The sequence below is a fragment of the Ursus americanus genome, chromosome 10 (genome assembly GCF_024610735.1).
Source record: "Ursus americanus isolate L20-20 chromosome 10, mUrsAme1.1.p, whole genome shotgun sequence".
Classification (NCBI taxonomy): Eukaryota; Metazoa; Chordata; class Mammalia; order Carnivora; family Ursidae; genus Ursus; species Ursus americanus.
In genome coordinates, this window is record NC_142136.1 from 69,297,464 (window position 1) to 69,441,642 (window position 144,179).

A 144,179-nucleotide genomic window follows, 5' to 3' on the forward strand; every position below is an offset into this window, starting at 1 on the left:
TTGGGATGCGAGGAAAGGAAGGAAAGAGAAACACTCCCACCAAAAAGCTATTAGAGGAAAGTCAGTGAAAATGAAATGAGGTTTTAATCTTACTTCTAAGCCCTAATATGCATATATAATGTTTCATTCTAATCTTTTTGTGAATGAGTGATAATTTGGATGCACTAAAGTCAATATTTAATTACCCGGGGGTTCAACCTAATTTGTCCCTTTGCAAATGTAAAATTCTTGCCATTAGAAAGAAAAATCCAGTCTAAAGCAAGATTTTATTCTGATTCTAGATTTAAATAACGGTTTCCTTTAAATATGGTTTAAATTATTGAATTAATCAGTTTATGACTTTGTGTTAAATGAGATAGAGAAAAAATGCCTAGCACGCTGGCCGACCCTGGTGTGTAGTGCTCAATAAACGTTAAATGTATTATTTTATAACAAAACGGTATAAACTATAATCTGCAATAATACAGATTTATTGAGCATTCCAAATTTCTCATTAACTCACCTTGTGTTTTTCCATTTAGATGAGTTTAAAGTGCACAGTGGAAAATGTTTCACAATGTTCATAGTTTTAGATTATACTGGACCCCTGAAACTATTAGCTGGAGAGTCTGCATTAGAACTAATTATTCTTTGTATACTTTTGTAAACAGACTCTCTCAGCCAAGACCTCAAAGTTGCAACTTACAAGTATCTCACCATGTCAAACAGGTCTTCACTGACTGACAAAACTATTCGGCTTCTCCAAAGTGGGGACGTTTTTGTGCAGCTCTATGCGGTGGATGTCTGCGGGCCATTCATATTTGGAGAAACTCCTGCGGATGTGTGTAGTGTGTAGGTTTCATTAAAACCTTTCAGACTTTCTTTAGTGAGTGGTTAGCATTTTTGGGCCATTTTTGGGACATTGCTGGCTCTACCCAACAGTAGGACTCTTGGTATAAATTAAATGTAGGTAAACCAAACTTCTTTAAATGCAAAAGAGCTTTCAAACAAATCCTCTGGTTGCGCCTTTGCAAAGTGAAGGATTCTTTTACAAAGCCAATAATCGCTTCCTAATGCATGGGTTTTGCAAATCTGAAATTTAATCCATCAGATTACAGGTAGACCCTTCTTTATTTGCTACTCTGAGAGTTGGTCTTTTGGCTTAATTGTAATTTTTTTTTAAGATTATTTATTTATTTGACAGAGAGAGATAGCCAGCGAGAGAGGGAACACAAGCAGGGGGAGTGGGAGAGGGAGAAGCAGGCTCCCAGCAGAGCAGGGAGCCTGATGCGGGGCTCGATCCCAGGACCCTGGGATCAGGCCCTGAGCTGAAGGCAGACACTTAACGACTGAGCCACCCAAGCGCCCTTGGCTTAATTGTAATTTAAAGAATAAAAGAACCAAGACCAGATAGCTCCAGTCATGCTGGGGTTTTGGCAGGGTTGGTTATTCCTGTGCAAAGAGTAGTCATTTGGTGTCAATGGTAGGGACATAAGGTATACAGGTGGGCTGGTGGAGCAAAGGGGGGACTATGCCGCAGAACCATAAGGTCAAGGTCCTGGCATAGCCAAAGTTTGAGTATCTCTGATTTTCTTTTTAAATTTACCGGACTGTTTGGAAAAATTACATCCTACAAAAACAAACAGATGAATGCAAAACCCAAAATTCCACGTAGCTGAAAAAGTAGAAATAAACCTATAGCTGATTCTGTTCATGGAGTGGTAGCAACAAGAGTGGATGAATCCAGTACAAAAAGATGTGTGGGCAGAGCAAGGAAACATCTAAGTTGATGTTGTAAAACGAAACCAGGGAGATGGAAAAGGACAAAATGAGTTGCAGAAGCATGTTTTTCTAACGTGGAGAATAAAAAACCCAAGAGCCAGACCTTCCGCCTATCAAGAAAGGCTGAACTGTGTCCTTTACATTTCTCCTTTGTGCCCCTCACTCACATGCTTCTGTCTTCTGTTACCGCCCTGCAATCCTCCGGGGAGAAAAAGAATCTTGCTTTGTCCCTGCCAGACCTTCAAAGCAAACGTAGCCCTTTGTTTCAGAGCTCTTTCACCTTCACAAAATGCTGATACGGTTTCTACAAATCAGAGGAAATCTGATGGTGGGAGTGGGGGCAGGTTTTGCAGAAACAGAATTTTCCTTCCTGCAACCAAGACAGGATACATTTAAAGTCATCTCCTCTGGGATAAACACTGATGTGTTGGTGGTCTAGACCCTCGATGCTTTAAGAATTCCTTTCTGGGACTCTAGGCCAAGCAATGTAGGAATTAGGGGGGGGAAATCTTTTCCACCTAAATGCTGCCTCTCTCTCTAGCTTTCTAAATGTTTCTCAAGATTTTTAGCTGAATGTTCTTCAAGGTGATGCATTTCCAAAAAGAAACCTCTAATTCTGACTGCTCAGCTCAATCAACCTCTTTGAACTTCTCTTTCGGGTTCTCAAAATCCTCTGTGTGTTTTACTGCTTGAAATTGAGCGAGAGGGCATTTCAGGGGATCAATCAGAGATAATAGGAGGGTTCTGAGCTTTTATAGTTGAAAAGAATGCTGTTTTCAGAAATCGAGAACAAGAGCACTATTATGAACTTTTAATTATTTCTATGAATATATTACAAACTCCTCCATCACTGGAATGTAATAACTAAAAACTGCCTTATAATGAAATTTAAATGAATTTCATTCCATGAAATGAGACTTTAAAATCAGCCAGGCAAACAATGGCATTTTTTTTTCCTTTTGGCTCCTCAAAACTGTTGCTCCATCAACACACAAGAGGAATGTTGTTCCTGTCATGTAAGCGTGCTATTAACATAACTTTCGTCAGAGCTCTGAGACCGTGGTTATGTAATATTTCCAGGGCAACTCCAACTACTGCAAGGTTATTGTGAAATCCCAAAAAAGGAAAAGGAAAGGAAAGGAAAGGAAAGGAAAGGAAAGGAAAGGAAAGGAAAGGAAAGGAAAGGAAAGGAAAGGAAAGGAAAGAAAAGAAAAGAAAAGAAAAGAAAAGAAAAGAAAAGAAAAGAAAAGAAAGAGCTAAATACAGTTTAACACACATTGAAAAGATAGACAGGTGGCATGAAAAAGGATTTTTGGAGGTAAGAGCATTGATTACCCATGACATGAATGTATCTATTCTACTGTGTACATAGTCAAAATATAAATCTGCCAGTTGCCAAGAGCTCAAAGGCCTGGCATTTAAGGATGTTAGATTGAGCTTGAAATGTCAAAAAGTAAGAAAATTAATGAACGTTTGAAATACAGTCAAATTGACTATTTAAGAGTTTATGCAGGGGCGCCTGGGTGGTTCAGTCGTTAAGCGTCTGCCTTCAGCTCAGGGCATGATCCTGGCGTTCTGGGATCGAGCCCCACATCAGGCTTCTCCGCTGGGAGCCTGCTTCTTCCTCTCCCACTCCCCCTGCTTGTGTTCCCTCTCTCGCTGGCTGTCTCTTTCTCTGTCAAATAAATAAATAAAATCTTTAAAAAAAAAGAGTTTATGCAATTTCTGGACCTTTTATTTTTCTTCCTGATTATGCCTGGACCTTAGGCCTTTGTTCCTTAGGATCTCCCCAAGATGCTGGGTTTGGCAAGAGAGAGGATATGAAAGTTCATATGCAGGTGACTGTTCCAGCTCAAATAAAAATGTTAAAGGGAAATATAAATATAAAAACATACATATGTGGCCTTAGGATGAAACAACATGCAGTCTTTCACTATAGTATTTACAAAGAGTTATGATACTGACAAAGTGTTTATGGGAGTGAAAACAGAGGCAAGAGTCCAAATATCATGAGTACAAGTCCAAACATTTAAAAGAAATGGAGAAAACAAAACTGATGAAGAGGGAGCAGGGGTAGAGGTTAGGCTTAGGGTGGTGGTGGAATTTGTTTTTCTGGCTTTATGTCTTTTCAAATGTTTCTAATAAGGATATATCACATTTATGGGATACTTAACAAAGTTGTGTGTGTGCCTTTTCTGGACTCAGTCATTCTTAACTAATCCTTTTGTCATTTTTGCAAAGGTTGGAGTTAAAGAAGGCCTTTAGTTACTGATACAAATAGAGATTCCAAAGGATCATTATAGGTATGACCCAGTTTCACAGACAGTGTGGATCAGGAGGCTAACTTAGGCAGGTCCATCTAGATGGAGTACATGGTGCCATGTATATAACTGTTAAATGGCTAAATGTCATGATTATTAAGGATTACCTTTTAATGGGTGAACAAAAGATACTCTTTTTATTCCTCTAGGAAAAACCAGAGGGCTTAGAGTCTAGTGAGCAACAGCTTCCAAGGGAATACAGGCAGAGAACAGAGGACGTTTCCGAAAGGAAGACTTGGTGTTTATTTCAATGGAAGCTGAGAATCAAAAGAGAGACCCCTTTTTTTTCGGGTCGGAGAAGTTTAAGTGGGAGCTTAGCCAAAACTGGGACTGGGACCCGAGGGCCCAGCAGAAATCCTGCTTTGGCATTCAGGAAGAACAGCTTGGCTTAGTGTAGGATTGGACAAAGATCAGGACTTCGCTGGAGTCAGGCGGAAATCAGGATGATGGTGGATGAAGACGGACCTGACTTATGAGGCTGGACAGAGCTCTCTACATCATGGTTTCTGAGTCACCTGAACCAAACTAGGCTCTATATTATTACCTAGAACCACCCACCCTTGGACAGATTGCACTCTTGTCAATGACCATCTGGAGGAAAGTTGTTTTCATCACCATGCTCACAAAGAGTGGCCTGCGTGTGTGGTGCTAGCATGAGGGTGACCTCCCCAGGAGAAAAGTGAAGGCAGGCTGGTAGACTCAAGCCAGAGGGAGAAGGAAGAACTTCAAGCTCTTTGGGAGATAAAAGCAAGGACACAGAGCTCTTTGTTGTTGCACGATGCTCCTGGATATTCCTGCCACAAGCAGCAACGCTAATTAAATTGGCATTCCTTAGAGCCACTGCTGCAGTTTCCTGGGAACATTTATATTTTGACATATGAGTTTGTCTCTGTAATACTATCACTGTCTTTTAAAATAATCCTTTTCCTTATATGACCACCAGCCATGGCCCTAAAGGGGAGCAGTTTGGCGGGTCCTAAAGACTCTACCTTAAAACATATCCAGAATCCAACCACTTGTCCTCCTCTGCTCCCTCCCACCTAGACAGTTCAAGTCATTTTCTTTTCTTACCCAGAGGATGGTTAAAAAAAAAAAAAATCTCCAGATGGATGTCCCTGCTTCTTCTCATGCCCCTCTATAATCCTTTCTCTATATAGTAGTCAGAGCAATTTATATAAAACCTAAGCCAAGCATTGACTCTGTTCTGCTGAAATCCTCTGTGGTTTCCTTGTGCATTAACCTCAAGCCACCCTCTTTGTTGGGTCTCTGAAAACCTGCATGAACTACTTGTGATGTCGTTCTCTGCCATCTCTCCCACCTTCTGTTTAGCCCCACCTGTCTCGCTATTTCTTGGACTCACCAAGCCTGTCCCCATCCCAAGGTCTTGCCACTTCCTGATGCCTTTGCTTGGAAAACTCTTACTTCTACTCTCTCTCTCTCTCTCTTTAGTTTGATTTTATCACAGATATATTTTTTAAAGATTTTATTTAAAGTAATTTCTATACCCAATGTGAGGCTCAAATTCATATCCCAAGATCAGGAGTCCTACTCTATCAACTGAGCCAGCGAGGCACTGCTATCACAGACGTTTTTTTTAAACTATGTTTTCAAATACAATTATCATTCAGAAATACTGTGTAAAATCATAATATTTTGCTATGTGACCACAGTACTTTGCAACCATGTCCAAGTTGGCCAGAGTGCACAGTGAGGTGGGTGGGAAGGGGGGCTCAGGGCTCTTCACACCTGGCGGGCCCCCCAAGAGGCCTCTGTGGTGACATCTCCTTGGTAACTTTACCAAAATTCTGGTTCTGGACTTCAGTTTTCCCTCTGCTTTTCTTCTCGCCCTCACAGATGTCCCTCCTCAGAGACAGAGAGGCCTTCTCAGCCACCCAGTCTAAGTTAACCTCTTCCCATCACTTCCTATCTCTCCATGTCATTTTATTCATAGCACTTAATGCCTTCCGAAGTGGCCGTACTTACTTAGTCACCGTATTCATTTTCAAGGGATGCCATAATAAACTACCATAGACAGTGAACTACCACATTACGCAACAGAAATGTTTGTCCAGTTTTATTGAGATATCACTGACATAGAGCTCTGTATAAGGTTAAGGATACGGCATAATGAGTTGACTTACATATACCACAGACTTAAGTCTATCTCCTTGGCTTGGAGAAGGCTGCCTTCCTCACGTGGTCACCACACCATGCAGGAATCCCTTCCATCTTTCTGTGTGCTCTAACCTTCTCGTCTCACAAGGTCACCAGTCAGATCGCAGTAGGCCCCCACGCTAATGGCCTCCTTTTAACGTAATCACCTCTTTAAAGGCCCTATCAGGAACCATATGATCCTCTCAATTGATGCAGAAAAAGCATTTGACAAAATACAGCATCCTTTCCTGATTAAAACCCTTCAGAGTGTAGGAATAGAGGGTACATTTCTCAATCTCATAAAAGCCATCTACGAAAAGCCTACAGCAAATATTATTCTCAATGGGGAAAAGCTAGAAGCCTTTCCCTTAAGATCAGGAACAGGACAAGGATGCCCACTCTTGCCACTATTATTCAACATAGTACTAGAAGTCCTTGCAACAGCAATCAGACAACAGAAAGGGATAAAAGGTATCCAAATCTGCAAGGAAGAAGCCAAAATGTCTCTCTTCGCAGATGACATGATACTGTATATGGAAAACCCAAAAGAATCCACTCCCAAACTATTAGAAGTTATAGAGCAATTCAGTAATGTGGTGGGATACAAAATCAATGCTCAGAAATCAGTTGCATTTCTATACACGAATAATGAGACTGAAGAAAGAGAAATTAGGGAATCCATCCCATTTACAATAGCACCAAAAACCATACATTACCTTGGAATTAACTTAACCAGAGACGTAAAGGACCTATATTCTAGAAACTATAAATCACTCTTGAAAGACAGTGAGGAAGACATAAAAAGATGGAAAAATATTCCATGCTCATGGATCGGAAGAATTAACATAGTTAAAATGTCCATGCTACCCAGAGCAATCTACACTTTCAATGCTATCCCGATCCAAATACCGAGGACATTTTTCAAAGAACTGGAACAAATAGTCCTTAAATTTGTATGGAACCAGAAAAGGCCCCGAATCGCCAAGGAACTGTTGAAAAGGAAAAACAAAGCTGGGGGCATCACAATGCCAGATTTCGAGCTGTACTCCAAAGCTGTGATCACAAAGACAGCATGGTACTGGCACAAAAACAGACACATAGACCAATGGAACAGAATAGAGAACCCAGAAATGGACCCTCGGCTCTTTGGGCAACTAATCTTTGATAAAGCAGGAAAAAACATCCGGTGGGAAAAAGACAGTCTCTTCAATAAATGGTGCTGGGAAAATTGGACAGCTACAGGCAAAAGAATGAAACTTGACCAATCTCTCACACCACACACAAAAATAAACTCCAAATGGATGAAAGACCTCGATGTGAGACAGGAATCCATCAAAATTCTAGAGGAGAACATAGGCAGCAACCTCTACGATATCTGCCAAAGCAACCTTTTTCATGACACATCTCCAAAGGCAAGAGAAACAAAAGATAAAATGAACTTATGGGACTTCATCAAGATAAAAATCTTCTGCACAGCCAAGGAAACAGTCAAAAAAACTAAGAGGCAGCCCACGGAATGGGAGAATATATTTGCAAATGACACTACAGATAAAAGACTGGTATCCAAGATCTACAAAGAACTTCTCAAACTCAATACACGAGAAACAAATAAACAAATCATAAAATGGGCAGAAGATATGAACAGACACTTTTCCAATGAAGACATACAAATGGCTAACAGATATATGAAAAAATGTTCAAAATCATTAGCCATCAGTGAAATTCAAATCAAAACCACACTGAGATACCACCTTATGCCAGTTAGAATGGCAAAAATAGACAAGGCAAGAAACAACAATTGTTGGAGAGGATGTGGAGAAAGGGGATCCCTCCTACATTGCTGGTGGAAATGCAAGTTGGTACAGCCACTGTGGAAAACAGTGTGGAGGTCCCTTAAAAAGTTAAAAATTGAGCTACCCTATGACCCAGCCATTGCACTACTGGGTGTTTACCCCAAAGATACAAATGTAGTGAAGAGAAGGGCCATATGCACCCCAATGTTCATAGCAGCATTGTCCACAATAGCTAAATCGTGGAAGGAGCCGAGATGCCCTTCAACAGATGACTGGATTAAGAAGTTGTGGTCCATATATACAATGGAATATTACTCAGCTATCAGAAAGAACAAATTCTCAACATTTGCTGCAACATGGACGGCACTGGAGGAGATAATGCTAAGTGAAATAAGTCAAGCAGAGAAATACAAATATCATATGATTTCTCTCATCTATGGAACGTAAGAAATAGGATGATCGGTAAGGGAAGAAAGGGATAAAGAAAGGGGGGGTAATCAGAAGGGGGAATGAAGCATGAGAGACTATGGACTATGAGAAACAAACTGAGGGCCTCAGAGGGGAGGGGGTGGGGGAATGGGATAGACCGGTGATGGATAGTAAGGAGGGCACGTATTGCATGGTGCACTGGGTGTTATACGCAACTAATGAATCATCGAAATTTACATCGGAAACCGGGGATGTACTGTATGGTGAGTAACATAATATAATAAAAAACCATTAAAAAAAAAAAGAAATTCTGTAGAAAAAAAATAAATAAAAATAAAAATAATAAAAAAAAACATTCAGTATTTCATAACCAAAATATATAAATAAATAAAAATAAAGGCCCTATCGCCAAGTCCAGTCACATTCTGAGGTACGGGTTAGGACTCCAACATAGGAATTTTGAGAGGAACATGATTCAGCCTTTCACAATTATTTATTTGCTTTTTCGCTTACCTGTTTACTTTTACCTCCCATACTAGAGTTTCCACATCGCAAGGGCAGTTATCTATCTTTCCGTCATAGCTGCAACCATGATGCTAACACCATGTCATTTCATGGGAAGTGCTAAGCATTTGTATTAAAGCAGTGAATAGTCAGTGGTTTTGCATAATTTTTTATTACCTTTCCCCCATGTATCCCATTTTTTGAAAGCTTTTTATCTTCTAAAACGCATTCATTAAGTTTTTATTAATACATTTTCCCATGAGATAATCAGCGCCATCACGTTCCAGCCCCGAACCAAGAAGTCTGACATTTGAGTCCCCTGAGAGGCCTTTATCAGTCATAAATATACAATTTCTATGAACCTTTTTAAAGTGTTGAAAGTATATCAAGGATTCCTCCCTCCTCTCTTCCTCATCACCATCTTTTCAGATCCCTGGCATGAAGAAATCCAAGCTGGAAACCCAGTGAATTAACCCTTCTGGGTTTTGCCGCTCTCAGTTTCTCCGACTATGGGACAGTAGATTGCATCGACTGACCAAAACCTGAAAATGTTCCCCTCTATCAGAACCATGTTTTCCTGTGTCAATGGTGGCTAAAGTGAATTCCAGACCCTCAGCCAGTCAGCTTAGCTGAGCTAAAAACAGAGGCTGAGAGGAGATCATCCACTTGGCTTAAGAATCCGTGGGGAATCATCCTCTAAAATATGATCCATTCAAAAACAGTAGGTCCCTCTTCTTTGAATGCTTTGTCATATCTCGCAGTCAGCAAAAAGTTTTACAAGAATGAAAATAAACACACCCATGGTGCTATAAATAAAGGGTGAATCGGGAGCCAACTCAAAGGCATGCCAACTCGCGAAAGCACAGGGGATCACCAGGCGGCTGTTCCCAGAACCACCGCACACCCCTGACGATGAAGGTACCGATGGTTTATAATTAAAGATTGTAATGTTACACTCAGTCTCACAAGAATCATCGCTACTGCAATTTGTTTGTAAACTTAAGCCTTCACACATTGGATTGCCACAGGAACTAGGACAAAAAAGCACACACCCACGTAAAAAGAACATTCATATACTCTCATATAATTGGAATTTACATTTTTGGAAAAAAAAAAAAAAGAAACCCTCCAGCAACAAAACTGTCTGAACTGCAACAACAAAAATGTATTATTGTAACTGTGACTTGGCATATTCCAAAGGAATAGCTTTATTCAGAGTAAACTGGTCTCTTAATTTAGTGACCATATAGTATAAGCCCCAAAGAGCCACCTTCCAGCCTGGAAGTGAACTTGAATTTGAAATTTGACAAAGGCTTCTTTAGAATACGCGAAAAAAATGAGCTGTGGGCCACTTGCTTACGCATCCTAGCGGGATAAGGCTTACCAGAAAAAAGAGGGGCAAAAAGTCACGAGATCTGTCCGGGCCTTCAAGCATTTTACAGTGTCAGCAGATGTGCTTAAGCTTGCCATCATTTTACTCTAATAAATGCTAGTGGTGTGATTCGGTTTTAAATAAATGGTGAATTTTTATTCTGATCCTTTTTACTGCTTAATAATGCGGAGCTATCTGTAATCCTATTTGTAGAAACACCCTTCCAGGAATAAGAGAAACCCAAGAGTAGATGTGATGGATAAATTATATCCTTACAAGAAAGGAAACTCAAAGTCCAGCATTTTATTGAGCCAGTAACTTATTTCTGGGTCCCTAAATCTACTTTACCTGTTTTTACTGCTTACGGAAGAAAAGTGTATATTATGCATGAACTAAGGAGAGTGAAGCTTATGTTCTTCTAAGACTTTAGCTCCACTGGGCATTAGTGAGTGAGTGCAGACTGTCACACAGGACTTTTCTAATTGTTACCTACTCTTCTCCTTAAACCTGTTCAGAATTGGACAGACCTCCGTATGAATCCCAGTGACCTTGACAAAGTTATCTAACTTCTGAGCTCTTTTCTTCATCTGTAAAAAATGGGCAGAGGGATGTGACTTCACAGGGTTGTCATAAAGATTACAAAAACTAAGATTCTTAAAGTCCTAAATGATACCTGACACACACAGGTCATGTGGGGAGGGCTGGTGCCGTCCAGCTGCCCTTCCGCCACTGCTCCCTTTCCTCTCTGTTCTCCTCTTGTCTTTTCCTTCTCCTGTCCTTGCCTTCTGTATGCTTAAGACAGGCAGATAAGTGGTAGAATCCAGGAGAGTTTATGAGGGGTTTTATTCCTTTTCCTTTGGCCATTCTGCTACCTGATTAAAGCCTCATGCAGTATGAAAAGTCACAAGTAAAAGAGCTTCACAAATTCATTCACATCAGTGACTTTGTAATTGGTGAGAATCCCCTTGGGCACGTTAAGGAACACCTGGGGGGGGGCATAATTTACAAATGTAAGTGTTAAGAGCTAGGAGGAGACAGAGAGGGTCAAGGACACTTGGCCTGCCTCCACAGGGGAGAAGCAGAACCACTAAAGGGGGTTGTTGGATCCTTTGCCTCCTGCCCAGGGCATCCTGTGTTTCTGTTAACCCACTCTTTTGCAAACTTGACATCTGGGTGCACAGTACTGTTTCTTCTATTTCTCTTCTGTTTGTATTTGACTTTTTAAAAAAGATTTATTTATTTATTTTAGAGAGAAAGAAGGAGAGAGCATGAGCAGGGGGAGGGGCAGAGAGAGGGAGACAAGCAGACTCCCTGCTGAGCGCTGACTCCACCTCCCCCCCCCACCCTCCCCCCACCCCCGCCTGCCGCCCCGGGCCCGGGATCCTAGGACCCTGAGTTGAAATCAAGAGTCGGCCACTTAACAGACAGAGCCATCGAGGTGCCCCTACATCTGACTTTTTTATGTAGCACATAGAAGTATTTGGGGCGAAGTGTGCTCTGAGCTCCTTAGGATTGAGGGAAAAGACGACTTTGTTAAAAGATAATGACTCATGGAGATTCTCATTAATGAAAACTGCTGGGGTTCACTCTTCAGATCTTCAGACTATCATTGTGTACAGCGTGAGCGGCACCAAGTACATCTTTGTTCCAATTGCAGCAGTGGTTTGAAGTACTCAGAAAATAAAGTATTGTAGGGAAATCCCATGTTAGATTTTCTATCAGTAGGATGTAACCTTCTTCCTCAAGCTTGAAGGTGATTTAAAACCCATGCACGTTTTAATTTTCAAGCTCAATCGGAGTGTTTATGATTTCACTTCTGTTTAAAGATGGCAAGACACAAATTCCACTAAGTAGATTTTTGAAATGCTCTTCTGGATCTCTAACAAATGGACAAAATTACTGTGTTTCTCTTCCATGTGATCCGGATCTCGTGGAAGTACTTATATTCCTACTTTCATATTACCTGGGTATAAGATCAGGGATGAAAAAGTGACAAAGGAGAAAATAACGGTGGGAAACATACAGAGAAACAGCTCATGAAAAACCTGCCCACAAAGACAAAATAGAGAACTCGTCTCCAAATCCCCATAGAACTTTGAAACTGTCAGAACTGGCCATACCCAAGAGCCAGAGGCAGCTTGGCTTACGAGTCAGAAACATACTAATTCCCCACTGACTCCATTTTCTTTGCCTACCCAAGACGATCCAACGAATCTTGTAAAGCAGTATTTTCCCAACAGGGGGATGCTGGAAGAATCCTAAGAGATGCAGAGCCCAGTTACTGAGACTTCCTACTCATAATCCCACTCAGAGTTTACTGAGCAACTACTATGCGCCAGATTGTGAGAGCACATCAGGTGAAGTTAGGAATTTAGATGTTTCTAATGTTTCCTTTAAGTGAGGAATACCTGCCACCTTCTGCCCCCCAGATCTTCACCTGGCTGGTCCCTTCTTTTCATTTAGTTGTCAGATCTTTTCTGAGAAGGTCATCTTTTCTAAGGCCTCTGACCATCTACCCTAGAGCTGCCCCGGCCCCCTGTACATTTCATTACCTGATTTTGTTTTTATTTTCTTTAAACATGTATGGCCACCTAAAATTATCTTGTATACTCCTGTGTTTTACTTTTGGGATCTATTAGCTGTCTCCCTAACTAAAATACAAGCTACGTAAGAGCTGGGCCGTTTCTGTCCTGTCCATGTTCTCAACAGGGGCCTGACACCAGTAGGCAAATGAGGGCAAAAGCAGAGTACATACCTACTGAGGCATTATCATTCAAGGGATGCCACTCGGACAAGGTGGTCCCCAGTGTCTTCCCCTTGCTCCTTCTGGGGCTGAAACTTTGATTGAGGTTTGGGAAGTGTCATGGGCTACTTCTGGTAAGACACTGAGTTTCAGAGGTTGCGCAGGAGTTAGCCAGGTGATGACAGGGGAAAGATACCCCAAAGGAACAGCTTACACAAGGATAGGGACCCTGAAAGAACTTTACAGATTCTCAGATTTGTAAGTTTTTTGTGCAACTGTAGCAGGCATTGAAGGGTCTTCGAAGACAAGTAAAACAATAATTGGGGGAGAGGAAGGAAAATCAAGAAAGCAGAAGCCAGAGATGGAGGGAGACAAGCTAGGGAATTTGGGATATGATTGAAATAATTTTAAGCAAGGAAGCAAAAAATAGAGTGGTAAAGACAAATCAGTGGCTTTTGAGTGAGTCAAACCCGGGTCTGAGCCCCAGTTGCCCTGCTTATGAGCCATGTGACCTACTGTCTGTGCCATCTCTAACACGGAATAAGACTAGAACCCACCTCACACACTTGCTTTGAAGGTTAATGCATGCAAAGTTACTTTGCCTTGTGCTAGGCATGTAGCAGTGTGCAATCACTTTACGCTTGGATGGTGATTATTGGGGACAACAAAATTGGTTATACATTTTACAAGGAGCCCTCTGGAATCAGTGCAGACTGGATGTGATAAGCTTTCAGATCTCATGACCTGAAAACCAGTTCATTTGTTTGTTTCTTTAAAACTTTATTGAAGTAGAGTTGGTGCGCAATGAACTGCCTATTTTACGTATATTATTTGACAAAACATTTTAAGAGTATTTGGAGACCAAATAGGAAAGTCAATTTATTAAAAAAAAAAAAACAAAAACAAAAAACACCCAAAAAGGTAACAATGATGACTTACTATCGGCCATTTCAAAAGAAATTGTTAAAAGTTGGTAGAATAGGGGCGCCTGGGTGGCTCAGTCGTTAAGCGTCTGCCTTCGGCTCAGGGCGTGATCCTGGCGTTATGGGATTGAGCCCCACATCAGTCTCCTCCGCTGTGAGCCTGCTTCTTCCTCTCCCACCCCCCCTGCTTGTGTTCCCTCTCTCGCTGGCTGTCTCTATCTCTGTCAAATAAATAAATAAAATCTTAAAAGTTGGTAGAATAGTCTCTACAGACAAAGGGCAAATGTTTAAATTGGAATATATTACTTTATGGAAAAACTTACAGCATTATTTTCAACATTTTCCCATAGATCAATGAAAACTCTATCCTGCATTGGTGTTTGCAGCCTCTGCCATTCAGACTTTATTAGAGGGTGTGAGCCTGGATGCAGGAAGGCAATCTGGGGAGCAGTCGGTCCCAGGAAGAACGTGTGAAGAAATGGACCAAGATTATGACAATGGGCATGGAGATGGGGGTGACAGATTTAAGAAATACTAAGAGGACAGAACCAGTAGGAGTTGGATGTTGGAGGTGAATGATGGAAAAAGTCAAGGATGGACTATGGGAAGAAGGAGGAGGAGGAGGTTTGGTGGAGAAGCATGTGATGCTTTGGTTTGTAACGTGTCAACTTTTGGGTTTTTGTGGGCCATCCTAGTAGCGAGGTCTAATGGGCAGTTGGGATGCATGGTTCTGGAGCCCAGGAGAGCAGTCTATACTTGAGAAACAAAACTGGACCCCATCAGGTTCAGCGAGGTATTTGAAACCACTGCAGTAGAGGGTGTGCAGAAGGGGGAGGGAAGAGCAGGGGTAGAAGAGCCAGTGGTATTTTCTTAAGCTCCCCCAACCCAGGGAATTTTACTAAGCAGTCAGGAGAGAAAAGCACCATAAAAAGAAGGAGGTGAGATATTAAACTTTGATAGGAACACCTCATATTTGTAGAGGGATTTAAAGTTTATAAAATTCTTTTGCATATATTGTCTTATTGAATTTTTACAATCATACTCTGAGGTGAGAAGTACACTCAGGTAAGGAAACAAAGACCAAAATCAATATTTAAGGATAAGATATAGCAGAGAAATTGGGGAAGAAGATAGAGAAGGAGCAAAGTAGTAGCTGGAAAACCTGGAAAGGGTGGTATTGTAGCAAACCGTGTGTCAATTTTTAAAAGATAATGATAGTGAACGTTTCTAGAGCGCCTTTTATCTTCCAGACATTGTGCTAAGTGCTTTACAAACGATTTCATTTGGCCCTGAGAACAACCCTCTGAAGAAGATACTATTATTAACCATATTTTACAGTTGAGATGTTCATATTTGGCTCAGATTAAGTAAACTTGTGAGTGGTAGAGTTGGAATCCTGTCCCGCCAGGTCTGACACCAGACCCATCCAAGAGCAAGGGAGCAGTCAGTTATGTCAAGGACTCAGAGAACTGGTCAAGGATGACCAGGCCTGAAATGTGTCCACGGTATTTGGCAGTTCAATATCTTAGCTTGAGAGTCTGGGCAAAGTGGGAGGGAAAGCAAAAAGGGCGAATGCCACACTGACGTGGATAGGGCTGCCATGTGTGGTCTTGAAAAACGTGTATCACCTCCATTACAAGAGGCGTCCCTCCTCCTGGGGTTGTGACAGCCCCATGCAGCAACCCTGAGTGAGGGTTAGATGGAGTACACGGGACATGCTCCCATATACTTTAAAGATGTTAAGGGAGAAACAAGATAGGGTAGGAGTTAGAAAGAGTACTGAGAAACAAGAGAGCCTCTTTTTTTTTTTTTTTTTAAAGGGGAGAGATGTAAGCATATTACCATGGTAAAGAAGAGTTTGCCTGGGATAGTCCCAGCATCCCTGTAAAATTGTCAACAATGTCCCTTTCCTCTAGCTTTTCCTGGTTAGGACAACATATTACGTGGTCATCCTAGGTAGAAGAACCTTGGGAGAGGGAGAAGCAGAAGACAGAAGGGTTGTTTGTTGCAACAAGGTTCTGGAGACCGAGGAAATGGCTCTGGGCAGGTGGAAGGCTGTTTTGGAAGGAGGGCCATAGGGCTTCCTCAGCAGCAGGAGAGAGGGGAGGTAAGAGTAAGTGCGGATGCTAATGGGTCAGGGGCTAGATATAAGTTTGTGAGATTTCTTGCTTGACCCTTTACTCTGTGAAGTGAATGGCCACGGGGTCATGGTTTAGCATTCACATTCATGTTCAATTCGCTTTTCAGTCTGTTAGCTATGAGGCCAATCTTTTCCCACAGGTATTTCCATTGGTCTCCATAACAAAAGGCAGACAGTGTGGATAGATCCGAGCTGAACATGAACAACTAGCTGAAAACATGTGCCCTAAGAGAAGGCTATTTAATTGTGTTACTATCGTCTATGAAAAGGTTAGCACAGCAGCATAATAGCGTGAGACAAATCTACACCACGAATGTGTGAAAGCGTCTATCCTATCTCATTGTCATTACAATAGCAGCTTATATTGAGAGCTTATTATGTGCTAGGAAGAGTTCTATTTTAAATCTATATTTTAATGTAATGTTATAAATGTGTGCACTTTTCTATTTTTATGATTCCCCTTTAATTGATGAGAAAATCCAGTAACTCACCCAAGTTCATACACCTAGTAAATGGCAGAACCAATATTTAAATTCAGGGCTCACACTCAAAACCAATACGTTATCTTCCCCCCTGCTCTCTCTCATTATTATCTGTTGATTTAGATTCATTTCAGGTCTTCTCATTCTCAGGTCTTATCTGTGGCATTAACCAAAGGTTGTCATCATGATGTAAATGACCACTGAGTTCCCCCAAAACAGATAAAACTGTAATCTGATGTGAAGGCTGCTGGCACTCGGGACTAGACCCCCTGTTAAATAGGGAGTCTGTTCCTTGATGGTTGCTAACCCTTTGAGACAGTCAGGCCCTGGCTTCTCTGCGAAGTCTCAGATCGGCATGCTGGAAGAGGCGTGCGCTAACTGGATTATTCAGTTTAGGAAACACGGTCATGAAATCCAGCCATGTGGGCAGTTGCCCAATAAGGCCTGACTCAAGAACTGAATCAGCGATGACAGAGGCCACTCTCTGGCTCCAGTCGTTCTCCAGCTATGGTGAGCTCCCTGGCAATGTGACGCACTGGAAGCATTCAAGAGCAAACACAAAGCTTTGGCAAAATCTCTTTGATTTGTTATTTTGCTCTCTTAAATATTAATATAATATGCAATATGTTTATTGATAGACAGTGCCACTGTCTCCTTTGGTGAATAGGAAAACAATGTGAACAGTGTAGGATAATTATGGATCAATCACTCAAAAAAACTAGTGTCAAGAAATGACTAATGGTAGAAGTTATCAGTGTAAAAAAGAAATGGAAATTTACAGTTCATGCCACAATCTTGGTGGTAGGGAGAGTTCTCTTGTCTACTAGACTGATGGGAATATAATGCTAATTTAGGATTTTAGGGTTTTTTTTTAAATTTTATTTATTTATTTGAGAGAGAGCATGAGAGGGAGAGGGAGAGGAAGAAGCCAACTCATCACTGAACAGGGACCCCAACACTGGACTCGATCCCAGGACCCTGGGATCATGACCTGAGCCAAAGGCCGATGCTTAACCAACTGAGCCCCCCAGGAGCCCTAGGATTTTTTTTAATTGGATAGAGTTTTACTACTTTTGGCATTAAAAATATTTTTTTCATTGAATACCCCTATGATGGTGCGCTGATTTGTATAACAATGAAAACCAAGAATAATGTTGTATTTTGTGATACCAATTCAATAATACATCTTATACTTATTTGGTGTGTTTATCATAACCTAACTCAAAATTATAAAATAATTCAACAATTACATAATGTCACTAGGAACTATTTCATCTCTTTGTTTCTTGGAACATCTTGGAGGAAACTCATTCTTATGCATATTTGAAAATTATAGAGAAAATGTGGCTGCTTCTCAAGAAGATTCTATTTCTTCATTTGTTAAAAAAGATGGAGATGATATCATCTCTTGGTCCTTTCCAGCTTTAGCACTGGATGCTTCAATAGCGTGAGCCAAAGTAGGGTCAGGTCAGGAAGGAAGGCATTGTGCAACATGGTAGGAGGCAAAACACAAGTACTACTTTTCTGGTGGCTTATGAGTTCTTAGACTTCCCAATTCATATTGTTGTATGTTTGAAAAAAAAAAAAGAAAGAACAGAAAAAAGAAAAGAAAAGAAAAGAAAAGAAATAGCTAAAAAAGTGTTACTGTTAAAAAATACAACTTTTGTTTTTTTTCAAAAGTGAACTCCAGCCTTCACACAGAAATTGTCCTCTTTTCTATTGGCGTATCCTCTTAGTCATGGAAGAGCAACTGAGCTAAGCCTCGAGTATCATTTCTGCATGAATGAGACACACTTCTAGGTCTAAAGATAATACGATAAGGTCATCCCTGATTTTACAGAAATCACAGAAGTAGGAAAGGAATTCTGAAAGTTCATCTCTTCAATGTACGCATGGACAAGTTTCTTGGGGTGCTATAATTCACTGTTAGGCTCTGGAGATACAAAGATGAGCACAGCCCAGCTCTGGCCCTTCAGGAGTTAGTAGCTGGCGTAGGCAGAGACCCATAGAACAAACAGATGGAAAGGTGGATGTAGCCTGTGAAATAAGTAACAAAGCTGCCGGTCTGTAGCAAAGCTTGGTGCAGAGTCTGTGTTAGTTCCGTACATTTTTGTAAATAAGAACATAACTTGAGAATTTTATCAAATTGGTATTTGTCCTACAATGACCCCTCTGGGTTGAGACAGTGAGTCTACAGTCCAAAAGCAAGCTCCCAAATGAGTGGTCTTCTGGGGAACTAGCAGGTGAACCGGAAGTCCTGCTACTGTCCTCGTGCTGCACCCTGCGTCTCTGCCCCAGGTCCCACGGGATGGAGGGGGCACCCATCTCACCCCATGGCTGGGGGGAGCGGGGGATCCCCCCCTGCTGTGGGCCAGGCCTTCCAGGCTTAGTCCCCCACCTGCCCCAGACATTGCTGCACTTGCTGCATTGTGTCTGCTTTCTCTAGGTCGTTCTTTTAAAAATGTTTATTTCTTAGGCACAGAAAAAAGATTGAAATCCTCGAAATGCAAAATGAACAACCTCAAAGCACAGGGGTGTTTTGTTTTGTTTTGTGTTGTTTACCTTAATAAATTAGCATACAAAGGCAGGGACAGCTCCCCAATGTCTAAATATGAGGGGTTTTCTATCTGGTTGGAGTGTGTGTGGGTATGGATGAGGGTGTGGGTGTGAAGCTGTGTTTGCTATTCAACTTGTAGTATTTCTTGTTGTTTTTTTGTTTTTTGTTTTTGTTTTTTGTTTTGTTTTTTACTTAGAGTATATCTTTCCTTGGAGTGGGGAGGAACTGATGAGATTAGCCAAGAGGGGCTCACACCTCTCCCTGCCACCACTGTGCACTGCCCCTATGTCAAAGGAATATGTATGTATCGGAAACACGGAGATACAGCTATAGATACACGAAAGGGCCGGAGGTGCTAACGTGATCTGTATTCTCATTCATAGGTCGGGTTCTAAGCAGGAAAATAACTTGGCTCTGCAGTTCAAGAGCCACAGGAATGCTCACAGACTTTGACTCAGTGGTAACAGTTTCTGGACTCTCGCCTGAACAAGCAATTCAAAATGCAGAAAGATTTATATGCACAGAAACCAAACAATTGGGAGCAAATCTTTATGTCTTCCAAAAAGAAAATGATTTCCTAAATAGTAGCACATTAATGCAACAGAATAGCACGCAGCATTGAAAAGTGAGGAATAGGGGCACCTGGGTGGCACAGCGGGGGGCTCCTGGGTGGCACAGTGGTTAAGCGTCTGCCTTCGGCTCAGGGCGTGATCCCGGCGTTATGGGATCGAGCCCCACGTCAGGCTCCTCCGCTATGAGCCTGCTTCTTCCTCTCCCACTCCCCCTGCTTGTGTTCCCTCTCTCGCTGGCTGTCTCTATCTCTGTCGAATAAATAAATAAAATCTTTGAAAAAAAAAAAGTGAGGAATAGGAAGGTTAGGTAGCCATTTGTAAACATGTACATTTTTTCAATGTTTAAAAAATGAATTTTCATTTAATATTTACGAGAAAAAATTATATATACCATAAGTATATGAGGTCACGCACACACAAAACCTGGAAGGAAATACATTCAAAGTGAAAATAGTTTTTCTCATTTCCTAAATTTCTGTAATATTGATATTACTCTTTATTTTAGAAATAGCAGACAACCTGATGGCTTATGTAGACAGTCCTAAGGAATTAAAACAAACACGACTAGAACTAGAACATAAGTTTAGCAAGGTCTCAGAATACAAGGTCAACATATAAAAAACCAATTGCATTTCTATATGCTGGCAGTAAAAAATTGGGAAATCTTTTTTTTTAAAGATTTTATTTATTTATTTGACAGAGATAGAGACAGCCAGCGAGAGAGGGAACACAAGCAGGGGGAGTGGGAGAGGAAGAAGCAGGCTCCTAGCGGAGGAGCCTGATGTGGGGCTCGATCCCAGAACGCCGGGATCACGCCCTGAGCCGAAGGCAGACGCTTAACCGCTGTGCCACCCAGGAGTCCCCCGCTGTGCCACCCAGGCGCCCTGGGAAAATTTTTAATTCATTTCCAATAGTGTCAACAATAAATAAAATTCTCAAGAATAAGTTTCATAGAAGACATGTAGAATGTCTATGTTGAGAGCTATCAAACATGACTGAGAGGGATTAAAGAAGACCTAAACAAATGGAGAAACATACCACATTCACGGAGCAGAAACTCAATAGTGTTAAAAGAGCAGGCCGCATATGCAGTGTGTGTGTGCGGTGGGGGGGGCTCCTGGGAGTAAACTGAAGTCAGCCAGAGTGTCCCATCTATTTCCTTGATTTACACAATTTAATTCTGTTCTTCAGATCCCAAACTCCTTCAGATCACAATTCTCAAACCAGAGGAACACATACATTCATTCTGTTCTAGCAAAAGTAAAGAGTAAAGGGGGAAAGCCCATTACTAAATCAGTAAGCAAATTATCTCTACTTTCGGAGAAAAGACCTTGGCCAGTTGTGTCAGGGAAGTAACATTTCTTGAGCCCCCTTCTATGTTAGGGGTCTTTATATCGGTATTAGGGGGCTTCCTGTAGATTTTCTCAAGAGAAAGAAGTGTCTGATCTTACAAAATGAACCTTGAAATGCTTCTTTCCCTGGAACTAAAGAGGACCAGGCCAGCCTTGGGCAAAGTTGGACAGAGGTGGCAAAGGTTGTCTTCAGCGCTCCTGTTTCCACCTTGGCATTGCTGCTGTGTCTGTGCCTCCCCTGATCCCCCCTCCGCCCCCCCTCTGCCCCCAGGCATTGTTACAGACCTTTCTTTGCCTCTTGTGGCATTTTCCTAGTCCCAGATTTTTAATAACTGAGACTGGACGGAATAATGAGATAATCAACCAAAGTAATACTTGATTAAAGGTTACTGGTCTCACAGAAAGTAATACTTCTGTCTAGTTAAAATTCATGAGTTTCCTTGAGAAGGCCTTTAAGGAATGATCCTAAGATGGGAATCATTTCAGACCCCTTACATGGCAGATGGGGAAGAAATAGTTCTAACAGCTTCATTGAGATACAATTTCCATATCATAAAATTCAGCCATTTTGCAATAGCCAAAAGGTGGAAACGACTCACATGCCCATCAATGGATGGATGGATGAACAAAATGTATGTATGTACGATGGAATATTTATTCAGTTTTAAAAAGGAAGGAAATTCTCACACATGCTCTAACACGGATGAACCTTGAAGACATTGTGTCAAGAGAAATAAGCCAGTCACAAAAGGACATTACTATATGATTCTGCTTATATAAGGTACCAAGAGTAGCCAAATTAATAGAGACAAAAAGTAGAATGGCAGTTGCCAGGGGCTGGAGGGAGGAGGGAATGGGGAATTCAGTTTTAAAAAAGAAGGAAATTCTGAATTAGGATGCAGAGAGTAAAAAGAGCACAGTGGAAAAATTCGAAATTGTGTTCAATAATGCTCCCTGATGGCTTAATTCTGTTAGGGAAGAGTTATAATGAGTTTTATTGAGAATCATGTCTCAGCCTCTCTTAGAAGAATGATTGGAAACACAGCTAAGTGCAATGATTTTACTTTTGTAGGATGTGGCCTTTTGGAGTGGTGGCAGGGGTAACTGGCAACAAACAGCAACATCATGTGTCAGAAATGCCAGGGTCTGGGGCTGGCAGTGGTGGTCTCGATGCCCCTTGCTGCCTAGCTGTTGGAGAGCTGCAGAGGAAGTGGGAGCTGGAACTTCTGTAAGTCCTGCAGTCTTCTGCTTCCAGCAGCATTTAGGCCCAGCACAGACTTGGCCAGGGCAGTCATTGGATAAAAGTTGGGGTTGGGGGAGTGGTAGATAACTAACTTTGTGAGTGAAAGCCTTCCACATGTGTTCCAGTATTCCTTCTGAACTCATTGGTCAGTTGAAGCGTTTTCAACTGCCCTTATTTCCAGGAGGGCTGGTGCGGAGGGCTCTGTGGTTTCTAACAATGGAGAATGAGCAACCAAGTACCAGAGGCCATGGAAAATCATGTAGCAGTAGATTCAGAAATTTCTAGACCAGGTTCTGAAGCCTAATTGTGAGGTCCCCCCCCCTTTTTTTCCTTCCTGTCCTCTGGTTTCTCTGTGAATTTGAGCTATCCTCCTCCTTTCTGGTTACCACCCTAACTCACCACAGGCTGATGTAGGTCGCTAGGAGGGCCTGGAATGTCTCCATCCAAGGCTACTCAAGAGGCAAATACTCTAAACGTCCTGTGAGTTTCCAACCTAATGAGACAAACCTGACTGGAGAGACTGCTATGGTGAATGACATAGGTTTCTAGACAATGAGTTTCCTGAGGACAGTGTCTGGATTATTAATTTTTAAACTCCTGGTGCCTAGCAGAGTGTCTGGATCATGTGTTTGCTGAATGAATGAGTAGTAACATTTCCTATCAAATGATGCATTATTATTTGCAAAGCGATTTACTTCCCATGCATTAACTCATCCTTGCAACTGCTCCTACCTTACCCCTGGAAGGTAGGCAAGACTGTTTTACAGATGAGGTCACATAGCTGTAGGTTGACTTTCAGACTCTAAATCTCTTGGCATTCTCATACAGGTGTCTTATTGAGACTACCCTTGCTGAAATATTCTGCCAAAGCCCTGAGAGATCTGAATTTGGATTCAGATAGATATTGGTGGTTTCTGAATTTTGTTCCTAAATTTGGAATGCACATATTCTTCATCAAAGTCTAGTCTCACTAAGGGTATGATTTTGTGCTATTTGCTTATCACTGTGGGTGTGTAGGTTTTTTATTACATTTTGAGTTAAACAGAATTTAGGGCCTAGCCTGGTAAACTGGTGAATCCCCATGTAGTTTGTAGCAGCTATTTCCTGATATAGATTTGGCATGATATACTATTGTACCTAATACAGTTTTTGGTAATTTCAATTAACTAGATTGTAGCTTTATGGCCCTAGGTCTTCAAGAAACACATGTTCAAACATTCTCCCTGCTTAATGAGATCCTTGTTCCTGTTGAACTTCTACGACCTTATTGGAAATCAATGATTGCTTCTGATCTTCCAAATGTAGTGTTGAAAAGACCTAGATGAAATCACTATACAAAATGCTTTGAGATTGCAGGATGTGGAGAGCATGCTGTCATTAAAATGAATGATTCTGCTTGGAGGTAAACCGTATTTTCAGTCTGTATGTATATTGTGCATGAGGGAATTTCTCTGTGCAGAATTATTTTCTCCAAATAATTCGCACGCTTACAGCACTCCTGGTAGCAGGTATCACCTAACTCCTGGGCAGCAGCTTGGCTAAAGCGCTTTCCTTTCCTAGCAACTGTTGCTAAGAGGGGCGTGGCTAGGGAGTCCAGCGAGGACGCGTTAGGCCGCCCCCCCCCCACCACGGCGTAGACTACACTTCCCATGATGCTCGAAGGTGGTCTCCGTAGTGACGCACTGGGTGTCCGCGGAGCGGGGAGGGGAGGGGAGGGGAGGAGAGGGGAGGCGGGGGCGGTGGCGGCGGCTGCGAGGAGGGGCCGTGCTCTGCCCGTGTCCCCGACTTGCGCTCAGGCAGCTGCCGCCGCCGCCGCCGCCATGTTGGCTTGAGAGGCGATGACAGGAGGCGGCTGCGGCGTTTGGGACTGAAAAGTGGAGGAGGAGGAGAGACAAAGCTCCGAGAGGAAACCATTCCCGGGCGGAGGAGAGGGAGGACCCGGCCTCTTCCGGGGACCAGCCGAAGTCGGCGTCGGAGGGGAGGGGAAGGTGGCGACGGGGGGAGGCGGAGGCAGGAGAGGAGCACCGAGGAGCCGCAGACGATGCGCCCCGAGACCCGCCACTGCCCGGAGGCGCCCGCGGCCTGAGCCCCGAGGGGCCGTGGGGGTCTCCCGCCCGGCCCGAGCGCCCCGCTCCCCCTGCTTGCTGCCCCGGGCTTTCGCTTCGGCTCCCAACTAGTTAAATGCCCTTGAGCGCGGGTTTCCGCGGCCCGGCTCCCAGCCCCGGCAGCGCGAGTTGAGCTGTTAACCCGCGCCGTCCGCCCGCGCCGGCTCCAGCGCGGCCGCCACTCACTGCTCACGCGTCCATGTGTAGCCACATAGTTATCTATGTACATCCACGCCGGGGCATTTTCCTCCTGCTTAATGAGGACTTGACTCGGGAGCAAGTGTGAATCACTGCCGGGCTGGGAAAGGAGGAAGGCGGATTTAACCCCCTCCCACCCCGCTCCATGTCCGTGTGTCACTCGGCTCGGTCTACCTGGTGCGGCCGGTCCTGGGGCTGCTGCTGCCGCTGACGAAGACCGGGGCAGCTGCTGCCGCTGCTGCCATCCCGGGAGTTCTCTCCGGCTCCGGCCATACAGCTCCTGGGGATTGTTCTCTTCGCTCGGAACCTTGGCCAGGCCGGCACTTTGGCTCCGAAGTAACTTATTTTTTGGGAAGCACATCACGAACCAATCAAGCTCGTTAAGGTTGATTGCTGTACCTTGAAGACTTCTGCTCTTTTTTGTTTGTTGTTGTTTTTTTTCCCGGTAAACATCTGGGTGTATTTCAAACGGCAAGATGTCCAGTAATGTCCCGGCAGATATGGTAAGTGAAGGATAAGTTACGACATTCTTTGATTTAATTGTGGTTTCCAATCTTATTTAATCAGAAAGGATGCAGGCGTGGGGTGAAGGTTTGCAGGGGACTGTTGAAAAGCCACGGTGCTGGGAGATTTGGAGAAGTTGGAGGTTCTGGTTCCCCCTCTTAGGAAGTACCGCTTTTAATATGGCTTTTCTCATTTGGTTGTGTTTTCTAATTCATTAAAAACCATGGAGAAGTAGGGGAAATGTGGCAGTGTAGCTCGAAGTGGAGAAAATATCTCCCTCTTTGCCAGAAACCTTTGAACATTTGTGTCTTAAAGCTTCTGAAAACGTCAGTGACAGCAGGCAGAGCTGAGGACGGGTGTCCCTACTACACGCAGAGGTAGATAGGGAAACCGGAATCCTGTTCTTTGACACTGACGAGATCATTAATGCAGTAGATAAAACTTGATATTTTCAAGAGAAGGGACATGTTATGTCTTAAAAAGTCTATTAGAATTTGCTGTGAGCTTTTTGAAATGTCTAGGTGAACAACTATGGCAACAGAAATATTAAGATGTCTTGGAATTTTCACAAATCTTGACTGACCGTGTATTGGTACTTCTTACGAATTTCCAGGACTTTTAGTACCAGATATTTATTAGTATTACATCATTGGACTTTTTTAAAAGCTAATAAAACACAGTATTGAGCCTTGATCTTTGAATGTTGAGAACTTGAAGCAGAAAGTACTCTTGTTTATTGATGCTTTTCTTTCTTTTTCTAAAGGTTAATGTTTGTTAATGTTGTGAGTCTGTTGACTAACAGGAACCCTGTAGGCTTACAGTGCTGGGAGGTGGGGGTTTGTGTGATTTGAAATTGCACTTTGCAGTCCTAGGGACAAACATAATGCAATTAACAGGAAGATTAAAGATTTTGTTTATGAAAGATAGGAAGTTAACATAACATTAGCATTTGAGTGTTCGTGTATTCCAGTGAAAAAACAAAATTGAACTTTGCTGATTAAATTTTAAAACGTCAGATGTCTCTATAGGCACGAACCTCATTTACAGACTTAAAAACAAACCTAAATGGCTGTCAGTAGCATATTTTGACCTTGGTTTAAAGCCATTTTGCTTATGTTTGATTTGCCATTTGATGTACTATTTTAACGTATAGGAACCACAATGTTCTGTCTGTTGTGTGGCACACAGACACTCTCCTTTCTGAGTCTTAAAACTCTTGGATTGTCCCTTTAGTTTTCCCTTCCTTCCTGGTATGCACACGGGAGAATAGACCCCTGCCCGATTAAGGATAAGCTGGACATGGTTTCCTTTACCCCGCTCTTGAAGTTGCCTGGAAAGGTGTTTGGACTGAGTTGAAAAATGCTATTTCCCCTGTCTGATGAGTATTTTTTGGGCTCATCGCTTCCAGCAAAGATTTGTTCTCTGAAGTCACCATTTTATATCGTCATGCATGGTGCAAGATATGTTCACTCTATTCTGTCATAGAAATTGTAATGAAATAGATTTGTGTCATTAAAACAGTGCCACTACTTTCTTCAGGCCCAGTGCTGAAGAAAAGCTGGAATGTGCGTAGCATCAGTTACAAATTGAAATGATTTGGGGGATACCATTTCCAAGTCAGAAGAAGGTTCGGAAGCTAATGTTCGGATCAGGGGAACGGGAAGTAGTGGCAAGGTTTTATTAGTAGGTGCAATTATAAAATATAACTATTTCTGTTTTAGACTGTATTTTAAGGCCTTCATTCGGTGGTGCTTTGAGATCCCTTGATTAAAGGTGATATGCAAGGGCAAAGCAGTATTATGTAATAAACATATAATGCCCTGATGATGCTGTTTCAGAGTATGTGTAATCTACAGCTCAGATTAGATTGTTCTGAGTATTTTTTATGTATCATTTTCTAACTGCTCAACTTGTTGGAAGTCTTGAGGTTTTTTTTTTTTTTTTTTTGTATGTCTCAACCTCTTAAACCTTCGTTGGCTATTACTTATATTGCATTTTTGCTTAAAAAGTGCCTTTATTTGATAAGTGCCTATTAATTCTCAACTTTTTGAAATATAACATGATAAATATGATTAGAAGTTGATTAAGTGCTTTGTATTTGTTAAACTGTTCATATCAATAATTGACAGTTTGCGTTTACATTCATGACTTAAAAGTGAGAACAGTTTCACCACTTTGAATCTTAACAGCCTTAGCCTCCCTACCCCCACCTCCTTGCACAAGCTGACATTTCTTTTGCAACATAACTCCTAATTGATCAGGATATGTTCTCTTGGAAGTATGAATACATATATTTTTGCAAGGTGCAGTAAAATGTTCAAGTTTCTGAGTGGTGACAGCTAGTCTGTGCAACATAGAAACAAATGTTATGCTCTTTTACACGTTAATGGTGCTTGTCCTTGTATAGGAAAATCCTAGTTGGGAGATGAGGTGGGGCAGTGAAATTACCACCTCTGTCATTTTTTCATTAGAGATAATTCATTGTTGAGCTACAGTAATTGCTAAATCAATTGATGTTTTTTGTAAAGTCTTCATAGGGCAATGATTATGACTGACCTTAAAACAAATTTTTTAGCATCTTCTTTTGTTCTGTAAGTATAACTCACATATCAAATTTATTTCTGAACATTCAGTAAATTTTTGTGTTTACGATAAGGAGTCTCTCTGATCCGAATCTAGCAAGTTGATCTTTTTGGAGGGGGAGTGGCACCCCTACTGAGTGAATTTGCTATACTCTTTAAAAAAAATTTACAGTTGGTACTTTCGCAATTAACATTCTGTAAATATTTCCTATATATAAGTGTATTTACATAAAATATTGGTTTTTCTTTTGCTAAAAGTGATTGAGTTTGAACTAAGAGATTTAATAACATTACAGTGTAATAACTTACCTGTGAAAAAAACCCTAAAAATATCTGAACAGAATATCATTGTAATACATTGTATTTAAATGATTCATTTCCTTTATTTTTTTTCCCCAGCCCAAATCATAATTCATGATGGGGCAGTATTCATTGTTAATAATTGTAGGATGAATTAGGTTAATGACTGTAGGTTTTCTGAAAGAAAATGTTTACTCTTTCTGTTAATTGTAAGGCCTAAGGCTGGATAGATAAGGTGGTAATTTTGTTTTCTGGACTGGGAAAATTATCAAGAAATAAATTATTTATAATAGTATTATAGAAAACATTTGAGCTACCGCTTAGAGCTTTGGACTAAAATTATATTTTATGATATCTATAAAATGGAAAGCCCTACCTAAGAAAGAAATTGACAGTGTGAGAATAATAGCAGAGCAATTTTGGTATTTGAAACATTTTAGTTCATAAAACAAAGAAGAGCCCTGTATCTTTTTAAGCTGTTAATGTAGACATTTTAATAGATAAAACAATTTTTAGTCTGGGGTTTAATAAGATAATGATAATTTGAGCTTTTTCAGTGCTTAATGATTATTTTTATTGTAATGTTATATCTCTTTTATTTGTGGAGAAATATGGGAGCCCTCTGGTGGACAGGAAATTACTAAAATGAATTTCCTTTCAAAGTGAACTTTTATCACTTTCCCAAGTTAAAGTGAAATGACAGATGTAGAGTATTCCAGGGGAAGATGTCATGCTAGAAAAACATCCAGAGAAAAGAAAATTTTTAACTTTGAAGAAAGAGTATATTAAGATCTAGTGCCCCAAATGTTCTCTTTACTTACAGCTTCTTTTAATTTTTCTTTCTCTTGCTGGAGCTCTTATTTCAAGTATAAGTGGGGAAGTTTTATGAAGCTAAAGGGTAGATAAGTACGTTTACATATGTAAGTATGTGACGATGAACAGTTTAATAAATAATATATCTCAAATGGCATTTTCTTCTAAATTGTTTTACTTGAATATATCTTACATTTGGTGTTTTGAATTAGACATTTTTAATTAAGAAAACAAAAGACAATTTACCTTAGCTTTGAATGCCTTTTCCTTTCTGGCTCTAAATCCTACTCCAGCTCATGTCCCTCTCCTATGAAAACCACTTTTAGTTAATTTCTAGCCCTCAAGTGTGAACCGTTTTCTGTCAGTTTGTTTGAGATTCTTCTCAGGCAGTGTCAAATTTATATGGATATATGTCTTACATTACATCTCCCATGATTTTTAAAATAGACATTTAAAAGCCAATGAGTGATTTTCTTGACTCATGGAGCATTATTCTCTTTATTACTTATAAAAAAGTAAATATTGTTCCATGCTACCACTACTGATTATGGTGTTAAATATGAAGTGTAGGATGTCTGCTTCTGTTACTACTTTGAATATGAAAAATATATTTTTAATATTAAGGCTTGAAATTCTTTTAAATTAGTGTTTGGTTAATGATGGTTCTCATTTTCTTACTATGGAACAGTAAATATATTGTAGGAGACTTAAGTATATACTTCTTAAATATATTCTTTAAGAATTCCTCTCATTCTGGGGGGAAAAGCTGAAAGTGACTGTAGAATTCATGGTAACTGGAATCCCTGAATGTCATTCTGAAACAGTAAATTTTCTGAATGCATGAAGGTTGTTTTGGAAATATCCCAATCTAACATGTTGGACTACTGTCCTGTTTATTTGAGCGTGTTAGACTGCACGTAATTTAACTTATTTTTGATGACCTAGAGCCATCATTTAAATAATATTGATTCAGTCCAATGTATGTTCTTTGTTGAGTACTTCTCTGTGTAACATGCCATTCATTATTCTGTAAGCTGCAACTTCAAACCCTGAGCACCCAATATAGATTGTGAAGTTTTATGTCCCTTCACTAGGTCAGTAATTTACAAAGTGACATGAGGCAAGTGAATTGAGATGTGAGAATAAAAATATTAGAATTTCTATTTATTTATTTTATGCTCCAAAAAGTGAGAGGAATTAAGCTTTTGTATTAATATATGGATTGGCTCTGAGGCTTTTCTAGGTCCACATTCAGATGGTTACAGTGAGTGTGGTTTGCTGAGGGAACTTGTGCGAGTTCTGTAATGTGGAGGCCAACAGCAGCACCGTGACTTTCTCAAAGTTTTTGTGGCTTTTCTGTTACAGTCTATTATATAGTTACTTTAAAAAAAGCTTTTTAAAAGAATCTATGATACTTTGAATTGAGATGGGGAGCAGAGGTTCACTGTCAGTATTTAAAAGAGTTGTAAAAAAAAGGAGTTGTAGAACTCAAAGCTGAATTACACATTTTTATTTCACAAAAGGGGAATATTATAGAAGCTGATATTTTCCATATGACAAGAAGCTATCAATATTATGCTACCTAGCAGATATTTTTGGGAAAACAAACACTAAGTTGTCTCTACAAGGCAAAATTGACATGTTAATCAATAAGTGCGAAAGTATCTGCTTTTCGGAGAAACTAACAGTATAGAGAGAACATTTTGAAAACATGTTTAGACATTTCCAGTCTGTTGAAAAATCTTACAGAGAATTTCAGTGGACTTTGGACCCATCTGTTAGAAACCTAAAAACAACACATTCTACTGAGCTTGCAAAAATATCTGACTAACATCAGGAAAAATAAAATTTTCATAACACTGACATCTGGTAACTGACTTTTAACAAAAACTCGTGCATATTTGGTGATAGGATAAAAAGTGATAAGATTTAGTAAACCAGTAAGTGACATACTCTTCTATAAAGATGTGTGCATCTTTGTGAACTGAGTTTTTCAGTTATGACTTACAACAGTTCTTAAAATGTCAGAATACATTGCACTTCACAAATTAGGAAAGCAAGATTTTAAAAAATAAAGAGACATTAAATAACAGTGGTCTCACTTAAAATGTTATAGCATTTTTAGTGATTGCAAGATTAAAACAAATTAATATTTAACATAGTTAATAGTGAAAATTAAAACTATATTGTAATCTTTTAATTTCTGTTTTAGTATTTGTTTTACAATATACATAAAATATGATTTACAAATGAATATACATATATTGGAGGGCTATGTGCAAGTATTTTATAGCTGGGATGTTCAGTCAAAAAAATTTTGGAGTGCCTGGGTGGCTCAGTCAGTTAAGCGTCCGATCTTGGTTTCAGCTTAGGTCATGACCTCAGGGTCCTGAGATCAAAACCTGGGTGGAGCTCCCCACTCAGCCAGGTGTCTGCTTGAGATTCTCTTTCTCCCTCTGCCCCCCGCCCCCACATGTGCACTCCTCTCTCTCTAAAATAAACAATTAAATCTTAAAAAAAAATAATTAAAATTTAGAATCCATTGTGTAAGATGACTTCAGACTTCTGAGCATTTTAAGTTCTTGTGTTTGATACTTAGTTTTAATATTTCCTGCCTTGTTGAACAGTTATATTTTTCTGTGGTCAGTATGCCTACCTATCCCTCTCTAGCTGTTTACAGTTGCTAATTCTAATTTGCTATGGGTGTGGAAACCAGATTTTCAAAGTTTATTAAAGTATGTTAAAAATATCAAATGGTGTTCAAGTAGGATTTTCAGGAGTTGCCCTATAGTAAAGCACATAAGCTTTGTTTCATAGCTTAATCATGTCTGTTTTGGCTGCTTAGAATTCTCTTAACTTGAAGGGCTTATTTTCTGGTTCTTAACCGTGTTTTGCAGAAATGTAGATTTTTGATGGTGAAGAACTAAGTAGATGATTTAAAAAATAAAATTACATGTATAGCTTTATTTTGAGCACATAGGAGAGAGAAGGTAGTATTTGTCGTGCACTTGCTATACCAGGCAGCTGCTCAGCTGCTTGGCATTTTACATGATAACATTTTATTTAATACTCACAGTGACCCTGCATAAATATACTTGGTGAATAGGTAAAGAAGCTGCTACTACTGCCAGGAGAAGACCGCCAGAAATGCATCTGTAGTAAAACAAATTAGGTTAATGACTTGCTGTAGCAAGGGAGAGCACATGCCTCAGGAACCTTGCCTAGCCTCAGTAACAGGAAACTCAGGAAGTTTGGGGTAGGGTTTGGGTTGTGCTGGATGATTCTAACGAGAAACCAGGGGAAGTGGAGACCAGCTCTAGATTGTATACTAGAGGCTGTGAAGTGGAGGTGGGTTTAGTAATTGAATCTGTCAGCAGCATTTGTTTAGGAGGCAGGAGAAATGAAGGGGACTGGGGCAGATGTTAGTCATTTTGGAGCGCTAGTCTGGCTGTGGGAGAAATTTTGTTGCCTGTTGGCCCTCTCTTGGTCTTGTCTGTGTCTTTTAGAGACATCACAGTGTGATTATCAGCAGAGCTGAGTTTTACTTTCTCACAGCCTAGGTTCAGAAAGGATAAGGAGGTTTTAGAGCTCATAAAAAGTAGAGCCAGGGTAAGAATTTGGGTCCGATGGCAGTAGAGATAAACATGCTAAGCCCTTTCTCCCTACCATACCCGGGCAAACATTGTTAAATCCCTGAGGCCGAATACCTTAGATTCCTCACCAACACCTTGCTTTAGGCATTCACCACTGATTGGGCTAAGCTAGCATGGTAGAGTAGACACCTGTTTTATGTATCTTCGCAAAATACTATGTAACCTCTGGGTTGGAATGATTTGAATGAGCATGGATTGTCTTATTAATTGCTAGAATTAAAGGGAGTTTTCTTTAAACTTGTTGGAACTTGGAGTCTTCTTATGTATATACAATATATAATACAGTACAATAGAAATTTTTCCTATAAACTTACCGCTTTGAACGTAGAAACTATTATTGCTTTATATATCTAACACGGATTTTTAATAGTTTCAGTGCTTTCAGAGTATTTTGTTTTTGTTTTTGTACTGTGGCTACTTATGAATGATACAGATTTTCTATTGACTGATTCAAATCCAGTAGCATTTTTTAATGGTCTAAATAAATATATATGTGGGCAATTTTCTATGACTAGATTTTGAGAAGAAAATGTTCTTTCTGCTGATGAAAATTGTCTAAGGGACTATATCTTTTGTTTATGAACTTAAGATGGCAATTCATTGTGTCTAGACAAAATGTTCTCATGATATATGTTCAATTTTCTTTACTTTCATATAAAATTCGTGTTTTTGCCTTAGAAATATTCCTACTTTTGTATGCTGCTTTTTTCATTTAGTTGTATATTCATGCACAGCTATCCATACAAGTAAGTGTAGAACCATATTACAATTTTGAACTGATTCTGATAGATGTACATAAATTGTTTAGCTAATTCCATACCCATGGGCATTTAAAAGCTATTATAAGCAATGGTATAATGCATATTTTAAAACCTATTTCTATACCTTGCCTGATTCTTTTTTTTTTTAAGATATATTTATTTGAGAGGGGGAGAGAGAGAATGCGTGAGTGTGTGCTAGCTTGTGCCCAGCGAGGAGGGGAGGGGGTAGAGATAGAGGGAGAGGGAGATAATCCCAAGCAGACTCCCTGCTGAGCATGGAGCTGGCAGTTCTGCCGGATCTTACAACCCTAAGATCATGACCAGACCCAAAATCAAGGGTCCGTCGCTTAACCAACTTAGCAACCCAAGCACCCCGTCTGATTATTTTCTTAGGATAAAATTCTTAGAAATGTAGTTGCTCTATGTTAGATATGTGTTAAAATTTGGGGAGGAAGAGAGATACCTATTAACTAAGTTTGAAACATCCTTGGATTTCTGGATAACCTTTTTTTTTTATGCATTATCCTGTTAGTAAGCTATATTATATTTCATTTACAATGTTTGCATTTTTGTTCATGAAAAAGATTGACTAGTAAAGATTTAGTTATCAAGCTTATATCTTCATAAAATGGGCTGGGAAGTATTTTTTTATTCTTTGTAATAAAATATTGTGAAGATTTATTTCATCCATAAGTGTTTGGAAGAATTCACTGGTATAGCCCTCTGAAGTTTTCTTGTGGGGATTGTTGAATCTGTTTCTTACATACATATATACAGGACTATTCACATTTTTTATTACTTTTGTGTCAATTTTGACAAGTTTCGCTTTTCAAGAGATTTGTCCATTTTATCTAAATTTTCCAATTTGGTTTATAATTTTATACACTTTTTATTTATTTATTATGATGTTCATAGTATCTAGTGATACCTGCTTTTTAAATCTGCTTATTGGTAATTTGTGCTTCCTCTTTATCTTGATCAGTTTCCAGAGAGCCAATTTTCATATTTAAAATATTCTTTATTTTCTAATTGGTTCTGCCTTTTTTTTTTTTTTTAAGATTTTATTTATTTATTTTGACAGAGAGAGACAGCCAGCGAGAGAGGGAACACAAGCAGGGGGAGTGGGAGAGGAAGAAGCAGGCTCCAAGCGGAGGAGCCTGATGTGGGGCTCGATCCCGTAATGCTGGGATCACGCCCTGAGCCAAAGGCAGACTTAAGGACTGCGCCACCCAGGCGCCCCTAATTGGTTCTGCTTTTAGCTTCATTTCTTTCCTTCTAGTTTTTTTAAATATTTAATTGCTGTTTTTCAAGTTTCTTGAGATGGATACTCAGATCATTAACTATCAGTCTTCTTTTTTTAATGCGTACATTTAAGTCTATGAAATTTCCTGGTAAATGCAACTTTAGCTGGATCTCACAAGTTTGATATAATATTTTTATTTATCACTCAATTCAAATATTTTAGAATTTCCTTTGTGGTTTTTTCTTTGATCCATGTGTTATCTAGAAATATATTACATAATATCTAAACATTTGGGGATTTTCTAGCTATATTTTTGTTGCTGATATCCAGTTTAATATAATGGTCTAGGATTATTCTGATTTTATTTGTGGGCAATTCATTGACACTTGCTTTATGGTCAAGTTTTAGAAAATTTGAGTATACTGTGCTTAATGTCACTTAAGTCAAATTTATTAATCATGTTCAAATCCACTATATTGCTACTGACTTTGTTTTTTCACTCAGTTGAGAGAAGTGTATTAACATCTCCAACTGTATTCTTTTAGTTCTCTCAAATTTTTCCTTATGTATTTTGAGACTAGGATATTGACTGCAAATAAATGTACAATTAGATCTTCCTATTGGCTTGATCCTTTTATTGTCATTCTCTAGTAATAATCTTCGTTTTAAAGCTTATTTTTTTGGACGTAGTATACTTTTCTTTTGGCTTCTTTCTCCATCTTTTTTTCTTAAAACCTTTCTTTGTCTTTTCTTAAAACCTTTCTTTGTCCTTAGAGATGAAGATTAATCTTTTCAAGTATCATATAGTTGGGTTTTGTTTTTTATTAAACTTGATAATCTGTGTTGTTTTACATTTAATTGCTTTAGTACATTTTTGGGGTTTAAATCGACCATTTTACAATTTGTTTTCTGCTTGTACTGTCATTCCTTTGTAACATCCCTCCTCATTTCTTGCTTTCTTTTGGATTAATGAAACTTTCTCCCCCTCATCTCTCCCTTCTTAGCTTGTTTGTTACAGATTCCTTTGTTATCTTCTTATGGGTAACCTTAAGATTACAATATACATCTTTGACTTGAGTCTGCCATAAGTTACTTCCTTTACTGCTTCCAGGAAAATAGAAAGCCTTAAATACTTGAATCCCATTTCTCTCTCCTGTGCTCTGTTTTATTTTGAACCTCCAAAGACGACATTATTGTTGCTGTTGAGATAATAGTAACAGTAGTAGTAGTAATAATAATGTTGTTATTAAACTAGCCATTACTCGTTTCATTTTATTCTTACATTTACCCTTTCTGGAAGCCTCCGTTTCTCCTGTTTTACTGCATTTACCTCTGGATCATTTTCCTTTGATACAAAGAACTCCCTTTAGTATTACTTTTAGTGGTCTTTTGGTGATAAATTCTGTCTTCATATGCCTTAAAAATGTATTTGTTTTACCTTCATTTTTAAGGGGTCTATTCTTTCTGCACCTTCAAGTTATTTTATGACTTCTGGCTCCCACTGTTTCTGTTAAGTCAGCTTTTGGTTTTACTGTTGCTTCTTTGAAGTTAACGTGTTTTCCTTTGAGTTTAAGATTTTATCTTTGTCTTTGGTTTTCAGCAATTTTACTATTGTGTGCTTATGTACAACTTATATTGTAATTATTTTTTTGTAGAGCATCTTGAGTCTATGGCTTGTTATCTTTTGTTTCTTTGGGAATTTTCTTAGTTGGTTTTCCTTAAATATTGTTTCTATCCAGTTATCTCCTTTCCTTCTGAGACTATAGTTATATGTTTCTACTCCCACCCCACTCTGTATTAGTTTGGATATTTTTTTTTACTGATTTCAAGTTCACTTACCATATCTTCCCTGTCCAATGTCCAGTTATACCCAATTATTGAGTTCTTAATTTCAGTTTTGTATTTTGTATTTCAGGCCCAAAATTTACAGAGCTTCAAGTTCTTACAACGTTTTCATCAATTTTCTTGAGTATATTAATCATTGTAAAATTCCGGTTTGATAACTCTGATACCTAGATTACCTGTGAGCCTATTTCTGTTGCTCGGTTTTTGATCATTTGATCCTTTTTTCTAGGACAGCTGGTAATGTTTTATTAACATTGTGATGAAAATTTATAGAGGATCCGAATGATGTTATCTTTCTCCAGGTAGGCTTTAATATTCTCTGACAGGCAGTTAGAAAAACATTGGTCACTTTGATTCAACAGTGATTGATATGACATGAGGCTGAATTCTGGGCTATCAGGAAATTCAAATAGCTTCACTTCTAGTGCCTAGCCCTTCTATGGTCTCACTTGAAAGTTTGGAGTAATTACCAAGATGCTTCTTTTTTGGCACGCCTTGGCAATTTTAAGTACAGTTGACACTTGAACAACACAGGTTTGAGCTGCACATGTCCACATATACATTTTTACAGTACAGTACTGTAAATATATTTTTTCTTCCTTGTGATTTTCTTAATAACATTTTCTTTTCTTTTGCTTACTTTATTGTAAGAATACATATGTAATACAGATAACTTACAAATTATTGGTAAGGCTTCTGGTTAACAGTAGGCTATTAGTAAAGTTTTTGGGGAGTCAGAAGTTATATATGGACTTTTGACTGCACAGGTATCAGTACCCCTAACCCCCATGTTGTTCAAGGGTCACCTGTATTGTGAGGCTGCTTAGCTTTTTAGTCTCTTTGCAACATCTTTTTGCTGGGTTTTTCTGCATTTCAGTCCATGTTGTTTATGATTCAGCACATTTCTGGAGGGTAAAAACTGAGCAGAATGTTGGACTCATTCTTTGAAATTCCTTTTTATCTGAGATCCTCAATTCCTGGCTATCTTGGTAGTACAGAATTCCAGTTTTTGTCTTCCCAGTCAAGTGAGACTGATACAAACTCCAGGATGCTGCTTTCTGCTTGGCCTTTATGCCCTGTACTGGTAGTTGGCAAATAACCCAAGGGGAAAAAATGGAGATCTCAGTGTGTTTTCCTTTTTTGTGGGCTCTTGGCTCCTAATATCCTGGTTCCCTTGGTTGCTCTCTCTGTGCCTTCAAATAGCTGGTTTTGTTTGTTTGTATTGTATTTTACTCGCTTTCATAGTTTTCAGTGGGAAATATGGTTGATATTGCTGTTACCTCATAGCTTGACTAATTGCTCCTTTTTTTTTTTTTTTTGGCAATTTTGGCTATACACTCACCACTTCTCTCTTTCTCTCTTTTATTCTAAAAGTAGGTAAGAATAGCTACAATTAATTAAATACTTAAGTATGTTACTTACCATGCTGCTATCAGCCAAGCAGTTGCTTAAGTCAGACATCTAGGAATCATCTTTGAATCCTCCCTTTCCCTCACCCCCAGATCTAGTCCATTACAAAATATATCAGGAATCCATCAACTGCTCTTCATCTTCATACCATCACTGTGGTGCAAGCATCATCTCTCTTTCCTGGACTACTGCGTTAGTCTTAGAACTCATTCTTCTACTTCCATTCACATTCCTCTAAATACATTTCCAAAAATAGCTTGGGTGATGTTTACAAGACATAAATTGCATTATCTTTCCCTCTGAAAAACAGAAAACTTAAGCAGATTTCCATTGAAGAATAAATTCCCAGAGCATAAAGTTGCAAAACCTTACCATGGCCCTTTGAAGTCATCATCTGGCTCCTGCCTGTCCCTAAGATCTTCTCTCATTTGACTTATGAGGCTTCAGTAATACTGGATTCCTCTCAGTTCCTCAAATAAGCGACAAGCTCTAGTCTTTGCACATTTCAACCCCTGTGCTTAAAAGACTTATGAGTATACTTCTATGCCCTCTGTATATGGCTAATGCCTTCTTATTTTTTCTGTCCCCAGAGATACTTCCTGACCACGTCTGAAGTTGAATTCCCTTGCTCTCTTGGTTTATGCCTCTGGACTCATTAGCTTCCTCCATAGAACTTGTCACCCTTTGTATTCATTGTCTGTCTTTCCCAGTAGACCATAGATTGAGTCTATGGGAGTAGATATGTATCTTTCATTTGTCACTATAGCTAGTATCTAGTATGGTGCCTTTTGTATAGTAAGTTCTTTGTGAATAGTTGTGGATTAAAGGAATAAATGACTATTCTAGGCACTGTACCAAGCTTATTACTCGAGAGATTTAATCCTCCAAGAAAACTCTCAGAACAAACCTGTTAGGTAGGTAGGTTCTAGCTGTATTTTATTCATAAAGAAAGTGGGATTTAAGATGTTTGGTTATTTTCCTGAAGCTACCAGTTAGGTGGGCTTTTTTGTGTTCTTGGATTGTTTTCTACTTCTCTAACTTTTGGACAATTATTACCTTGCTTATGGCATATCTTCTTCATTATGTCTTAAAGCTAACTGCTGTGATTATACAGATATTCTGGTATTTTAACATAAGCTTTTTGCCTTTACTTAACATTTAATAATCGCCAAAATGTCAGAAAAGAAATTAGTAATTTATAATGGAAGTTGAGAAAATGTTAATAGGACTTATTATTTTCAGCGTGGCTATCAAGTATGGTGAGTGATTTTTTAAGCTATAAAGTCTCGCATTATTTTATGACTGTAAATAGACTTACAATTCATTATATATATATTTGAATATGTTATATATATTAAATACATATTTAAAGAAAACATTTTGTCTTTTATACTTACAGGACTATTCAGTTATGCAGATTTTTTTAACACTCAAAACAGTAACAGAATTTCCATGTAAGCTACCCTAATGGAGCTTACATTTAAGGTAGTAGGGAGACAGACATTAAACAAGTAAGTAAAAAGAGAAAAATACAGAGAAAAATAAAGCAGGAAAGGGGGTTAGAGAATGCTAAGAGAGTATGCCTGTGTTGGTCAGTTTTAGATATTGTGTTCAGGGAAGACTCAATAGGATTATATGGATCTGAAGGAGATGGGGAACAAGCCATCCAGATATCTTAAGGAATCACATTCCAGGTTGTGGAAATACTGCCTCATTTGATTTCTTTGTTATTGTTATTATTATTTTTTGTTTCACTGTTTCTTACTGCCAGTCCTTACCTTAAATTTTTGTGTTTCTCATGGTTTTTGTTTTCTTTCCTTCTGTGTGAACTAAGTCGATTATTACCTTCCTTGCAGTTTTTTTGCAACAAACACTTATTGGATTCCATTTGTGCCAGATAGATTCTGTCAATAGTTAGAACCGATCAACTTTCTCTAGTGTTTCTAAAGTTGATTTCCTCTTCTTTATTTCCCACTACCTTCAACCAGGTCTTCATCCAGACATTGGTCCCCTTTATCCACTACTATCTACCTTTCACCCAGATTTGTCTTTTGAAAATACAGATCTCATCCTTTGACTATTCTTCTTAATAATTGCTGGCTATCACTTACAGGCCAATCCAGGCCAGGCTCCTTAGCTGGTGGCATTAAGGCTCGCAGCAGTTGGCTTCGATCCATCCTCCTCTCTTGCTTTTACCCCTTTGAGTTGTGATGAACCCCCGCTTTGCCACAAATCTTTCTGTTAACTTTTATGCTTCTCTCTTTTAACCTTGCGTGGGCTTCTCTTTCTGTATAGAATGCACTGTTCCTCCCCCTTCTTGCTCCATTTGTACCTGAGACCTGTTCTCAATTGCAATGCTAATTCTTTGGTAATATCTTATAACTTTGTCAGGTACTGTCACCATAAGTATAGCATATGCTGGAGGCTCCAAACCAAGTGACAGTTGAGGCAAAGCTGCCTTCTAGGAGGGACCAGGGAAAATAGCCAGAGTGGCAGAATGGGTTTTTTCCATCAAGGGTTGGCAGCAGTGTGTGTAAAGCACCAAGTCCAGAGAGATGGGGCTTACTTAAATCCTGTTTAGGGCTTAGCACCTTTGGTTCTGAGTCCAGAGATTTCTAGGTAGTGGTGAGTCTCAGCATTTCCTGCTGTACCATCATAACACCAGATGAACAAGGCCAAGTCTACAGAAGAGCTAGGTAAAAGGATTGGAATCCTAGTTAATTGGGCTGGAATAAATCTTATTACCTCAACTCTAGTACTTGTAAATATTTTTATCTGTTTCCTCTGCTAGACAGACAATCTGCTTTTTGAGGGCAGAGAGGATCCTAATCTGACTCATCTTTCCATACTCCTGTACCCAGCACAGTGCCTGTTATGTAGAGAATACTCAGTGAATGTTGAAGTAGAACTGCAGCTTTGTCCACTAGAACTTTCTGCATTGATCAAAAGGTTCTTATCTGTGCTGTCCAGGAAGGTAGCTGCTGGCTGCATGTGGCTTTTGAGCACTTGCAAAGTGGCTAGTGGGACTGAGGAACTAAATTTTTAAATTTTATTTTAATTAACTTAAATGTAAATAACTATGTGTGGCTCATGGATACTGTATTGGACAGTGCAGTTTTATACAGTTTACATGATTAATTCTCTCAGTGGGTTAAACAGATCTCTGGGATTCTTTTTCCTTTTATTTTTTATTTTTTTTGGCTTACCTTCCAAAATGGTCCCAAGTTACTGAGCATTCGGTTTTATTTTTTGTGATTTGTCTGTTCTATCAGTGTCAGCATTCATTTTTTGCTCTTATCATTATGTATACTGTCATCAGCCTTTCTTTTAGCTTTTTGGATTTTAGTCTAAGTGGCATAGAAAGACATGTAATCAAGCTTATAGCATTAGCATTCTCTTTAAAAAGAGCAAATAGTGTAGGAACCTAGGAGTCATCTTTGACCTCTCTTTAACCCCAGTAAGAATATGAAATTAGCCCTCAGGAAAGAAGAGAGAGCTAAAAATAAAAATTAGTATGCACATTCAATTGAAGAAAAAAATCCTATCAATATGACATTACATGAATTCACCAAGGGGGAGGTGGGACAGCCCAAAAGTACAATGCCTCTATTTAGAGATAGAAGAATTTAAAAAGTGAGAACAGGAACAGAGTTAAAGGAAACTTTTTTTAAGTTTGATTATTGTGAAAGCCATGCAGGGAGAAACTCAAAGAGGAATAGTGGTGGGCAACAGCAGGTATTGCAGGGAGGTGGAGAATAAGGACTAATTAAAGTCCATTTGGGGTAATGTGTTAAAGGCTAAATGGATCTTAACTCATTGTCAAGTATTTCAATGTGGTTAAAACAGTATTTTCCTTGTAATTCTTCCATATCGAAGTGCTAGGCATAGAACGATTCAATATGGTCACTCTTTTTGAAGTCATTACTGTTTTTTAGTTTCTGTGTCCACATCTACCTTTTCTCAGCCCTTTTTACCTGTCAAAATGTTTTGCTTTGCTACTATATAATCTTGACAGGCATTAATAGTACTTTTTGCTCTAAAACTGTTTCTTTTTAATCATGTACGGGTGAATTTCTCTATTACCTAATAGTAGGACTGTTGTTTCAGTAGTGATCACTCAGTTCATGCTTTAATGCAGGGTTTATCAAGAGATTTTTTTTATAATAATTTTTTATTATGTTATATTAGTCACCATACAGTACATCCCTAGTTTTTGATGTGAAGTTCCATGATTCATTACTTACATATAACACTCAGTGCACCACGCAATACGTGCTCTCCTTACTACCCATCACCGGCCTATCCCAGTCTGCCACCCCCCTCCCCTCTGAAGCCCTTAGTTTGTTTCCCAGAGTCCATAGTCTCTCATGGTTCATTCCCCCTTCTGTTTACTCGCCCTTCCTTCTTCCCTTTCTTCTCCTACCGATCTTCCTACTTATTATGTTCCATAAATGAGTGAAACCATATGATAATTGTCTTTCTCTGCTTGACTTATTTTGCTTAGAATTATCTCCTCCAGTCCTGTCCATGTTGCTGCAAATGTTGTGAAATCGTTCTCTTGATGGCTGAGTAATATTCCTTTGTATATATGGACCACGTCTTCTTAATCCAGTCATCTGTTGAAGGGCATCTCGGCTCCTTCCACAATTTAGCTATCGCGGACAATGCTGCTATGAACATTGGGGTACATATGGCCCTTCTCTTCACTACGTCTGTATCTTTGGGGTAAATACCCGGTAGTGCAATTGCTGGGTCATAGGGTAGCTCAATTCTTAACTTTTTAAGGGACCTCCACACTGTTTTCCAAAGTGGCTATACCAACTTGCATTCCCACCAACAGTGTAAGAGGGATCCCCTTTCTTCATATCCTCTCCAACATTTGTTGTTTCCTGCCTTGTCAATTTTTGCCATTCTAACTGGCGTAAGGTGGTATCTCAATGTGATTTTGATTTGAATTTCCCTGATGGCTAATGATTTTGAACATTTTTCATGTGTCTGTTAGCCATTCGTATGTCTTCATTGGAAAAGTGTCTGTTCATATCTTCTGCCCATTTTATGATTTGTTTATTTGTTTCTCGTGTATTGAGTTTGAGAAGTTCTTTGTAGATCTTGGATACCAGTCTTTTATCCATAGTGTCCTTTGCAGATATCTTCTCCCATTCCATGGGCTGCCTCTTAGTTTTTTTTGACTGTTTCCTTGGCTGTGCAGAAGCTTTTTATCTTGATGAAGTCCCACAAGTTCATTTTTTCTTTTGTTTCTCTTGCCTTTGGAGATGTGTCATGAAAAAAGTGGCTGTGACCAATGTCAAAGAGGTTGCAGCCTATGTTCTCCTCTAGGATTTTGATGCATTCCTGTCTCACATCGAGGTCTTTCATCCATTGGAGTTTATCTTTGTGTATGGTGCGAGAGAGTGGTCAAGTTTCATTCTTTTGCATGTAGCTGTCCAATTTTCCCAGCACCATTTATTGAAGAGACTGTCTTTTTTCCACTGGATGTTTTTTCCTGCTTTGTCAAAGATTAGTTGCCCAAAGAGCCGGGATTTTGTTTCTTGTTAAATTCTCCATACCCAGAGAAAGACAGTTTTGCTAAAAATTGGGGCATCTTGCCTCTTCGGGCAGCTGTCAGATTCCAGCTGGCATATGAAGCAAACAAATGGCTCTTTTTCCCAAAGTGTTGTCTACCTTACTCCTTTGTGACTTAGGACAGGCAACCAAGGGGAAAAAATGGGGAAAATATTTTTCCTAAATATCTTTAAAGTAGAGATGGATTCATTCTTAGGTTGTACATAGTGCAGATATAAGCTTATTGTATTTTTATCTTCAAATTATGCCAACACATTAGTCATTTTTGAAGTCTTTGTTTGTCAATTAGAACCACTACATATACAGCTGAAGTTTTCCTAGAATCGTTCAAGTAGCCATCCCTGTTCGATGTAAGGGAGAGCAGTCTGCCCTGAAATTGTAAAACCTTTTTCTTCTTTCCCAGGTGACTTGAATAACTTATGTAAGTTACAGTTACCTGAGAATTGCACCAGAGATGATCACAAGTGCAAAAGGGAGATGTCTGAGAATAGGTACATCAGATAGTAAAATGGCAAGAAGAATAGTGCCCACCACTTCCATTCTGTTTGAAAACAGCACATGTATTAATTTTAGCTAAAGAATAATGTCCTAATTTGCCCATCCTTGTTTTGTTAGTCTTAGCATCTGTTTTTTTTAAATAAACTGTTTAGAAGGAAAGGTAATCATAATTATGCATTATCAAGTAGGTTAATGAACTTGTCACTCAGCAATAAATGAGTATAACATCTTAAATGGTAGAATGAAATGGTATTTATCCTTTCTGTGATCTCTTGTTTTTAGAAAATTTATTTATTTATTTTAGAGAAAGTGCGTGTATGCACTCATGGAGGAGTAGAGCAGGGGGAGGGAGAGAGAGAATCCCAAGCCTACTCCCTGCTGAAGGCACAGAGCACAACTCGAAGTCCAGTGAGGAGCTGTATTCCAGGACCCTGAGATCGTGGCCTGAGCTGAAATCAAGAGTCTGACACTTAAATGACTGAGCCACCTAGGTGCCCACGTTCTGTGATCTCGATTTACCTGACCAGTGTTTTCTAAAGGGGAGTGTTTATCTGGTTTGTCTTATTTTGACATTTTTTGGCCATAATCTATTTATTTTATGTGTTTGCATTTACAAATCTGAATTTCATTGTTTTATTATTGTTTTATTCTAATTTTATAACTGATTAGAAAAGCAGTAGAATTATTGTAAAACTTGTAAAACAGAAAACATTTTAAGGAAAGTAGTGCCACTTATAAACCATTACTTAGTACAAATGCTTAATGTTTTTGCTTTCTACCCTCTAGACTTTTTGTGTGTGCGGGGTGTGTGTGTGTGTGTGTGTGTGTGTGTGTGTGTGTGTGTATACAGTTGATGATTCATTTTAGAATGTTCTGATTTGGGGAGGTCTTAATGATCAAATTTAACTATGTGTAAGCAGTTTACATTGACTCATAAAAAAAACCTTTAAGTCTTTGAGTTTGTCCAAAGAATAAAGTAAGCTTCTTTTTAACACATCGTATCTGTACCATTACTTTTTTTTAAAGATGCAGTCCTTTCTGGGCATTCTATAGAGTCTAATATGAATGTGCCCCAGAAACATTTCACTAATTTTAATTCAGTAATTTCCCTAAAGTTAAATCAAAGCAAAAATTCACCTAAACCAGAGTACTTTATTTTTGTAGAATCAAAAGGAGGAGGAGTTCGAGTTTATTTATATTTGAGATTTGCAGAAATCCTTATTTAAAGACTTTCTGATCTCACCAAAGAACTCAGCTTTTCTTTTTTTTTTCCAAAGCTTTTACCCCTTCCAGTTAGTACTTTGCTTTCTCCTATTTCTAGTTTGGAAAATACATATATGGTATACGATAAGATCTGTATACATACAGTCTTTGTAGTACACAAGATTTTTTAAAACAATCTTATACTTTGAATTTTGTTATAGTTTATTTACTTCCCTGTCCACTTGTCAATAATAAAGTGAAAACAAATTTACAAATTTATGAGTTACAAAATTTACACATTGTGTTTACTCTTTAGAAATCACATTTGTGTAAAGATCGTACTGAGTTTAGTTTCTGCCAGTTTATGAGCTACTTTGCTTGCCAGGTATATTCAGCCAAGGCAGTGTATTCCAGTGGTGGTATTGTTAATTGTATCAAAATCAATCATATCAGTGCTATTTCTCAGTAGTCCTGAAGTGAGAGATTTCTACATCTTCTAATTGAAGTAATTTAACAAAGGGCTTTAAAAAGACCAGTTGCAGTCACCTGGTGACTCATATAAAATAATTTTGGTTATATCTAAATTCCTTAAGAGCATGTTTGTTAATGATTCTGTTTTGGGAATTTATGTGCAATCAGGTAATTCAGATTATGTATTTCTTTATCATGTCAGTACAATATTAACCAAAAGCAAGTTTAAAGAAAGTTAAAGTTTTTATATGGCCTTGTACTAAAGAAATATTAAGCAAATAAAATTGGCATAGTAAACCTTGCTATCTGTGGAATATATATTTAATAAATAAAGGATGCATTCAATGATTAAAGAATGAACAAGGAAGGTGGTAGAAAATTCAGCCAAAGAAGTTAGCATGATCTTTTGGAAAGGACAGAGTCTTCAAGTTCCAGGTGAAATTTAAGATCTGTAAAGCAGTAGTAGCACAATATTTATTTGAAAGGTTTTAAAGTTAGGCCTGCCAGTAAACTTTTACAGGATGGCTTTCTAAGCAATTTGATTAGTTACCCCAAAACTGTGATTACTATGAAATGGCATAGTAGAGATATAAATAGTAAACATAAACTCAGTCCTGATATGTGTACAGCTATGTCATGAGAAGAGTATTTTCTTTTTCTCTGTGATGAATTTAGTGTAATAAATCAGATACGTAATCTACAAATAATAGATTTAAAACGCACACAAGCCTCAGATATGTTGAAACATTGCTCAGATTTCAGTCTTTTGGGGCCTAAGTCAATAAGCCTTCTTGTCTGGTTTGTGTTTTCAATATATAAGTACAATTTAGATTAGCATGTATTGATGGCCAGGTGAGCACTGTTCTAAGTGCATCACATATTAATTCAATAAAATTTCCCTAACGGTGCCATGAGCTAGGTATTGCCGTTATCCCCATTTTATAGATAAGGAAACTGAAATTTGGAGAAATTAAGCAGTTTGCAGTATCTGGTAGAGTCAGAATTCAAACCCAGTCCTTCTGTTTCCAGAGCCTATTATGTGACAGTGTAATATCTCTGGATTTCTGGGAAGTTGTGCTGTATCATTAAATACTATATATATCAGAAATGAAGCAGTTCATTTTATGTACGCATGTGGTAATATTACAGAGCAATATGGCAGCTTTGGTTTAACAAATAATAACAAAAAAGCTAAAGGGTTGGCTTTAATATCTTTAGTATGCAGTTAAATTTACAAAGCTAAAGGGCTGACTTTATTATCTTTAGCATGCAGTTTACTGTTTATATCATGGTTGTAACCTAACATGTTGATTTGAGTAGTGTCCATAGTTGATTTTTTAGATTGGAAGAACAAAAGTAGGGTAGAAGATAACTCAAGGAAAAAAAAAAAAAACCTTAAATATAATGTTTTAAAATGTCTAATATCATTTCAAATATAGGAACCATGAATGTAAAATAAACTCTAGGACTGCAAGGAATCTGGGAGTAGCCTAAGTCTAGAATTCATTTTATGTTACTATAAAAAGTCTGAGGACCTCTCAGTGAGATGCTGCTTGTCTCTGGTACATCTTTTTTGCAGAGGCCCTACACTAACACTAGGGTCTTCATTAGAGAGGCTTCTTTCCAGAAATAAATAAAATGCCATGTGTTAGAAGTACTATAAGTTAAGAGACATTGTTAGGCTTATCCAAACACCATAAATCATTCTGTTAAGTTTATTTGTAAAATCTTTTACATGTCCAGAGTGGTTGATATTTCATTCTTGCAGTTGTCTATAGAAAAGTCTGGGGGAAGGGGTAGGGAAAAGGGATCATTGTCCTTCCCCGTAAAGGAAGTCTCTGGTCTTTTAATTAGCCACTGACATTAATGAATGTTGCTCATTCTTTTGAGGGGTTTAGATTTTTCCTAAATTGTTTCTCTCTGAATTGCTAATACAATTCTCTTTTAACTTTCTTTTTCTTTCTTTTTTTTTTTTTTTAAATGATGTCTGTTCTGGTGGAAAGAAGAGCACATTTAACTTTAGAAAGCTCATAAAAAAAGAAATCTACTTAATTTGCAGTGCCCCAGTATTTTAATTTATTATTATAAGTAAGCAGTAGTTATCTAGGATTGGTTACAGAAAATGCAACTGCTTTATTATATCAGGTCTTGTAATTCCATAAATAGGTGGGTTAACTTTTTCCAAATTTGTAGTCCTATTAAAACCATCTCTTTAGTTTATGGACTTGGCAGAATCTTGTGTTCACAGGTTGCTGTATTTCTTTTGAACTCTATAACCATGTTTCTTTATTCCAGGACTTCTGGAATGGATACCCACTGCAACAAAATAGTTGGTCTTGCTTGGCCTTTCTCTTCAATGTTACACTGACTGCACATTTTCTGTCCAAAAGCTAAGTGATAAGCCATATGGTTTGACCCAACTCTTTAAGATTATAACATTGAGAGAAACAGAGAAAACAGTATGATGAAACCACATGTATCCGTGTCCCAGCTTCAACTCATGGTCAATAATGTGTTATCTGTAAACTTGCTCTACTTGCTCCTCCTGGATTATTTGGAAACAAATCCCACGTATTATGTGTGACATTTGATATATATGTATGAGATATAGGATAGTGACTCTTTAAAAACTACCACAATACTCATCACAGCTTCAGAATTAGCAATTATTACCTAATATTACCAAACATTACAGATGTAAAACATATAAAGACAAATTTTTATGCTACCTTTAAGCAATTTGAACTTAAACCACTGAAAAATTAATATTTCAAAATGTGTTCAGCATTAAAATGGTTTTTGTCTTATGAACATTGAGAAATAGAAAATACATAGGAAAGTTCTTTTTTAATCCCACTTTAGACAATATTCTTAGAGTCCTCAGTTTTTCTATCTTGCATCAGAAAGAAGTAAAAAAAAAGTATTTGGACTTTGCTGTCAGAATATATACATTGGCCACTAATGTCAAGCACATATAAACTTGTGACATACGTATTTTATAAAGTAGGAATTTTTTTTTTAAGTAACAAACTTTTTGAAAGGCTAAAAAAATTGCCTCAAGATTTAGAAATAGTTCTTGAATAGAGAAATTTCTTTCTGATGATTGATTGGCTTTAATTTGGGAAATCATTAGGTTGCTGTCTTCCTTTTTTATTGAGAGAAAAAGGAAGAAAATAAATAGTATTTTTACCTCTGGTCAAGTGACCTAAATAGTTTGTTCTCTTTTTCCTTTGCTCTCTAATAGATTAGTATTTATTTAAATAATTGATGTTAAGTGTCCCTGAATTCCTGTGGTTTGAAGGCTTTCCAGATACTATTAACTTTCTCTTCCTGACTGAAGAGGATGTGCATGATTGTATCTTTTTTACTTTTAGTCCAAATTTAGACTTGATCATGAATTAAAAAGCTTGTGAATGTATGTGAACTAGAGGTAAAATATGGCTGTATTCTTACTTCTTTGCTTTTTCTGCTTAACTTCCTTTTTTCACTCCTTGATGCAGTTAAGGGTGAATGGCGAGCTAAATATAAACGTTTGCAAACAGCTCAAGTTAGAAGTTATTTTCTGTGTAACTTTAAACTGAATAAAAGCAAGTGTTTAAAAAATTCTCTGAATCAAATTTAATTTGGAATTCTTAGCTTACAGAGAAAGCAGTTCTTTATGTCTGGTTGCCATTTACCAGGCTCCTGCTTTCCCATCTCTCAAAACCTTGACCGATTTCTGGACTGGAGTAGGGATGGCTGCTTGTACCTGTGAATTTAACAAAATTGATCTTCTGTTGACTAGAGATTATTTTTTCTGATTACTTTCCACTTTTAGAGTTGAATCACAGATTGACATTTAAAAAATTAAAAACCTCTGGAAACCTTGTCCTAATACATTTGAACTGTTTTGTTTATGACGCTTTCTTGTGCTTCCCTTGACCCTTTCTCTCGTTCACATCAGCGCAACTAGGCTTTTCATCATAACCCTATATCCTCTACCCCCGAGGGTGGGCAAGGGACTAAAGCAATGACTAAAATATGAGAACAAGCCTCAAATGGCTTAAATCATATTTTTAGAAAATTCAAGTTTTCTGCTGCCTCTACATGCCTGCCATACAGGAGGCAAAGTAAACAGGGACACTGAAATTTAATTATTACAATTTATATTTTATTTATTACTATACTACTATAGTAACTTGTAGTCTTTCCTCATATTGACCTTCAAAATCTAAACTAGAAAATACTTTTGTTCCTTTATTCCAGAATGCATACAGTATAGCAGACAGATTAAGTTTTCATCTTCTCATGATTTTAAAGATGGAAGTGGTTTAGCATTTGGCACTGTAGCTTGGAATTGAACAGTCCTCAGCATAAAATGTCCAGGCGTAAAGAGGACACAGCATAGCAGCATTACCACAGGCTTCGTCTTGCTCTTGAGGATGTTGCATGCCATCTAGAGAACTTGTGTTCCACATCTTGAATCAACAAATGATGCAAAATAGGATAGATAATCCCTAATTTGCCTTAGTGGTTATCTCTGTAGGAATCTCTGCTACCTACAGCTTAGTCAAGACCAAGAAAAGAGCAGCAAAGGTCTCCAAACAGCAAAAAAAATTCACACCAATTCTTGTAACCAAATCGATAAAGTATATTAGTAGAAGATTTCAGAGTTCAATATTGATGGCATAGTTGCTCTCATTTTGGGCACAGTCTGAAAACTGATTATCTCAGCCCACAGCAAGATACACGCTTTCTGGGTAAGATAGGAATGCTGCACAACAGGCATCTTCTGTGAGAAAACTCCTTACTATTCATTGATTCCAAAAGTAAATTCCCTAAATTCTATGATTATATTCCATAATCTAGTCAGTTTCTTCAGTACCACATGGCTTTAGCTGAGGGGAAGAAGAGACCTTATACAAAGTAACATAATAACAGTGACATTAATATATTAAGTAATACTAATAAAATTGTAGTTCATTTACGGAGTGCTTTACAATTTACAAAATGCTTTCATTCATATTGTCTTATTTAAAAATAGATTATTTCTTCTAAGTCTGATGGAAAAAAGAAATCCTAGAAAGTAGCAGAATTCCTAGCATAGCGTCCCTGCAAGTTTAGGAAAAATATCCCTGAACACCTACCAAATTGGTCCTAAAAGCATCATTGTATGATAAATATTTACAGTGGCTATGCAGACTGATTTTTTGATAGATATTGAAGGATGCTAAGCTTATCTGCATTAGAAATGTATAGATTATGTAACTGTTCACAACTTGAGTTGGCTTCAGAAGATAAAGCTGAGATAGGAATGTATAGGTTGTTTTCTTCATTGCATTAAGGTAGTTCTTCAGATATCTTCCACATGAGTGCTTTTCTGTTTGGATTGGAATCCATTTGATCAACTTGTGAATGATAAAGTCAATTGTTTGCCCATGCATCAAACCCATCTTGTAACTTAGAGATCTCAGTGTGGTTAGGAAGCACAACTGAGAATTTCCACAAAATGCCAGTAACATTGCTCACGAGGGGATTGGGCAGGGCCAAGGGAGAGAGGGAATCTTAAGCAGGCTCCACACCCAGCACGGAACCCGAGATCTCAAGACCCTGAGCTCCTGACCTGAGCCGAAATGGAGAGTTGGGTGTTTAACCAACTGAGCCACCCAGGCGCCCTAACCGGAGTTTTTGTTTTATGGTTCTGAGTTGAGAAGATAGTTCATATTTGGGGCATTCAGAAAACTGAGAATAAAATGAGGATGTTTTTAGTTTTGCTATGGGTTATATATATTCCTTGGCTTCTGGGTCTCTCACGTTTATCTGTTTAGGACATTTCTAACTTGGTGAAGTAATTTTAATGTTAATATCTTTTGATCCCTTTAATCCATGGCAGATTGGTAATACATGGCAATTTTGTGAGGTATGTGTGTTTATAAATATAGCATTCAGGGTTAGAGGATTTCGGAAGTTTGAAGCAGGTTTATTTTAGGAGGTATCCCATCCCATCTCTCCCTCACTCTCCACCCCAGTCCACTTCCCACTTGACTAACTCCTATTCGAGGTCTCAGTTTAGGAGTCTCTTTCTCTGGGGTACTGTTCTAAACCCTTTTAAGTCTGTGTTGGTGCTTTTTCTGTGTGCCTGATGACACAAGATTTCTGTTGTGTTGAGTCACATTTCAGTTGCTACTGCTTTTGCCCAGAGTTAGGCCAATTTATGTGGCTTGGGAACTGATAATATTCTTTAAATATTTGCTCAACATATATTTAATGGAAAAGGATAAACTTTTTAAAAATAGGAACAAATACCTTATTCATTTCTACTGGCTGAAGCAAGGTCAATTTTATGAAAATACTTAAACAAAACATTTCCCAAATTTTGGTATTTCTAATTTATGATTTTTCTGAACCAGACAACTTTCTAAAGGGCATTTAAAATTTAGAAAAAATCTCTATACTGTCCAGTTGTGGAACTTGAGCTGACTGCAGCCAAATATGGCCAGTGTATTCCAGTGGTACTTTAGTGTCCCCTGTAGATCTGAATTCCTAGATAACAGCCTACCTGGGCCATGCTTTCATCAGACTGTGGTCTTTCCAGTAGAGCATGGGACATGCGCATCTTATTAAAGAGTGGGTGTTGAGTAAAATATCTGATGAATTGTTGGAAGAGTATTAGTTTTTCTCCCTGTTACCTGTGCAAAATTTGGCTTGGAATTTCAGAAATAAAATTTGTATCATTGTTTCTTATTACATATTAGTATTTATCTCTGTATATTAAGTGATCTATTCATGTGAAGAATAGAAAACTTTGAGCAGACTTTCGGGTTATTATCAAGAGTTTCCTTTCTAGATTAAGTTTTCTTTTCTGTAGAATAGAAAATTTGTTTTCTTTCTTTCTTTCTTTCTTTTTCTTTTTCTTTTTCTTTTTCTTTTTCTTTTTCTTTTTCTTTTTCTTTTAAGATTTTACTTTTTGAGAGAGAGCACAAGCGGGAGGGAGGAGCAGTCAGGGGATCATGACCTGAGCCGAAGGCCTACTACCGCACTGAGCCACCCAGGCACCCCAGAAATTTGTTTTCTTTGTAAGCCAGCAGGCGGGCTCAGCTTTAGTTAAGGACTGAAGAGTAAAATATGTGAATATGTAAAGCTTTTGTTTCTACAGATGGTATTTGAGGTAATTAAATCAATCTGTATTCGTATTGGCTGTAAAATAAATAATTTCACAAAATCTATATCCAAATAACAATACATAATTTTTTTCCCCTAAAGCTTCTAAGTTAGACCCAAAACTCCTGTTTCCTCTTAGGTTGGATGTATTCACTCAGAGTAGGAATGAATTCCCATGTAAATTTGAGGAGCCTGATTTGGATTTTTTTCTTTTGTTCCTGTAAACATTATTTCATTAGATAGGCAGAACAGTGTCACTAATATTCACTGATGACACCTTTTCCTGTAAGGATTTTCGTCTTATTTCAAAAGTGATTTTGATTTGCCTTCTCCAAAATATATGAGAGTATTGTGGTGTGTTGATTAAAGTTGCTTTATTTTCACTGAAATGAATGAACTCTAGGCATAGTGAATTAGAAAATGAGAATTAGCATTTTGAGGCATTGAATACAATTTTTTAGATTTTCCTTACCTGAGTTTGCCTTTGCCTTGAATCGTTTTTAGTGTTTATCCAGGCTTTGATTCTTATTCAAGTTTGCCTCTTAACTCATTACAAAAAAAAAAAATGATGTGTGTCTTTCAAAAAGAAAAAAAATCTGAGTAAAGAAAAAGTAAGGGAGAATACGAAGAAGGCTAGGTAGAGTCCTGTACCTGTAGATTATTTTGTTTTGTTTTTGGTTTTTTGGTTTTTTTAATTATGTTAGTCACCATACAGTACTTCATTAGTTTTTGATTCCTGTAGATTCTTTACAATTATTAAAGTTTGACTGTTACTTGGCTCTGAGCTTCCTATGGGCAAAGCAAAAATAGATACCTCATTTATAGTAAGATTAACGTTGTAAAGCAAAACTTTACCAATTGCTTAGGAAAAGGAAATTGTTTTTCCTGGCACTAAGTGTGAAATTTCTTACATAGGCCTTTGTAAAAGAGACATCAAGTGATAATAGTAAGTAGCTCTCTCCAAGTAAATATAATAGGGAGTTTTGAATGTCATAAATCCTATTTACAATTTGGTTTAAAAATGATTATTTCACTGTCAGTAAAAATACAATGCAACCAAATATATATAATTTTAAATTTTAAAAAGTAAATGGGTGAAATTAATTTTAATAATGTTTTTAAGCCAAAATATAAAAATATTATCATTTCGACAGATAATTAAAATAAAATTATTAATGGTATTTTACATTTTTTTCATACCAAGTCTTTGAAGTCTATTTATAGCATATCTCAATTTAGATGTTAAATTTTCATCAGAAATAACGCAGTCTGTATTTAGGTTTCATAAAATTTACATTGATAGTTATAATTGAAGTAATATAATATGGGATATATTAAATATTATTTCCACAGTAGGAAAAAAAAAAGATAGCGTTTATTACCGTAAAGCCTAAAACTGCTTCCTTGACACAGAAGCTACTGAATAAAGCATTACCAGTCACAAAACAAAAAAATTAATTATGAGTGTGCACATGTATCACTGGGTCAGGAGACATGACAGAGTCAAGGACAATATATCTTTTCAGGCAATGGCCATGTTATACACAGAAGCAAATTTAGAATGAAGAAAGTGTTTTTTAATACTTTTAAAAATATAATCTGTATTAAAGCAAGAGAACTCCTCACTTAGTAATAAAGCAAATATTTTGGTACAGTTAAAAAAAGGCATTAGACTGGGATCAGTAAATATATGGCACCCTTGCATTTTAGCTGTGCCCACTCTTGTGGTCCCCCAGCCCTATCCTTTGTCTATGACAGATGTGGGGTAATCAGTTCAACTCATGTTATACTGAGCCCAGAGATGGCTTCAGAATCCTTCTTAATGGAGCAGTTTTGGCATCTGCTATAAATCAGTAGGATTTGGCAAGAGTTATAAACCCTATTTTCCAGCCTGGTGTTAGATATTTTCTGGTTACTTTCTTTTCTAAAGTAGACTAATGTAAAGATTAGTATGTCAATCAGTAATCATGAAAGAGGAATAACTACCCACTGAATAGAAGACTTTTTTTCCTCCATGACACAATTTTAGCTAATTGAATGACTTCCGTGTAATTTACTAACATAGGATGCAAGAGGCTCCTTAGGGTGCCCACCAGTTTATTCTCGAAGGGAGTTTCTAATGTCCCTAGTTTTTTGTAAACCCTTAATAGTTTTCTTTAAAAAGTAGAATTGCTTGTTAATTTATTTTTAAATCAAGCCTGTGTATAATTTAATGTTGGATTAATTGCACGAAAATGGTATACAATGAGTATTTAAAATCATGCTCTATCATTTCAACTTCTTGAATGTTGTGAGGTTTCAACCATTCGTACAGTACAAACTATGGCAGGACAAATTATCTGGAAATATAAGAACAATGGAATTCATAATATTTCTTTCAGTTGTACTAAAGGAATGATTTTCTTTCTCAAATTAAAGGAGACTAATTTTTATGAAAAGATGCAAAGCATATGTAGTCATGTTTCTCAAAAAAAAAAAAGCAGTATTTAAGGGCCCTTTTCAAAGTAGAATGGCCAGGATTTCATCCAAAAGGACACATGAGAATTTCTCAAGAGGAGGTCCAGCCTATAAATATAATTTGAAAAAGCTCCCCAAATGATTTTAAATCTCTACTGTCTGAGGGACTCCTGAGATTTGGGAACTTTAAAAGTCTAGCTGGAAAATTAAGATTTAAGTTTGTTTTTCAAGCAGAATTTTAAGGTGAGAATTACTGTAGAAAGCTGCTGGGCCATTTAATTAATTGTTCTGTTGTCATGAAATAGCAGACATATGCTTAGTTTGTCATATGTTTTACATAAGTAATAGTGTTTCTGAGATTTTAAATATCTTTTAATCATTTGTAGTCTCTACAGACTTTTTTTTCCTTTTTTTTTAATTGTTAATTTAGCTTAGTTGAAATGGTCCTATGCTTCTGAATCAGATGACAGTTTTGATATTTAATTTTCTGGTTCTTTTGAGTTAATTCTGATGCTTGCAATACAAGATTACACGTAACCAAGTTGTTATGTGTGTACGTGCATATATTTGTGATGCCGGATACGCTTACATTTTGTATATCAGGTCAATGCAATGTAGAATGATTGAATATATCATAAAGTCTGTTTTCATAATCTTTGTTGTTTATAAAAGTATATCCATGCTCATTGTAGAAGTTTGGGGAAATGCAGAAAAGGATAAAATAGAAATTCAAAATCACTCATTATCCTATCACAGATATCCCTAGTACACAGGTATTCATAGTATCACAGAAATAAGAGCTATTAATATTTTACATGTTCCCTTATTTGTCCCTCTGTCATGCTATAAATACAGTTTCATGTTTTACTTTTTAAAATTAGCATTTTGGAATGTTCATTTTTTTCAGGATACTAAATATTCTTTAAAAACACAATTATTGTGGGGCGCCTGGGTGGCTCAGTTGTTAAGCATCTGCCTTCAGCTCAGGGTGTGATCCCAGGGTTCTGGGATTGAGCCCCGCATCCGGGTCCCTGCTCCACTGGGAGCCTGCTTCTTCCTCTCCCACTCCCCCTGCTTGTGTTCCCTCTCTCGCTGGCTGTCTTTCTCTCTGTCAAATAAGTAAATTAAATCTTTAAAAATAATAAAAATAAAAACAATTGAGCCTTATTTTCATAGGAAATGTATATAAAATGTCTAGCATAGTGTTTGACACATTAATAAACATCAAACAAATCCAAGTTCCCTTAGGGTTGGAAAGGTCTTACAGGTTATCTTGAGTCTGTATTCTAGCTAGTACCTCAAACAAGTAGTTATTATCGGGCCTTCTGCAAGCATACTCATCAGGAAAGGAAACTCATTTCTTCATAAGCTAACGTGTTTCTTTTATTTCTTGCTCTGATGATTGCTTTCCTATAATCACCTCCCATTGGTCCCAGGAATGCCCTGAGAACTACCAAGAATTAGTCCATATACATTCCTCAGTGACAGACATTCAAGTCCATATGAAGGTAGCTTTCATGTCTGCTTTCCCCTGTTTTTGCATCTCTGTTTCCCCGTCTTCTAACTTTTATTTTACTTATAAACGTAATTTTTTAAGAATCAGAATAAGGTCAGTTAACCCAGTCTCCCCTTTTCCACAACAGATCTTTTCTTTTATAGGTTTTAGTTATTCTTACATAATTTTAATCATAGCTTAATTTAATATTCTACTTGATCCCAGTTCTGATAATTGTGGGGTTCCCCTTCTATTCTACTCTTCTTTCTTTGCAGAATACATATTTTTAAAAATCATAATTAACTTTTATTTTTAAAGATTTAAGTGCTTAATCTATAGCTGTTTATTAGTTTTTACTTTTAAAGAATTAATTAAAACGTACCAGAATTCAATTTTTAATACAAATTTTGCAGTTTCAGCATTTTCCTTTCTAATACCAGATGAATCTGAGACAGTTCTAGCCTTTTCATTCATGGGAAGTTAAAAAAATGTTTTTTAATTCTTTTTTCTCCCCTGTATGGGAGTAACTCATAATAATAAACTAGTCACTGAATTTTTACATTTAAATTTTTAAAATTGTGCCACCTAAACTTATGCAATGTAACCATCCAGTTCAGGTGGCATTTGGTCACAGTTTTAGGTTGGTTTCTCACTGCTCATGTTATAATTTCTAACACATGCTCATTACCCAGATAGCTAAATGCCAGTTAACTATGGTAATAAGCTAAAGCAAAAAACTAAAAAGAAAACTTAGTTTTATAACTAAAATATATCATATATTATAGAATATATCATATAAAATATATGATGATCTTTTTTTAGTGGTGGGTTTTTGACATCTGCCTAGAGATCAGTCTGTGAACTTTTCCCCCTCAGCCTCTCAGTGTGCCAATTGAAAGAACGTCATTTATTTGAATGAATGTGTGTTTGTAGGGCACTGTTGCTCCAGTAATTTGACAGACTGGCATGTATTATCATACCAGAAGATTGGCTTGACTTTTTCCGTCCATATTTCCTCATATTTTATGAATTTTTATGGTTGTGTAATGTTCCATCAAGTTGGTCTGCCGTATTTTTCTTTTTCTTTTTTGTTTTGTTTTCTTTTCTTTTTTTGGATGCATTAAACCCAGACTTTCCTTTTCATTTTTAAGGTTTTTTAAAGGTAAAGATTTTTATGACATAGCTTTGTTTCTTCTTCTTCTTTTGTTCTTTAACGCCTTATACCAAATGAATTTATAGGAGTGGAATCGATGAGTAAAAGAGGAGGAACATTTTTTTACAGATTATGATATTAATCACCAAATGAGTTTCCAGAAGGTTTTACATTGTGAGCTCCTCTCGCTCCTGAAATTTGTCCAACCATCGGCCATCAGAGCTCATTTATTCGTCTAGGGTCAGAAGCAGAAATATGAAGCTGAAATTTAAACCTGTCAATTGTATTACTTTTTTGGTCTCTCTTGTCATATATATAGTAGAGGAAGATGTCAAAACTAGTATTTCAAAAGACATTTTAAAATTGTGAAATTCGGTGATTTATCTGTTTGAATTATCTGTAGGGTATTTGGATTATGTGATCATAAATATAAACATGACAAGGAGTGACTATTCAGCAATTGGATATAAATAAACTCTTGAAACCTTTGGATATTAGTATAGTTATTACTTCCCCTTACCTCTCATCCCAGAATCATTTTAGGAAGTTTTATCCTCAATCCATTTATTCTGCCATTGTATTAAATACTTTTACTCTTTGGATTTTTCCTTTCAGTATCCATAGTAGTGGCAGACATTGTCCTTTAAGGTTTGGGCTTATTTTGAAAGCAAGCAAAAGTCATTCAAAACAAAGTCCGAAATAAAATGATGATAAACTGTATAATATTTCTCTAGGCTAAAAGAAAAAGCCGAACATAATAGGTAAAATATTAGGGCAAAATTTGTATATGTATATGATATGGAAGGGAGGTAATAAAGAACAAAAGAGAAAAGTAGTCCTTAACTGGGTCGGCAAATACTTCCAGAGTGCAAATTTTGATTCTTCCCCTCCCTCAGTGGCAGCAATTATGTATATTCAATCTAAAGGGCTACTTAACGCTCATCTGCATGCAAAAAGTTCTATTTTTTTTTCTGTTACAAACTAATAATTTTATGGTCTTTGTATATGGAAGCAAAGAAAATAAAATACAGTATTGTAATTTATTGAGTTTAAATACCATTAAAACATTTTTACTTAACCATAGAATATCTTCAGTTAGTATTTTTTTCAGTTGGTCTTATTTCAAATGTGATTTGAAATACCCTTTTTTGCTGTGTAGTTTAAAACATGAAGTTACTCCATTGCCCTGGATTTCTCCAAGAATGTGGTCTTGATAATTCAGCAGGTTAAAGTGGTTAGTCAAGTGTTCCTTAACCAAAGTGAGACTGCCCCCCTAGGAGACATTTGGCAATGTCTGGGGACTTTTTTTGTATTGCCATTACTTCTGGGAAGGCGAGGTCCCACCGGCATCCAGTAGGGAGAGACTAGTCGTGATACTGCACAGCCTTCAATGCACTGCCCTTCATACTGAGGTTAAGAAATCCTGTCTCAGAGGTAGTCAGAGCTGTCTTCAGTCTTCCACTTTATTTTGGCAAGGTGTTTAACCTCAATTAAGCCTCAGTTTTCTCATCTGGAAAATAAAGATAGTAATATCTGTTTTATGTAATTGTAATTAGCATGGTTTCTGACATTTGGTAAGCAGTCAGTAAATCTTATCATTGTTATAATGAGCACCACCGACAGTAATATCAAGCATGTCAAAAATTACTAAAATGGTCAAGTTTGATGAGTATCTAATGAGGATCGTACAGTTCAGTTTCTTTGCTGAACTCCCTCATTCGAAAAGTAATTCATGTATATATTCTCCGTGTGATAGCTATGCTATAGCATACTTAACAGTTTCGTTTTCCATGTATTTTCTTATTATATGTGCTTCAGGCTACCTTATTCAGATTTAAATTATCAGAGTAATTATGGTTGAAAGACTAAAAAATTTACAGAATGATTGTAGATGTTCAGAGGACCTGGAGGCTTTGGAATAAGGATTGTTAGTAAGCATATGGACTGTGGCTGCTTCTTTTTAGAGCTACTCTTCAGTGGTTATAATAGAGACTGCATTGGTGATAATGGTAGTCATGGTATTTTTCTCTTCCTCCCTAATGGCCCCCCTGATGATTTTATTGACGCACGTTGGGGAAGATAATCAGCTGGTTCAGTACTCGTAGCATACCTTCATTAAGGATATTTACTAGTACTACCACAAATACCCACTCTGTGGAACGCTGGCTAATGGTGAAGTAAAGACACAAAAGCAACAGAGGGTATTGTGATTCTTGCCTTTGAGGAGTTTATAATCTAATTGAAGAGATATAACTTACTGACATGTTTAATTAATATTCAAAGGATTTAGAAGCCTAAATGTATGTCAGACCTCCCATATAAGGTAGGAAATAGCTGAGCAAGGTTAGAAAAAGGATAAATTGAGGACTGCCATTTTATTTGAAGCTGATTATTTCTTTCATGTAAATACGAGACTAGACAGCACTTTAAGGTCTTAGAATTTACAGTAAATGTTCATACTTACTTTATTTGATCTGTGCAGTAGCCATAAAAGGTAAAGTAACAGTTCTTAAAGTGCTTCCCTAGTGCATGGAGGTAATGTATGTAATGTGAACTAAATTGTGAATTTGAACATGTAATGGGGAATGTCTGTGTGGAATTAGAAGAGTAATTACCTGTCTCCAGCACTGCCGTGGCCTGTGGACATAAATGTGTTAGGAGACCTTAAAGAAGATTAGCAATGTTCACCAGATAATTCTGTCTTCTTCTTCTTCTTCCTTTTTTTTTTAAGATTTGTTTATTTATTTGAGAGAGAGCATGCGTGAGCGTTTGTGTGCAGTGGGGGGAGGGGCAGGAGGAGAGGGAGAGAATTTCAAGCAGACTACCCACTGAGCACAGAGCCCAAAGTGGGGCACAATCCCATGACCCCGAGATCATGACCTGCGCTGAAACCAAGAGTTGGACACTTAACCAACTGAGCCACCCAGGTGCCCCCAGGTAACCCGATGTTGATGAAAACATCCTATAGAGATATTATACTCCTTTAATTCTAAGATTCTGTCTGTACTCCTTAAACCTACTTTACTTACCAGCTAAGCTTGTTTCTCTATGAGCATTATGTCTCTTTCACAAGATAGCAAAGCATCTAGCACATACTTTTTTTTTTTCCTCTTTCCCTTTTTCTGACCTGAAGAGATACACAGTTTTACTGGGAAGACAAAAACAGACCAACAAAATACAGGTTCTAAAATACGTGGAATAAGAAAAACATACTAAGATTTTTTTTCTTTAGAGCCTATTTGGTAAGGTTGTGTTTTTATAAGTTATATCTACTAAGTAATTTGTAAGTAATTAACATATAGGTACATTAACCGCCTGTTCCATGGCACTATAATTGAAATGTCAGTGGTTAAAGAAATGAGACACTTAACAAACCATGTTCTCCTTTTATGACAGGTACTTCCTACCCAAAGGTTTTTCTCCTAAAATCTTTTATTTATAAGATTTATTTATTGATTTGAGAGAGGCACCCATGCTTGGGGGGGAGGGGTAGAAGGACAGGGACAAAGGGAATCTCTAGCAGACTCCCTGCTGAGTGCAGAAGCCGATGAGGCTCTATCCCATGACACTGAGATCATGACCTGAAATCAAGAGTCAGATGCTTAACCAACTGAGCCACCTAGGCACCCCTTCCTAAAATCTTCCTGTAATTTCCCTGAATCTCGTATATGAAACCCTTGGAGAATAGCAGCTGAATTTAAAAAAGTACCTAATGAAAAAGCTGTAAGAAACTGTGAGTAATACCTTTTAGAAGAATGGTCTTACCAGTTGTGATCAGAATTTAGACCTTGTCATGGGAAGTATCCAAGATTAAATCACTTATTATTGTATGACCTAAAAGCATTATGGCCCTAAAAGATAAGAAATACATGAAAAAGATACATATTGTGACCAGTTCAAAGCTCTTGTATAGTTACACAAGACATTTACACATCTTAACATTCAAATAAGTACCAAATTTAATCAGTGTTGTAGTCACCTGACTAAGGGTTATAGATTTCTCTGAGTAGGCAATAAAATTAGATTATACATTTATAATAAACTTGAATCTGTATATCAGACTTTCTCCATAGGATTGTTCAGGTTGTCCCATACAAGGTGGGGGCACCGTTCATATCAAATGGATCTTTGATTATTTTGAAATTTTTTTCATATTTTTGTTATAATCGTCGACTGCAAAGATGGAGGATTTGTATATTTTTTGACAACTTTATGGCAGATTACAGTCAAGAATTTTGTTCGGAGGTCAGTAAGACATCATTTAGGTTTTAGGCAGGCTGCTGAGGGACCTGTTTTCTCTAAGTTACTTAGTCACTTGTGGTTGCAGGGAAGAATCCATCCCTGTCCCACCAGTGCCTCTCTGATCTTGAAGAAACCTTAGCAGCTGAGAAGGTAACCTAAGAGTTTCGTGGGAATATTGTCCCAAAATTGTTGGTGATGATATAATTGTATCATGAGACAAGTTATCTTTTACTTCCTAAAGGATTTTGAGTTAAGATGAAAAAGAAAGCACAAATAAGCAATCTCTCCTTATTTGGCAGTTTTTGTAGTTTTCACAGGTAAGAGAATTTGACTTCTTAGTATAATGATAGTGCCTTATCTTTATCATGTTTAAAACTTTTCATTATAAAAAGTTTCAAACATTCATACAAGTAGAAAAGATAGTCTAAAGGACCTCTATGTACCTTTCACTGTGCTTCAACAATTAACAACGAATACCATTCTTATTACACTTATTCGCCACCATTCTCCCCACCAATTGTTTTTAATAGAGTATTTTTAAACAAATCCCACGTGTTTTGTAATGACTTCATTATTATAGTAATTCCATAATAACATTTAATCCCCAGTCCGCTTTCAGATTTTTTTGATTTTACTTAATAGTTGGTTTGTTCAAATCAGGATCCAAAGAGGATTTGCACATAGCATTAGATTGTCACTTAAATATCTTTTATTCTCTTAGTCCCTCCCTCTTTATTCCTTTTTCTCTATGTTTTTGAGTTGTTGGAAGGACTGGACACATATTCTGTAGAACATACTATATTTTGCATTTGGTTAAATTTTGCATTTTCTTAATGTTACTTTATTTCTTGCTCTATCCCTCAGTTTTTTTGTAAACATATTAGATTCCAATTCCTTATGTAATTCCAGGTCTTAAAAATTGAAATGTAATTCACATACCATAAAATTCACTCTTTCAAAGTATACAGTTCCAGTGGGTTTTTTGAAATATTCACAGAGGTGTACAAACAACTGTTCGAAGTGTCTTTAAACAGAAGCACTCATGAAACAAGGTTATGTATTGATTGGTTGATGATAATGTTTGACCAAAAGCTCACAACCTAACCCTGTATTTCCCCAAGAAGTAATGGGTCAGTATTCTCTAATTTAGTGCTCACAGGACTTTGTACAACAGAACTACTATGGTAGCTAGAATCACTCATATCTAGGATTGATATTGCTGGATGATAGGATAACTCTATGTTTAACATTTTGAGGACCTGCCAAACTGTTTTCAGAGCTGCTGTACCATTTTTACATTCCCACCAGCAATGTTTGAGGATTCCAATTTCACCACATTCTTGCCAACACTTGTTGTTGTCTGTCTTTTTTGATTGTAGTCATCCTCATGGGTTTGAAATGGTATCTCATTGTGGTTTTGGTTTTTATTTCTCTGATGACTATGATTAATGATACCTGAGAATTTTTTCACGTACTTCTTGGCTAGTGTACTTCCAACTTAAGATACGTAGTGGAGTTGATTTTGCTTCTGGTTTTTAGATTAAACGCACCATCTATTTGCATAAATGTTATTGTAACATTTATGAGAATGTAAGGTTCACCATTTTTTATTAGTTTAGCTTATTAGTTTTATAGGAATTATGAAGCAGTTGGGAACATATGCCACCAGGTGGTTGGAATATCTCAAATGGAAAAAGAATCTATTCAATTTATAATGACAGTTTAAAATCTAAAAAATTAACTGAAAGCAACTGATAAATGATATCTTTGACAGATTTGTAAATTAATAAAAACGAAAGTTGATCCTGAAAGCTAGGACTAACTTTTTGAATTTGTAACTTTGTAAGTACCACTAATTTGTAACCTTGTAACTTGAATTTGTAACTTTCATAAATCAAATACTAATTTCAAAAACCAAAACTGAAGTAAACTTTTAAAAAGAATTTTCTGTGTACAAAAACTACCCCTGCCACAGAAGCTACCTCTGAGGGTTCCAAAGGCAACTCAGATCTTTAACCTTTTAGCACATGGCTTAATTTTTATCATCTAATTATTTCTATTAGGCCAGCTCTAACATGCCTCTTCCTTTGCAATGGATTTTTTTAAAGCTTTATCTTCTGTTTTCTTTGCTGATTTTTTTTTTTAATCATACGAATTGAACAACGGAACTAAATTATTTTTGATGTCATTAAAAATAAAGACTTTAAAAACAAAACAAAACCCAAACACTTAACCACTGCTACCACACTTTTAAAAAATGGTCCTCAGTATTAATTTTATAGCTAAATGGAAGCTTTGACTTGGTAGAGAGCTTGAAGTTTTAGTTTAATTTATGCTTGACCCAATTACTTGGCTTGGAGCAATATTGGATAAGTTACAGTTGACCCTTGAACAACACAGGTGTGAACTGTATGAGTCCACTTATATGCAGATTTTTAAAAAGTAAATATGTTGAGGGGCACCTGGGTGGTTCAGTTGGTAAAGCATCTGCTTTCAGCTCAAGTCATGATCTCAGGGTCCTGGGATCAAACCCTGCATGGGTCTGGGCTTCGGGAGTCTGCTTCTCCCTCTCCCTCTCCTTCTGTCTCTCCCCTGCTTGCATGCTCTGTATCTCTCAAATAAATAAATAAAATCTTTTTTAAAAAGTAAATATATTGGAAAACTTTTTGGAGATTTGCGACAGTTTGAAAAAAACTTGCAGATGAACTGCATAGCCTAGAAATATATTTTTAGAAAGAAAAAAATTAGGTATGCCATGAATACATAGAATACATATAGATATTATTCTATCACTTAGTACCAGAAAATATGCAAAAATCTATTATAAAAAGTTAAAATTTATCAAAATTTATGCACACAAACACAGACCATACATGGTGCCATTCAAGATGCAGTATTAAATCATAACTGCGTAAAATTACTATAGTACGTACTGTGCTACTCTAATAATTTTGTAGCCACCTCCTGTTTCACATCTTTCCATTTTTGATATCTAGTGTTAATAATACATATAACATCTACAGTGTTTTTTATCATATAAGACAGTAGTGATGTAGGTACTGACAGATGATTCATCTTGTAAATAGAGGACATAAACTTACAGTATTGATAAATATACAGTACTGTAAGTGTATTTTTTTCTTTCTTATGATTTCCTTACTATTTTCTTTTCTCTGGCTTTATTGTAAGAATACATTAATACATATACAAAATAATGTGTTAATTGTTTATGTTATTGGTAAGGCTCCTGGTCAACAGCAGGCTATTAGTAAAGTTTTTGGAGGAGTCAGAAGTTATATATGGATTTTTGACCATGTTGGGGTAAGGGGATTGGTGCCCCTAACCCCTTTGTTGTTCAAGGATCATAACTGTATTTACTTAAAAGAAGTGTCATTTCAAGAATACCAGTATGATTCCCAAGGAATTACATATTGTTTTTAGATAGATTTGATTACTCTGAAGTCAAGTCTCAAGGCAAGGGAGAAAGAGGCATTGTTCCTAATCTGAGGGTTCATATAGTGTGATCAGTCATGTGTCCACTGCTGTTCCACCTGCAGGGAGATTTCCCACTGGTCTGTTCACTTACGCCTGGGTTGAGAACAAGATTTTTATTTCACACTTGTGTCCCCACACAAGGTAGCCCAGGTATCCAGGATTATTGACCTCAATTGTCCATGAGTTATGAGATCAACAAATAGTCCATACTACATCCCTGGTCTTTGAGTCAGCGATTTCTTTTCCCTCTCATTTGGGGACTCTATCTCTTCATTTCTTTCTCTCTCATTTGAATCATCACTGAGCTTTCTCTCCATTTTCTAGCCCTTCACCCCTGCCCCACTCTTCTTGTCTTCATGGAAAAACTAGTCCAGAACCATCCCATATGCATAGCAATAAATCTTTCTGATTTGAACCTATATTAGTAATTTGTTTGAATCTCTGTTTCTTGGGGTGAGGAGATGATGCTACCAAGATTTATATTACCAAGAGCAGTCAGTGGTGGAGGGAAATTACAGAAAATGAACAAATGAAATTATCAAGCTATAACCCTGCCTCCAGTAAATATAACATACAAGACAACACTAAGAATTAGAATCAGAAGTTAATTCAGTATATTTCTGGAGTGATTTATAGAAGTCATAGCAATATTTGCCCTTACAGTTAACTTCCCAACAGATTTTTTGTTTTTTGTTTTTAAACCCAGGACAAGTCAGATTTATTTACTTAGGAAGCATATGTTTTGGCATTGAATGGGGCTGTCCAAGAGCTTCAGCTTACCCAGAGGCTTTGACTATATAGTGATCCTGAAGTATATTCTGTATATATGTATGTGAGCAATTCAGTAAATAAATAACAATGAGGGAAGTAATAAAACCATTCAAGAAGAACCTGAAATATCAATGAGCCATTGAAGTAAAACCATGATATACTCTAAAAAATTGGAATGCTCTGCAGGTTAAACTAAAACATTTTAATAGTTATAGGCAATATAACATAGTGGCTAAAAGCAGGATTGGATTGGAACCCAGTTCTGGTACTTCTCAGCTGTTGGACCTTGGGCAGGTTCTTGAGTCTCTGCTTTAGTTTCCTCCTTTGTAAAACATGGCCATAATGATAGTAATTTTCCTATAGGGTTGCTGTGAAGAGTAAATGGTAGATATAGGTAAAACACCTAAAAGAGAAGCTTGCACATAGTAAGTTATATGTGTTTGTGATTGTTAATAGGGTTACTACTTTTCACTGCATATTAGGTATATTTTAGTCATATTATTAGATAAAATAGACTCTTAGGAATTCTCTGGGAAACTGACAAGCCACGTATAGACTTTTTTCTATAGAAATGTAATTTAGGTTACAAACAATGGATTTACAAATGAAACCTTGGGACATAAAAATTTATAAATTATAATTGGTTAGGATCCAAATTATTTAGTATTTGCTAAATTAAAGCCATTGATAGTTGTCCTGAGGGCATGAGGTCCTACATACATGAAAGCTTATGTATAAGTAAAAATGATCAAAATCACTAACTCCATTCATGAGCGAATAGCCTGAATACTTGAATGTGAAATGAATGTTTGCAGTGTTCAAAGTTTGAGAGTGCCAAGAAAAAACTGTTTTGGTTTCAATAGGTAAGAACTGTAACAGTAGCTTTGGGTAGAGTACCTTTGTTATTTTGCAGGCCCGATGCATTTAGTTCTTCCGCAGAACTGCTGTCAGAAAACACAATCACATGCCAATTTCATGATCTTGGAAGCATGTACTAAAGTATACCTGTTAATTTCTCTTGCTTTTGTAGGTCTTGAATATTTAAGGATTCACATAATAGGCCGAGGATAAGTGCCCAATAAATATTTGTTGCATGGATGAGTTATCATACACAGCGTTAAGCATGAGAGAAGGGGGCACAGAATACCCAAGAAGACCAGTTAGCAGATAAGTAGTGATAATGTTCTAAGCTAGGGTGTTGACAGAGGGAATGGGAGCGAGGGATGGGGAAGAATAGATGCAGTAAACACTGCAGAAGAAAAATTAATAAAACCTGGTAACTGGGTAGCTATAGAAAAAATAATTGTGATCAAAATGACATTTAAAATCATATCCACTAGCAGCCTCCCTTTTTGAGGCATCCGTGTTCTTCTTATCTTCTTCTTACTTGTGGATTCATTATCATATTCTCTACCTTAACCTTTACCTGAGTACTTACTTTTCACCTAACAAACAGAACTAAGCTAGGAGAGAAAATGTCAACATACATATGGGCGTGTGTGTGTGTGTGTGTGTGTGTGTGTGTGTGTGTGTGTGTGTGTGTGATGGGGGATTGGTGGGGGTGGTGTTAAGGGAGTGCCTCTTACATTGTTGAATTGCTTCTGCAGAAAATCGGGAAAATTGATTTTATTACATTACCTAAGATAGCAGCTTTTATGCCATGGTCATACTTTATAAAACTTTGAAGATGAAGTAAGGACAGTACCTTAGGGATTGATAATTATTCACACATTAATGTCACGAATATTCTGAAAATAAAAGAAAATCTAATTTAGGAAATGAAAGTGATAGGAACACTGTCATTAGTTCTTGTAATAAGAGGTCCAGAGACTCATTAAATATTGTTCCCAGACTTTTATATCTGTTTTATGGTGTTAGCTGCTCTGAGTTATTGTTGATATAAGTTAGCAACTTCTGAAATTTCTCACATATTCTTGCAGATGGTGTTTAACAGACATGAACATAGGCTATTTCACTGGTTAAAAAAAAAACCAAAAACATTGTTCAGCATATAGTCCAAGTCCGAGGGTTGTCGTACTTAACTTCATCAATAGAAGATTTCTGTCTTCTGGTTTCTTCATAACCTTACACGAATCTTCTTTATCTCTGAATCCAAGTTTCTAAATTTGCAAAAAGTATAATGTGATATTTTCAATGCTCAGTGCCAGGGGTCCTTTAGTTGAATTATTTCTCTGGCAACGATACTTCCTGCTCTTTTCTTGTCCATGTATTCAGATAATTATCTAATCAGCTCATAACAATCTTTCCTGTTTATAAATATTTCTTTTTTTGCTGTTAGTCATTTACTTTTTCCCAGGAGTTCACCTGACCTTTTCCTAAACTATTTTCTTTGTGAACATTTCCCTTTTAGTCGTAATTCGTACTTTATTACTCTGCAGTTCTCTGTTTCCCCTCTTTGAAACCATCTGCTATCATTTGTTTTGCTTTCTGTATTGTAATATCGAATGTTTTGATGTTGTTGGCTTTATATTCTGTAACAACTTTTTATAAACAGTCAGGTTTTTGTATGTTTTTTGTTAATGAATAGTATGATGCATTCACCTCCAGTGACAAGCACTCAATGATTGTGTTAATTAACATTCTTAGATAGTATATCCTGCATAGATCTTATACTATATTTTACTGATAATTATATTGAATGTTATCTGCCAGTGTGGATGTATTTATCACACTTGCTTGTTTCATTCCCTGTTTGTTACGTAGAGCTCTGCTGCTAAATAATTTGTCAGCCTAATCCTAAGTAAACTGATAAATTATTAAAGTTTCAAAATTTAATAAATAATAATTAAAGCACACTTGTATTCAAGTAAGAATCCATGAGTATTCCAGAGGCATTAATTTATAAATGAGAACCTCCATATTAAGAGCACATGAGGTCATGGCTATCTGGGGCACCACTAAGTGACAGTATCACTAGTCACAGGTTGATGCAAATTGTCTGTGTAAGCTGAATAGGACTGCAAAGCACAGGCAGCCTGGAACAATTGTTTTCTTCATGGACAGACAAAATGTATTCTTCTTAAATAGGAGAGCTTGCTATCACTTTTGAATAATGAGTTGACTGACAAACATATTGTCAAGAATAGAATGATTTTTTAAATGTCTTTTTCTTTCTTTCCTCTTCAGGGCTACTGTTTTTCATTATCACTGTGGTCTGTTTCAGGGCTTATATTCCACAATAGTTGCATGTGGAAAATAGTGAGTCTATCATCACCTAACTGTAATAGTAAAATATACTAAAATAAATTTTTCTTGGTAATTATTTGTAGATCCACTTCCTGGTTATCCTGTTACTTGTGCATAATCGAAATATTTTAGGAATATTGTCTATAGTCCGGCATATTCTGATACATTATTCATTCATCTTCTGGCATATTAAGTACCTACTTTTTTTCAGGCACAGTAAATCATATGAGGTTAACTCTATGAATTAATTTAATATGCATTTTTTCTTCTTTTGATCTAAAATGAAGATTTAATTGGGAAACAAAAAACAGCCAAAGGCACCTCATCTCCACAACTGTTCTTGTTGATATAACTTAGCAACTTCTGAAAGAACTATTAAGAAGTTTTAAGATTGATTTACCACCCTTAAAGACCATGATTTAATTGGACAGTTAAGACATATATATAAAATGTATCTTGCTACAATAAATGATATGACATATGATGACCTTATAATTTATTTTGAGAGTAAAAGGGAGCGCTGTTCATCAGAATAGTAATACCACAAATGTAAATCAGTAATGTCCCAGGCAAACAGGGATATAGAGTGGTCACATAGGCTTCCAAGGAGGCATTAGAACTGCATGAGCAGAATCGGGAATTCATCCTTGTGATTCTTGACAGGATAGGATTTTTAATCAATTTATCAATTTGGGTGGAATAAAAATTTGGGTAGGGAAATAGTAGTAGTTGGATTGGACTGAGAAGTGTGGACTATGAACTATGTGATCTTAAGTTACTTAACCTCGGCATCCCTGCTACATGTAGGTGGTAGTACCCAGCTCCTAGGGTTGTATAACAATTAACTGTACACCTCATGCAAAGTACTGTATATTACTTGCAAGTGATCAATAAATGTTAGCTACCTGTAGCACAATGACAAAATTTTAAACTGTTAAAATTGTCTGGCAGTGTGCAAGATCATTTGGAAGTGAGAGAGGCAGCAAAGAGAATTAGAAAGAATTTAGTAACCCGGTAAAGGGAAAATAAGAGAAGAGTAAATGACGCTGAGCCTTCAGGCCTGAGTAACTGGGAGACCAGGAGAATTGAGCAGAAATAAGTAAGTCGGGAGGGATACCTCTTATTGAGGAAGAAATAAGTTTAAACAGATCGATTTGGAAGGGACAGCAGGCCGTCCAGTTAAAAATGATCAGCTGGAAGTTGGAGAAATGAAATTGGTGCCCCATAGAGAATTAGTTTGGGCATGTTACACATAGGTGGCAACTGAAGCCTGGGGGAGGGGTGGATGAAATCTCTGATAGAGTGTTGGGGAAAGAAAAGATTGATGAGGGAACCTTGAAAAGCATGTTTTTGGAGTACAAGAGGAAAAAGAACAACTAAAAGAGAGGGTCAAAAGCAGGAATAGTAGTATTCCCCAAAGTATGTTTTACCAAAAACTAGATCTGTGGGATGATAACAGGTAACATGGGAAAGAAAAATTGGTTCTGTGGTTAAATACTGCAACTATGTTAAAGTTAGATGAATTTGTTTACCCAAGAATTCTCTGGATTTTTAATATGTTAACATACATGGCAAATTCCCAAGACAGGAATATATGAAGCAGTGTTTTGCAAATTCACCTGACCGCTGAACTGTTTTCTCTCCCAGAATACTTCATGGAGGCTAGTGTTTCAGAAAACACATTTGGGAAGTTACAGAAACCCAATGAGGAAAGACTTTCAAGAAGGAAGGAATAAACTGTGTCAGATGTTACAGAGAGATTAAGGAAGATGAGAAATGAGAAGAAGCTATTTAATGTTTTTATTAGGTGGTTGTAAGCGACCTTCAAGAGTATGATTCGGTAGTGTGGCTTCAGTAGGCAGATTTAGAGGGAGTTAAAGATCAGAGTTAGTGATGAGGAAGTGCAGGCACTGGATTTGCATCATTCCATCTCTATTAATTCAAATAAAAAGTGACTGATCGGAATAACTTGGTCATTACTGAATGCTTACGTATCCTACGCATTTTTTTAATCATACGTAATAAAATTGTTATATTTCTAAATAACATGTCCTTTTTGTATCAGAGCTGGAAGGGACTTTTAACAGTCATTTAGGACAGTCCCTCAGAGAACCATTAGTTTCACTTTTATAGGGCAAAGGCACGCATTAAAATTATTTTGTTTTCTAGCCACAGTCATGGCATCAAGTCTAAGCCATTTTCCTCATTAAAAAAAAAAAAAAGTTTATGGAAAAATAAGCCTTTTTAAATGTTTGTTTTTAAGATGTCCATCTTAATGTGAGTTTTAGTCTAATATTGAGACCATCTCTGCGAATATCTTATCCTTTCATACAGCAGTGATGCAAATATTTAATTCAGTTATACTGCAAAAAAAGGTCACTTTGACGTCCTCTAACAATAGGTATAAATAGGTTATTTTAATTACAACTATTTCAACATTTTTATGATAAAATATTATGCCATAAGACTGATAACTGATTTTTCATTACATGCAAATGAGGGTCCACATCAACGTATTAGGCCCAACAAATTTGCAATTCAGTAAACAGACTTTTTCAGTGGCCTGCCTATGTTAGCCCCACTGCCTCCTGAGGCTGTTGAGTGCTTTATAGAAAATTCTAAGTACTGATTGATTATGTTGTGATCATCTTTGTATCTTCTACAGCATCTAGCCTCATACCTTGTTTACCAGACCTTTGTGTGTTGTTGTTTGAAGTGTCATCTGAAAGTAGAATCAGAGGTCCCTCTTCCCCTTAAAGATTCACAAAGTCATTTTGGCATATGAAAGATTCTGAGAATTTTTGCAGTAAAGAAACTTTGAATTTTTTTGTAAATATTTTTTGGCTTTTAGATTGTAGTAAAATACACATAATATTTACCATCTTAACCATTTTTATACTTTGTGTAAAATGAAATACTTTATTATATCAGAATTACCTAGATGAGATTACTCTCCAACTGTTTTATTACATTTCAATAATTTAAAACATCCAAGGATCAAGATTAATTATTAATAGGAAGTTATTTTTTAAACAAACCATTGTCTTTGTGATCTTAACCATTTTTAAATGTACAGTTCCGTGTACGTTTGTAATGCACAATCATCACCCCCATCCCATTTCCAGAACTCTTTTCATCTGGCAGAACTGAAAATCTGTATTCATTAAACATTAACTCTCCATTTCCCTTCTCCCCAGCTCTTGGCAGACACCTCGTTTGAATTTTTTAACCTGGCATTTCCAAATTTATTTTACAGTATGTAAGAACGCTTTTTTTCTCTTAACATTTACTTATATTTCCTAGAAGTTCTATCACTCAGAGAAATAGAATTAGTTTTCAGGTAGCGTGTAGCAGATTGAGGAGTATTTTGTCTCAAAAGTTGTGTGAATCCTAACAGAAAAGCAAGCCCTCCTGGAGTGGCTGTTTGAGTAAGATGTAAGCCCAGTATTTAGAAGGATATAGGGGGAGGTTGGGCGGGTGTTCGGGGAAACACTGAGGTGTGCTAGAACAAACCTTGACCTCAGAGAGAAAACCTGGGCTGTGCTGTTCTGCTTTGCCACTAACTAGCTAGCCACCTGGGGCCTCTTTTCCCTTGTCTATTCCCTGTCTGTGAACTGGATGAATTCTGAGACTCCTTCCAGTCTTAAAATCTTAAAAGTTGAATGATTGAGGAAAACTGTAAAAGGCATGGAATTTAAAGTAGTACTGAGAATTTGATAATAGCATAGAAGAAGTAGGAGGGAGAGAATCTGGGAATTGATACTCCCAGCAAAAAGGCAAGCACTCACCTCAAAGGGAATACAGTGCAAAGCTCAAATAATGGCAAGCCAAGGCAAATATAAAAGGTATAAACATCTAAAAGATTCATCCTGTGTCCTACCCGGTTTTATCGGAGTAGCTAGGTGATTAGAGATGAGAAAATACTACATAGTAGATACTAAAGTAGGATGTGTGCTACTCAAATGAGATACTATATGTAAGGAAAACTTCTGGTGCATAGTTGATATTCAGTAGATATTAATTTCCGTCCCCATGATCTCAGGCTTTTAGCCAAAAAACGTACAGCATCCTATTTCTACTAATGGGAGATGGGCAGAGAAAAGAAAATTGTCATCCTCATGAAATATGTGAACATAATATTATGAACATAGGAAAAGCTACTCTCTCCCCTCCCCAGTGTCCTCTTTATTGCTTTGCCTTTGCCAGTTCCCTTTCTCCTATCTATAATAGAATATCTTCAGTGCTTGGTTGACAGAAACAGTTGTACTGAACTGTTGTTCTTAATTAGGTGAGTCATAAGACCTGAAAGTCTTTCTCAAAACAAAGGTTTCCCTAGATACAGATCCAGTGTCCCAGAGAGACTACTTTGGTTTCATTCAAATTCGCCATTTAGTTGATAGTATGTATAGGAAATTAGACTACACACTTGCATATTGAAATCTGGTTAAAGCAGCTGGTTTGTATCCTGTAGTCAGTTGTTAAAGTGATACAGAACTATAATTCAGTTTCAAAACCAACATGTTTTCTAAGTTTATAGGATTCGGAACGTGGAAAATTATAATTTTAAGAATAATTTGCAAGGTTTCTCTAGAAAATATATTGTTCAGTCTTCGCATGGAATTTTAATTTTATGAAAGTCTCCCAAACTTATTTTAAAGTAAATGTGTGTTTTAAAGTATTTAAAGAGAGAGCATTGTATAGTTAGTATAATGTGATCTTCTAAACTAATGATGGTTACGATGATGACAATGATAGATAATTTGTGATAATAGCTAATTAGGCACTGACTGTGTGCCAGGCACCAAATGCCATATAAATTTTGAGCTACATTACTTGATTCTGAGCTGTACTTTAAGAACCCAATGGTTTCTTTGTTTCTTCACTGATGAGGGAAAAAAAATCAATCTACATTTTCTAGAAATCAAGTAGGCTAATTTAATATTGTTGTTAATTCATTTATGTAACTCAGCAGTTTCTTGTTTGTGTTCAGTGATCAAAAAATAATTTAATGAATAAATAGTTGACAGGTTCATATAATTTAAAAAGCATTAAATATTGCTTTGAAATGTTCTCTACCTACATTTAAAATGAGTTAAATGTTCTGGAAATTCATATTCCAACTAAAATGAGATGTCATAAAAGTTTTACTTGGGAACTTAACCTGGAGAACTGTCTAGCGTCCCCTTTGCCTATTGTTCAGGGTAGGTAAGTGTTTTTACAAATAAAAAGAAATTACACTGAGTTTTTAACCTATAAGGATTTCATATTTCATGTATATGAGAATCAACATTGTGCTGACTACTAAAAAGAATATAGAAAAAGATCCTGTAGCTTCAATCCATCTAGCAGATCTCAGTGTACCTTAGTTTATGTCTCCATAATACAAGTAAATTCATAGATAAGAATGCAGGTGTATTTTCTTAGAAGTTAAAAATCTGTTTCCATTCATGCCTTATATAACTTCTTCATAAATAGGATTGCTGCTTCATTCCAGTGGGGAATAGGAATGCTTTCTTCGCTTCTCTAATTCTATTTTGAAATTCTTTTTCTACTGTTTCTTCAAAAATTTAGTTTCATTATTTCATCTAGGAGGATGAGGCTCGGGAGGATTTGTTTATGCCGGCCCATCTCAAATACACGTAACCCAGAGTGTGTGTGGATCGGGGTGGGGAGTGTGGGGCATAAGCATTCCGTACACAAGAAACAACCTATGTAAAGGCCTTAAAGGCAAGTAAGAACTTGGCAGTTTTGAAGAGCTGAGAAAAGGTACCTGTGGTTGGACCATAGTGAGGGCAACAGTGGTTGAGACGATGATGGAGAACAATATGGAGACCATGGTGAGGAATTTGCTGGGACCACCTGGTTCACTTGACCCGAGTGGTGAACATCAAATATTGTGTTGTTAGCACACCCAGGTTCAAATCTCAGCTTATCCATTTACTAAGGTCTCTAAATTCATTCCAACAACTCAAAAATGGGGTAGTAATACCTGCTTCAGAAATGGGCTAGGTGAGTAGTAACTAAGGGCAATACCCAAGATACAGTAAAGCCACACAATAAAAGGCAAGTGTTCGCATTTCTCCTTCTTTATTCACTGGGTCATGTAGGCCCTGCTCTGGAATGTCAGACTCACAGGTTCTCCTTCTGTTGTTTTAAAAATTCATTCAGCTAATATTTATGAGCACTTAAAATTTTATATCCTGGCTACCCCCACCCCCATAATTATGTTTTTATGTCTCTCTCATAGCTTCAAGGTTACAAAATCCTCAAGGGATTTCATATTAAATCTTTTGTAATGCAGGTACCAAGCACAGTGTCTGTTTCAGAAAATGTTTGAATAAATGAACAACTAAAAGAAAATTTATGAAATATATGCGTACCATATTTTGGCACTGCAATTGTTTGAATAATTTGTTTTAAATCAGCCCTATGTAAAAAAAAAAAAAATGAGCACATTTCTCCCTCATTCCATTTTTCTGTAATGTTTAGCAAAAATTCAAAATACGCCATTTACAAATCCATAACTCTAGGAACAAGAAAATATGTTTATCTATTTTAAAATGTATACATCGTCTTAAAATAAGTCACTGATAGACTCATACACTTTTTTCTAGATCAAGTAGCTATTTTCATACAATGTTATTTTTTAAAAAGCATTATTTATCTTCAAATGCAAGTAAGAATAAGACAGACATACAATACCATATAAATTTTTAGCAAGTTGAGCACTAGTTTTTAAAAAAATCTTATTTGGAGATATTGCAGATTCACATGCACTCGTTATAAGAAATAGTACAGAGAAACCCCATATGCCCTTCACCTGGGTCATCTTACATAAGTGTCGTAGAGCCTCACAGCAGGAAACTGACACTGATAAAATCCACAGACTTCATTCAGATTTCTCCAGTTTTTCATGCACTTGTGTGTGTGTGTTGCTTTTAGTTCTGTGCAGTTTGATCGCATGTACAGATTCATGTGACCACTCAGCACAGTAAGAGAGCAGTTCCACCACAAGCATCCCTTGTGCTTCCCTTTTATAGATACAGCCACCCCTCCCCCCTTCCCTCTTCCTAAAACCTTGCTATCACTAACTAACCTGTTCTCCATTCCGTAGTTTTGTCATTTCAAGAATATTATATATTTGGAATCGTATGTAACCGTTTGGGTTTGGCTTTATTTACTCTGTATAATCCCCTTGAGATAAACTGAGAGCTTTTAAAAAGTGGCTTGCAAAGAAAGTCTAACATCTTTCCACTGGCCACTTGGGCTTGCCCTTTAGCAAAAAAGGCAGGAATGAGCACTAACTACAAAGGCAAGAAGGTTCTTCACTCGAATGTGAAGTAGAATACCTCAGTACTCATTTTAATCTTCGGAGACTCAGAGGAGAAGTTGGGAATTCCTTTTCTGCCTTCCTTCCTTCCTTTTTTTTTTTAGATTTTATTTATTTATTTGACAGAGAGAACTCACAAGCAAGGGGGGGGGAGCAGAATTCCTTTTCTGATCAGCCTGTTCATCTCTTGGTAGAAGACAGTCCTATTTCTTTTCAAGGGCACGGTCCACCTCCATACGTGTCTATTTTACTTCCAAAGACCATTTCAGTTAATTCCGTCTTCCATTCTCCCTGTTTTCTTCCTCCTTTTTCATCCTGACAAGTTGAAAACAAATTGTTGTGTGAATTAAGTTCTAGACGAGATTTGTCTAAATTGTTATAATCTGACAAATAGAGATGGCAATTTGACTAAAAACTTTTTTTTTTAAACCTGAAATTACATGCGTAGAAGAGTTCCTGTCATTTCCATTGGCCTTACAGGAAATGATTAAGGTTGCTACCTCACTAGGAGTCTTGTTTGGATTTGTTTTGCCTCAAAAGTAACTATGAAATGTATCATTCATTTGAATGATCTGAACACCATCCCTTGGGAATTTTATTACATAATAGGAGCTCCATCTCATATCAAGTCATTTGGAGTCCTGATTAAGTTTTATTTTTAGACAAGTTATGTACAGGTAGTGCATCACATTTTAAGCTGTAAATAAGAGTTGTTTTTTAATCCATTGTCAGTGTGTCAAGAATTCTAGTACCCCACAAGCAAAAGTTCTTTTAAGGTATTTTATAGATTGACTTAGCATGGCTTCAAAGAAGTAAAAAGATCTTTCATTAATAAATATTTAAATACATGGAACATAATCTTTTAAAGGAAACTAGCTCCCATTTATAGGAATTGCCATACATTTACTGAGAGGAGCTATAATTGACATTATTATTTATCCGAATAAGCTTGAGAAACTTCTTACTATGATATAGGAATAAATAACTACTGACCAACCTGTGTATCCAGATGTTTATCTGGGTGATTGCTTTCAAGATTTTTTCTAAAGAAGGCGTGGAAATGTAGTGTTTTCCTCCTTTGGTGTTACAGCCCTAAGATACACTTGCCTATATACTGGGGCAGATGTTGCTTCCAGTCTAGGAGCAAGGTTGTCACACAGAGATAGACATAGGAACAAGTCCAGACTCGTCCATTAATCTTCCATATCAATAACCCAGTCTTTAGCTTCATTTGAAAATTAGGTACAATCAGAATTAATTTTACCTTTGAAAATGCCTTACTAAATGGTAGCATTTATATAAACTGTGGCATGTTACTGACAGGATCCAGGGCCTGACAAATTAAGCACTGAGGTATTTACATGTTGGAACTATCCACATGTCCATATGACTACCAAAAAATGATTATTTAACCATTCCCATTCTTCTTTTTTTTAATGATTTATTTTATTTATTATTTTTAGAGAGGGGGGAGAGGGAGAGAGAGAATCTCAGGCGGAGTCCCCCTTGAGCAAGGAGCCCGATGCCAGGCTCTGTCTCACCACCCTGAGATCATGACCGGAGCCGAAGTTGAGAGTGAGACCCTTTGACCAACTGAGCCACCTAGGTGCCCCCCATTCCCATTCTGCATACCACACTGCCAGTTGATAAAATGCCCAGAATGCTGAAGCCTTCATTTGAATCTTAGTGCTGACCTTTCCAGTCTACATTTCCACTTATATACTGAAACTAAAGAAACTGAAATATTAGTCCATCAGCAAATATTGAGCACCTACTATATACCGGCTCTTGTACCAGGCACCAGAAGTGTTTCAGGCATCGTTTTACTTTACTCAGCAACTTAAGTTTGTGGGTTTATTGCTGTTATTCTTAATTTGGGACATAAACTTCCTTCTCGAAGCAGTCTTTAACTGTTACCAGTTTTAGATAGCTTTAAATGTAATATTTGATGATTTCTGAGATGTATGTATTTATAGACTTAGAGATTTCATATTTTCTTTTTTCCTACCCAGAGGGTTGATTAGGTTCTCAGTAGATTTTGAAATCTTACCTTGCATCTCATTCTGACTTTATAGCCCAGAGCTCTACCGTGAGTTACAAACCTTAATGTCTTCTGGGGCCAGGCAGGTATCAGAAGTGTATGAAGCAGGCCAGTGTGAATAAGTAGGGATCGATAGGGTCTGTGTCAAACTTAAAAGTTTGTGTCCCCCTGTAAACATGAAAAAAAAAATGTTTTTAAACCTGTCCAACACAGCCAGAAGCCAAGTTTCCAACATTCTGAAAATTCAGATGCACATAAATTCTTTAGGCCATTGATTTTGAAATGCAAAAGTGAAATATCCATTTGCTGGTGACAGTGATATATATTAGTTTTAAAATAAGAAATGCTGGGAACTTTGCTCCATGAACCCATTTATGGTGTGAGGGTGTGTTTATTATTTAGTTTAATATATTGTGGACACCTTTGCATGTCAAATCATATAGATCTATACCTCCTGTTGTTTAATAACTACAGATTTCCATAGTAAGGGTATACCGTCATATATATTTCCATTTCCATATTGATGGATAGTAGGGAAAATCTGAAGTACGCCTTGGCATTGTCTTTGCAGATTTGAAGAATTAAGTCTCCCCCCTTTTCCTTTTGTTTTAAATATTATAATTTGAATGAAAACCCAATAGAAATTAATTTTAAACTTAAAAGATGATTCTGAGAAAAAGATTCATATCATTTACATGACTCTTAGGAATCTCAATTTTAATTATATTTTTTTTCCTCATGAAACAAGCACATGTGGCTGAACCATTATGAGGGGCATAATTTCTTGGGCATTAATGACTAAAGGACCCTTATACAATAATATGAAGCCATTAAAGGATTCCATATAAATTCAAAGTATATAGTATGTATTTATCAATATTCACATACAAAGAGACAGCTATAAATAGTGGTGTATATCTGAGAACTAAAATTCATATTGTAGAGATACTGCATTCCTTGCTTTAAGAATCACTCATTACTTATTTGTTATAGGAAATAGTGGTGCTTTCTTAAAATGTAATCATTCTTACAAAATTACTTGAATTTTGTTCAGATGGAACTTAAGTTTCTGGATTGTATTACTTATTTACAGCAGTAGGATTTTATCAGATCTCTTCCCGTATAACACTCTTTGGTCTAATTTCAGATCTCATTCTGGTTAAGAAAGGCAGCAAGAAATTCTTACTGGACATGCAGAAAGAGTGTTTCACCTGGAGTATAGATTTCTTTTTCTTTTATCTTCTAAAAAGCTTTTTATGGAAATATAATGCACATACAGTTAGAATATAATTTTTAGTATGGAATCTAGTTCTCCTCCATCTAATATGGGATCCAGTCACATCCCAGTAAATGAGGAATTGTATGCTTAGCATTTTTCTAAAGGAGATATTTTATAACTTTAGGTACATTTTCAAAGTGCTGAGGCACTGAATGGCGTTGGCCGTGTTGGTGGTAGATAGTGAATCAGTGACCTGGTCTCTCTAAACGGTGCTGTGGTAGGCACCAATTTATTCATTTCAGACTTGGCCATCTTAAAGATGTTCTGGTATTTTTTTTGGAAGAAAAAAGTATTGGTAACTGAAGAAGAGAGCTTGGCTAACCTGGGACCAGGCACAATTCAAACTGGTACAATGACATTCTCTGTTCTTTATATATAAAGAAGCTGGGCTAGTCCCAGGACTCAGCTCTGGATTAGACCCAACTTTTGGGAAGGTCTTATTTGCTCTCTTAAGAGAGGCCCAGAAGTATAGAAAATTCCGCTTGCATTTCTGTAATTTACAGGGAAATGAGTGATGTCATGGTTTTTAAAAATAAAATCAAGTTAATTATGGATAGAGAAAAAAATTAAGAAGTGAACATTTAGAAATGTTTTACAAAAGGTATAAACAAACATATTTACTTGGAAATGTAAATTCATTGGACCTCAAAAGTTTTAATTCCATTACTTACCTTAGGTTATTCACTGAGGTTGAATCTATGTCCTTTGTCACACACAGCTCCTCGTCTGCCCTCCCAAAATAAATGATCATGCATTTGGGTTTAACATAACGACTATTATCGATTCTTCCTTTAACCTTGATAAGTTCTTTCTTGTTTCTAGTTAATTTGTTTAGGTTTGAATAATTTTTGTAGGATAGAAAGTTATATATAATTTATTGTTTCCCCTTTATTTTTTCTAAGTAGCTCATCAACTAAATTTTTCTTCTGTTTAGTGATGTGACCTGTAGCGTCACCACTTTTGTTAGTTTTTCAGTGGAAAATATGTATATTAAAGTAATAGTGATAACCTATAAAGTCCAACTCTGAACATTGTTGGAGTAGTTAAATATAAAAGCATAATGAATTTTGGTTTTCCTCTGTTTGTTTATTAAGGCAAACATATCCGCCCCCCTATATATATTAAATAATGGAAATGAAGTCATATGGCAAATTCTCATTCTTTAAAAAAAAAAGTCTTCATAAAAATTTAAATAAATAAAAACCAGAAAATGGCATTGGTAATAATTTAGAGTGTGATTGAAATGAAAAGCCTAGGAGTCATTTTTTTACTTTCAAAATTTCAAGATTTATATTAAAAGAATCCTTGTCTTCTTTCAGATAAATTTGCGCCTCATCTTGGTAAGCGGGAAAACAAAAGAGTTCCTGTTTTCTCCTAATGATTCTGCTTCTGACATTGCAAAGCATGTGTATGACAATTGGCCAATGGGTGAGTGGTGTTTTCTCTTGAGAATGAATGTTAATTCTTTATACCCTACCTTGTTTCACAAACATTTTGAAAAAGTTGTAAAGATTTAAAAGAAAAACAAATAATTGAGGCATTAGTCTTGACAGTTAAAGGGGAAGGAGCACTGTATCCAGCCCTAGATTTTGTTCTTCAGCTAACCTCTTGGCATAGGGAAGGAGCCAGTATGCAAAATCTGTCCTTGCCTTAGAACCCTTTTAATGTGAATGAAAAGTGTTTTTTGAAAGAAAAACACAAAGTAGCTAACACATGCACACAACTTTCATATCAGTAAATCTGTTTATCCCAAAACACAAAGTAAAAGGAAAGAAAAACTCTTTTTAACAAATTACAATGCATTCTCATTGGTCTATCTATAACCTATTTAAAATTGAGTTTGACACGAAGTTAATTTCTAATTCATGTCACTTCATGTGTCCTCTGAACTACAAGAGCGAGAAGGTATAAAATCCATTTATACATTGCATTTTCAAGCTAGTAGTATCCATGACAAACAAAATTTGAGGGAGTTGGGGAACGGTATTCCTTCCTTTCTCTGATTCTTTTCCAGGTAATAAGGCTTTGTCTTGCCATCCTAAAGTGAAAATTTAGCTTGTGGTTTTTCCTTTGAACTTTCCCGAAGTCATCTTTGTCCTTTTTAGGGCATGTATTATAGTAATATGAATGTTTCAGCTGATTTAACTTAATTTTACTAGCCAAAGCAATTTGGACTTTTAAAGGACAAGACTCATTTCATCAAAGAACCCAGTGTATTCAAAATGAATCAATCAGATCAGTGTTTCTCAACCTTAAATAATATATGGAACTCCTGTAGAGGAAAAAATTCTTGTAGATTTCCTAGTGCTGACTTAAATTATTTTTATTACAGTGGTTTTTTTTTTAGAGTTGAAAACATAAAACCCAATTAAGATGCTTTATCCTTATTAACTCATACACAACCATAAAACTAAAACAGATCTAAAAAAATGCAAATGTAACTGTAAAAGCAATAATGTTCAAATTAACAACATTAGTGTCAGATGATATATTTTTGCTAAAAGCAGCTCACTGCTTGCACCATGAATGTAGTACTGTTGAGTATGGCATCCCTGTGCTCCTGCTTGCTGTATGAGGACCCAGTTACCTGCAGATTCACCACAAAACCTTCATTCACACAGTGTACGCAGCTGTCAGTTAGCCTTCACTTTAGCACGAATGCATTGTTTATGTATTTAGTCAACCTCTGTTCTGTTCTTATTCGCCTCTTGACTATTAAAAAGTACTGCTTGGCGCCAGTACAATCATAAACTGCATATGTGGGCAATAAATCCCAAGACTGTACTTGGTTATAAGGTGATTATTTGAAATATCTAGATAATCTCTTCCAGATTATCATTAAAATGAAAACACGATTTAAAAATTCTTAAGGAGGACTTTCTAAACCTAAGAACATGGCTCTATCGTTCGTGAACTCAGGATTCATAGACATGCATTTAAGAAACACTGATTTGGACAAATACTTTCAAATGACTGGATCTTTCTTCCATTGAAAACCAAGGGACTAGTCAATGTTAGTTCCTAAATCAGGCAGGGACTAAAGCAAAAGGTTGGAGGTAAGGTAAGAAGGAATTTCAGAAAAGCTGAAGCAGACTAAACTTGGGGCTCTTAGAATATGGGATTTTCCTCATAGCCAGGTGCGACAGTAACTATCACTAGGAAAAGCATTTTTAAATACCTAATAGTGATGTTCTACTAAATATGACCTAGGAGGTTACTTTTGTGATTTTGGGAAGAGAGGGCAAAGATCAGTTTTGACACCTGTGGTATTGTAGAAAATACAAAAAAGGGCAGTTCCTTTCAAAAATTTATTTTTGGGGGGCAGCATTATAACTTGTGGGGAAAAAAAGTACTTTTACCTTCATAATTGTTTGACTTAGATATTAAAATTACTTTTAATTCCTTAAAAATCCTGATTAATAGTAACCGAAGGCAGGAGTGAAGTACAGGTGTTTGCCATAAATAGTGTCCCAAATGAATGAACCAGCCATCTACCAGCGTTGGAAATTGATTGCATCAATCCCACATTACTTATTTTCACACACAGTTTTTGAGCCCAGCATTTCCTAAGTTTGCCTCTTCTACCCAGCCATTTTAGACAATGCAGGGAATAAAAATGAATACAAATCAATTTTTATTTTATCTAAAAAATTTAAATTAGCAATTTGGTTCTACATTTTATCTCATAATAGGTCAGCAAATGTAAATATTTGTTGGTGCTAATAATGAAAGTATAGTAAATATTAAATCAGTAGAAGAAAACACTTGGTGCAATATATTTTTGGAAAGAGTTTTCCTTGGTCTACTCTTAGGCAGTTTAGTGGAATACAGTTATTGGTGGAATAGGTCTTACCAGTTCAGAGGTCCAAAAAAATACCCACTAAATATATGTTACTAGTTGCTGAAATTCCTCCTTAAAGCATTATTCTACTGTAGGGCTCTCTCAATTTCAGATCCTCTGCGAGGGAAAGGTAGAGAGCATATTAAACCCAGTGAAGTCTGTGGAAATCACAACACTGTATGAAATAATGAAGTATGTAGCTTCAGGTTTTTGCATCTCAAAAAAAAATACTTAAAGATTTTTAGAATATTTTTTTTCCAGTGAATTAGACACGGTCATTTGTCTTTATATATATGGACACTTCCCTCTTGATGAGAAATAGTCTATTAAACAGTAATTTTGGGAGCAGTGAATTCAAAGTAATCCATACTAAAGTGTTAGAGGCTCAGCTGATCTTTCTTCTAGAAAAAGAGGGACCTGGGAGCACTTGTGTCAGAAGGCAACAGAGGCATGCAAGTGGGGGAGGACGGCCTGGGAAACAAAGCACCAGGGGCTAGAGAAGAAGGGACTCCGATTCATTTCTCCTGTCCCATTTCTGTTGTGCTGAGTCAGTGGGAGGCACACTTTTATCAAATTCACATTCATCATTTGAACACTCAAAAGGAAAAGTGCTCTGCTTACCTCTTTTCTGTCACTTCTCTTTAGGATATTTTAAACTCATCCTTGTATTGACAGATCCTGATAATAGGAGCTTCTTTAGGAAACAAACACATGATATAAGAATTCTTGAGAAAGATGATAATGGAATTCTCAAGTCTTTGTCACAATCAGAGCTTAAATTATTCTATCTACCAGCTAGTGAAATCACTAACCCTGTACCCTACCACAGTATCAGTGTCCTTAAATCATTATTTTAACAGAGTAGTATTCCATATTTCACTATAACATAAGTTGTACACAAAATGAAATATTCTACCCATTCTACTCACCAGTTTTTTAAATTTTCTTTATGTACTTTCCTAGCATATTTGTGTAGTACCTTCTAATATATGTTATTTTTCAGGTTTCTTCTTCTGAATATTTTGGGTAAAGTGAACTTAAAGTTGTATCTTCTGTAATGTTTATCACTTGGCTTCAGAAGACAAAGTAATAAATCAATACTATCCAAAAGTAAACATTGTTAATTTTTTTGTTATTTTAAAAATTTGTGTTCTCCAGTTTTACTGAGGTATAATTTTTTTGTTCTCTGTATCAGTATATTAAAATCTTTGTTAAACTTATTGTCTCCAGCTTCAAATATATATTTTAGCAGGTAGAAATATTAGAACATTATATTCTCTGTTAATTACCTGAAATAGTAATTAATTTTCAAGTGACATTTCTCTTTACCTAGGATTAGATTTTTCCCAACTCACTCATTTTAATCTTTAAACTTCAGGACTATAAACAATGCAATAATACCTTAACTCTGTCTTGAAATACACCTAACAAGGTCACTGCTTCTTTTCAGACTGGGAAGAAGAGCAGGTCAGCAGTCCAAATATTCTCCGACTTATTTATCAAGGACGATTTCTGCATGGAAATGTCACATTAGGAGGTAATAGTCACCTTTATAATGGGATTTAATGTCCGACTCATGGCAGCGGCATTCATTTGTTTGTTTCAATGCCGTTGGCTGATCTTACAAAAAAAAAGTATTATTTCAAACTCACGAATTCTGCCTATTTTGGTAACTCTACTTTTTTTACATACTACATTCTGTTAAATTTCATTTTAGCACTGTGACAAGTGTTTACTCCCTTATGAAATAAACTCTATTTCATTAGATGTAGGAATCCATACCTATTATTTTGTAAATGTAATTTTATTGTACTTCTGGATAATATAAATTAGATGTAGTATTTTTAAGTTAAAGCCAGACACACAAAGTAGGCAAAGTTTATGATAATTGGTTTTGAGTTTGACTCTGTTATAATTGCCCATTGTGAAGAACAGAGGTAAATGAGTTGTGTTAGAGAGACCGCGTAGTGTAGGCATTAAAAGAGCAGATTTAGAACCGGGTTATCCTAGTTGTATCCTGGCTCCACTGCTTCCTGCTATGTAATCTTGGGGAAGTTACTTAACTTTCCTCAGTGATAAAGTGGGCTAACAGTAGTGCCTACCTCCTAGGTTAAGAGGGTTACATTATATATTCAAAGCACTTAGAACAGTGCTTGGCACACACTAAACACTTCTTCGGTATCACTGCTCTTTATATGTGATTGGAGAAATGTAGCTCAATAGTGCCCCCTTATGGGCACCTTCTCTACCATCAGCAAGGGTTGTTTCGTTTTTAGTACCTGTGTTTCAAATATATTCTGATAATGAGAAATTTGTAGGCAAATGAAGTGATCTACTTTAATATTTCTGTTTAAATATACTCTGACTTTTTTCCTCTAAACCCGACAGTGAAACGATCAATATATCTGGGTGTTTGATAAAGATTGAAAAACATTCAACTATGTGGTTTTTTTGGTCACAGTTTTTCTTTTTAGTTTCCCTGTGTTCTTGAATGTGAATAATAAAGGAGACAGTACACAGGGTCATGGTAACCATCTTCAAACACTTGAATGGCTAGTGTGGAGAAAGCATAGGCTAGCTTTGCATGGCTTGAGACTTGCTCTGAGTTAGACTGAGGACCAACAGCTGGGAATCAAAAGCAGACAGATTACTATTCAATACAGGAAAGAATTATTTGAGCATGTCAAGCTGCCTAAAAAAAGAATAGACCACTGAGGGAAAAGAGTGAACCCCTTGTTATTGGTTACATACAGGCCATGGCTGGGGTTCATTTTGTGGGTGGTTAAACCTGGAGACGTGGGCATTCTTTGCCAGTCTTACAATTTTGTGGTTCCAGTAAGTTTCAGGTTTAATTTTTTTTGTTACCAAGTTTCTTAAAACATAGCCCTGAATCCCTTTTTTTGAGTTATAACCTTTTAGTTCCATAGAATTTCAGTCTACTAAAGAAAAGGTGTGATATCAGTCTTAACTAAGGATAAAGAAGATACGCTACAAGTTTGACACTCAATACACTGCAGTTCATCCTTTCCTAAAATGTGGTGGAGACTGTGACATTCAATCAGAAATCAGCCGGGATACTTATTTTGAAATGCAGATTTCTGCATGCTGGCTAGTTGGAGGAGAGCTCTCTCTGTCTCTCTCCCTCCTTTTCTCCCTCCCTCTCTCTCTCTTTCGGTCTCTTCTTCCTTCCCTCCCCTTCCCCCTTTCTTTCCCCCCTCCCCTTTTCCCCATCTCCCAGTCTACTACTGAATTGAAATCCTGGATGATTTTTATGTGAGGTTGAAAACTCCTGTTCTGGGGGCACCTGGGTGGCTTGGTCGGTAAAGCATCTACCTTCTGCTCACAGGTCATGATTCCAGGGTCCTGGGATCCAGCCGAGCATAGGGCTCCCTGCTCTGAGGGAAGTCTGCTTCTCCTCTTCTCCCTCTGCCCCTCCCCCCCAACTTGTACTCTCTCTTGCTGTTTCGCTTTCTTTCTCAAATGAATAAATAAAATCTTTAAAAGAAAAAAAGAAAACTCCTGTTCCAGATATGGTACAGAGTCATAGTAGAAAGCAGAAGCACCTCCACGGGAAAGAAAGCCTTTGAAATTCTCGTATCCTTCTTCCTTTCCCTTCTTTGGTACTGTTAGCATCTATATCTGCTATTTCCAGTTAAAGTTCAAATGGAGAAAAAAAATAGTAATCCCCATCAATCAAATTTGTAGTTTCAAATGGTAAGCCACTCAGCAGCTTTCCAGGCCTGTCCACACTTCTCTAAATGTACATCTCCGTTCACTTACCTGTTTCCTGAGCTCTGTCTTCCTTGTTTTCTCAAAAAGATGATGATGATGAGGTAGTATTTACTGCATGTTTTCTTTGTGCCAAGCCCTGAACGAAGTGCTTTCCATGGATTGTTTCATTCAGTCAATACAGCTGTAAAGGGCAGGTGATAAAATTACTGTCTCCGTTTGGGTGGAGAAAACTGAGGCCGGGGGAGCAGGTAAATGACTCGCTCATGACTCAGCTCACATTGGCAAGTAGTGGAGATGTGATTTTCAACCCGGATCTGGCTTACTAGAGTCCAGGAGATGATAGGCGAGTGATATGCAACTCTAAGTTCAGTCAGTCTTTCCCAGTACGCTTAATGAAAAATTTTATAATATAAAGTTTTGCTTGCATTTTCATGTTAAATCGACCCTGGGAGATTATCCAAAAAAGGCCCTCCTCTTATTCCATCAGAGCACATGTATTAATGGGCCATCATACTTCATTTGAACTTGAAGAGTAAAGAGAATAGACCAAATAATGGCTGGCCGACTTTAATAAGATGGAAACTCACCTTGATTACATGAAATATGAATAATATTGGAGATATTTAAGACTCTTTTTTAATCTACATGTTAACCATCATCCTTTGGAGCAAGATTTAAAAAGTAGGTAGCAGGAGGGTCGTACTTGCTAAGTAATGGTCTTAAGCCCACCTTGAGTTTGTAGTTAGTGAAGAGAAAGTAGCTCTGGATGTTGGAACTAAATCATCTCAACTATGGAAATAACCTTATAAGTTAGTTATACTGGCTGCTTTTAATTTTATACACAGAATAACAAAGAGATTCACCATGAAACTTAATGTCTGTATTTGCTTAAGTGGTACATGGGTGCATGGTGTGTATTATGTTATTCTATGTCTGAAATATTTTATAAAAATTTTTTTATTATGAATGAGAAAAGTCTTTTAAATTAAGACCTGATTAGAAAACAGTGATTATTAATAATGCCAAGATAGTGATTCTCTTAAAGTAACCTTTTAAAGAAAATTATTTTCTCATTGAATAATATAGGGTTGAGAATAAATATTTAAAATTAAGTTTGTTTGTTCTATTTCTACATTATAGCGGCCTGTTCAGTGCAGTAATTTTATTAGGTGACTGCATATATTAGATAATTAGATTCAGAAACAAATGTCTCTTAATCTAAACTTTTCCCTAATCTAGAAAAGGTATTCTCAAAAACTTCTTTTAGTTCCTTTTCTCCTCTGAAGGTTATCTCCAGTATTAATTAATTACGAATTTTCTCTTGTCCCCTTCCTTCAAGAGTATGGATATTGGTGTCAGACTAATGGCTCTAGCTGGGCAGAGTAATTTCTGAGTTGTTTCTGATAGTATGAACCTAATTTCATTTTGTAAGAGATGCTCTGACCGGTAGGAAGTGCTGTCTGTTGAGGAGGTCCTACAAAAAGCAATCGGTTCTTTAAATGGTTTCAGTTCTGATTAGTGACTGTAGGTCAGTATATATGTTGACAGACTATCTTCTGCTTTTCCCATAGCATTAAAACTTCCTTTTGGCAAAACAACGGTGATGCATTTGGTGGCCAGAGAGACATTGCCAGAGCCGAACTCTCAAGGTAGGCCGCACACTGCAGAGGCTTCTCACTCAAGCCATGGAGACAGGCACTCAAAAATGGTTCTGTGTCTTTGGACCTTCTGAGGGAAAGGAAGTTTTCATTGTTTATGAACAGAGCTTGTTAAGCAAATAACCAGACATCCTGGAAACAGGCTATAATTAAAACAGGCTATAATTATAATTATCGCTTTTTAATTTAAAAAATTGTGAACATTAAAAAAAACTCTTATTACGTTTGGATGCCCCCCTCCCCCCTCCCCCTGATTTGAGCATTTTTCTAAACAAGGCTTTTCTGCATTTTCTCCAGGTCAGAGGAATCGCGAAAAGACTGGGGAGAGTAATTGTTGTGTAATCCTGTAAACACTGTCTGCTACGTGTGCTGTGATGTAGTCTTTGTCTTTCATGCTGCTGGGACGGAAGAGACCCAGCATTGCTTCAGAAACCCTTAGGAATGAGTCCGCCTATAAATCCATGGAAGTGAATGATCTCATGAACACGGTCATCTTCTCTCATCAAAGTAAAAAGAACCAAGAACATTTTCCACTACGATTTTTTATTTCTAGTATCTTTGTTTATGTTGAGCAGTTTTAAAATATATTGGTTTTTGAATGCTGTCCATCTCCAGGGGCAAAGTTAACAAGTTATCTTTCCTAGCGGAAGCCATTTTGCTGCCACAGAAATTTTCATCACCAGAACTAACAAATCAAGTGTTTCAAATATAGTTTGCACTAAAAAAGATTGACGTTATTTTCTTCATCAGCAGAATGTACAACATGGCTTATGGCACCTAGAAATGCTCAGAAGTACAATATTCCACCCTGGAAAACACTCAGCAGTTAATGAAGTTAATTAGTGGGCCAACTGGAAAGGGAAAAATGGAAAAGAAACTGAAATGTTGGGTGGATTCTATCAGAGTCAGCCGTGGTGGCCGCACTGGCACAGAATACAAAACTGAGTGTGACTATTTTCACTGCAACAAATGAAAAGACAAAATGTGCCTGTTGTTTAAAGCACTCAGTGGAGAGCTGATGACACAAATTGCTTTTCCTTTCACACATGCACTCCTCAGTCACGCGGTCACCGAGTGCTTGTCCACACAGCACAAAAGGGGTGCGAGTGCGCTTCCTAGCCTTAATGGGGGAGGGTCAATTCCATACTCGTAGACTTGCATTGCCGTGCAGAGATAATAGAAAACCTCATTTACTCATCAGTTTTATGTATTTGAAGATCAGCAAATTGAATTTTTCCATAATTATTGCTCGTCTGTAACTGTCCAGTGTCACACTCATTCATTAGAGTTCAGATGAATTCTTAAAATTAAAATAATTCTCCACAGTAACTAATTTTGTTTCTTTATGTAGTTTGCATTTGGTATTAGTGCTTGCAATTGAATTAAAATCAAAAGCTGACTTTTAAGGCATATTACATGATTAAGGATGCCATTCTTTTGTTTTGTACCAATAATTTAAAAATTGATATGCTAAAACAATTTGCACAGCACTAAAGCATGAGCTAGTTTCATCTAAACCTGTAAAAATATAAAAGATTTTCTATTTTTTCACTGGGAAGAAATTCTTCCTGGATGAAATTACAAATATGTGTAGAATATATTTAATAAAAAACTTATAAAATACCTAACTATAGAACTTAAATATAGATTGGCGTGTAGTATATAGAACAATATTCCATATAAATAACTTTAGCCTTTATAAAATGAAGTTGCAGGCTGACATTATGTTCTATAAGTGTCCATGGCCCTTAAAAACATTCAGTGTAATGGTTTCAGATGGTCAGCTTTGTCTAAAGGTAATCAGGTTATTTTATTGTCAGTGCTTTGATGAAAGGCTTTATATGCAGTAGATCTACGAAAATATTGTTCATACTGATCAGAATTAAATTTGTATAGAGCAGAGTTTTAAAACGAATGTAAATAGCACTAAACATTTTCTTTCTGCAACCTGTACTTATAGATTCTTTCTGTAAACTAAAAAAAAAATATCCTAGTGCATTTCAGTGGTAATTGTAAAGGTCTTGATTAAGTCAGTTATTGTTTAAGCACCGTCTCATCCTTGTTAAAATTTGTTTTCTACTTTTATTTCTGAATCTTTAAGAAATTTGTTTAATATTCTATTGTTAATTTCAGGAGTATTCAGAGTGTATCTTTGATATTTAACCTGGTTAATTTGTGCACAGAACAACAATGGATAGCATTATGCAGTCTCTGTTATCACTAAAATGTTATACTCGACTGTTAAATATTTATATGCTTTGTTGACTAGCTAAAATGTGAATTCTGTTAGTGTTGACTGAAGAGAAATCTGATAGTTACTTAATTGGGCAATTAAGCCATTTATGGCTCTATTCTTCTTTTGTAAAACAAACTACTGGTAATTATTTTTAATACTTATTTTAATTCTAATTACTCTTCTGTCTTTCCAAAGTTAAAGACTATCAGTTAATTATGATTGAATTTTTATGATGGTTTAAAAAATAATTCTCTAATGGTTTTCAGTATATTTTTCTGTGTTCCCATGTTATAAATTTCCCTTTTACAAGACCTCAATTTAAAGTTTGCAAAATGGATAAAACGGTTCATTAGTAGAGAAGGAATTATGTCACTTAATTACTGATAGCATTGTTGTGCAAAATGGAAAAAAAAATAGCAGTAAAATTATATACTGAAAACACCAAAAATTTAGATGCCTTAATAATATATCCATGAAAATACTCAACTATCCCTTTGAAAATAGTTCCTTGGACTGCCTGAGGTTAAAATATGATTAATCATATCCAAGGCTACTATCGAAGATCCCTCTGCCACAAATAACAGCTCACTTACCGAGAGGTAAAGGCTGCATAGATCCAATAATGTAAATAAAGCCTGAATTATGGGCCTGTGACCCTGCCCGGCGCTTGGTATCTAACTCACCTCTTTTACCTAAATTATCCTCGACTTTGTTAAGTGTTCTGGAAGAGGCAAAGCTTTTCTTCTTTATTAAAACCTCAGCATGTCTCCTTGATCTGAATTATTTGCTTTCTGTTCAAGATAGGTTGTATCTTATCCTATCATGAAAAATAGAATATCTAACATCGCCAGTCACATTAAATGAGGTTTTCTCATAACAAACATTTATCCTTAGTTTTATGTCATCTTGACCAATGTTGCAGTAATTTCTGTTAGCTGATTGTGTAAACAATGTTTAATGTGAAAAGAAATTAAAACTTTCTTCATCTGTTGTAGAATATTTTCTTCTTTTAAACGACTTCTATTTGTAATTTTGGTGTATTTCCCTGTTCTTTGTCTCTGCTGCTTTTCTCTTTTTTCCTCTTCAATTTATTTGATTACATTCTCCAGTAAAATCACACTGCGCCAGCCTTTATTCTTTCATTTTAGCCAAAATCAAAGAGAAATGACCAATCAGAATTTAGCATGCCTTCACTCCGTCCTTATGGGCATTGTCACAGGCATGTCTTCAGTTTTTTTCCATTACCATTTTGTAATAGAGTCACTCGTTAGCTGAACAGCAAACGGCGGGGCGTGGAGGGCTTGAGAGAGGAGTATATAACCTAGAATTTTGGCCGAAACAGAACTGCAGGCTGCTGGCTGCTGTCTAAGCAAGGTCTCCTGGCCTGGGGTCAGTGGGCTTCTTGGCTGTGGCAGCAGGGGACCACTATGACCCCCGCCCCCTACCCCAGCCTCCTGGTGCGCTTTCTTCCCAAGACTATAACACACGTGAAGCTTTTTTACAGACTTGGTGGGAGGGGCTTGGCTTCCAGAGTTCACCAGCAAAATTAAGTGAGGAACATGTAATAGTCAAGTTTAAACCAGCACTAGAATATGAAAACCTTTCACTTATTTGATGGTCTTTGACAATGCTGTCAAATGTTCATCCTTTAATATTATTTTGTATGTTCTGCCCGTTTTTCAAAATCACAACTTTGAAGAAATACAGCGTAGGGGCGCTTGGGTGGCTCAGCTGGTTAAGCGGCTGCCTTTGGCTCAGGTCATGATTAGGATCCTGTTCGACCTGCTTCTCTCTCTGCACCCTCCCCCCCAAAGCTCGCTTGCGCTCTGTCTGAAATAAATAAAATCTTAAAAAAATAAATAAATACAGCGTAGACCTAGGAAATCAGCAGTGGAGAAAAGGGAATGTCAGTCTCTCCTATGATCGAACCAATGAGAGGTAAACACACACATACGTTTCTTAAAATGTCTTTGATTTGTTTTTGAGTTGTGAGAATCTATCTGCGTTTAAAGTACGGTTATTGTGTGTTCAGACATTCATTATCTGATTTTTATTGTTGACACTTCTTGAGCCATATTTTGGTGTGAAAGAAGTCTTCAGTGTGTTAAGAGAAACTATTCAAATAACACGAGGGGACGGAATCCGGAGGGGACAAATGACTGACCATAAGTGGTCCTGGAACCTTAAGGTTCCAACTGGTGCTGCTTTGAGACTGTCCAGACATTCCATGTAACAATACAGTTGGGGGGATTACTCAGTTTCTGTTGTCTGTCCGATAAGATAATTTCCCCAGCAATCTGGAGCCTGGCTCAGGCCCCCGTCCTTATCTCTGTGTCCTCTGGGGACATCACTTAATGACTTCCACTGATTTGCCATGTTCCCCTCGTGTTTCTCGGAAGCACTTTTTAAACTCTGATCATTTTAACAGTCCATTTTGACTGCTACTCAGTCCTCAGATTTCAGAATGCCATGAGGATATCTGGACTTTGGAGTCAGGCCTGGCTTCAAGCTGGTGACTTTGAACAAGTTCTTCAATCTGTGGGCTTCAATTTTTTCATATATGGAATAAGAATAATACCTGTTTCGTGGGCTCTTAAGGATTATTTTAAATATTTAGAGCACTGTTTTGCCCAAGAACTTCTATGACAAACTGGCAAACCCGTTAAATCTTTATGTCAAAAATTAAGTGCTAGGCATCAACATGTACTCCAAACTTGACAAAAATAGCTTACCAGGGATGTACTGTATGGTGACTAACATAATATAATAAAAAATCATTAAAAAAAATAGCTTACAAAAATGTCAGAAAAGACATGGACGATTCTATGTTCAGAGACTTCTAAAACGAAGACAAGAAGTGGGGAGATCTCAAAAATAAGCCTAACACTAGAGGAAATGTAGAGGACCCTAATTCACCGATGAGACGTGGCTTCAGATACGGACACCAGGTTCCAGAGCTTAGACAGTAAGCACAGGACTGGGCATATTAACACAAGGACATAACTATCAAAATTTGCGGTGGGATTTGTTGACCAAAGTGTACAAATACACATAGGCGTTGTTTGAAAGAGGGAGGTCTGGTAAGGGTGGGAAGCAGCACTATGTCAAGAGGACACACGTGGTGGAACTTCACAGACGTGAGAGGTGAAGGGGTCGTGAGGAGTGTCTGTTGATGGGGAGGAGAGACAAAAGTAAGGGCTAATACTTCGGTTCGGGCAACTGATTTCTGATTCTACCTCGGGAACCACCGAGGCAAGGTACTGTGCCCGTGGAGCAGGACCTCACGAGTTTATTCACTGAGACTGTCGGCTCTTGACTTGCTGGTCACGCTGTCTCATAGCTGTGCCCGCGTAGATTTCTGTGATGACAAAAGTAAGTAAGGCAGACCGCGCGGAGTGCTTCTCCAACACACTCCCCTGCTGCTTGCTGGCTGGGCTCTAATGTTTTTACACAATTTGCCCCCCCGCCCCGGGGCTCAGGGAAGTGTGACCTTCTCCCATCACCAGCGCTTAAAGAGCCCATTCCCTTCGGCGCGATGGGTTCAGGAGCGGGTCTGGGACCAATCCTGGCAAACGAAACTTGAAGGGAACTCCGCTGATAGAGTCTCTGGGGAAAGTTCTCACGCCCAAGGTGACCTTACAAGAGACTTTGGCCTCTGGACATCCTTCCGCGTGGATGTCATGACTGAAGCCGCTGCGGCCTGGGCACAAGGCCGGCAGCCTGAAGTTGCAGAGCAGGGGGAGAGAAAAACACCCGGCCTCCGAGGACAGCGCGGAGCGCGGTTCGCCCAGTGTGGAGCCCGTGCTCTAGCCTCGAGAGGCCTTCGACTGTATTTGTTGCGGTTTTTCCCCACTTCCACTCAAAGACATCCCTAATGATACATAGACGAGAAGGCTGGACGGCAACATACACTCCGACTTTATGAAACTAGCTTGCACAAGGATGAGGAAAGAATTTGAAGATGATTCCGTGTTCACATCTCTCAAAAATAAATGCTGATGGCGAAGGAAAACAGGGGCCTCTAAAGACACCATCATGGCCACAGGCCAGCTCCCCAGCCGTAATTTTTTAAAAGGCACAAGCAGAAAATCAGAGTTGGGCGTATAAATCACAGATGGAGATAGTAAGTGTCAAACACCCCTGCGCACAGTGACAGAAAGGCCTGGAATGAGCTGGAATTGACAAAATAATAAAAAGTACATGTTTGCTGTGTTCGAAACAAAAAGAACAAAGCAGGGACCCACCACTGGTTGTCAACCGTGGCTGCACCTTAGACTCACTGAGGGAATTGTTTTTATATTTTGTTTTTTAATATTGATGCCCGGGCCTCTCACATCAGCCAAATTAAATCTGCACACCTGTGGCTTGCAGCAGTCGCCTGAGTTTCTGCTGATGCCCCAAACCAGAGCCACTTAAATACCAGGACTACAAGGGAACCCAGTGGAGAGGTGGGAGCAAGTACGGTTCCCGTGGGGTCGGAAACCCAACGGGATGGTGGAGACAGGCGCCGGTGCCAGCTACCGTGCGCGCAAGCCCCCAGACCCAGACCACTCACACTGCCCGATTCTAAGGGAACGCGGCTTCTGGGTGATCCTGTCCTGTTGTCAGGAGTGGAGGGGGAGCCCCAGAACCCCTCCCTGCTGCTGGCCCTCACACATGATCACGCCCACCACCCGCTCTGGGACCACAAGGAGGCCCAAGCAGCTCTCTCGGTATCCTCACCGCGAACCCCAATCCCCGTGTGCCCTAGAATGCTGCTTTGTGTTCCCCATTTCCTCTCCTCCTTCCAGAAACCCCATCACCTGGCCCTGTGGAATCCAGGATCCAGCAGAAATCTGCCATATTGCCTCAACCTGGGAGTCCTCTTTCATTTTCTAACCCTCCCTTGAGGGTACTACCTCCCCTGCAGTCCTGGAAGTACTATGTTTTCCAAAGTGGTCATTGACTGAGTGCTTGCTTGGTGACAAGCACCCTTCTTATGGTCCTGACATGGGCTCATGTGACAGGTGATAAAACAGGCCCAGAGAAGTAGAGTTTATTTTTTGAACATCGAGGTTCACTTTCTGCAGAGACTGTTCCTGAAAATATTCTTTGTTGTTCTCTTTTGTTTCTAAAATTAATATTTGCTCATTGTAGAACATCTCATGACTATAGAAAAGTATAAGGAAAAAGAAACTAATCCCATCATCCAGAAGCAACTACTAGTATCTTGGTGAATTTCTTCTAGTCCCCTTTATTAATATGTACACATTAAAATAGAAACAACAGACACTATCTACCAAGTTTATGTATTATTTTTCTTCTTTAACATATCATAAGTATATCCCCAGAATATTAAATCTTCTTTGAAAACACATTTGTGGATAGCGATGTAATACTCCATTTTATAAGCATATCATTTTCCTGTATGCATTTAATAAGCGTCTAATGTTAAAATCACAATGGAAGAGCACTACACCCTCACCAGAATGACTAAAATTAAAAGGAATGACAATATCAAGAGTTGGCAAGGATTTGAAGCAATGCTCATGTATTCTGGGTGAGAATGTCATTTAGAACAACCGTTGTAGGGGCGCCTGGGTGGTACAGCGGTTAAGCATCTGCCTTTGGCTCAGGGCGTGATCCCGGCGTTATGGGATCGAGCCCCACATCAGGCTCCTCCGCTATGAGCCTGCTTCTTCCTCTCCCACTCCCCCTGCTTGTGTTCCCTCTCTCGCTGGCTGTCTCTATCTCTGTCAAATAAATAAATAAAATCTTTAAAAAAAAAAAAAAAGAACAACCGTTGTACAAAACTATTTCCTAGTATCTACCAAAGCTAAAATACGTATATCTTGTGACCTAGAAATTCTACTCTTGGATAAACACCCAGTGGAAAAGAATGCGTTTGTCCATAAAATACACGTGCAAGGATCTTTATAGCCACTTTATTCATGAACAAGAAGCAACCTGAGAGTCCACCAACAGTAGAACGGATTTTTAAAGTACGGCATATTCATACAATGGAGTATTATTAAGCAGCCCCTGCTCTGCTACAGGCAGCACCATTATCAAAGGAAGAAGCCAGACGTCAAAGAATCCACGCTGCATGAGCTCATTTGAATCAAGTTCACACACAGACGAAGCTAGTCTGGTGACAGAGTCAGAATAATGTCACCGTGTGCTCGGAAGGGGTGCTATTAACTAGGAGAGAGAATGAGGGGGTCTTCCGCTGAAGATGTTCTGTATCTTGAAATGGTTACAAGTTTCAAGGGCACACACACAGGTAGAAATTAATCACGCTATTCACTTAAGGTTTATGTACTTGACTGTAGGTAATTTCTGGATGTAAGCTAGACCTCCATAAAAATTAAGTTCACGGACCTCGCACCGGGAAATACACCCAGGGCACTAGGGATGTAGGGGCAGTTCGCCCAGGCCACCTCCAAGCTTCCCGCACCTCACCCGGTCACCTAACTATGGACATGTAGGCAATTTCAGACATCTCTACACATAAGTCACTACAAGTATTTACTAAAAGGGACGCCTGGGTGGCTCAGGCGGTTAAGCGTCCAGCTCTTGATTTCAGCTAAGGTCATGATCTTGGGGTCCCGGGATTGAGCCCTGCATCAGGCTCCATGCTGGGCATGGAATCTGCTAGAGATTCTCTCTCTCTCCTTCTCCTTCTGCTCCTCCCTGCAATGCATGTGTGCACACTCTGGCGCTCTGAAAGAAAGAAAGAAAGAAAGAAAGAAAGAAAGAAAGAAAGAAAGAAAGAAAGAAAGAAAGAAAAAAGAAATTACTAAGAAAATGTCAAATGCTTGACTCTATGAAGAATGCAAATTTAAAAATTTTCCCCAATTTTGTATTTGAAAAATTCCAAACCTACAGAAAAATTGCAAAAACAGTCCAACGAAAAGCATATATCCTTCATCAACATATCCATCATTTGTTACCATTTTACCACATTTGCTTTCGCTCTATATATCTGTAGAGAGAAATAAGTACATGGAACACAAAGAAACAAAGATTTGGAGGTGAGTCCTGAGTCCTCTGAAACTGTAGATCTCATGTCTCTTTACCCCGAAATCCTGTAGCACCTATTTTCTAAGAAATATTCAGGAAATTTCGTTCATATTCAGGAAATTTAACTGATTTAAAGTTATTATTTTTAATACAGCCAATATCGAGATTTCCACAATTGTCCCCATAACACCCTTTAGGCTGCCCCCCGCAATCTAGGGTCCCCTCAACATCACACATCTCATTTGTCACATCATCATAGGCTTCTTTCTGCAAGGGGAATCCCCCATGGGTTTTGTCTTTCAAGACATTGATACTATTGAAGGGTCCAGACTAGTGGTTGTGCAGCCCCTCGAGAGACTTTGGAGTCTTTTTACTCTTGCCTCCCTGTCCGCCTTGCTCCTGAGGCCCCTGAGGGACCATTCTCCCTCCCCAGCTGTGACTCTCCCACCATCAGGCAAGAGTATCTGCTAGCATTTTTCTTGTAGTCCTCAACTGCCCGGTGGGGAATCGGACTTCTGCCCCCTGGTGGCGGAGAGAGCGGCTCAGAGGTCCTCAGTGGGCACTCAGGGCTGCATACACAGCCCACCCATCACACTTAGGGGCTGGGACCCGTGAACACAGCTGCCTAGGAAAGCACATCTGAAAATAGGAAACAAATGCCCCCAACACTATAATTGCCTTGAAATCTTATTTTAAGAACATTATATTCTAAAACTGAGTTAAGCAAAACTGGAGAAAAGTGAGAGGAAAGCCATGGATTGTAAGGAGCCCAGCCTCCTGTACCGAGCCTGGTTCACACGTGTTTTCTTTCCAGATCATTCCCCATCGCTGGCTCCTGGCAGCAGGAGGCAGAGCATCTGTGTTGTACGAATATACTGCAATTAAAAATCCATTCTACTGTTGATGCACATGGGGGTTGCTTCTCGTTTACAAATAAAGAGGCCGTAAAGAGTCTTGTACGTGTATTTTAAGGACAAACACATTCTTCTAATGTTATTTCCCTGTCTCACCCCCACGTTGGATCGGAAAATTGGGCACGTGTATGACTTGGGAAGCTATGTGTGGTGGCTGATTTTGTGTGTCGACTTGGCTGGACTATGGGGGTAGCCAGATGTTGTGCTGGGTATTTCTATGAGGATAGTTTGGGATGAGATTAACATTTAGATCAGTCGACTGAGTCAAGCAGATTGCTCTCTGTGTTGTGGGTGGGTCTGATCCAATCAGCTGAAGGCCTGAGAAGAACAAAAAGCTGCCCACCCCCAGAGTGAGAGAGAATTCTTCCTGCCTCATGGCCTTCAAACCGGACATTGGCTTTTTTTCCTGCCTTTGGGCTACTGAAGTACTGAAAACAGTACTTCCTGAGTTCCAAATCTGCTGGCTTTTGGACTGGAACTGTACCATCAGCTTCTCTGGGTCTCCAGCTTGCCAAGTGCAGATCTCAGGACTCGCCAGCCTCCCTAATTGCATGAATCAGTGCCTTATAATAATTCCCTGTCTCTACATGTAAATATATCCTACCGGTTATGTCTCTCTAGAGAACTCCAACCTACTATGCAACTGATAATTCTTAAAAATGTTAAAGACTCAGCAATGTGGGCGTGGGGCTGCTACCACAAGAGCTCCCAGGGATAGGTCATCTTCAGAAATTCCTAACTATTTCTTTTTTGTTTAGTTTTTTATTTTTGTTTTCCCCTTTCCCTATCAGATTGAACTCTGATAGGTGTGCATATTAGAATGTCTGTGGGATTCTTATATTCTCTGACATCAGTGCCCCAGCTGTGTTGCTAGAATATGCTGCAACCCTGGCCAATAAATGCCTTTCCCAAACATAACTGAACGTTGCCTGTGTCCTAAGCATTAGGTGAGCCACCAGAGATCCTGAGTGAAATGGAATGATTCTTGCTGTAAAGAAGCCAATAGTCTCGTGGAGGAAGATGACAAGCAGAACTTGTACGTCAGCAATTGTGGTACAACCTGAGAGATATGAGGGTATATGCACAAGAGAGCATGAAAACACAATGGGCAGGTACCCATTGGGAAATCACTGTATGGTTTCTTGGGAGAAGACAATATCCAAGCTGAATCTTTAAATGAGTAGGATTTGTCCATCAGCATTCAGCGTTCAGCATTATTCACAATATCCCCAAAGTGGAAACTATCTGGATGTCCATCCACAGAGGAATGGAAAGGCAAAAGGGGGTATTTCCATTCAATGGAATACTATTCAGCCTTGAAAAGGAAGGACATTCTGACACGTGCTACAGCATGGATAAGACTTGAAGGCTCCATTTCCAGTGAAGTAAGCAGACATAGAAGGACAAATATTGCATGATTCCACCTACTTGAAGGACCTCGAATAGGCAAATACGTGGAGTTAAAAAAGTAGGATAAAGGTTGCCAGGGGCTAAGGGGAGGGAGGGAGGACTGGGGAGTTAGTGCTTGGTGGGGACAGAAATTCAGTTGGGGAAGATGAAAAGAGTCCTGGCGATGGATGGTAGTGATGGTGGCACAACAGTGTGACTGTATGAAATGCCCCTTAAGTGCATGCTTGAAAATGGTTAAAAAGATAAATTTCAGGGGTGCCTGGGTGGCTCAGTCATTAAGCGTCTGCCTTCTGCTCAGGGCGTGATCCCGGAGTCCTAGGATTGAGCCCCAAATTGGGCTCCTCCTCTGGGAGCCTGCTTCTTCCTCTCCCACTCCCCCTGCTTGTGTTCCCTCTCTCGCTGGCTGTCTGTCTGTCAAATAAATAAATAAAATCTTTAAAAAAAAAAAAGATAAATTTCATGTTCCTATATATTTTACCACAATAAAAAATAATAAAGGATTTTCAAAAGAGGAGTAAACGTAATCTAGGAAAAGGAGCATGGTGGAGTGTCCGAGAGGGAGGGCAGAAGGGGGGCGCAAGCAGAGCAAACAGAAATGAAGAGGCCCAGACGTGAGAGTGGGCCACCTGGCTGGGAAACTATGAGTGGCTCAGTATGCCTCGAGCATGGAACGCATGACTTTGATGGAGGAATTAAGAAGGGGGAGGGTGCAAAAGTATGAAGGGAGTGTGACATGAGCGACCTGGGAAGCCCTGCCAATGACTTTGGACTTCTTCTGAAGACAGTTGCACAATTAAGTATCATCCACATTCACATCACCTGGAATGAACTCTGGTCATCATCTTGGCATAATTCCTGCCAACTTTTCTATTGTAATAAATTATAAATTATTGTTTTTGTTAAAAAATGCTTATTACCAGATCTCAGACCTATAAATACAGAGAACAAACCAATGGTTGCCAGAGGGGAGGAGGGATGGGCAAAATGGGTGAAGGGAGTGGGAGAGACAGGCTTCTAGTTATGGAGTTGATAAGTCACGGGGATGAAAGGCACAGCTCAGGGAATGCAGTCAGTGGCTTTACGACAGCGTTGTCTGGTGACAGATGGGAGCTCCACTTGTGGGGAGCATGGCAGGATGGATAGAGTTGTCCAATCACTATGTTTACACCTGAAAGTACCATTATATGTCAACTATACTCAAATTTAAAGATTTTAAAAACAAAACAAAACAAAAAATGTTTTTTTATGGACTCTGAGAAACAAACTGAGGGCTTCAGAGGGGAGGGGGGTGGGGGATGGGATAGGCCGGTGATGGGTAGTAAGGAGGGCACGTATTGCATGGTGCACTGGGTGTTATACGCAACTAATGAATCATCGAACTTTACATCAGAAACCGGGGATGTACTGTACAGTGACTAAAATAATATAATAAAAAAACATTAAAAAAATGTTTTATTATGAAGAATTCAAACAGTCCTAATGCAGAGATGATCTCAAGCCCATCACTCATAAATAAGAACATGATTTGAATATTTTCTATTTATATAGTTGGTAGAGACAGTTAATGAGCAAAATCACTTTTACACACTTGGGATCATATCATAGAAGCTCTCTTTTAATTTTTTAGGTACTTAATTTTAGTTGCATTTGACAAAATAAACTGAAGTGAAGCTGGAAGAATTACTAAAGTCACATAAAAATTTTTCAGCACAAGAAGGCTGTTTCCCAAAGATCCCTGTAGGATTAAAGAAAATGATTTTGAAGGAGAAAGAATGAAGAGGCTGGGTTATTGTTTATTTCTGTAACTGTATGTGTCAGTTTCATATAATACTGATCGACTCCTTTCTCTAATAGATGAAAATGTTCATAATTCTTCCATTCAACCCACTCTGAATTTTGTAGGTTGTGTGATAATTTCAGTATTTTCCAGATTCCTAAGACATACACTATGCTCTATAATTATGAGTTCTCAGAATTATTTAGTTTTGACTCTATATTTAAGTGAATTCCATATTCACTTGTCAGTCTTTTATCAGAGCTTCCTTACCCTTGATGGGTTTGTTTGTTTTGAAATCATGATTTACGTATCAGTTGGTAAGGTTTTAATGTAAAATTTTTTAAAGATCTTGTTTATTTTATTTGACACACAGAGAGAAAAAGAGCACACAAGCAGGGGGAGGGGCAAAGAGAGAGGGAGAGGCAGGCTCTCCGCTGAGCAGAGAGCCCGATGTGGGGCTCGATCCCAGGACACTGGGGTCATGACCTGAGCCAAAGGCAGATGCTTAACTGACTGAGCCACCCAGGTGCCCCTTAATGTAAAATTTTTTAAAGAGCACTCATGGTACTGTCTAAAGATGTCTGCTTGTTGCCTTTACATTTGAATGGCATCTGGACAGGTTATAATAATCTTGGGTCACACTTTCTTTCAGAGTTTGGCAGACACTAATCCACTGAGTAAGGCTTTGATGGCTGTGAGGCATTCTGAGGTCAGGCTCATTTGTTTCTGTTATAGTTGATGGTGTTCTTCTGTATGCCTGGAGATTTCTTCTTGGATGCCTACAGTTCAAAAGCTTCTCCAGGGCATGCCTTGGAACAGAGCCCATAGTGTGAAAATCTCCAGGAACGTGGATGTGCTTTTAATCTGCAGAATCAGTTCTGTCTCAGAAGATTGTTTGTATCTTTGAGTACATCTTCTGCTTCATTTGTCAATCCTGTATTTCAGGGGCACCAATTATTCTTATGTTGGATTATCTTCATGTCTGCACCACATCTATTATCTTCCCTGTTTGCTTTAACATTTGGGTCTTTTCCCTTTGTGTTTGCTGAGATTACCGCAAGTCTTCCTTCTGCATCAGCATTTCGATTTTGAGCTACGTCTGGTCCTCTGGTTTTTAAATGTATACCTTAGTTCTCTAATTATGATGCTCTGGAGTTTGGGGAAGGGGGCAGGAAGGGGGGTGGAATGGAAGGAGAGAAAGCTCAGCTGCAGCGGCGTGACATCCCTGTGGAGAAGCTCCACCCTGCCCCCACTGCCGGCGAGGTGCCCAGTGTCTGCAGTCAGGGCTCCCCCCACCCGGCTGGGGGTGCTCTACACTCCCACGTGGGGCTACCCTCAGGTTGCATGCCACTCTCCCAATTTAGACGTAGTCCTAGAATTCTCATTTCGGCTGCAGAATCAGTTCCACTGGTTACTTTCTCCTCTTTCTCTACCCCTCGAGCTCCTCAGTCTTCCCCTTTACTCTTTGTAAAGTGCTCTTTCTATTTGCTTCTCAGGCTACAAAGAGGGGATAAGAGCAGCACTGACTGACTCATTGTTTTAAGTAGTTATTTGCTCACTTGCCTTCTGACAATCACTCGCCATCTTTGACTTATCCTTCTTGTTCATGCATTAATCATATATTGGGCCCCTACTATAAGCTGGGCATTGGGGGAGACACTGAGAGTTCAAGGGCAGGCGATATAGTCTCTGTGCACACTTTAGGATTCATTTTGTTACCCAGGTCGTCAGTCATCCCATATTCTCAACCTGCTGTTAGCTACTATTTTCCTCTCTACCTCCATCACCCCCACTCTGTGCCATCAATATCTCTGACTTCAGAATATTACAGCAACGATCCTCTGCATCGTCCTTTTTACCCAAGACTTCTTGGAGACAAATCTAGTCTGAATAATATTTTTAGATAAGTCTTTTCAAAATCACTGGCTTCCTAAAATACAGATTCGAAGGGGCACATGCACCCCCATGTTTATAGCAACATTATCAACAATAGCCAAATGATGAAAAGAGCCCAACTGCCCATTTATTGATGAATGGATAAAGAAGATATGGTATATATACAGTGGAATATTACTCAGCCATCAAAAAAATGAAATCTTGCCATTTGCAACAACATGGAAAGAATTAGAGTGTATTATGCTAAGTGAAATAAGTCAGTCAGAGAAAGACAAATACCATACGATCCATGTGGAATTTAAGCAAGAAAATGGATGAACAACTGGAAAGAGGAAAAAAAAAGGAGAGAGGGAAACAAACCATAACGGACTCTTAATGATAGAAAATAATTTGACGGGGCGCCTGGGTGGCACAGCGGTTAAGCGTCTGCCTTCGGCTCAGGGCGTGATCCCGGCGTTATGGGATCGAGCCCCACATCAGGCTCCTCCGCTATGAGCCTGCTTCTTCCTCTCCCACTCCACCTGCTTGTGTTCCCTCTCTCGCTGGCTGTCTCTGTCTCTGTCTCTGTCAAATAAATAAAAAATCTTTAAAAAAAAAAAAAAAAAGAAAATAATTTGACGGTTGATGGAGGGAGGTCGGTGGGGGGCTAGATGGGTGATGGCTCTTAAGGAAGGCACTTGTGATGAGCACTGGGTGTTGTGTGTAAGTGATGAATCACTGAATTCTACTCCTGAAACCAATATTGCACTGTGTGTTCCCAAACTAAAATTTAAATAAATAAAAAAAAAAATACTAAAAAAAATCACTGTCTTCCGGACTCCCCTCTGGCCAAGCACTCATCAGCGAGTGCTTACTTCTGACCACAGAAACCCAAGTTCCCAGGCATGGCTGTCCACCCTGGGGCTCCAGACCCTCCATCTGGAGGGAATACTGCGGACTGGCTTGTCCAACATCCATTCCAAACCTTCCTAGTGTTCTTCCATCAGCTGCACGAGTGAAGGCTAAAACCCCCGTTTCCTGGGTTCCAGGGTTGAGTTAGGTACCCCCTGTTGGAGGTATGTGAGGTACGTGGAAAGAGAAACAGGACGCTGAGCAGCCACTTGGCTGGCACGGATTGCAGCTGGAGGGGGTGGGGGGTGTTCTGGTTTGGAAGCAGTGACTTCCTGGCATGTGGGCCGCGTCTTATCTGGCAGCTTTCTGATTCCGACAGAGGCTCAGCTCTCCTGGAGCCCAGTGTCGAGCTGAGGGAGTCATTCTCGCATGCTCGGCGTGGAAACAGCTGCTTCTCCTTTCTGCTCTCTGAGTAACATGTGCTGCTGAGTCCTCTGCACTTACCCAGCTGGCCTGGGCCCCGGGTTCTGCAGTCATCACCTCTGACCAATACCACTCAGCTCAGCTTCTCCCATCTCTCCAGGCTGGCCTCCCCTCCGGCCCCAGGAGCACCCTATTTGTCCCTGCCCCGTGCCTGGGGGCTAACCCTCTCCCCAGGGCCTCCAATTTCAGATCCAGAGCTAGCCAGGTCTCCCCTGAAGCTTTTGCACCCCCCGTGGGCCTCACTGGTCCTCTTCACTGGACAGGGGAGCACCGCAGCGACAGTCCGAGAAGGCTGTGGTCTCGGCTCTTCTGTTCCAGTTGTGATCCCAGAAAAACTAGTCCTCACTTCCGTCTGCCATGAAACGGAGGCTGAACCGTGTGAGCAGCCTTCTCTTCCAGTTCTAAAGTCATTAAGACTCAAAACGTCTCGGAAAAGCCACTTCCCAAGTGGCTTTTATTTCAAATTCTGTGGCGTCTTGATTTCCTGACACCTTTCCCCAAAGTCAGCTGTGCCCATGTGGGATAGTTTATTTTAATTGCTGGGAAGAAACCCCTGCAGCTGGCAGAGCCTGGCACTGAGCACTGAGGAGCAGAATTCTCTGTCAACAAGGCCATTTCTCCTCAGTGTGGCCCCTGGGCTCCGGACAAAGTGAGCCCCGAGCACATGTCCAGTTACCCAGCTTGTCTGCCCAGCTCCCCAGGCCACAGGCAAGGCCTGGCCGCTGAGGGTCCCGGACAAGCTCTCAGTACATGTTCCACGGGAGACGGGCGACCAGGCCCAGAGGACAGGGCTCTGGCCACCCTGGTTCTGCGAAGGTCAGCGCTGAGGGGCGTCCCTGAGCGAGCCAGGGTGACTGACCTGGAGAGCCACGAGGCCAATGCGACGCCATCCACGGCCCTTCTATTCAGACACACAGGCTGCTCTGATGCCCTGGCCACTGCAGAAGCTCTGTGGTCGCCGGCAGGACGGGCTTCCGCGGAGGACCGACCTCAGAGCCTCTGCAGGCACGCTCAGCAGGCCGTCCACAGACACAGGAGCCCCGCAAATGCGCAGCTGCTTTTACACCCACGTGTCCCAGCTATTCTTAGACGGCTCCACATCCAAGGGCGACATCCCATGACTCGAGCCACCGCAGGAATGGCTTCCGAGAACTAGACTGGTGTAAAGCGATGTAAAAAATGGCCAGATGGAAACTGTTCATGCCTGTTTATTTATGCGTCTTTATATGTGTACCCCAAAGCAGCTACTTAAAATAAACAAAGTACATAAGCAGATTGCCTTTGGGTCAGGGATGGCTCTAGATTTGCCCTATTTTCATCTGCGTTGATCTTTCCAAGCACTGGTTCCTTTGTTTGCACGTGCGATGCACACACACACACATACACACACGTCCCAGGGGCCCAAACCCATGTGACTTGGAGACCCAGCCTTGGCCTGTTCATTCTGACTCTGGCCTGGCATCTCCTTGGCCCCCTGCTTCCAGTGCTTGCCACCCCCCCACCCCACACTGCCCACACTCCCTGGTCACCTTCCACAACTGAACCCATCCCGCCATGGCCCCCGCTGTCCAAGGCAGGGAGATCAGACCGCTCCTGAGCGGTGGGAGATGTCAGACGTAATGGTACCATAATTACAAAAGATCGTTGAGGGGCGCCTGGGTGGCTCTGTCGTCAAGCGTCTGCCTTCGGCTCAGGGCGCGATCCCGGCGTTCTGGGGTCGAGCCCCACATCGGGCTCCTCTGCTGGGAGCCTGCTTCTTCCTCTCCCACTCCCCCTGCTTGTGTTCCCTCTCTCGCTGGCTGTCTCTCTCTCTGTCAAATGAATAAATAAAATCTTTAAAAAAAAAAAAAGATCGTTGAGTGAATTTCTCAGAAAGTCTCTTTTTTTTCTTGATGAATTGCTTTGACCTATTTATCAGATGGGAGCCCAGCAATCTGTTCCTTGGTTGCCTGGAAACTCTCGGCTCTGTTTTACACCCATTTACAGCAATGATCTCTAGCCTGCTTTTCTGCTTGTTGTCTGCACGGCCGCCCAGCCTTTATAGAAGCCTGTTGGTAATGCGGAAAAGGCACAGGCCCCACCGTCAGACAGATGTGGTTTCTGAATCCCCGGCCTACCATAAACGCGTCAAGTGAATGTGGGCACGCAATATAACTTCTCTAAACATCAATTTCTCCGTGTGAAAATAGAGATATAACACCTAGTCTCCAAGTGGGTTTTATCTTTGTCGAGATTCAATGAGCTAACGTCTGCACAGAAACCCACACCTGGTGTGTGCTCAAAAGATGTGAATTCCCTTTCTTTTTTTTTTTTTTAAATGAACCCATCCTAGCTGTGTTTTGCTCACGGGTACATTTGCAGATAGGCGAGGCATCCATCGTGAACAAAAAAATCACCATTAAAATCGGGACTTTGTGGTGCCTGACCCATAGCTGCTAGGATACCTGACTTTTAAGTACTAGAACATTCAGAATCCAGCCCTCGACCGGATGGGGTAAGTGCATATGCACCACAAATGCAAATTGGGTCTCTGTCTCAGTTCCCCAAAGCTGCTACGGGGATCCCCAAGGTCAGCTCCCAAGTAAGAAATGCAGCTGTGGCTGCAAAGCATCGAGAATGGTCTGTGAGCTGATAAACAAGTGTGAGAGCCAGAAGGGGTGTCCCTGCACCCCTCCTGCCTGGCCCGGGAACACATGCTGAGCTCTGTGCCTGCAGATAAGTTTGTGCTGGTCAGTTGGCGGTCTAAAGATCGTGTCTTCCATCTGAAGCCTTCGTTGAGGTGGGCATGACTCGAAGCCAACGACAACCTCCGCAGCTCTCAAACACAAAAGTTTGCTGCGTCAGAGGTAGAATGAGGCGCTCTGGGCGGCGCCAGCAGCAGGCCTTCTTCCTGCCACGCACAGACCGTGTGGTCCTGTCAGGAGGAGAGACAGCCACCAGGGGACAAGCCACTGAGGAGAATCACATTCAACAAGCACTGAGATGAAGGGGAACCACGTGTCCCAGGGATGCCTGCTACCTGAGGACGCTTTCCACTCTATTTATTGACACGCACTGTAGCCGTTTCCTAGAGCTGCCAGAAAGTACCACAGACTGGGTGCCTTACACGCAGAAACTGATTGTCTCCCAGTTCTGGGGGCCAGAAGTCCAAGATCAAGGCACTGGCAGGGCTGGCTCCTTGGGAGGCGAGGAGGGAGAATTTATTCCATGCCTCGCTCCCAGCTTCTGGCCTCCACCGGCCATCTTTCATGCTCCAGGGCTTGAAGAAGCATCACCCTGATGGCTGTCTTCACGGTCACATGGGGCTCCCCCGGTCTGCATGACTGTGTCCAAACCTTCCCTTTTTATAAGGACACCGTTCATTTTGAATTAGGGGCCCCCCAAGTTGAAGTTGAGGGGGACTGGAGTATCTGAGATTTTGTTTACCAGGACACATTTTTAAAGTTCACTTTGGCCTATCTTTTGGCCTCTCTGTATCGTAAAACTACATCGTCGTTGTTGAAGCCGATAGGCCATGGAACACACAGTCTGATCTGGAATTTAAAATGAAAATACTTGAAGTTTCAAACAATCAGTCATGGTAAGAGTATAGTTTTAATTTCAACTGTTTAGGAAATGTCTCAAAGTAAGGCCTTAATCAGCGTTCAAATATTCATGAAGAATTGCTCTCCTCATGGGGTTTATTAAAATTGTGTGGCATTTGATAGAAGCAGACTGAAGTCCCATAAAATAAATTAAATAAAATAAGCCTCCTGTGGTACGGGCTGAATGGCGTCCCCTGCCAGATTCGTCCATTGGAGTCCTCACCCCTAGGATCCCAGGACGTGACTGTAGACAGATAGGATCTTCAGAGAGGGGACTCAAGCGACAAGGCAGCCTATAGGGTGGGCCCTAGTCCCATAGGACTGGTGTTCTTATAAGAGGAGATTAGCACAGACAGGGGGAGCCCCAGGGATGAGCACCCACACAGAGAAAAGACCACGCGAAGACAAGGGGAAGGAGAGAGGCCTCAGCACACCTGCCCACACCCCGCTCTCACTCCCAGGCTCCAGAACTATAAGAAGCCAAATCTCTGTTGTTCAAGCCTCGGGCTGTGCTCCTTTGTTGGGACGATGGGAGCCAACTACTACATACTGTTACTAGTTTAGGGTCCCCGGGGTTCTTGTTTGCTTGTTCACACTTGGTTTTGCTGTGCTTCTCAATATCTGACTTTGCAATAATACACGAATCCCTCCCCTTTGTGCCCCACCACCATTTCCTCTTCCCGGGGAGCCCTTGTTACAGTTTGGAGTCTGTAACCGTATGCATCTAGAAGATTCTTTTTTATAAACCTTAGGGTATTATATCTATTATTCTGCTTTTTTTTTTTTTTTACTTAATTACATGTCTCTGAGATATTTTGTATTTTAACATTTTCCTTATTGGTATATTTTTACATTGTTTCCAGCGTTTGCTAGAAGAGCCTTTATTTAAAAAAAAAAAACCAAAAAACTCTTTGGGTCTAGTTGGTAGTTTATATAGTCCGGTTTCTTTAGAATCGTACGGGAACAGGAATGGTTTTATCAGCTCGAACAAACTGTCGTGCCTTTGACAAATGCAAATATAACCAAAGTCCTCAGTTTAAGAATTCAGCAGAGCCATATTCCTTAATGTCATGGTTTCAATGATTAAAAAAAACAAAAAGCCTAAACTCCAATAGAGCAATGCTCCTTTTCTCAACACATACAACTTACACCCGAACCCAAATTGATTTCTGGCTTAATTCCCTAAAATGTTGATTGAGTGCCGCCCATAAGACCTGGAGGGACTCCGCTTCCTTAGTCTTTACCTACAATTTTGGAAACGTACAAAGCCTGACGACCATTTGCATTTTTACGGTAACTTGGTGTGAAGCCGAATTGTTTTGAGTTAAGATCAACTCCAAGGTGAAGAAAGGCTGATATCATTTATTTCAGACATGGAGTGACATATGAGATGTGACGGCCGCTCTGATTTGCCATTACCTTGGAGAGAGTTAACTGTGTTTTACAACGCTTTCCGTGCATACTATTGTTTTGTTCTATTTCCAAAGGGTTTTTACTTTAACGAGTCATGAATGTTTTGTCAATTATTATTTGCACATTCTACCCATTCAACTGAGCAGCGACTAGCTTTTATTGGAAGCCTACAGCAAAAGCAAACACAGGAATCTGAAAGAATGGGTGCCGATTGAAACAAACCTATGAGTTTTATTTAAAAATCAATTCGAGGCAAGCAGTGTACAGCGTGTCCTAGAGGGAGTTGGTACCAAGTTCCTACTAGGCTGTAGTTAGAAAGCACGACTTTAACTAAATACAGTGATAATTTAGATTTCATTATTTTAAATATCTGGAGTACCAATGAAAATGTGACTTCTGTGGTGCTGAACACTGAAAGCAATAAAAGCTTTCATTTTCAGTTGTCACCCACGCTCCCGTATCAGAGCTCTCTCTGAAGTGCCACCATGTTCTCAGCAGATCGCGAATCCACTGCGAAGCTGCAAAGACCGTTGAGTTAGGCGTCTGAAAACCTTCCCCAGTGGTACCAGTGAGAGTGGTAGTGTTAGCAGGAAGAGCAGGAGTACTTATGACTCAATACTGGAAACATCTGCCATTAAAATTTTAGGGGAATTTGAACTTGAGGGAAGCGTCCATAGATGTTCCCATACATGAGGTCCTCCTCCCTCCACCCAGTGGGTTAACCATTCTTGGAGGCAAGTGTGAGAAAGAGCAGAACCTTCTCCACTTTATACTGGGCTCAGAGTAAGCTGCAGACTGGAGGGTACCTCTGAATGGTAGCCAGTTCCGTTGTTGAGATCACTCTTCACCCTCTGCAGTCCAGGACTTGGCTCTGAAGTTCTATCACGGTTCTAGCACAACAGAAACCCACTTTGACCCTTCTTCCTTTTCTCTTAGAAAGGCTGGGGCTATGTTCTTGCAAAAGAACAATTTTTAGTGGTTCTTGCCATGAGCTAGGGAGGCAGGGCCGAAAAGGCTTCGGTGTCAGACTAGCAGGGGCTCAGCTCGTGTTTCCTACACTCAGTAGCTGGGGGATCTTGGGGAAGCTACCTAACCTCTCTAAGCCCTAGCAGAGTCCCAATGCCACCACCCCATAGGGTAATGTAGTGATTGAGACCCCTGCCACATGTTGCATGGAGGTCTAGCCTCTTCCTCGATGAAAAGTCACATGACTTCAGTTTGGATCAGACATACCAGCCCAGTCAAGATCAGAGCAGGTGAGCTATGAACCCCTTCATCAACAAACCTGATCAAGGTCAAACTTTTCAATCAGTGTGAAGCATCATGTAATAAACAGGGAGCCCAGTGGCTGGCCAGTCTCCCCTCTCACTGCTGTGGGCTGCCTGGGGCCAGGCAAGAATAGTGATCACAGAACTGAAACAAAACAATAATGTGGACACATTTTCAATATCGCTTTAGATTTATAATAAAGTATTGGTGTTTACACTGATAATTTTTTAAAAGATTTTATTTGAGAGAGAGAGAGAGAGAGTGCATGATCAGAGGGAGGGGCAAAGGCAGAGGGAGAAGCAGACTCCCCGCTGAGCAGGGAGCCCTATGCAGGGCTCGATCTCAGGACCCCAAGGTCATGACCTGAACCAAAGGCAGACGCTTAACCAACTGAGCCACTCAGGCGCCCAGCATTAACACTGATATTTTTATGACTGCAAAATTGATTAAATAAAAAAAAATCAGTGAAAACAAATATTTTATATCATACACATCAGAAAAATTATAAACATATTCCAAGTAGCAAGAAAAGTACTTATAATTATTGTTTTATTATTCAAACATTAAATTATTAGGCAACCACAATGAAAATTGAAGTGTTTGGAAAATAAGCAAAACTGCGTAAATGGAAGAACATTTAATTATCAATAATTGGTCTTTCTTTTCAGAGCTCAATCTTAAGAAACAAAATGGTCTAATGGTATCACTGCTGAATGGTGAACATATTTTTGTTGAAATTTTTGCAGCTACTGGGAAAGCTCATTTTCAACTTTCACTAGTCTAAGAAATTATCAAAGATAGCTATGAACCAGATTCCATCTTCAAATAATCTTTTCCCTTGTTTGATAACTCCAAGAGTTCTGTGAAAATAACTTTTTGGGTTTGTGGGGAGGATGGCGGTCAGCAACTGAAAGGTTTTGCTGACAGCAAGTCAGAAAGTTTTATTCCCCCAAAGAGCATCTCGGTTTTATCTTTACCTTTTTCCTTTGTTGCCGTAGAGAATCTAAATCCGTTTCCACATTAATCTCAAAGATATTCCACATATATCTTACTTACTAGAAACTTTTTAAATTGGAGTAAAAGTCTTCCCATAGAAATGTTCCTGCTCTAATGTCTTCTATAGGAATGTAGCTTTGTTCTATTTGAAAATTAACCTAGCATGGAATTTTCTGAGTATATCTTAAGACAAAGCATGATCCCAGTTTCAGATTATTTAAATATTTTCCAGAAAAGCTCCACCAATAAAAGTATAGTTCAGCAGTCAAAACCTGAGCCCTCAGTGACATACTATTAGTTATCATTGATGCCAGTTTTGTGCATTCATGCAAAAACCATTCCTTGAGCACGTATTATCTGCCCAGTGTTCCGCTAGGCATTAAGGATAAGTGACAGATGTTATTATCCCTGTCCTTGTGATGCTTATGGTCTAAGGTGAGGTGCAATAAACAATTAAATGAACCAATAATTGCAAATGGTGATTTGTACATGAAGGGAAACAACTGAGTGCTAGAGCAGAGAATAGGGTGATTAGCAAAGGTCTTTCTGAGGAGGTGACATTTTGGCTGAGTCACAACTCAAAGACGACAATGAACAGGCAACAGAGGAAAGTCGTCCAAACAGAGGGAAAAGTGAGTGCAAAGGCCATGGGGAAGGAAACAGCTTTGTGTATTCTAAGAACTCAGGGATGGCCTGTGTGCCTGGGATGGAGTGAGAGAGCAAGAGACAGGCAGGGATGAGGTCATAAAGTTAAGAGAAGATAAAAGAGGCAGCTCCTGGGGGATCTGGGGATGATATTGACCTTTATCTTCAAGGCAATGGACCATCACTGAACGATTTTAAGTAGCAAAGTAACATAATATGCCTTTCAAATAATACTCTGTGAAAAACTGGTTGAAAGAGGCAAGAGAGGAAGTACTGAGACCAGTTAGGAGGCCACTTGATTAACCACAGGAGACATGACAGTAGCTTTGATCTGGATGGTTGTGGTGGTGACCACAGGGAGACAGGCTCATAGCCGATCTGTTTGAAGGACAGCCACCAGGACTCGCTATTGGGTTGGGTAGAGAAGAACAGAAATGCAAGGGGTCAAGAATGCTCTCCAGTAACTCGGGGGGCATTAGGAATCAGGTGGATGATGGCAAGTGCTTCATACTGAGAAGTGGGAGAAAGCCAGATGTGGACTGAAGGGGGTGCATCAAGGGTTCCGTAGGCCTGTTTTATCTGTGAAGTTTGAGATGCCAAGGAGCTATCTAAGTGGACATGTTGGTAAATGAAACTACTTAAAGAGAAAGCCCAGGGAGAGGAAGAGGGCCCAGACCAAGCCTTGACAGAGCATCGAGGGAACAAAAGGAGGAGAGAAGCCAGCAGAAGAGAATGACAGATGGGTCAGTGCAGCAGGAGCAGAACAAGAACAGTGGGGTGTCCTCGATGCCGAGGGAATCGTGCTTCAGGAAGGAAGAGGTGGTCAAGTGTGTCTGACAGAACGACATAAAGACCCAAAAGTCCATTAGATAGGGCAACATGGAGATTGCCGGTGACCTGGCCACACAATTTTGGAGTAAAGGCAGGTATGGGGAGCATCAGTAAACTCTCAAGCAGAGGGCTGGTGAGGAAGCAGGTACAGCCTCTGTGAGTAGCTCCTTTGAAAGCTTGTCCTTGTTGCCAAGCAGGGGAGTCCAAGACAGAGCCCCATACCCCTGGGCAAGAGGACAGTCATTTTCCCCAGTTAACCACTCTCAACCTCTTAGCCCCCACACCTCTCTCAAACAGCCCCATTCTCCAGCTTCATCACCATCATCCTCATAATTGCACTGGTGAGGGCAGGCATGAGAAGGAACCAATTGCTTTTGACCTCTAAGGTAGACATCTCTTGTTTTTTGACCCAGAACTCTTCCCACCTCCTTCTGCTAGAAATGCCCCAACCCTCCCACCACACCATTTTCGCTTGGGCTAGCTCCAGTTGCATTTCTATCACTCAGAACCAGGAGACCCTGACTAATACACCCTTTCTTCTTACATGGCTCAGGGCCAGCTTTTCTTGGCTTTCTCAGTTAGCCAACAATGAGGTAGGATGTGAAAACACCTACGAAACCTCGGGGGGCAGGAAAGGAAGGAGAACTTGGAAGGACGCAGTTGTTCTCACATTTTCAAACTGTATTTTGTTAAAGGAACCACGTTATCGGAAATTGCCAATGGAGGAATATTGATCTCTCAAAGTAACATAGAGCTTTAGGCTGTTACTGCAAGTTGCAGAATGGCTTTACTTTGTCCGTGCCCTCTGTGATGGCCTGGGGGAGAGGATGTGTACTACATTTAAGAAAAGAAGTGGAAGGAATGTCATTAAGAGTACGATGCTAGAACATGACAATTCCAGCTCTTATGTAACTGAAGAAGGGTAGAAATTGCATTTCAGGAACAAAAGGAAATAAATGAAATAAGATGCCGCAAATTTAACTGATGCCCCTCACCAGCCAGTTAAACCTCTTTTTGCAGATCACGCATCTTTTCTCTATTTGCAGCAGGCTTCAAAGCTGCAGGCTGGCATTGGGCCATCAGAGTCACTCAAACCGCAATGATGACATTTCCTGGGGTTCAGCATCCAACCCTCGTCTCTCTTGCCCCTCATCGTCCCCTGTCCTGTCACCAAAATGGAGAAAGATGGGAAAGGAGAAGATTGTGTCCTTTCCCCTTCAAAGCTCCTGGGCCTCCCAGAAATGCAATATATTCCCCAACTTTCCCCAAATCTCCATGTCCCAACACTTCCAGGCAGTTATAAGCCATGGGAGTCCGGGCAGACCCAAAAGAACATAAGTCTTTTTGCTCTAAAAACCCTTGTGGAAAGTCCCCACTATTCTGTGGGGGAGGAACAGTGTCTGCTTTGTTCATTGTCTGTTTCCAATGCCTAGTACAGTGCCCGCTCCGGGATCGACAATAGTGTTTCCTTAATGAATAAACAGGCGAATGAGTGAAGCTTTCCAAGTGGATATATTCAAATGCTAAACACTTGGTCTCTATGTCCATGTGCTTCCATTGACCCCTAAAGAAGTTTCCCTTATTTGTTTTTGTATCTTTATTCCTGGGGAGCAAGAAAATCAAAACAGTGAAATGACTTTTTGCTGGATCACAAAGCATGAAAGTAAAAGCATCAGAGTTTGGCAGGTCTGTGAGGCTGATGACAGCTTTGATGGGTTGACTTCTCTTCCAGGGTCTGGTTCACAATCTCCGTGTCCCTCCCCACCTCTCCATTCTTTGACTACCCCTCCCCTCCACACTCCCCCTGATCTCTGGGGCTCAGCTGTGAATTCAGCTGTCTAACGTATAGTTCATGAAGACTGAACTCTTAGTATTATGTGAATTTTGGTAGAAGATTCTTGAGCTCAAAGGAATAACACTGAGTGTGACAACTTCCAAAGGGTGGGAGCAGGTGATTTAGAAGGACTTAATTGTCCCACTTCAAATTATTCCAAATAGGCCACTATATATTCTGGCCATTCATAAGGTTAGGTCTGCTCATCGTTCGCTCTGATGGACTAAATTGGATTAAAACCCAGAGCTGCAAGATCTTTTTTTTTTTTTTAAGATTTATTCATTTATTTTAGAGAGAGAGGAGAGAAAGAGCACATGAGCAGGAGGGGCAGAGGGAGAGAGAGAATCTCAAGTAGACTCCATGCTGACCACGGCGCCCAATGTGGGGCTTAATCCCAGAACCCTGAGATCATGACCTGAGTTGAAACCAAGGGTCAGACACCCAGCCAACCGCACCACCCAGGCACCCTAAAGATCATCTTTAATGAGCTACTACCATCCCTGCGTCCATCCATTCATCCATCTATCTCATTCATTCATTCACTGAAAGCCAGTGGTAAGAAAGACAAGGATATATCAGTTCTCTAGCAACTAACAGACTCAGGGAGAGGGACAGTAACCAAATAGTTCACCAACTGAAAGAAGCACCTCAGATAAAAGGAGTTTATATAGAAGAACCACGGAGCCTGGTTGGGTCTAGAGGTGCCTCCCAGAGGAGGGAGGAGTGGGAGTCCAGGGTGGAGGGAAGGAAGGCCCAAAGAGAGAGGGAGCTCCTTGAAGGTGTAGAAAGCATTCTGGCGTGTCTGCCATTCAATCCTCCAGGTGGGCAATTAGCTGGAGAGGAAGGCAAAAGCCAGACCACTTAGGCTCTTTGGGACCATATTTAAGATCATATTCTTTATCTTAAGAGCAATAGGAAGCTGGTGAAGAGTTTGAAGTGGGAGAAGAGCAAGGGCATTATCCTGCCTTGAGACATTTTCAAATATATTCATGTACTGCTGTGCTTTTCTTCTTTTGCATTTCTAAATCAGCACATCTATTCCTGGGGAGAATTAAGACTGTGCTTTCCTGGATAGCAAAGACAAAGACAGTGTCAAGGTTCAGTCACTGACTTTCACTTCAGAGATAATAGTTGTAAAAGCCAAAGCTTTGATTTGTAAGAGCAGAGCTTTTAATGAATCAAAAGGCAATGTCCAGAAGAGATCGGGGGAACAAAGTTCACTTAAATGAGTAGATAATAAACTGGACTCTCTGGGGGGAGGAGGGAAGTGATGAGAAACAGGAGTGCCAAGGCCAGAGGGCCTTCCTGGCCGGCAGAAACCACACAGAGGGAAGTGTCAGCTTGGAAACACTGCCCAACGCCTGCCCCAGCAAGCATCAGAGCCAGGTGGGAACCTAGCAGCACCCGCAGGCTGTCTGTACCTGTTGGAGAGAGAGCACACTGTCTGAGAGTGGCCGGGGCTGAGGAGCTCTCTTTCTCACCGCCTGCACATCACCCATCATTTGCCCCACAGGAGTGATAATCACCTTTCAACTCACAAACTATTTCCCCAGGCCCAACAGCTCATGACACACGTTGGTCCTCTCCCCTGAGAGAGAACAGTAAAACAGTAACCTGGGTATAGTCAAATAGGGTATCGTGTCACTGTGGTTGGGAAAGCCCCCTAATCATCTGTCCCGGGGTGAGAATAACAGAATCACTCAGATCTAGATAGTGGTGAAAAGCAGCCCTGTTATAAATGAGATTGGCTGTTGGGTGGAGATCTGAATGCTAAGGGGCCAGAGCCAAATGCCTGTGTGACCAGACTGGAGCTTATTACAGTGGTCCACACAAATGTGGCCATAGCTTGGGCTAAGATGGTGGCACTGGGGCTGGAGAGAAGTGACTAGATTCCAGAGACGTACCTGAGATAAACAGATAGGACTTGCAGGAGCAGATAAGGAAGTACAGAGTAAGTGCATCAATTAGGTCCTGCCACCCCCATGGAACAGCATTTACGATGGTTCCCACTGTAATGCTGAGTAACAAACAGCCCCCCACTCCCAGTGGCTTACAGTAATCCTTTATCATTCTTGTTAGAAGTCTATAGATTGATTGGGCATTTCTGCTTCAGGTCACAGTTGGTCCAAGTGTCTTTTATTCTAGGACCTACGGGCAAGTTCTTCCATGGCAGATGGCAGAAGGGCAAGAGGCCAAGCGAAAACACACAAGTATATTTCAAGGCTCTAGCTGGACAAGGCCTAGAAAGTGTCTACTCAAATACCATCGACCTAAGGATACCAAGTGTCAAAGCCCAAAGACCGTGGGGCAGGGAATTAAACTACCCCAGAGAAGTCATGGCAAAGATGAATTGTGAACAAACAAGGCTATCTACCTTAAGAATCAAGGACAGCTACTAGGTTTCTGGCTTGCCCAGCTGGGTATAGTGTAGTGCCCTTTTCTGAGAAAGGAGACACAAGAAATGGAACAGGTTTGGCAGAGACTATGTGCTCAGTCTTGCATATTTGGTTTGAGGTGTGCTTGGATACCAAAGTGGCAGGAGCTACAGAGAAGTCTGACCTGGAGGGATGCATTTGGGAGATGATAGCAAAGACTGCCATCCACTTATTCCTTCTTCTTCAGTATTAGAACATCTAATTTTAGCTGGCCACCATACATTTCCAAACCTCCCCAGAGCTGGGGGAGTCACCTGGCTAAATTATAACCTATGAACTATAGAAAGTGTCAAGTATAACTTTCATAAAGTATCCTAACAGGACATGGTGTGTCCTTCCTTCTGCTTTATTTCTCACTGCTGGCAGAAATGTGGTTGTGGTGACTTAAACCCAAGACGCCATCTTGGAGCATGAGGTAAAAGTCCCATGTTGAGAATGGTAGAGCAACGAGACGAAGGAGACTATTTCCCTGAAAAGAAATGCACTTTATTTTTTTTTTAAGATTTTATTTATTTATTTTAAAGAGAGAGAGAGAGCACAAGTAGGGGCAGAGGGAGAGGAAGAAGCAGACTCCTTACTGAGCCAGGAGCCCAATTTGCAGCTTGATTCCAGGACCCTGGGATCATGACCTGAACCCAAGGCAGATCCTTAACTGACTGAGCCACCCAGGCGCCCCAAGAAATAAACTCTAATAGTATTTTGAATTACTGTCATGTCTAGTCAAAACCCATCCTAATAGTCACAAGAGTCATGGCAGGAAGGAAATGCTGGAAACCATTGAATTTAATATCAAGTTTCCAAGAAAAGAGTATGGAATGAGAAGTGAGGACAGTGCTTCTGGCAGCTCCAACATGTCACCGCCAAGTAGAGGAGGGGACCACATACAACAGAGACAGAAAGACACAGGCTGAGAGGTAGAAGGAAAGTGAGACTGAGTCATCATGGACATGAAGGGATGAGAGTGTTTCAAGGAGAAAGTAGTCAAAAGTGGGAATCCAGCTGACAAGTCAGTGGCAGAGGGTATGAACGAAGTTCAGAATATGACAAGGACATGAGGGTATCATGGGCTTTGATCTGCAAGAGTATCCTCTGAAAGACTTAGGAATGAAATAAGACTCTATTAGGGCTAGTAAAACATAAATCAAAAAAAAAATTAACCCCATATAATTCTAAATATTCGTAAAGTGTTAACTGCCCAGAGTACTGTTCAGGATATATTAAGAGGAAAACAACTTCATTCTAGCCTTCCCATAGAAGAGAAGCAGAAGTGGTAGAAAAAATAGACGAGGCTCAACATGACTTTTTGTCCTGACACACCAGGTTTTGCTCTCCACTCCCTTCCTTTGCCCCCACCTCTGCCTTCTGCAGGACTTCTCACAAGCCCCCACCTGGCCTATCCCTGGGCCCACGCTGCTTCTCATTTTATTCTCTCACCAAAAATACGAGAACTTCACTTTCTTGCTCAAAATCCTTCCAGGACTCTCCACAGACTATGTTGTAAAGTTTAAATTCCTTCATCAGGCATATTAGTCTTTCAAGAGTCAACCCTGACTTTGTGCTCTCATCTCTGTGCGTGCTGCCTCGGCCACATCTGAGCACGGGTGCCAGTCAAAATCTAAGTCACGCGGGAAACCCCTCAGGGAGCACCGCTCATCTGTAACTGGTCAGAATGAGAAAACATAAAACATTGCTGCTTTAAGACACTGAAGTTTTGGGATGATAGGCTCCACAGTAGAGAACCAGAACACAAATGGGTACCAGAAGGGGGATGTTGACATTAAACACTTGAACCAGATGACATTGGCTTTGGAATAGGCCATGGCCTCCAGAGTCTCAGGAAGATGATTACTGGGGCCCGGAAGAACAGTGAGAAAATTACTGACAGTGAGAAAATCGTTACTGGAAGCTGGAGAAAAGACCCGAGAGGTGTGGAGGTAGAAAGTTAGCAAGCTGTCGCCTGCAGTAATGTGGAAAATAAAATAACTAATGGATAGTGAAACTGGCTAAGGAGATTTCAGGCAGGCTGTTGGAAGTGTCAGCTGAATCCTCTTAGCCATGGTTGATAAGGGGCAGAGAGAAATGAACAAAAAGGAAATTGTTAGGTTTCAGATATAATTTAGAGAAAATAAAGAGAATCCAGGACTTTCTAGGTTCAAAATTAAACTGCTTGACATTCCCACCCTCCCCAGAGAGCAAGTTGTTCACAAAGTAGAAGGACCGAAGGTTCTCTCAAGGATGTGGCTCTATTTTAAGACTTCAGAAATACTTAAGGGTGTGCCTCCTAGACGTCTCAGCTAGTCAAAAGATTTCTAAGAATTCTAACAGTTCCCCACAGAATCCTAACTTTAAGCCCAAACCAGACAGGGTCCTGTCTCAAAAATACTTGTGAGTGTGGCTTTTGTAAACGCCGCATGATTCCTAGGAAACCCACAATGTGTTTGTGAGTTTGAGCTGGTGACTGCACCATCAGCCTGGACTAAAAGGGGCAGAGGTGATTCAAAAATGAGAAGAAGCCTCTAGACCTTCAAACTTATGTGGGCAGGAAGCAGGCTAAGGAAGCTATTCAGTGGCAAATGTGAGCCATTTCTTGGAGCAAAGAAAGGGTGATTAAGAGGACAGAACCAATAGGGAAGTAACGCCCCGAGGGCACGACTGTGACCCAAGATAGAATGGAAGGCATATCTCTAGCTGGATTTCCTAATTGCTGCAGACCAGCGACTGCTATATGCCTTCCATTTTGAGCAAGAGTGTCTCCTACAGGTATCTTGTACACCCCATTGTTTATCGGGGGTGTGTGTGTAGGGGGCAGATAGCCTGTCTTTAGTTCGCAGGTGTTCCTGTTGACAGGAAACTAGTGGAGGAACCCCACCTGAGAAGGCAGCCATTTGTGCCTACACTGTATTTAGACGACAAGATCCCGGCCTTCCCATCTGACTTTCACGTGCTTTGGGAGCGTTGCAAAAGGGTGTGAGTATTTTTGCATGTGGGAAGGATGTGAATTATTGTGGCCAGAGGGCAGATGGGATTTTCCAAAGACAGCCACAACAGTATCTCTATCCCACAAACTCTTCTGCATTGGGAACTTGCCACTCCCTCATCAAGAGGTGAAGATTATTCTCTCTGCCGGCTTCTACTAGGAAGGCCCGAGTCAGCTTTGACCAATAGATTATGGCAGGAATGGTGCTGTCCTATTTTGGACACGGTACTTCACTGGCTTGGCAGCTTCCATTTCCTCCTGCCTTTTAGAACACTCCCTCTTGAGATTCCCTGTCTGAACCCAGCCTCCACGCTGTGAGGGGCCCAAGCCACATGGAGGGGCCACAGCCAACAACTCGCATAAACTATCAGCCGCATGAATGCGCCATCTTGGATGTCCAGCTCTGGCTGACCCCTCCAGTGACTGCAGCCCCAGCCACCATCTGACCAAAACCATGTAAGGGACTCAAGTGGGAACTATTCCCTGAATCTAGTCAACCCCCGGAGCCAGGAGAGATAATAATAAATTGTTATTTTTACATTACTAGGTTTTGAAGCAGTTTGTTAGGTCTTCAATACTTGTTCATTGAATTTGCATCACAATTCATGGCACCTCGGAATTTTTAAAGCAAGTAATAAAATCGAGAACAAAGACAAACATTTATACCACATGCCAACTTGCAAGTTTATAGTTTTTTGGATTTAGGTGATAGATGACCCACCTGTAAATAGCTTAAATAAGGGGTTGGCAAACATTTTTGTAATGGGCTAGATAGAAAATATTTTAGGCTTTGCCTCTGTCACAACTACGCAGCTCTGCCATTGCAGCAATGGCGCCTGTAGTTGGTAATGAACGAAGAAGCGTGCCCGTTGCCCAGTAAGATTGTACTTATAAAAACAGGCAGCAGGTGATTTGGCCCATGGGCCATAGTTTGCTGACTCCTGCCTTTAAAAATAGGGATTTATTATTTCATAACAAGAATCGAGAGTGGCTAATTCAAATAGATCAATGATATAAGCATGAACGTGGGTTCTCTCCACCTTTCTGCTCTGTCATCCTCAATTCTGTAGGGTTAGTTCTCAGGCTGGTCCCCTCACGCGGTCATGAAGTGGCCGCTACAAGTCCAGGCATCACATCTGAACACCTGCATCCCCAGTGGGGAGAGAAGATGGCTTCTCTGCGTCCTGCTTAAGAGCTAGGAACTTTCCCAGAGGTCCACCAGCAAACTCTCATGCCTCATTGGCCAGAAGCGCTTTTCACATCCATTGGTAAACCCGAAGCTACCGTGGACTTAACCTTAGGCTACTCAAGCTTCACCCCATCGGTAGCTTTGCCCAACAGGGGAACACGGTGGGGTTCCCTTAGCAAGGAGTCTAACTATTGCACAGACGACCAACAGTGGCTGCCAGCCAGTCAGCCCGGGAAGCAGGGAAGAGAGACGTGGAGAGACAGCCTGTTGGGGCAGAATGCGATTAGAAGTCATACAGTTTTCAGACAGAACAGAGGCTAGAAGATGTAAGTACAGTAAGCCTCGGCCACACTAGAAAAGGAAAAATGAAGCAAAAAAAAAAAAAAAAGATTCACTTCTTGGCATGCATCCAAAAAGGAAACTGCCCTTGTAGGCTGACGCTGGGTGGAGTGCAGGACTTTGCCCGTCTGCAGCCTCCCTTCCTTGGCTGGGGAATGGTCACGTCAGGCCTCGGGAGGAGCGAAGCTGGGGAAACACCCGGCTGACACAGAACACCACGTCGCCTGCTGCGTGTGTCCCAGCCAGCAGCCTGTGTGTCAATAAAAAATAAGTCACACCACCCTGTGACTCTGGAGGGGCCAGCCAGCGTCCCTGGAAGGCCCATGGCTCAGCAGCCTGGGCTCGCCCTGGGGACCTGCGTCCACCGTGGAACCACACATGGGGGTGGAACTCAGGCGCTAGATGTTTGAGGAGGGAAGGCCTCTGTGGAGCCTGGAGAAAAGTTTCCTTGTTTACTGAAGGGCAGGGAGGGCTGTGGGATGTTTTATGCAAATGCCACCAAGCTGTCGCCTTAGACTGCCGGGGGGGGGGGGGGTGGGCAGGAGGCCTGTGGTTCTCTGTGAGCTCCAGGCAGCTGCGCCCGGCCAAGGCCACATAAACCCACAGCTTCAGCCCCTCGGTGGTGACAAACAGGGCAGCGTTGTCTGCCTAAGGTAGACTCCAATCTCCATGGAGATTCTCCTGAGCAGCCCCTCAGGGGACACCGCTGGCTCCCTCCTTTGGTCTCAGCACCCTCACCCCTGGGCCCCACACATTTTGCCTTTGGCCCCTACTCGTCTATGTCTCCCGTAACCTGGGACTTTCTTAATCGGACCCCACCCGGAGCTGCTGCCTTTCCCGGCGGTCATCCATCACTGTCCACGAGTGAGGGCAGGTGACAGAGGAAGGCAGCTCTCCCAGTCCCCTGGGTCCTTAACACTGTGGCCCTTGTCTCTGCTTTGCTCCTCTTTGCTGAGCTGTGGCCTCAAGCCTGCAGATTCGCGCACGTGAGCTCGGATTCTGTCAAGCTGAGAAACCCACAATGCTGCTTTTCCCTTTAGTCTTGGCCAGATAGGAACCCGACGGGCGGTGGTGGGCAACAAACTTCCGGTAAAGCAGTGCCGTGGGCTTAACTCACTTTTCCCGCGTTCCTTCAAATGGACCCTCGGCCCTGCGGGATGGCTTTCTGTGGGATGTCGCATGTCCTCAGCCTTGTCTGGGGTCCCTGGGATGGCACCTGTCACACTGTATAGGCCGTGTGTGTTCGGTCTGTCTCTCCCACACCATGACCCACTTTGTGAGGATACATGTGCGTTCAGGATCATTTCTGAACCCAGAGCCCAGTAAGCTCATCATAGATGTTTAATGAACAGATCCGCGTCGGTGATGTTTCTGTTAAACACACACACACTTTTTTTTTTTTTAAAGACTTTGTTTATTTGAGAGAGAGCCAAGCACAAGCAGGGGGAGCGGCAGGCAGAAGCAGGCTCCCCACTGAGCAGGGAGCCCAGTGCAGGGCTCCATCCCAGGACCCCGGGATCATGACCTGAGCTGAAAGCAGACGCTTAACCAACTGAGCCACTCAGGTATCCCTCACACAGACACAGACACAGACACAGACACAGACACACACACACACACACACACACACACCCCTACCTTTTAACGGCCCCAGAATCAGATGTATTCGAGAATGCTGGTGCCTTTGTTCTTTAACCTAGTTACCTCCCAGGCTCGTCTGCACAAAGTCAGGGAGCCACGACCGCCCCAGGAAAGCTTTGAACCGAGAGCCCTTGCCAGTGATTGCCTGATCGACCTCTGGGTCTGCGGCAGCTGCAGCCGGGGCTCACCTGGCCGGGGCTACGCTGATGGGCTCTGTTCTGGAGACATGATGTGACTTGAGGGAAATGCCAACACAGAGCCGCCCCCTTCTCCGTCTGGGGTGGCCGCCATCCTCCCATATCATCCAGCAAGACAGGCAGAACCCGAGCCCGGCAACCTGCAGTTCACAGAAATCGTGCAGTGGACCAAGTAACGGTGGGAAGAGGAGGCAGGTGTGGTAGTGGTAGCTTGCTCTGAATGGGGAAAGAGAGCTATTTGCATATAGTAATCCTGTGGCTCTTCCCCTGCACTAGCACCGCGAGGCCCAGGGCTTGCCTGGTTGCACTCAGTACAACAGCTGTGATGTGAGAATTTCACCCAAGTCGTATTCCCATTTGACAGGGGGAAAGTTGAGTCTGGGGGAAGCGAGGTAACTTGTCCAAAGCCACACAGAAAAGCAACAGGGTGGTCCAGAGCAGAGCCAGGCCAGCTCGCCCCAATGTCCATTTTCCTAATCATCGGAGCACACTGCTTGCAAAGAGTCCATCAATAACAGTTTTGAACACGTCCCTCTGTGGACACAGTCTGGTGAAGGTAAACTACTCAGGCGTCCTTCAGCGAGTGAACGGTCGCACAGGCTGTGGCACATCTGTACCCTGGGTACGACTCTGCGACGAAAGGAGGCAAACGCTTGATCCACGCCACCCAGGTGAATCCCAGGGAAATTATGTCACGTCCAAAAAGTCAATCCCGAAAGGCAATGCCCTCGTGATTGCATTGATTTAACACTACTGACAGAGTCATAGTTCGTAGGGGTGAAGGAGTGAGCGAGGGCTGTGGAAGGACACCCGGGGACCCCCGTGGGGGTGAAGTGTTCTGTGTCTTGACTGCATCAGTGTCAATATTCCAGTTGTGACTTGGTTTTTTAGCATGATACCACTGGGGAAAACTGAGTCATCTCTCTGAATTATTTCTTGCAGCTGCATGTGAATCTATAATTATCTAAAAATTAAAACTTTAATTTAAAAATACGCATGATGGTTATCTAGTTGGATCCGAAGTTTATAAAATAGCAACCGTGTTTATTGACTGCTCACATCTGTTTATCTGTTTAGCTCATTTACTCGTGCAATGTACCTATTGGCCTATTTTACAGATAATAAAACTGGGTACTGGAAATATTGAAGCCATAAACATAGTACATCACGTTGCTGTGGTTTGGAGCCCTGAGCCACAGCCCCCTGGTTCCCTCTGAGAAGGACATAGGGCACGTTCAGGATTTGAACCAAGAGGGGCTTAATCCTCAAACCAATTCTAGGTATACTTAGTTAAATAAGGATCACCAGCAATGAGAAGACGAATTCCAAGGTTATTATTCAGGATTCCTTTGGGGGATGATGACAATGTTCTGGAGTAGATAGTGGTAATGGTTGTACATATCTGAACATGTATTAAAAACCATACACAGAATTGCACACATTAAAAAAGTAAATTTCATAGTATATGAATTGTGTCTCAATTTTTAAAAAAAAATTTTGTTATTATGATATGTTAGTCACCATACAGTACAACCTTAGTTTTTGATGTAGTGTTCTATGATTCATTGTTTGCGTATAACACCCAGTGCACCATGCAATACGTGCCCTCCTTAATACCTATCACAGGGCTAGCCCATCCCCCCACCCCCTCCCCTCTGAAACCCTCAGTTTGTTTCCCAGAGTCCATAGTCTCTTGTGGTTCATTTCCCCTTCTGTTTACTCCCCCTTCATTATTCCCTTCCTTCTCCTACCAATCTCCCTGCTATTCCTTATGTTCCACAAATGAGAGAAACCATATGATAATTGTCTCTCAATTTTTAAAATATACAACCCCAACAAAAAAGTTCATATTGGTCTGGAAGTTAAAAAGTTGACCTTTGGTGGTAGTGGCCGTGGTAAGAACATCTCCAAGAAAGACTTAACTTACTAATTGAAGTGGGGACCATGACAAAGACATAGAAGGCATCTGAGGTCCTGCTTCTGGTGGCAAGAAGAAAGGGGAAGGGGGCAGAGGAGGTCACAGAAGCGTGTTGAGCTTGAGATGACAGCAGGCTCTCCTGGGGACCTCTAGTAGACCATTAGGAGCCCTCATTTGGAAGCGAAGGCACAGAGGTTTGGGATCCAAAAGTCGAGGAGATATCTCAGGGAGATTGGCCCAAGATGCAGATCATTTATTAGGAGGAGACAGGATGGAAGGCATTAATCTCCAACAGAAAAATAGAGCTCAGTGTGCAAAATCCACCATCTCAACCACACACTGAATTCACAATTTTTCTTTCCTCCTACAAAAGGCTAAACCAGATCCAGTGAGAGAACATGACTCAGAAGAGCAGAGTAAGAAAAATCGTGTCCCTGGGGAAGGACATTGCCTGGTTGTCCTCGTCTACCTTCGTTACTGGAAGGTTTTGGCTGTCCCAGAGGAGACTGCGAGCACAGAGCGAACGGCTTCAGTGTAGAAAATTAATATTCCATTTTTTAAGGTAACGTATTCTAAAATCCAGGTTTTCTCAAGCTTTCAAGTTAAACTTAACAAATCTTATTATTTTACTTATAAATCTATTTAAAGTCACATAACTGTTTACAAGGAGACTTCAGAACACAGTTAATTAAATTCCCTTGACCATTTCGGAGTACATTTATAGTCTAAATATGTTTAATTTTCTTTTAAAACACTTCAGCTGTCAAATAAAACGTTCCCAAATATTTAAATAATGCTTGCAAAATGAGTAAGTCAACCCTTATACATATGGTGAGAATTAGCTTCTCTGAAACAGGGGCCACTGGCTGCCTTGACAACCCCACGGAGCCTAACAGCCTAGGAGTAGCCTGTCACGGGACACTTTTAGGAGGGGGTAGGCCCAGAAAGGCAGCTGCTCTTCACAAAAACCAGGAGAACCGACCTGAAGGACTGAGGGTGTGGTACAAACCTGCCCACAGGAAAATCTAAAATCGTCTCTCTAGTTGGTCCTTAGGCCACACCTTGCAACAGGAGCACTGACGAGAATGGCCTTCTTGTGCCTGATTCACATGTCAGATTCAGAGCATCAAACCCCCCCCCCCGACCAGCTGTCTGTCCAGATTCTGCCCACCCCCAGGACATAGTCAAGACTTCTGTCCTTGACTACGCAGGTCTCCAGGAATGGGCCCATCTCTGAACTTTGGTTTGTATACTCTCTCTCTCTCACTCTCCTTTAAATATTCCAGATGCAAATATCGTCAATGAATTCACACAGTTTTTAAAGTAGTTCTTACCATGTTTTAAAGCCCCACAGTGCTTATCACAGAGCTAGCCACACGGTAGAAATAGTATTCAATGCACACTCATCAATTGATGGACGCCATAGTAGCCCTTCGGTAGGGTATCTGTAATTCGCTTTAAAACAGTTCAGTATAGGGGCGCCTGGGTGGCGCAGTCGTTAAGCGTCTGCCTTCGGCTCAGGGCATGATCCTGGCGTTCTGGGATCGATCCCCACATCAGGCTTCTGCGCTAGAAGCCTGCTTCTTCCTCTCCCACTCCCCCTGCTTGTGTTCCCTCTCTCACTGGCTGTCTCTCTCTGTCAACTAAATAAATAAAATCTTTAAAAAAAATAAGAAATAAATAAATAAAAATAAAAGAGTTCAGTATGAACCGTATGACATTATGTGGTTGTTGGTTAGTTCAAGTTTCAGTTCTAGAGAAGTCAGTTGCCATTTTTGAGAATTCACATTCCAGAAATATTGGATCGATACCCAACTATTGATACCCAAAGCTCTGATACCCACATCTTGAACAATATCTAAGGCTTAATTAACCTGTAGAGTGAACGTCTGAAAAGCATATTGATTAGCAAAATTAGTCACTGACAAATTAATATAATGAATATTAGAATGGACCTCATTGATAAAAATAGAGGTGTTCAGATATATGAGTTGGTGACAGTATCTGCAGGACACACCCCCACCCTGAACAGAGGGTATAAGTCTAGTGGCACCCGTGGCCTGCACTGTTCAGGACAGCATTCAAACCTTGATCTGTGAACAGCCCTGTGTCCAGCCATGGCTTTAGGAACACTCCTGGGCCTGATGTCGACCATGAAAGTGGCAGAGCCTGCATGAAATGCTGCTGTGTGTGTGAGGGTCCGATGGGATGGGGGGGGGCTCAGAATACCGAAAATATGGGGACTTGGGACACTTGTAAATTTACAAAATAGATTGGATGTACCATTTTGTGCCTTCTTGTTAATAAATGTTTTTTTTTTTTTCCTAAATGAATGTGACTTCTTTTCATTATAGCTGGTAGGAAGTTTGTGGGGAGGGCTAACTCTCCCATCAACATCTACCAAAAAAGACCCTAAGAGCTGGGACTGCGCACGGCCAACAGGCCCCACTTGCTTGTTTCCAGGAGCCCACTGGTGGGAGAGTCAGACCAATGAAGGGGGCTCTGTGTTCCAAAAAAAGCTTGGCGGGAAAGAATTCCTCTTGTTCCTCTTGACTTTCCACAAGTGTCCTGACGTATCTCTGAGGGACTGAGGCTCGGCCTTGCATTACGACCCCCTATAAATCCGGCGGAACTCCACCATGAACACAAATGCCTTTTGGCTCAAATTGCCTTCAAATGATACCCATTACAGTGCTCCAGGAAACCATCTCTTGGGGATGGACTTCAAAATGGATTTTCCTTTTTCCACATTCGAATCAGTAGTAAACAGCAAGAGTGCGGATCCTAGGAACATTTACCGAATACCTAATATGCGTAAGGCAAGTGCATTTATGGTTTCTCATTTGTTGTTCAAAGAAGTCTTGTGAGAGACTTCATACTGTCACCAATTTGCATCTGAGGAAACAGAGGACTGAACAAAGAAATTTTCTTTGCAGCAATTTCCGCCTCTGATGCCCATTTGTTGACCAGCCTCCCCCCTCCCTGTCACTTCTGAGCCATGACGTAGAATATTGATTTGTCTAGAAACCAAAGGAAGCCCATACGGCCTTCCTTCAAACGTATGAATTTGGTCGGAGCCACGGGAAGGTGTTTGAAATCCAGTCCAGAGGGCTCTGCAGTCTTGGTGGAACAGCTGGGAGGTCAGGAGGCTGCCGCCAGCGTCGCAGATGGTTAAGGCACAATAGCAGCAGCTCCGGGGCCAACACGGAAAGCCTCCCCCTCCAGCTCTCGACTGCACTTCAACCAGTTACTCACGCTTAATTTGAGTGCTATTCAGGGAGGTGGTAAAAACTCACGCACGCTTTATTCTGGATGAAGTGTTGGGCCAGAAGTCTGGGAGACTGTCATCGTGTCACAGCTCAGCGGATGGCTTCATCCTGGGAGCTCATCCCGGGCCAGCCTTGAATACTGCAGCAGCGAGCAGCATTCAGAGCAGCGCCCGCGGCTGGGTCCCTGAGCGCTCCTGCGGTCTCTGGCCCTCCGCACAGAAGAGGCCCCCCCTGCAGTGTCAGCAGAGGCAGGCCTTATGGTTCTAGGGCTGGGGATCTGGGGACAGCGATTAAATAAGAGGATAGACTTGGCCATTTATAAAATAGATCTCTACGACTATATATACACTTCATTGGATTCCTGCCACGAGGGGGAAAATGAGCAAAGACTAGCTCCTGTTCTCAATGGGCCTACTGCCCCAGGGAGGACAGAAAGCGAGAACACTCTCGGCCTTCTCCCAGGGTGACTCTGGGGGATGCAGGGAGCTGAGAACAAAAGGATCCAGGCACACAGCGCTAGAGAGGCTGCTTCCAGCGGAGGAAGTCAGGGAGGTGGCAGGAGGCCCCGGGGTCAGTCTAGGAATCCAGGCCCCGAGGAAGAGCCCCACAGATTGCCCTTGAACTCCCTGAGCCCTTGTTGCCTCTTCAGCCAAGTCCAGGCAGCGGGGGCAGAACTATGTTCTGTCTTTGGCTTCTCCACTGTGGCCAAAGCCTGAAAATATGGTGGCTACTCCCTAGTGGCTCTCGCTAGGAAGCAGAGAAGCCTCTGTGGCAAAAGCTGACATACCTGAGACGTATGTCCTCTCACAAGCGGTGGAACACAGAGGGAAGCCAAATGCTTGCACCCCAAGACTGCATTAGGGAGCAATGGCCATGACGATGGGTCTAGTCCGGGTACTAACGTGGATCAGGGAGTAGCTGAGGTCTTAAGGCCATTTTATGAACATGGACCCAGGCTATGTATTAGGGGTGAGAGGTGTGAGCAGTGTGCCCATGATTTTTAAAACCTCCCCTCGAGGAGTCAGGGTGGCTTGGCTAACAGGACGTGTGGGCAATCCCTTCGGATTTGCTTGGAGAGTCAGCGTTCGCTTGCAATAGATTCCCTTTCCCGTTGGAGCACAGGGATGCATGGTCAGCTCTGCCTGCAGAAATCACCTATTTGGAAGTCATTTATTAATAGGAATCTGCACTCATACCTTTAAAAGAAAAAAAGGCATGGGCTGAGGCACGTGTATTTGTTAAGACAAAAACCATAAAGGTATTACTAACGGGGAGATGCGGGCAAGTGACTTAACCCTTCAGAGCCTCTGTGAATCCTGGCCGGCAGGGGCTTGATTGGAGCAGAGCAGTGCCTCTCAATTTTTAATGCACTTAAAAATCACTGGAGATCTGGTTAAAGTGCCAATCCTGTTCCAGGACGTCTGGGGGGCCCGAGAGTCTGCATTTCTAATACACTCCCAGCTGATGCTGCCACTGCTTCCCATCCGCGGACCACACACTGAGGAGCCAGTGACCAGAGCACTGTCCTGTGCAGGGTCTTCACAAATGCCGCTCCCCCCCCCCAAGAGGAAGGATCCCCACCTTGTGGCACAGAGTCAATGTTCATTCAGTAACATCGAATGGATGATATATACATATATGAATTATAATGCAGTTTATGGTGATGTTGGTGATCGATAAATGAGAGCTGGTTTTATTTCAGTGATAGCGTTGGCTGCTGGTGATATTTGATTCTTCTCTTTTCCTTAGACCCTTGGGCCAGTGGCTCCCCTGGTGACTTGGGTCGGGGGGAGACTGTGTTTCTCTGCCTTTAGATCTGACCAGCGGCTTTTCAGGCAGCCTGTGTGCTGCATACAGAGCGCTCCATCTGGCTCCCAGGTACGATGACTCCTCCCTCTGCTCCAGTCCCTTGGACTCTCACTGGATCCATCGTACCTGGGTGCCAGGTGGAACATTCTGCATTCAATTCGTGGGGTGCCATGAAGAGCACCTCTGTTCGAAGCCAAGAATTCTGGGAGATACCGCGAGGCCAGGCGTTCTGCAGTTGGTGACTCCCTGCATCAAATTCACCTAGAAGCTGATTTAAAATGCAGATTCCTGGGCCTCACCTCAGATCCACCAAAATGAGGTTCCTGGGAGTAGACAGGAGTCCTTGGCGTGCTGGATTTTTGAGACTTGCTCCTCTGCCAGCAGCCGGGTGCAGGGCAGGGATGCAGGGAGCATTTATGTGAATGTGAGAGCTGTGGATAGCTCTCCTTGGAGCAAGGAATTCTGGAGGATTCTTTATGTTTTCACCAGGGACACGAACACCTGCTCTGCTGCACTACACTGAGCCCAGCTAAGGAATCGGTTTCCTTCCCTGATGATATGATGATAAAACCCTTTCTTCTTGGAACACCATACCCATTTCATGGGCAACCCCCTTCCTGGAGCTTTAGGCTGAAGCTAGAGATGTTGGTGTTATCTTATCATGCAACATATCTTGAGAATACGGAGGAATCTGGACAAAGAGCAGCCGAATGAGCAATGAGGTGGGGAACCTTTTGCTGACAAGAAAACCCCAGCTTGCCAGGCTTGAGGCATCCGGTGGACAAATGCTAAGAGACCCCGCCAGGGGCTTGCCTTTCCTAGAAGGTGTGTGCCTGGGCTGGCGAGGAGTATCATACCAGGAAAGAAGTGTTCCGCTTGGTCTAGGCCAGATCTGCGGGCCGTGTGAGAGACTGGTGCTCTGCCCAACAAAAATTTCAGGTGTTTTCCACACTCGTATGAAATCGGTGCCTTTTTTTTCCCCCTGATGAATGAATCTGGAGATTGTGCCAGAATCAGAGAAATTTCTGTGGATTTTGCCTAGAATTTCAAGGGTCTATGAATCCTACAGCTGGCTGGGAGCCTACTTTGATTATTTTTAATGCAGAAGAGGATGCATTTGAGCATCTGGTCCAGAAATCGACTAAATCTGTCTATAGCATAATTGGTTCGGAAAGTGTTGGAAGACAAATTGAGGCTGGTGGATGTAAATAGGAGAAAAGGTGGCAGAAGGGGAGCCAGATGGGTGAGCTCAGACACGAAACACATACAAACAAAATCTGCCTGAGAGGCCAGAGGAGCACATTTGCATCGGGGGTCCAGAACCGGACTGGCATGAGGGGCCTCCCTGGCTTGGAAGCGTCCAGGGACAGAGCCTGCACCTAAAGAGCAGCACTCAAAGTCAGCTTCCGCCTGGGGCCACACCTGACCACACCGGGACAGGTGGTCCCACATTGGCCTTGTTGGTGAATTCAGAACGCAAACAAATCATAGATGAATCATTCAGTTCCTTAGAGAATTTAGGCTCAAGGCTGAGGCAGGGGTATGATCAGAGCCAAAGATGAAGGGAGATGACTTTTTGGTGACTTTATGTAATTGTCCCTTTTACGTGGTGACATTCCGAGGCGGCACATAGCAGAATGTCTTACACATGCTGGGCCATCAATGTATGTTCAAAGACGACAATGTTTCTGTTTGGCAGTAAAGAGACGTCCTCGTTTGATAAAGCCTTGTTGCAGCAAGGAGGGAATCGACAGCTAGAAACATCTATTGCTGAACTATATCCCCTACTCATTTGTCAGGAGCCACAGTGAGAGTATATTGTTCCACAGACACAGCTTCTAGCTCTACCCACCAGAGACGTCTAATTAAAAAATAGGATGCTTTTCATTTGCTTACAAACACTGAAAACCCTTTCCAAGAGGATCAGGAAGAGCCTGGCAGGGATGATGGAAGTGAGAGGGGGTGCTGAGCCAGGCGCACTGTTAACGGCACCATAAATAATGACGCTGCCCCTTTCAGAGCCCTGACCATGACCCACACCACGAAGCTCCCGCCAGCCCCATTCTGATGGCCCACAGTTCACGACAGCCCCTTCACATGGTCGCAATACCATTGTTTTCTGCGGCTGCTGCTTTTGCACTTTCCACCCCACGCAGGCAAATTTCATGCTTCCAAAATGAAAAATAAAACTGCCAGTTCTCATCTCTTTAGGGGAAATGAGTCTTATTTCTCCCATAAATCATAAGCATGCTTCAGCTGTAAACAGCATTAGCAACTCTAGAGGTAAATTAACTTTGGTTCCCGGGGAGACCCGAGGTTCCAGATGGATCTGGCAGTTTCGACTTAGGGAAGGGATGAAGTGGGGTTAGTGCACCACTCTTGGCAGAAGGCGGGGGGCCACACCTCTGCTGGGCACGGCCCCCGTTTATGCCTGTAGCTGCAGTTCAGGGGCTAGGAGCACCCCCCAACACCGAAAAGAGTCCCAGTTTGGTTGATAAATTACTTTATCCCTCTAGTCAAAGTGCAGATGCAGTTAGGAGCAAAAGCTGGTTTTGTGCAAGCAGCCAGACACAGAAGGCCCCACGTCGCGTGATTCCATGTATACCTGTACACACTCCATTATCCACGAATTGCTGGACTAGGCAAATCCACATAGACAGGAAGGAGATTGGTGGTGGCCAGGGGCTGGGGGTGCTGGAGGGAAATGGTGTGTAGACTGCTAATGCGTAAGGGATTTCTTTCTGGGGTGAGGAGAATGTTCTCAGGCCGATCGTGGTGATGGTTGCAAGGCTCTGGGAATATACTAAAAACCACTAAATTGTTCACTTTCATTGGGTGAATTGTATCATATATGAATTATATAGCTCAGTAAAGCTGCCGTATTAAAGGGAAAGTTAATAAAGAGTTAACCCACAGAAATGCTAGAAGGGAAGAACAAAAAAACTTGGGCTCTGTTTGTTTGGTTTTTAATTTTTATTATATATCATGTTAGTCACCATACAGTACAACCCTAGTTTTTGATGTAAAGTTCCATGATTCATTACTTGCGTATAACACCCAGTGCACCATGCAATACGTGTCCTCCTTACTACCCATCACCAGCCTATCCCATTCCCCCACCCCCCTCCCCTCTGAAGCCCTCAGTTTGTTTCCCAGAGTCCACAGTCTCTCATGGTTCATTCCCCCTTCTCTTTACCCCCCTTCTTCTTCCCCTTCTTCTCCTATCAATCTTCCTACTTCTTATGTTCCATAAATGAGTGAAACCATATGATAATTTCTCTGCTTGACTTATTTCGCTTAGCATTATCTCCTCCAGTCCCATCCATGTTGCAGCAAATGTTGAGAAATCGTTCTTTTTGATGGCTGAGTAATATTCCATTGCATATATGGACCACATCTTCTTAATCCAGTCATCTCTTGAAGGGCATCTCGGCTCCTTCCACAATTTAGCTGTTGTGGACAATGCTGCTATGAACATTGGGGTGCATATGGCCTTTCTCTTCACTACGCCTGTATCTTTGGGGTAAATACCCACTAGTGCAATTGCTGGATCAGAGGGTAGTTCAATTTTTAACTTGTTGAGGGACCTCCACACTGTTTTCCAAAGTGGCTGTACCAACTTGCATTCCTACCAACAGTGTAGGACGGATGCCCTTTCTCCACATCCTCTCCAACATTTGTTGTTTCCTCCCTTGTCAATTTTTGCCATTCTAACTGGCGTAAGGTGGTATCTCAGTGTGGTTTTGATTTGAATTTCCCTGATGGCTAATGATTTTGAACATTTTTTCATGTGTCTGTTAGCCATTTGTATGTCTTCATTGGAAAAGTGTCTGTTCATATCTTCTGCCCATTTTTTGATTTATTTGTTTCTTGTGTATTGAGTTTGAGAAGTTCTTTGTAGATCTTGAATACCAGTCTTTTATCTGTAGTGTCATTTGCAAAGGATGCCCACTCTTACCACTATTATTCAACATAGTACTAGAAGTCCTTGCAACAGCAATCAGACAACGAAAAGGGATAAAAGGTATCCAAATCAGCAAAGAAGAAGTCAAACTGTCTCTCTTCGCAGATGACATGATACTCTATATGGAAAACCCAAAAGAATCCACCCCCAAACTACTAGAAGTTATAGAGCAATTCAGTAATGTGGCGGGATACAAAATCAATACTCAGAAATCAGTTGCATTCCTATACACGAACAATGAGACTGAAGAAAGAAAAATTAGGGAATCGATTCCATTTACAATAGCACCAAAAATCATACATTATGTAGGAATTAACTTAACCAGAGATGTAAAGGATCTATATTCTAGAAACTACAAATCACTCTTGAAAGACATTGAAGAAGGCTCAAAAAGATGGAAAAATATTCCATGCTCATGGATCGGAAGAATTCACATAGTTAAAATGTCCATGCTACCCAGAGCAATCTACACTTTCAATGCCATCCCGATCAAAATACCAATGACATTTTTCAAAGAACTAGAACTAACAGCCCTTAAATTTGTGTGGAACCAGAAAAGGCCCCGAATCGCCAAGGAATTATTGAAAAGGAAAAACAAAGCTGGGATTTCAAGCTATACTACAAAGCTATAATCACAAAGACAGCACGGTACTGGCACAAAAACAGACACATAGGCCAATGGAACAGAATAGAGAACCCAGAAATGGACCCTCGGCTCTTTGGGCAACTAATCTTTGATAAAGCAGGAAAAAACATCCGATGGAAAAAAAGACAGTCTCTTCAATAAATGGTGCTGGGAAAATTGGACAGCTACATGCAAAAGAATGAAACTTGACCACTCTCTCACACCATACACAAAGATAAACTCCAAATGGATGAAAGACCTCGATGTGAGGCAGGAATCCATCAAAATCCTAGAGGAGAACATAGGCAGCAACCTCTACGACATCGGCCAAAGCAACCTTTTTCATGACACATCTCCAAAGGCAAGAGAAACAAAAGAAAAAATGAACTTGTGGGACTTCATCAAGATAAAAAGCTTCTGCACAGCCAAGGAAACAGTCAAAAAAACTAAGAGGCAGCCCACGGAATGGGAGAAGATATGGGCTCTCTTCTTCTGCCAGCGAGCACTCTGTCCTTTAAGGGCCTGTGTCTCCAGAAGAGAGGCGGGTTTATTCATTCTGAGAGGATGTGGTAACTCTTGTTGGCCTCTGGAGGGCCCCTTGCACACAACTCCTGCATTTTTATGAGGCTTGTAGGAACCAGAAAAGGAGTGAGTTTCCCCCACGGCCATCATTGCTGAGCGTCAAGGTGTGTGGGTTGGCGTTTAAATGGTGGAAGGTGTCCGTGGGGAACCAGCATCCTGAAGACAGAGACAAGCAGGTACATTAAGAGCCTGGTGATAACGGGTGGCTGGAAGGAAGGTGGCAGAAAATTCTAACTGGGACTTGCCCTTCCTCGGTCATTCCCCTGACCAGTGGGCTCCCACTGGGGAAGGGGGAGCGAAGAGTTACAGGTGATGTGGAGGCAGGTATGGGGATAGGAGTTTTCTCCCCAGAGAAATTAAACCCATTATTTCCCATGGAGCACAGGTCAGAGCGGGAACAGATCTGCCTACTTCAGTCAGGAAAGCTAGGAAGCAAAGGACAACAATGAAGAAGCCCCTTGTCAGGAGAACCCTTCAGCCCCAGGTCCTTTGAAAGAGATTATGGGATCTAGAATACACCCAATTCCCAATCCATCTACCAGAATTGGGATCCTTATTCAAGGGAAGGGAGTTGAACTTGAAACCTATAAGAAGACTGAAATTTCACCTTGTACACATTTACATCCTCAACCCCTGGACCAGAGCCTGGCCCTCAGCAGCAGCTATTTCGGGGGATGGGTGGACACACAGGGTTCAGGAGAGCAAAAAGGGAGGCAGCTTGGTGTCTTAGTCTAAGGCCAGGGTGTTGGATCTAGGCCTCCAACAGAGGGTGCTATACGCCTGAAAGAGCAAACCTGGGTCCAGCTCCAGAAGCCCTGTTGGCTTGGACGGGTGATGGAGCTCTTGGCTCAGTGAGATGCGGCGTGGAGCACGGGAGCTGGGGCAGCCGGTGAACTCAATGACCACACACTCGGGGCTGGGAGGAGACAGACCCGTTCTCCTGCCTGGCCATTTCCTCAGCAGTAGGGAAGGAAAACCTTGGGCGGAGGATAGGAGCCACGTCGGTTTTGTTCATCAGTCAATCCGCAAGTGTCCAGCACGATGCCTGGTACACAGAAGGCACACAGTACATACTTCTCAAATGGACCGAATGAACACATGAGTCTGAGGAAACGAATCCCTGCTGGACCGTATTATTCTCAGACTAGATCTAAATACATACATTCTTAGGCTACGCCTCTGGCCTTTGCCTCGTCTGCCTCAGAAACCAGAGTTACACAGAAATTCCCCTAGGCCACCCGTGGGGTCTGTGCCTGGGCTGGTCTTTCCATCGGCTGGAGCTGAGTGCTGACAAGACTAATGGCTTTGCAAGGAGGGAAATTTCTGGGAGATCAATCCCTACTCGGCCACCCTCCCCACTCCCCAAACCATGTGCAAAAACACTGGGTAGCCAGACCAAGCAGAGACAGCACAGAAACTGGAGCAAAGCCCTCCAGCTGGGGCCACAGCATCTTCAGGTAAGAGTGGCCATCTCAGATGTCTGAGAATCTGAGATGCTGCTGTTGGGCCCAGAGGTGAATCCAGGAACCCACGAGGTGGGGCTGAAAATGTGTGCTAGGGAGCACCCCAGCATACTGATTCCTGCTTTTTCACACCCCTGTCCATTTCTTCCTTCGTTGCAAGTCCTTGCTTTTCCTGTTGTCTTTGTCATGGTCATGGACATCTGCAAAGAAGAGTGCAGTCAGGAATGGATGGGAGGGCCGCAAAATGAGGAAACAGAGGCGCTCTACCAGGCCACTCTCCCCCTACCCTGGGCCAGCGGCAAAGCACAGCCATCCCCAGGCATCCCCTCTGGGCCACAGTTTTGTCTCTGGGAAGGTCACTCAAGGACAAAGTTCCTGAAAACCAAACCAGTGAGTCTGTCGTACCCAGCACATTCAATCTAAAAGGGTTGGTTACTGCAGACAGTGAAAAAGAGGATCCAAATGGTTCCTTTTTTCTTGTGGGTTTGGAGTTTTCTGTAAACTTGGGTTGTTGAAAACTCCTGTGAACTCGTTATTTCTTCTCTTAAATTCTTCTGGAACAAGCACCACCAAATCTTCAGATGTAAGAGCTAAAGAGAAAAAAGAGTAAGACTTTCCAAGTCTCTCCCTTTATTTACAGTTAGAGAAAGCCAAAAACTTTGGTGGCCAGTGACTGATGACTCCCACCTCAATGTGCACACATTCAGCCTCTCTCTCTCTCTCTCTCTCCCTCTCTGTCTCTCTTTCTCTCTCTCTCTCACATACGCACACACACACAGAAGGGGAAAAAAGGAATAGTAAGAATGACTCTGCCATATGTTAGGCACCAACTAAAGGTCATCACTTTGGCTCCTTGCTTTCGGCTATCCAGCTCCCCTCAGGTGTCCGGTGGCATCCCATGGTTGTAGACGCCAGGGGAGCCCTGGTACGCCATCTTACCAATGAGCATGGAGTCCCAGCTGCCCGGTGCCTCCCGTACTCCTCAAGAACTTGGAAATAAGTGAAACTAGACAAGTCCACCCATAAAGGATGGGATTAGCCATCTGTGGAAATTGTTGGTGAACACGACCAAAGACACCGGAATCATCCAAAACTCAAGGTGCCCCAAGGAGGAAAACTGGCCTGAGGTGATAACGTAGTGAGGGGGTGCTGCTCATACCCTGTTCTGAGCATGGTGTTGAGAACCCCCCGGGGTGACTCTGTGGGCTTCAGTGCAGCACAAAGAGTGGAAGTCAGTGAAGCCAAACTGGCCACACGACCCCAGCAGGGAGGGAGTGTGCTGGCTAGACCTCTGCCTGATGCCTGGAAAGGTTGCCCCACCCAGAGCTGGGCTGGGAGAAGGGGGCCCCTCCCAGGGCCTGAGCCGGGAGGACTTTCTTTCTAAAGGTGGACTGCAGCCAGCCTTTGATGCTCTGCCCTGGGGCTCTGCCGACAGAGGGAGAAGGCACGGGGCAGACGGTGGCCTCCCTTTCTCTGTTGTGTTCCTCACTGTAAGTAGGTAACCCCTGACTCTGGGGGTGGGGGGATGGCATGTAACTGGTGAATCAGGCCCTGAGACCAGGAGTGCTAGTCCTCTGTCATTTTCCTAGGGACGCCTTAGCAAACTGACACAAACTTGGTGGCTTAAAATAATGGAAATGTATCCTCTCACACTTCCAGAGGCCAAGCATCCAAAACCAAGGTGGCAGCAGGGCGCACACACCCTCTGAAGGCTCCCCAGAGAAATCCTTGTTCTCTTGTTCCAGCTTCTGGTGGCTCCCGGCATTCCTTGGCTCATGGCTGCACCACTCCATCTCTGCGTGTGTCTTCATGTGGCCTAATCCCCTCTGTGTCTCGAACCTTCCTCTGCTTTTCTTTTCTAAGGACATCTTTCATTGGATTTATGACCCACCTGAATTCATCTCAAGATCCTAACACTAATTACATCTGCAAAGACACTTTTTCCAAATAAGGTCACACTCACAGGTTGTGGGAGTAGGGATTTGGGCATATCTTTTGAGGGGCACAGTCGAACCAACAAGCACACCAGCGCACACCAGGGCCCTGGGTCTGTTGTGCAATGCCAGCCTCTGAAGGGTGCAGACTTTCTCAGGGAGAGCCAACTCGTGGGACTATCTGGGGGCGGGGGGCGTTTTCACTGAGGATGCCCCTCGCTGTTGCATCTTGCTCATTACAATAAACTAATTTTGCCAATGGATCTGGAAAAGCACCTGTGAGAGCCTGGCTGGTCCAGGGCCTCTCCTTGGAATAAATGTTCAGCCTTGAGGATCATATCACCTAAGAGACAGAACCTACTTTAGCAAAAAGAGTGGGGAATTCTTTCCTCTACAGTTAATTTCTCAGCAACTACCTAGAAAGAAGCTTCTAGAGAAGGCTGGGCAGGGAGTCCACAAGAAGCCAGGTTAAACTCATTCATAAAACACAGAATTTCCTCATCTTTTCCCCTAAAAGGGACATAAAGAGAATTTGGCCTGGCTCTGCCAATCCTAGATTGTCCTTCTGCTTTGGCTCTCGGCCCTGACAGTGCAGCCTAGCAGCTCAGGGATGGCGGCTCCTGCTTGGACAGGCCCCAGCCTGAGAGCAGCTGCCCGGCGCAGGGAGCAGTCCTGAGAGGACACGTGCCAGCCCTGGGCGCCTGGGACAGACACTGAAGGGGCACAGCCTTTACTTACAGGGTGTGGATAAGTTCCTACACTCCAGAATCAGTCTGGGTTTGAATCCTAGGTCTACCACTGATCAACAACTGTGTGATCCTGGGCCCAGTCCTCAGCACCCCTGAGCTTCATTTGAAGAATGGGTGGTTGAGAACATTGTTAATTTTCCAGGTAGACTGTTCAACATGTGCCTGGCTCTCAGTGTGTGTGCTTGGTAAGTGCCTATTATTATGGTTACTCAGAGGAAAGAAACTGGTCACACCCCTTTATCTGACCCCCCAAAGCTCAGGGCTAATGGATTGGAAACAGAACCCAGAACCAGTGCCCTCCACCCCACAGATTCCCCCACTTTCTAGCCTAATTGTCATTACAAATGTTTTTTCAAACACTCAGAGATACCGAGACGTTCTCTTCATGATCTAATTTATGTAAAACACAAGGTTGGCTCTAGATACAGGGAGCCAGGGGGAAGGAAGTTATTAAAAAGTGCTCTGCCTTGTCTCCTGACTGTTTGTTCTGGGTATCTGGAAGAGTTTCTCTTGCCTTCTCAATCTGCAGCTCTCTCATTGTGTTCTTTGAACAGAAACTGATTTCTTTCCAACAAAAGAGGCCAGCATGGCATGTGGAACATTTGACAGAAGGCCTGCAAGTAGAACTCAGCTCTAGATTCTGTAAAAGAAAGGACCAAATGCTTGCCACATGCACGGTCCCAACCATGTAGCATGACAGGGCCCGAGACACAGAGCATTTGGTCCTATGCCTGCTCCCTACATGAGAAGAAATCAGGGTGAAACCTGCCTCTCCTCACTTCCCACACAAAAATGAAGGAATTGACCTGGCCCACTCACCCCTCACTCACCACCCCCTAATCATGCTGCTTTTCTTTCTTTTCCACAAATGCCCAAGTTGTTCTCATCACAGGGCCTTTGCTTTAGTTGTGCCTCCTGCCAAACATATTCTTCCTAGGATCTTGGCAAGGCTGGCCCCACTACTTCAATTAGGTCTCAATTCAGATGTCAGGTGATGCCATCTAAACACCTCCCAGCCTTCATTCGCAAGTCAAGTAGCTTGTTTTGTTTTGGTTTTTTTTCCTTCTGTTGGGGAGCAAGATTTTCCTGTCCCTCTGAAGGTCCCTCCGGCAGGATTAAGTATCAGGTTGACATGAGACAGATTAACAGGAGAAAATGAAATTTAATTTTGTACCTCCAGGGAATCCCCACGGAGATGGGAATTCCAAAGACAGTCAGGCAAAATAAGGTATATATGTCATCCTGAACAAAGGAGAAGGGGGTAAGGGAGTTCAAAGGGAAAGAATGTAATTCACAGGGAGATGAAAAAGAGCAAATGTTTGGTCAATAAATGTTTGCTGGGCCACTTAGAAACAATGGGACAAAGAAGACTTTGATCAAACAGGCCTTTCTAGGTTCCTCCCTGCCCACCATACCTAGTTCACAGTATAATGTAGTTATCTGTGGAGCTCACCCTTTTTCTGGAGCAAGTCCTCTGTCTAAATTCTTTTTAGGTACTTGTTGGGAAGGGCCCTGAATCTGCTGGGTTTTGATTGCTTTTTAACCCAACATAATCTTCACAATAAAGTGGCCCATCTTAGGGCAGCCTGCCCTTGGCCCCTACACTTCACAGTGCTCTGTATTTTATGTTGTCTTTTTAAAATATTTGCAAGTGTATTGTCTTTCTTCTCCTCCATAGAAGGCAGGGATATACATCCTGGCAAGTGGTCTGTACTGTAAAGGTTCCTGGGGGCTGAGGGTAAAGAAGAGGGGGAATATGGGGAAGATTTCATAGGTGTGGTAGTTACTGAACAGTGAATATTATCTGGAGAGCTGAAGAAGAACGGAACAGCATTCCAAGTAAGAGCAGTGGCAGAAATGAAGGCTCTGAGTCCAGGATGACAGTGAAAGTTTTGTAAGCACAGTGGGTTCACACTGAGGTTTAGCGAATGACATCTACTACTATTGCTCTAGCAACATCAAGTGCTCCCCAGGGCCTGGATTGGAAGAATGGAGAGGAATGTACCCAGGAGGGTTTTGGTGGAGCCCCGGAAGCCAGGGGAGAGGCCAGAGAACAGTAGTGGCTGAGGAGCAGAGCACGAGACAGAGGAGGACCCTGGCATCCTTGTGTGCTGGAGCAAGCCTGGGAGCAGGAAGTGAGTCACCAGAGGCCCCCAGGGAAAGCTCTGAAGTGAAAGCCCATAGTTAAGCTACAAGCCCTGACTCTCACTGAGAGGGAGGCATTCTTTAATAGCTATTTGCTGAGTGAGTGGTGGGTGAGTCAATCAGAAAGGGTGGGAGAGGCGAGCTCTTGCAGTGCTGATCCCTGGCTCATCTCATGGAGTGCATCTGTCAGTCTGCCAGGAGCCAAGGTCACTGCAGCTGCCCGTGGTTCTCTTGCTCTTTGTGGGATTAGGCTGAACTGTTCACTCCCCACCTGTCTCTTAAGGAAACTGGGAGGATTATCTGGTTCATCTTTCCAAAGCTCTTTGTAGACCCTTGGTACAGAATGTACCAAAGATTTCCGGAATAGTGATACTGCATTTTGGATTCATGTGGCTATTTTTTTTTTTTTTTTGAGAACTTTGGATGGCCTTATTGGTGATGGAGTGTGTTTTCTTACAGTATGGCT

At 40.4% G+C, this 144,179-nt stretch overlaps 2 protein-coding genes across 2 annotated transcripts; one reads left to right on the forward strand and one right to left on the reverse strand.

Annotated features, from left to right (window-relative positions):
* Nucleotides 1-23,969: 23,969 nt before the first annotated feature.
* Nucleotides 23,970-25,010, reverse strand: LOC148109384 (uncharacterized). The gene has a single exon (XM_087865219.1). The coding sequence runs from the start codon at nt 25,008-25,010 to the stop codon at nt 23,985-23,987; it is 1,026 nt and encodes a 341-aa protein (XP_087721345.1). The 3' UTR covers nt 23,970-23,984.
* Nucleotide 25,011: 1 nt separating this feature from the next.
* UBL3 (ubiquitin like 3) lies at nt 25,012-92,589 on the forward strand. The gene is made up of 5 exons (XM_045797026.2): nt 25,012-25,152; nt 81,445-81,553; nt 85,417-85,503; nt 89,270-89,347; nt 89,654-92,589. The coding sequence occupies exons 1-5, from the start codon at nt 25,126-25,128 to the stop codon at nt 89,704-89,706; spliced, it is 354 nt and encodes a 117-aa protein (XP_045652982.1). The 5' UTR covers nt 25,012-25,125; the 3' UTR covers nt 89,707-92,589.
* The last annotated feature ends 51,590 nt before the right edge of the window (nt 92,590-144,179 follow it).

What these genes read in the sequence shown, in the direction of transcription:
- UBL3 (XM_045797026.2), top strand. Translation starts at nt 25,126, where the DNA reads ATGTCCAGTAATGTCCCGGCAGATATG. An exon ending in GTAATGTCCCGGCAGATATG is followed by an intron (nt 25,153 to 81,444) that starts GTAAGTGAAGGA and finishes GTCTTCTTTCAG; the next exon opens with ATAAATTTGCGCCTCATCTT. An exon ending in GTATGACAATTGGCCAATGG is followed by an intron (nt 81,554 to 85,416) that starts GTGAGTGGTGTT and finishes GCTTCTTTTCAG; the next exon opens with ACTGGGAAGAAGAGCAGGTC.
- LOC148109384 (XM_087865219.1), bottom strand. Translation starts at nt 25,010, where the DNA reads ATGTGCTTCCCAAAAAATAAGTTACTTCGGAGCCAAAGTGCCGGCCTG.